We start from the raw sequence: 144,179 nt of genomic DNA on the forward strand, positions 1-144,179 counted from the left end.
ATGTTCACCTCCAAGATCGTCTGAGACCAGCCACTCGGACAGCTGCTGGAACAATCGGTTTGCATAACCAAAGAATTTCTGCACAAACTGTCAGAAACTGTCTCAGGGAAGCTCATCTGCATGCTCATCGTCCTCATCGGGGTCTCGACCTGACTCCAGTTCGTCGTCGTAACCGACTTGAGTGGGCAAATGCTCACATTCGCTGCTGTTTGGCACTTTGGAGAGGTGTTCTCTTCACGGATGATGCGAAGGAGATGTGTTGCACTGCATGAGGCAAATGGTGGTCACACCAGATACTGACTGGTATCCCCCCCCAATAAAACAAAACTGCACCTTTCAGAGTGGCCTTTTATTGTGGGCAGTCTAAGGCACACCTGTGCACTAATCATGGTGTCTAATCAGCATCTTGATATGGCACACCTGTGAGGTGGGATGGATTATCTCAGCAAAGGAGAAGTGCTCACTATCACAGATTTAGACTGGTTTGTGCACAGTATTTGAGGGAAATGGTGATATTGTGTATGTGGAAAAAGTTTTAGATCGTTGAGTTAATCTCATACAAAATGGGAGCAAAACCAAAAGTGTTGCGTTTATATTTTTGTTGAGTATAGAAGCACTCAGAGAGTGCAAACCTCCGCCAAGGCCATGGGGTCACTGACGCCATAACATCTACACACCGTGGAATCATTGATCCTAAAAAAGTCTAACAATGATGTTTGCTCAGTAGTAAAAAAAGTTTCATCTGCTGTGACTGGATAACATGTATCCTTAGCGTTTGGCATCACAGTTTATTGCAACTTGCACCTTTCCCAGAAGCTACTGTCATCTGAGCACTGATATTGATATTGCATGTGCTTATAGACAAAAACAAATAAGAGACAAAATTCAATTTATTATTCAACTAAACTGCAAATATATGAATTTTTTAACATTTATGAAACACTTCTCTACACAAGGCCATAGGGTCACTGACCCTAAAGAGATTCCCTCCATGGCACAGTGATCTATTTCTTTTTGTCTCTTTCTCTAAAATTGTATATAATAATCATTAGATTATTAATATATAAACAAAAATAAATGTAAGAAATATTACAATTTGAAAACAAATGCACCCAAACGTGATGACAGCTGCAACTGCTTAATGCTTTTAACATTGAAAATGCCATAGACATGCTAACACGTTAACATCGTGATCCGGATCACCACTAAAATTTAATCACTTGTTCCTGTTGTCATTTCCAACCACTCCACAAAATTTCAACAAAAATAAATTTAAGAAATATTACAATTTGAAAACAAATGCACCCAAACGTGATGACATCTGCAAATGCATAATGCTAACTTTTAACATTGAAAATGCCATAGACATACTAACGCGTTAGCAGCGTGATCCGGATCGTGAGCCGGATCACCACTAAAATTTAATCACTTGTTCCTCTTGTCATTTCCAACCACTCCACAAAATTTCATCAAAATCCGTTCAAAACTTTTTGAGTTATCCTGCTGACAAACAGACAGACAAACAAATGCAACCGAAAACATAACCTCCTTGGCGGAGGCAAAAAAAAACAAAAAAAAAAAACACAAATCTGGTGAAAGTCATTTCAGCCAACAACATGATCTTGGTAGATTCTTGACTTCTCCAGTATTTTATCTAAGGTCTTGGGATCACTTCCCACCTGGCCCTTTGCATGTTCTCTATATGTTAGTGTGGGTTCCCACTGGGTGCTCTGGCTTCCTCCTACTTCCAAAGACATTAGATTAGCTAGAACTTTATTAATTCTTGGGAAGACTCCGTCAGAGATATTGAGGTTCCAGTAGCATTGTTTAGCAGTACACAGGGTAAGAAGCACACAGAGTATCAAAAAAAAAAAAAAAAAAAAAAGCAAATATAATATAAATACCAGACAGACTTATCACTACTGGTTTACTGGCTACTACTGTTCCTCTCCTTCCCGTCGACTGTCTTCTTGTTACTCCTCCTCCCCGAGTGAGGAGTTGTAGTCTGATGGTCTGAAGGACCAAAGGAGTCTTTCAGTCTGTTGGTCCTGCACTTGGGAAAGAGCAGTCTGTGTCTGAAGAGGCTCCTCTGGTTGCTGGTGACAGTGTGCAGAGGGTGACTGGCATCATCCATAATGTCCAGCAGTTTGTCCAGTGTTCTCTTCTCTGCCACCATCAGCAGAGTCCAGCTTCATGCCAACCACGGAGCCAGCCCACCTGATCAGTTTGTCCTTCTTGGATGTGCTGCCCCCACCAGCAAAGAGGTCACTGGCTACTACAGACTGGTATAACATCCACAGGATTTTCCTGCAGATGTTTATCCACTGCAACCTCCTCAGAAAGTACTCCCTGCTCTGTCCCTTCCTGTACAGATTGTTGGTGTGGATTGTCCAGTCTAGTTTGCTGTCCAGCCACAGCATGAGGTACTTGTGGGAATCCACAGCCATGCAGGTTTGGTGGTGACAGTACATTGATTCTAGGTGTGAATGTTTTTTTCTGTATGTGGCCCTGTGATAGACTGGCGTGTACCCCGCCTCTCACCGAACATCTGCCAGGATAGGCTCCAACTTGTTGCGACCCTTAATGGGAAAAGACAGGTACAGAAAATGAATAATCTCAAGTATTTACTGCAAGATGTTTTCAGTCAACTTTCTCGAGCACGTTGTTTTTGTACCACCAGGATCAATCAACTGTCCTATGTGGCAGATCTTGTTAATCCCTATGTACCAGCCTGTGCTTTGTGTTTCAGGGTGCAGGATTACTGTATGTTCCAAAGGTAAGTTAACAAGTCAGCAGGTCACAAAGCTTTTTCTCATCACGCACCTTTTCTGTGGAATCATCTGCCCACTGAGACAAAACAGCTCAATTCTGTGGCCTTATATAAATCTACCCTAAGCACTCATCTGTTCTCCTTCTCCCTACCTTATAATAAACAGACCTAGGTATATTACTTCAATTAGTTCCATAATTCATTCATTTTCTGGCAATTATCCTGGTTGCAGTAACAGTCATCTAAGCAACTCATCCCACACTTCCCTATCCTTGGCTAGGCCTTCTAATGCCTATTGTGTAATCCCATTCCCAAACCATCTTAAAAATGCCAGAGGGACTTTCTGCTGTTGCCAGCGTGCTTGCTCATCAGGTGGGATTAGACCTCTACCCAAGTGTAGCACCTTTGGGTGATTTGTGCTGTGATTTGGTGCTGTATAAATGGAGTTGAATTAAATTTCATGAAATGTGGTTTAACTAGAACTTTGTAAGAGTTTCCAAACAAACAACAACAAAAAAAACCCTGATCTGCCATTGTCAGTCTTAGCAATTTTGTCTGATGCATCTCCTGTGATGAAACAGCTGAATTAAAGCACTGAAGTGCTCAAGAGGTTAGTTATTACCCTATAATTGACAAATGCGGTGTGTAAAAACACCACAATAAAAGCCTAATTACCTCCCCAAAGAAAATGAACCAGAATTATTTTTCTTCATGTGGTGTGAGCTTTCATTGAAATCCAACTCATTTAGGAGTTTGGCTAATGCAGTCAATATATAACAATGATCCGATTACAAACTCCATATTTTTATACATTTTTTTTTTGTGTTTATTCTTTTTTGTGTCAATGGATAAAAGTTTAAGACTAATTTCTTTGTAAGGTGCAGCAGTTGCTGTTGTGTACACAATACTTTTTGTGTATCTTGAAAGTAATGTGTGTATATGTATGTACGCATATATATATATACATACACACACACATATTCTATTTCTCATTTTTTTTATGTTGTGTACTGTTACAAGTATTATTATTGCTTATCCTTGCACACGCTTTGAACATTTTCCTCTACTTGCACCCATCTTGTGTTTTTTAAGAGTTGGTGTAACATTTGAATTTCTCCTCTGTGAGATCAATAAAGGTTTATCTTATCTTAATGCATCAAATATAATGAAGTCCAATTATCGCTCCTTGAAGAAATCAAAATCGAATTATTACAGTTCATGAGGTGTGCTACCACTGTGTGATGTTTCACTGAAATTCACTGATTAGTTAAGAAGAAACTTACACTTACAAGACTCCTGGTGGGACAGATGGATGTGGTGGACAGTGATTCTTGATGTAGGGTGGGTATAATTGTTGGAAGGATAGATAGGTGATGATCCAGCTTTGGGACTTGTAAAAAGGCCATTTTTAATCATATTTGTTAGCAACTTAAACATAACTAATAGTAGGTCCCTTTGGCTGGTCCCTTGTTTTCACTCTGGGTCACCACAGCAGATCCACAGTGGTTTTGCATATTAATGTGACAAGTTTTACACTGGATGCCCTTCCTGACGCAACTCCACATTACATGGAGAAACACACAATTTTTTATGACTTATGATTTGGTTTAGATTCTGATTTGACAGAGGTATGAGCTCTCATAAGTGCCAGATTTTCACACTTTGCAGAGCACACATGTAGCAGTTTATATGTGCCTTAGCACGGACATAGGAATTTGTAATTACATCACACCATCATCTTATATGACAAAAGGTCACACAAAGCTAATTAAGGCTGAACTGCATTATTACATTCCCTCAAGTATTTTATGTTGCCTTGTCGGTGTGTGAGAAAGGGACTGTTAAAGTATGAAACATTTCGAGCCTGGTACACCAGCTAACCTCTTGTGACTTCATAAAAGCAAATGATTGATACGTTTTACAAGAATGAGTGAGTGTGTACCCTTGGTGCCTCAGGGTTCCACTGCTAAGTACTAAAGGTCAGGCTCACAGCAAGGTGACACTCTAATGACCTCAATAAAAGGTTTTTAATTCACAGTCTCCTCTACGAACTGGTTCACATTTTCACACCTGGTCTTTGTAGCTCCTTTAAGTACCTCAATCATATCCTCTTGATGAACCCCCTCTTCCGCCTGTGTGTCCTCGTCAAAGGGACTCATCCTGGATGGAGAATCCCACCACACCGCTTTGATCTAATTTGCTTGGCTTCCTAACCTCAGATGTCCAACCAAAGCTTTTCCAATAATACAGACCCAAGCACACTCGAAGGCAAAGTGCGCCACCTGCTGGTCTGTTGGATCGAAACAAGCTGGGATGCTCGATATCTTTTTGAGTTTATGACCATCAATAAAGATTTCTAAGGGTTAAAATATGACACCACCTAGTTTCTTAAATTCCTAACAAACACACTGTGCCTACGTGTTGTGATCACAGTGTGTGAGGTTTAACACTAAGAACCCCATCCACTTGGAATAAGTACAGTTGCTTATTTATTTTACATCCCAGTTTAATGATGACGCTAAACCACAGAGAGACAGCAAATCAAGTCCTTGGAAAGCTGTAATAAAAAAAGACATGACAAAAGAAAAAAAAAACATTTAAAACAGCAAAGTGAATAAAGTAAGCCCTCCCCTTCTTTGATGACAAACTGCCACACAGATGTCATCAACGGCGGGTGGGCAGGCCCCTCTGATTGGTCCATGCACAGTACACAGCAACCGTGGCATTGGTCCGGGTGTTTGCCGAAAGGAAGGAGTCTGTCTTGAGTGTAAAGACACAATAACGCAGCAGGTCTTCCGCATTTCCTCACAACAGATGTGGAATGAAGGATCTAAAGACAGGAGGAAGCAGTCAGTCAAAGAACATTTTTCATCAGTTCCAACTGTTTATTCCTCAAGATCATATTCAGTGCCCCCCCACACACACACGCACACAGTAAGCAGCACAGTATCATATTTCAGCAAACATAATACTTCAAATTCAAGGCTGCTTCATTGTAAATTATTGCTCAATATGCCCGCCAAGATTTAATTAATAGCTTCATTAAGAATAAATAAATCTGACTTTAAAACAATGCAAAGCTTCACTGCTTTGGAGACTGTGCTCTAAATGCTGACAAAGCCCCCATGTTTAAGATTGGACAGGAGCAACTGGAGCGCTCATACTGTATTCCAGCAGAAAATACAAACGTCGTCACTCAGTACAGCTCAGTTCTCAAAAATATTTGGCTTTAATAGCAGTTAAGATTTCACCGCTATTGAGATATGAGTCACGTGATTATCCTCACTGCCCATAACCCTACAAGTCAGGGATGACGGGACACCAAGGAAGGACCCATCGTGAGATGCAACATCACTGAGGAAGAGGGGCAGCCCCATCCAGCGACCACAGCCTCCACGTTCATGGACAGCAGCTGCCCTTCTCTCACCATTTCTTATTCCTAGGCTTCAACTCCTCGGCTGCGTTCCTCAGGAAGATGTAGTTCTTTTTCTGGGGGTTGTAGTACTCATGGCCCTGGAGAATCAGACACACACACACGGCCAATTAGTGACTGTAAAATACACAGACAAAATCAGTTTATGAAGTGCACCTTGTACCTTGGACCAGTCGTAACTGGAAGCGTATGCAAAGATGTTGCCATTGTGGTTGAAGCAGCAAGCTGTGATTGGCTGGTCAAGCTGCTCAGATGTCTTCAACTTAGTGCGGGCGTCTTTGTCCCAAAAGCTGAAACGGCCATCTGAGCCCACAGTAGCTAGTGTGCCATGGACAGGATGGAAGGAGATGGCGTTCACCTGAAGAGAGAAAATGGAACATGGTGTGTCAGATACAGCACTGCAGGTTTGAAGCAGACCAACAGTTTTGTTCAGTTCTTGTATCTGAGCCACGTTTTTTTGGTTTATGAAGCATGAGATGAGGAACCTGCTGTGAAAGCAAAACAGTAGGAAGTCAGCAGGCTCCGATTTGGTGTCATCCACTACCGTGAAATACTGCACTCAACTTGCCCATATTTATACATATTTTACTGGACCCGTGCACAACTGAGGAGCCCAGTTTGATTTAGGTCAGCTGTGCTGAAGCCTAACCTAACGTAAGCTACCTGAAAATCGTTGCTCAACATCAACATAGAAACTCAGGAAGTGGACAGCTACCAATTCCTCGGGGAGATCAGGACGCTTCAACACAGAGCCCTACAGGTGCCCACAACTGCAGAGGGAAGGGTTAAAGAACATGTCCGGAAAGCCCTCACAGTATGTGGGTACCCACGATGGTCCCTGGACAGAGTGCAGAAGTCCCAGAGAACAAAGAGACCAGATAGACAGGAGATGGAGACAAGAAGAAGAGGAGTGTCTCTCCCTTATTTAGCAGAAGTAGGGGAAAAACTACAGAGGATCTTCAGACAGCACAAAATCCCAGTTTACTTTAAATCGGTTAACACCTTGAGACAGAAATTAGTTCACTCTAAGGACATGATCCCTAGTTACAAACAGAGCAATGTAGTATATTCTATCAGATGTCAGGAAAACTGTAACGAACACTACATAGGTGAGACTAAGCAACCTTTACACAAAAGGCTATATACCAGCACCGCAGAGAGGGTGCCAGTGGACCTCCACCTTAAAGACACTAACCACACGTTTGAGGACAAGGAAGTTAAAATATTAGCCAGAGAGAAGAAATGGTTTGAGAGAGGGGTCAAGGAGGCATTCTTTGTGAAACATTTGAAACCCAGCCTTAACCGGGGAGGGGGTCTGAGACACACTTTATCCCCTGTTTACAATGGGGTACTCAGGTCAAAGGAGTTTCAGTCTTTTGTTCATGGTAATGAGTCATTCACGTCATCAAGGGAGCCATCAGAAAGTCATCCATCCCATCATTAGAGGGACAGCTGTCCTGTCATTAGGTGTGCTAACTAGAGCACAATAATTAGAGCTATTGTGTAGTCACTAGCCTATAGCAGTCTGCCTCTCAGTAGGAGGGGTCTGGCTAGGTTTAAAACTCCAGCTTTTGTTGGCTTCTGTTTTATTCTTCTCTACAAGAGTCAGACAGAAGTCAGACTTCCAGAGCAAGAATTTTAGCTGAGGAAGCTTCTGCGATTTGAAGCGAAATGTCCTCGCGTAAAGCAACCCAGTCCAGTTGAAGATTCAAGCTTCTCTACTAATTCCTGTGAATATCTTCAGGAGCTTTAAGTGGTGCAGGACAATTCCACTTCTACTCTCCTGAAAGCACGCTTGAGGCTTTTATTAATAAGACTACTGACAACAAGTGCAAAGTCTGCACTAACCCACTGGGTCCTGGGCATAAGTTGATAAGCTTAAACCTGACAAGTGAAGCTTTTCTGAAGACGGCTTTTACAAAGTGAGGTTAAGTGACCTTGAGTTTTGACCCCAAAGCCAATAGGCTTGTTGAGGTCAACATAACTAACAAAGTGGACAGTTAAAAAAAATAAGTCATTGTTCTGACAAGGTTTTGACAAAGTATGCATCAGTAATCCTGAACATTAGACTCCAAAATCAATATGCTACTTGGGGTCGCTTTGGCCAATACATAAGACCAAATTTGGTGACAATCTGCCCGTACAACTGAAGCAGACTTGCTCACAAATAGTTCTGTCACAATAACAAATTTTGCTAGATGATAAAATATTATCTTGATCAGAAAATATCATAATAAATAACAATATCATTGACGTTGTTTTAAGACCATTTTATGACAATGACATATTGCATAAAAAATGCAAGTACTTCCTTTTAAAAAAGAGCAATGAACTTTTAATTCTCAAAGAATATTCCACAATGGACTTGAAAGGATAATAATAAAGTATCCTATATCAGTGATTCATATTTCTGAAGGGGTTTTATGGGATAATGGCCCCCTCAGTGCCTCAACTAATGGCCCATTTTCTCCATATAATGGGCCTTCTCGGACATCAATGGGCTTATGCAAAGTGGAATAAAATAAATAATTCAAGATTTGTCACATTTTTTTAAAAATCTATTCTAAAAGTGCAGCAGATAACTGAAACAATCCTTCAATTAGTGATTTAAGCACCAAATTCAGCACTAGTACTCTTTAGACTTTAGTCTTTTGGGGAGAAAAAAAAAAACGACTGGCCACTTGAATTTTCAACAGGCGGCCAGGTAGGGGTCAATTAAAGAATTACACAGGGGTCAAAATTTAAAAGTGCTCCACCCATATTGGAACTTATACCACATTATTTGCATGATCATAAAGATTCCAAAAAGGTATAGTTTGGACTACCTATGACTGAATGTTATGGAATTATTGGGGGGGGGGGGAATAGCAAAAAATTGTGACAAAGGTCAATGTTCAGTCTGTACAAGGGTCAAAAGATAAGCTGCTCCAAGTTTGGTAAAAAGTGGTGCAAATTATTGTTTGAGCTAATAAGATTAATAAATGGAATAGTTTTGACTGTGTTGAATGTTTGGTCTCCAAAGTAAGGGTTAAACAATATCGATGTCCATTGGATTCTACAACATGTAACATGTAACCCTGTAACGTGATAACTAAGCATGAAACAGTGAAAACGATTCTGTTTTTAAAACCCTGTTAACTCAACATTTGCATACTTTTTTTTTTTCCCAAAACTGGAGCAACTTTAACTTTTGACCCCTGTACAAACTGAAATTGGACACAGAATTTGCTCCTGTGTAACCAAAATTTGCTACAGGAAGATTCAGGAAAGCCACAATCATTGTGGTACTAAACAAATAGGAGAGCTGCACTAACATTGCCATGTCAGGACTAGATCATAACTGATATGGCCTAGTCACGACAGCTTTAATTGAGTGAGCAGCAGAGAGTTGACCTCCGTCAGACACTGGAGCACCGTGAAACAGAGTGTAAACGTAAACTCTCTTTTTCCATGAAACGTTTTGGGATTAGAGTTCTCATCATTAGCACTGGATGAATTTACAGTGCAGTGCCATTTTTTGTTGTTTTTATGTCGCACCAGACTGCCTTCAATATTTTGTCCATTTTAAGTTTGTTTAAATTTGGCACAAATGACGAAATCTCATGCTGTACAGATTTAAAATCATCGTAGGTAGCGCCACTCTTCGGCAACCATCCCATCTGTAAAATCTTACACAAATTCATATAAAATGTCAACTTTGTAATTAGTTTTTTTGTGCAAGATTGCATAAAGCACAGACTGATTTTATACAAGGACAGTAAGTCAACACAAATGTGGATCGATATGATTTGGCTTTTAAATTCGTATTTCGAGAGCGGAAAAAAAGGGGGTAGCCAGTTCCACTTATTCTTCCAAAGTTTCTGGGTGGAATAATGCAGTCACTTGGCTTTAACAGGCTGGTCTGCTGCTGTATGAGTACCTCACACAGAGAGAGCGGGCTGACCCCGCCTCCTGCAGAGAGCACATAAAGAAGGACAGAAGCAGCACGACTCACTGAAATGTTCGTTACAGATGGAAACAACAAATACACACGTAAAGGGCGATATACTGAGGCCAGAAAAATGATGGTGTTTGTCTTTATATATCAAACAATAAGTATTTATCGCGACAAGCTTAGTCACAAATATACTGTCGTATGACTGACTGACTCCCTTCATACAGTGACGTCTATCCCAGTGGCTGCACTGTGGGGGGGAAAAAGCGCCATATCTAAGAACAATATGGTGCAGCAGTGGAGAGCCTCCTTGCCGAAACAATAAGCATGTGGTTTGGAAACACAACAATTGTGGAGACAGTTGGACAAAGTGTTGCATAACGTATCCAGAATTAGTGGCCATAATCTCCCAATCCTAGCGGAAATCTACATGACTAGACAACAAATGAAGGGTCTTCAAGTTCAGAAGGATCCCTCTCACTCAGCTAATAGCTTTTTAATTTCCTTCTGACTCATGAAAGGTTAAGAAGCATTAAGTCCAGAACATCAAGGCTCCAGAATAGCATATATCCTGAAGCTGGCCACCTGCGTAAAACTTTAAATGTAGCCCCACAGGCTCCTCAGAAGGTTTAATAACATTCTAAAAAGATAGATGCTTTTCAAGCACTTGAGGCACTTTAAACAAGTAGGACATTTGCTAGTTTTTTTTTCCTACAGGTGCTGGTGGTGTCTGTGTTCTTCTGAGTTGGATTCTTATTTGATACATTTGTTTTATACCTACTTTAATATTTTATGGCTTGGATTCTCGCCAATCACCTTCACACTGTACCAGGTGCTTGATGAGAGTGGTTATATTATTTTGTGCTTAAAGGGTGAGTTTGACATTTTTCAACTGGGGTTCTGTTTTTAGAAGTTGCGGGATTCATATTTTCACAAAGAGCAAAGAAATTTATTTAACCAGCACTGTACTGATTTAGAACGCAAACACCATCACGGGCTAGCCAGCCACAGGTGAGCCCCATTAACTTGTGCAAGTTGGAGTCCACAAAATCAGATCGCGAGTTAATAAGTTTGACAAAAAAAAAAACAACAAAAAAAACAACTTAAAATCAGCTTACCTTGCCAGTATAACTTGTCAGCATTAAGCAACATGAAAAACAGAAAAAATACTAAGGTGACCACCGGCCACTAGCCCTAAGTTTCATTAAAAGACCCAGACTTTAGATCAGAGGTCTCAAACCCAGTCCAGAAAGGGCCGAGATAAAGCTGAGGCCGCGGCCCGCTCTCTTTATGAATAAATAAATTTAAAAGCGTAAAAAGCACAGTAACATACTATGCCAGTATGCTAGCCATATGAAAGGGAAAATAAGTGTGTCTTAAGTCTGGACTTGAAAGTCTCTACAGAATCTGACTGTTTTATTGATACAGGGAGATGATTTCACAAAGCAGGGGCATGATAAGAGAAAGCTCTGTGACCTGCAGACTTTTTATTCACCCTAGAGACACAAAGTAGTCCTGCACCCTGAGAACGCAGAGCCCGGGCCGATACGTAGGGTTTAATTGGGTCAGCTAAGTACGGAGGTGCTAGTCTGTGAATAATTTTATAGGTTAGTAGCAGAACCTTAAAATCTGATCTCACAGGGACAGGAAGCCAGTAAAGAGATGCCAAAATGGGTGTAATGCAGTCAAACTTTCTGCTTCCTGTCAAAAGTCCAGCAGCAGCATTTTGAACCAACTGGTGACCCCTAATGGTGGACTGTGGTAAACCAGAAAATAGAACACTGCAGTAGTCCAATCTAGAAGAAAGAAATGCATGAATCAGGGTCTCGGCATCAGCCATAGACAGGATAGGACCAATCTTTGCTACATTTCACAGGTGGAAGAAAGCAGTCCGTGTAATATCTCCAATGTGGAGGTCAAAGGACAATGCAGGATCAAAAATTAGCCCAAGTTTCCTCACTCTGTCAGTGTGATGTATGACACATGAGCCTAGGCTAAGCGTTAGCTGGTCAAATTGATGTTGATGTCTCACTGGACCAAGAACTATCATTTTAGTCTTATCAGAGTTTAAAAGTGGGAAATTGCTAGACATCCAACTTTTCATTGATGCAAGGCAATCTTCCAAGGATTTTATGTGGATGAGATTACCAGCAGTTATCGGCATATATAACTGAGTATCATCGGCATAGCAATGAAAGGTAATCCCAAAATACCGCAATATGTGCCCAAGGGGTGCTATATAAAGGGAGAAAAGCAGGGGGCCAAAGATGGACCCCTGTGGATCCCCAAATTTCATGTCACTAAGGTTAGAGGTACTGTTATTGGACAAAACACAGTGAGACCAACTGGTCAGGCATAATGTCAAACATCCAAGGGCATTCCCAGTAATCCCAAAATGATTCTCCAGCCTATCGAGTAGAATTAGGAAATAACCCTGTTGTGTCTGATGATTTGCAGACATTAATGCTGGGTTTTATGTTGGCAAATTGAGTTTTAAAACGGCTCCCATAATAATATAGTTCAGTAAAAACGTTTTACCAATTATCTGCACTAGTTGACAAGTTGAACTCACCAAATTCATCTAAGAATTCAGAGTATGGGCCAGGGGGCCTATATACAGTGACAAAGTAATACGGCTGATTTTTATTCTTCTGACCTTGGCAATACGTAACATCGTGGGCAGAGCGGAGAATCAGATGTTCAAATTAATTATATATGTGACCCCCAACAGCTAATAGACTAAACCTAGATTTATAAATAAGAGCAACACTCCCACCTTGGTTTGCATCACCAGGAACGTAACTAAATGTGTACGCTGGTGGGCAGGCCTAATTTAAGAGGGGAGGACAGCTGTAGGTTTAAGCCAGATTTCACATAACCCAATCATATCTAAGTGATGATCCATAATTAGATCATTAATCAGCAATGATTTTGAAGACAGTGATCTTATGTTAATGACACACAGGCTAAGGACCTCAGTGGGGTTGACAGTTGGACTGTTTGGATTTAGGGGTGGTAGCGGGGTTCCATATACAAGATGCCTGGAAGTAGGTTTAGGTTTGAGACATTCCACGCAGGTTGTAGGTAGCAGACACAAAATATTTGATATTGCTGGAATACCCTGCGGCCCATCTTCAATTTCAACGTCAACCAATGTAGTAATTGGACAGACTTGTATAAAATCTTGGCTTTCGTCTGATCATGAAAAAGAGTCGTCCCAAATACTTAAGTTAATATCTTCTTCTTTGTCTTTCAGCTGTTCCCGTTGGGGTCGCCACAGCAGATCAATCGTTTCCATCTCACCCTGTCCTCTGTATCTTCCTCTGTCACACCAACCACCTGCATGTCCTCCTTCAACACATCCATAAACCTCCTCTTTGGCCTCCCTCTTCTCCTCCTGCCTGGTGGCTCCATCCTCAGCATCCTTCTCCCTATATAGCCTGGGTCCCTCCTCTGCACGTCCAAACCATCTCAATCGCGCCTCTCTGACTTTGTCTCCAAACCGTCCCACCTGAGCTGTCCCTGATGTTCATTCCTAATCTTGTCCATTCTTGTTACTCCCAAAGAGAATCTCAACATCTTCAGCTCTGCCACCTCCAGCTCTGCCTCCTGTCTTTTTGTTAGTGCCACCATCTCTAAGCCGTACAACATAGCTGGTCTCACTACTGTACTCTCTTCATCCGTCAATCTGTCCATAACCACTGCAAACAAGAAAGGACTCAGAGCTGATCCTTGGTCTAATCCCACCTCCACCTTGAATGAGTCTGTCATTCCGACTGCGCATCTCACCGCTGTCACATTATTCTTGTACATGTCCTGCACTACCCTAACATACTTCTCTGCCACTACAGACTTCCTCATACAATACCACAGCTCTTCTCTTGGCACCCTGTCATAAGCTTTATCTAAGTCCACAAACACACAATGTAACTCTTTCTGGCCTTCTCTGTACTTCAACAGTATTCTCAGAGCAAACACTGCAACTGTAGTGCTCTTTCTTGGCATGAAACCATATTGCTGCTCACAGATCTTCACCTGTTTTCTAAGCCTAGCTTCTACTACTCTTTCCCATAACTTCATGCTGTGGCTGATCAACTTTATGCCTCTGTAGTTACTGCAGCTCTGCACATCACCCTTGTTCTTGAAAATAGGAACCAGCACACTTCGTCTCCACTCCTCAGGCATCCTCTCACTTTCCAAGATTTTATTAAACAATCTGGTTAGAAACTCTACTGCCATCTCTCCTAGACATTTCCATGCCTCCACGGGAATGTCATCTGGACCAACTGCCTTTCCACTCTTCATCCTCTTGATAGCAGCCCTCACTTCTTCCTTACTAATCTCTTGTACTTCCTGATTTACTCTCACCACATCATCCAGCCTTTTCTCTCGCTCATTTTCTTTATTCATCAGCTCTTCAAAATATTCCCTCCACCTTCTCAGCACACACCTTCACTTGTCAGAACATTACCATGTGCATCTTTTACCACCCTAACCTGCTGCACATCCTTTCCAGCTCTGTCCCTTTGTCTGGCCAATCGGTACAAGTCCTTTTCTCCTTCCTTAATATTCAACTTCTTGTACATCTTGCAATATGCCTTTTCCTTCGCTTTTGCCACTTCTCTTTTCGCATAACACAGCATCTCCTTGTACTCCCGTCTACTTTGTTCATCTCTACAACTATCCCAAAACTTTTTCGCCAGCCTCTATTTCCTTATGCTTTCCTGGACCTCTTCATTCCACCACCAAGTCTCCTTGTCTTCCTTCCACTGTCCAGATGTCACACCCAGTACTGTCCTAGCTGTCTCCCTCACCACATCTGCAGTACTTTTCCAGTTGTCCAAAATTGCTTCCCCTCCAACCAGTGCTTCTCACCTGCTCGCTAAATTTCACACAACAGTCTTCCTCCTTCAGCTTCCACCATCTGATCCTTTGTTGAGCTCTCACTCTCTTCTTCTTCTTTACCTCTAAATTCATCCTACAACCCCTGGCAAAAATTATGGAATCACCGGCCTCGGAGGATGTTCATTCAGTTGTTTAATTTTGTAGAAAAAAGCAGATCACAGACATGACACAAAACCAAAATCATTTCAAATGGCAACTTTCTGGCTTTAAGAAACACTAAGAAATCAGGAAAAAAAAAATTGTGGCAGTCAGTAACGGTTACTTTTTTAGACCAAGCAGAGAGAAAAAAATATGGAATCACTCAATTCTCAGGAAAAAATTATGGAATCATGAAAAACAAAAGAACGCTCCAACACATCACTAGTATTTTGTTGCACCACCTCTGGCTTTTATAACAGCTTACAGTCTCTGAGGCATGGACTTAATGAGTGACAAACAGTACTCTTCATCAATCTGGCTTCAACTTTCTCTGACTGCTGTTGCCAGATCAGCTTTGCAGGTTGGAGCCTTGTCATGGACCATTTTCTTCAACTTCCAAAGATTTTCAATTGGATTAAGATCCGGACTATTTGCAGGCCATGACATTGACCCTATGTGTCTTTTTTCAAGGAATGTTTTCAGTTTTTGCTCTATGGCAAGATGCATTATCATCTTGAAAAATATTTTCATCATCCCCACACATCCTTTCAATTGATGGGATAAGAAAAGTGTCCAAAATATCAAAGTAAACTTGTGCATTTATTGATGATGTAATGACAGCCATCTCCCCAGTGCCTTTACCTGACATGCAGCCCCATATCATCAATGACTGTGGAAATTTACATGTTCTCTTCAGGCAGTCATCTTTACACATCTCATTGGAACGGCACCAAACAAAAGTTCCAGCATCATCACCTTGCCCAATGCAGATTCGAGATTCATTACTGAATATGACTTTCATCCAGTCATCCACAGTCCACGATTGCTTTTCCTTAGCCCATTGTAACCTTGTTTTTTTCTGTTTAGGTGTTAATGATGGCTTTCGTTTAGCTTTTCTGTATGTAAATCCCATTTCCTTTAGGCGGTTTCTTACAGTTTGGTCAGACGTTGACTCCAGTTTCCTCCCATTCGTTCCTCATTTGTTTTGTTGTGCATTTTCGATTTTTGAGACATATTGCTTTAAGTTTTCTGTCTTGACGCTTTGATGTCTTCCTTGGTCTACCAGTATGTTTGCCTTTAACAATCTTCCCATGTTGTTTGTATTTGATCCAGAGTTTAGACACAACTGACTGTGGACAACCAACATCTTTTGCAACATTGCATGATGATTTACCCTCTTTTAAGAGTTTGATAATCCTCTCCTTTGTTTCAATTGACATCTCTCGTGTTGGAGCCATGATTCATGTCAGTCCACTTGGTGCAATGGCTCTCCAAGGTGTGATCACTCCTTTTTAGATGCAGACTAAAGAGCAGATCTGATTTGATGCAGGTGTTAGTTTTCGGGATGAAAATTTACAGGGTGATTCCATAATTTATTCCTTAGAATTGAGTGAGTCCATATTTTTTTCCCTCTGATTGGTCTAAAAAAGTAACCGTTACTGACTGCCACAATTATTTTTTCCTGATTTCTTATAGTGTTTCTTAAAGCCAGGAAGTTGCCATTTGAAATTACTTCAGTTTTGTGTCATGTCTGTGATCTGCTTTTTTTCTACAAAATTAAACAACTGAATGAACATCCTCCAAGGCTGGTGATTCCATAATTATTGCCAGGGGTTGTATGCTGTCTAATGACACTCTCTCCTGCCACCACCTTACAGTCTCTGATTTCCTTTAGCTTGCATCTCCTATAAAGAATGTAGTCCACCTGTGTGCACCTTCCTCCACTCTTATATGATAGTCTGTGCTCCTCCCTTTTCTTAAAGTAGGTATTCACCACAGCCATTTCCATCCTTTTTGCAAAATCAACTACCATCTGTCCTTCCCCATTCCTATCCTTGATACCATATCTACCCATTACTTCCTCATCACCTCTGTTCCGTTCACCAACATGGCCACTGAAGTCTGCTCCTATCACCACTCTTTCATGCTTGGGCACACTCTCCACCACCTCATCTAACACACTCCAGAAATCTTCTTTCTCCTTCATCTCACAACCTACCTGTGGGGCATATGCACTGATGATATTCATCATCACCCCTTCAATTTCCAACTTCACACTCATCACCCTGTCAGACACTCGATTAACCTCCAACACACTTTTAACATACTCTTCCTTTAAAATGACCCCAACACCATTTCTCTTCCTGTCCTCACCATGGTACAACAACTTGTACCTACCGCAGATGCTCCTGCTCTTACTTCCCTTCCACTTTGTCTCTTGCACACACAATATGTCTACCTTTCTCCTCTCCATCATATCAGTCAGCTCTCTCCCTTTACCAGTCATACTACCAACATTCAAAGTCCCTACTCTCATTTCCACCCTTCTAGTTTTCTTCTTCTCCCGCTGTTTGTGGAAACGTTCTCCTCCTCTTCTTCGTCGTCTTCACCCAGCAGTAGCCCAATTTCCACCGGCACCCTGTTGGGCAACAGCACCGGTGGCGGACGTTGTTAACCCGGGCCGCGACTGATCAAAACAGTCTGAAAAAATAAACGCCATTGTGAGAAATCACAGCCCTTGCGGTCTCTGTCATTAAAGCAGGTTCACATCAGGTTGCACATCAGGTCGCAGCTATGCAGAGGGATCTGATCTAAAGTGGTTGCCTTTGGTTCACCACACCCAGGTACGTGTGTGAAACTTAACAACATATTGCAGTGTAGACAGCAAGCAGAATTTTGTTAATAATTGCCGGCCCTGAATTACACCGTGCCTCGTTTAGCACTGGGTCTGAGCATGGTTTGAAAAAAGTAAATGGCTGGGCTTTTAATCACGGAAACACAGTACCCACTTTCCTTGAATCGCTGAGTGTCAGTACTAATCTTCATTTCGTATTTCTGTTGCAACTGGGCATGTCCAGACTGCTCTGTCCGGTATAGGTGAGGGGTTTTTAATGAAAATGCATTGTGATCAGGCGTTTTGTCCGATGTGAGGGAAAATCTGTTATACAAAATCCGGTACATACAATGTTCATTATATGGAAAACCATACAAAAGCATTAGGATTTTTACTCAAGTTTTACTGTATTAACAGAGGCAACTTCTTCTTTTCCTTCCACAGTAGTAGTATAAAGAAGTAATAGTGTAAAGAAGAAAAAGAAAAACAATGTTCTTTGTTCTTAAGAAATAATGTTTTAAGTAAAAGGTTTCTGCTACCAGCTTGAGCTTTATGTGGTATCACCAACCGTTTGTACCAGGTTATTATGTATTCCTCATGGAAAAGATGAAGATGGCAGGCAGTAGATTTCGTTGTTAATTGTGCCCCAGTGCATCTGTTTACTGAATGTGACTATCATATTCAGTAAAAAAACAAACAAACTCATCTTTCTTTCTTGCCAGTTATGATTCACAGATGGTTTTATTTTATCTAGCTCAATGTGATGTTTGATTGGATTTCTGTCTGTGTTCTGGCCTTCAGCTCTTTGATTCGCATAATGCTTAACTGTTCAATTTTTTGTTTTAGTATAGTAAACTACTTTAAAATTTCACATGTGAAAGTGTATTATAAATAACGATATTATGAATAACACTTAGTATTCTTAATTATACCAAATGTATCTATAATAAAAACTGCTTTGTTGTTATAACCCTTTAACCCCTTAAGTCCTAGAGGTTATTTCACCAAAATCACATACCCATATATTATGATTTATTTCTCAGCTTGTACAAGGTCAAAAATGCAAACGTTTGGATCAGCTAAAAGACAGGTCCTAGGGGATGTCATGGATGCAAAAAATTGAAAGTAAATAATACTTGGTAGGAGTAAATGAGGTTTTTGTTCCCCCCCAAAAATCAATTTTGATTTATGTCTTTATTTGCATGGCATTTCAGCTGTGGTTAGTTATGTGATTGAAGTAGATACTTTTGTAGAGGAGACTTTGATTGACATTTTGATGTATAATAAGTGTATGTTGGTGTCAGCATTGGTTAGTTATTAGTCTTCAAATGTTCCAAAACAGGGCAAGTCCCCAAATTTGGGGACTCTATGGTTTAAACCTCAAAAATGTGCCATTACCCAAATTAATGCACAAAAACACTTCTCTCACAATATAAACATTACCGTAGATATTACTTACAGCATAGATGTCCTGTGGAGTGGTTGTGTTGGTTCCATTAGACCTGTGGCACTTGAATGTGAAGTTATCTTTGGCTCTGAAATAGATTAGGAAACGCATTCATGTCATACCTTGCTATGGTCTGAGTGAAAACTACATTTTGTTAAAAAGATGACTGCACAAGAAAAAAACAAAGTGGATTTCATTGAAGACAGCTCTAAAGATGCTTGTGTAAAAATTAATTCCCTGCTAATAATAGACATTTTCTTGCCACTTACGGGTTTGGAGGGTTGATATAGTGGATGGCCACACGGCCCTCAATGCTTCCCAGTGCAAATCCCGTAGGCTTGTTCTGCTTGTCCTTGAATATGGCAACACAACGATGCTGCAGAGTATTGAAAACCCAACATGGTGTCAAAGTTGTCATGTAAATGAGCCAAACTATTGTGACTTTACACTTGACATGGCAAAGGAAGACCTTTTATATCTCTCTCTCTCTTTATATAATATATATATATATATATATATATATATATATATATATATATATATATATATATATATATATACACACACACACATATATATACATACATATACACACACACACACTTCATGTTTGCAGGAAAAATTAAATCTTGAAGAAAACAAGTAAAAAGACAGACCTATGGACTATGTCATATCAAAGCAAAAACATCTTTATAATGTAATCTAAATTAATAAAAACAAAACAAAATAATTGATTCAGCTGATTCAACTCAGTATTGAGTGGTCACACTTTTATGGTTTACAGCCTACACTGTCTACAGTCTATCAAACAAATTTCTATCATTGATTTTTAGAACCTCTTCACTGACAGACCAGTGTCGTAGAAAAATGCATTGTGGGATTGCTTGCAGACAAACAAACCCATCCCCACATTCCTCTCAGTGGCCAAATAAAACAAAAGCTCATACAAAACTGCGAGAAAGCAGCGCTGCTCAATCTGCAGGCAAATGTAAGCGGGGATATCCAGTGGAAAAACTCAGCTGGGAGAAACTGTCATACACATCCCCCATTCACCAATAATTATACTTTAAATTAATATATACACAAAACAATGTTTTTTTTGTTTGTTTTTTTTTTGCAAAACCTTTTTTGTACTCAATTTCTCTGATAAATTACTTTAAAAAGCCACACACAAATAATAGCATTTACACCCACTTTTGCCTCCAAAATGAGGAGGAAACATTCCACAAGCGGTTGAAACGTTTATCGCACTCATTGCTAACTGTCACACATTCGTTCCTCTCTGCTAACACGCTTGTTCTTACCGCCACCAAGAAGGTAATGTTTAACTGGTGTTTGTTGACATTATGACTCAAAAAGTAATAAACGGATATCAGTGAAATTTGGCCAGCAGATAGATAATATTCCAGGAAGTAAGTGAGTCAATTTTGGAGGTGAATACATTCTAGAACTGAGATGCAGAAGCATGTTTGGCAGACAGCTACATTTAACTCAAAATGTTTAAGAAATCTGGTGAGCAGCAGATGGATAATGTTCCAAAAAGTGAGGGGTTTTATTTTAAATTTGATCCAGAACATGTTTTGGATCCAAGGTTTTAAGCAATATGTGGTGTTTGTGGAGCTATGTGATCTCTGAGTGCCTTCTAGTTGTTGTAACACAGTGGTCACATTTTCCCATAATCACAGCAAATAAGCAACATTTTTCTTTTGTGTGTGCGTGTCTTTCTTTTGGGCATTGTGCATTCGTTGGGGAATGTGGCACACATGGGATTGTTTGTTCCCAGCAGATTCCAGAAATAATTTCTACCGAGTGAAGGGGGTATCCATCTCAAGGCTAGTGGCTTTTTTATTTGTAGCATGAAATACATAAAAAAAATGTGACTTTTTAGCATTTGAGAAATATTTTAAAAGCCTTGATATCAAATTCAGTATTGACAGATACTCAAAATGAAAAGACTCATTTTGGAAAAGGAAAAAAAAGTTGTGATGTACTGCTTGTGCACACCAAACAAGGTGCTCTCCCAGTGAAATGTTGGCCTCATCAAACCACAGACCTTTCTTTCAACTGATGTCAGAGGCTTCCTCATCCCTTCTGACAAACTTGATCTGAGATATCGTCAAGCATAAACCTATGATTACGCAACAAAGGTGGGAGTAAGTCACCATCAAGTCACTCTCAAGTCATCAATCAGCAAGTCCCAAGTCAATTCTTAAGTCATAATGACCACCAAGTGTTTAACAGCTGACTTGAGACTTGACTCGGGACTTGCAGATTGATAACTTGAGAATGACTCGACAGTTAATTACTCCCACTGTTAGTCAATCACCTGGTCACCTGACACATTTTCCCAATGTTTTTCACTTTGACACTGGAAAACGTGCTCATGTGCACAAACACAATACTTCAGTGCACAAGTATAACTACTAACAAATAAAATAACCAAATGGCTGTCATTTCCCCCCCAAAAACGAGTTAGTAAACACATGGGTTTCAGAAAACCATGGACTTCAGAAAACTAACATACAGTAGTGTTCAGAATAATAGTAGTGTTATGTGACTAAAAAGATTAATCCAGGTTTTGAGTATATTTCTTATTGTTACATGGGATACAAGGTACCAGTAGATTCAGTAGATTCTCACAAATCCAACAAGACGAAGCATTCATGATATGCACACTCTTAAGGCTATTAGTAAAAACAAAAAAAAGTAGAAAAGGGGGTGTTCACAATAATAGTAGTGTGGTATTCAGTCAGTGAGTTCGTCAATTTTGTGGAACAAACAGGTGTGAATCAGGTGTCCCCTATTTAAGGATGAAGCCAGCACCGGTTGAACATGCTTTTCTCTTTGAAAGCCTGAGGAAAATGGGACGTTCCAGACATTGTTCAGAAGAACAGCATAGTTTGATTAAAAAGTTGATTGGAGAGGGGAAAACTTATACACAGGTGCAAAAAATTATAGGCTGTTCATCTACAATGATCTCCAATGCTTTAAAATGGACAAAAAAAAAAAAAAAAAAAAAACAGAGACGCGTGGAAGAAAATGGAAAACAACCATCAAAATGGATAGAAGAATAACCAGAATGGCAAAGGCTCACCCATTGATCAGTTCCAGGATGATCAAAGACAGTCTGGAGTTACCTGTAAGTGCTGTGACAGAAGCCTGTGTGAAGCTAATTTATTTGCAAGAATCCCCCGCAAAGTCCCTCTGTTAAATAAAAGACGTGCAGAAGAGGTTACAATTTACCAAAGAACACATCAACTGGCCTCAAGAGAAATGGAGGAATATTTTGTGGACTGGTAAGAGTAAAATAGTTCTTTTTGGGTCCAAGGGCCGCAGACAGTTTGTGAGACGACCCCCAAACTCTGAATTCAAGCCACAGTTAACAGTGAAAATAGTGAAGCATGGTGGTGCAAGCATCATGATATGGGCATGTTTCTCCTACTATGGTGTTGGGCCTATATATCGCATACCAGGTATCATGGATCAGTTTGGACATGTCAAAATACTTGAAGAGGTCATGTTGCCTTATGCTGAAGAGGACATGCCCTTGAAATGGGTGTTTCAACAAGACAATGACCCCAAGCACACTAGTAAACAAGCAAAATCTTGGTTCCAAACCAACAAAATTAATGCCTTGCAGATGTGAAGAAATCATGAAAAACTGTGGTTATACAACTAAATACTAGTTTAGTAATTCACAGGATTGCTAAAAAAGCAGTTTGAACATAATAGTTTTGAGTTTGTAGCGTCAACAGCAGCTACTACTATTATTGTGAACACCCCCTTTTCTAATTTTTTTCACTAATAGCCCAATTTCATAGCCTTAAGAGTGTGCATATCATGAATGCTTGGTCTTGTTGGATTTGTGAGAATCTACTGGTACCTTGTTTCCCATGTAACAATAAGAAATATACTCAAAACCTGGATTAATCTTTTTAGTCACATAGCACTACTATTATTCTGAACACTACTGTGTGTAAGACAGCATCCATGTTCAAGACGAAAAAAGAAAATTTACATTTCCTTCAAAACTGATCACTTACTAAGCAGATAAATTGTTTTTAAATGAATTTAGAAAATTTTTGAGATTCTACAAACAAAAGGCCGGAGTGTGAGTTACCTAACAGAGTGGACATTACCCATGTTACGCCAAAGTATGAAAGAATTTTAAATGAAGGTATAATTAACTAAAAAATGGTTTACATCACAGGAAGACCTTAAAATTAATGGAACAAATTGTCTGAGAGACAAACTGTACTGTGACGTCCATAGATGTGAAACAAAACCTGCACTTGAAAGCACAACTAATGCTCAAACAGAAGCCACCCAACCTGTGGTGCACTCCAGTATCACATTTGTACCTATATAAAAAGGCAAAATTGTTGGCAAAATTGCCAATGGTGCCATGGGAAATGTACGGCCTTGTAACCCTTTCCCCCAGTTACCAAAGGTTAAATCAGTAAACGTGTTGCAAAAATGTTTAATATTTATTTAGTAACCCAAAACCTGGTGGTCTTGCTGTGTTGGGCTGTATAATATGGATAATCATAATAAATCGATGATCACATGTATAACTTGTTGGAAAGCACCAGGGTGTCTGTATTTCTGTGTGAGAATTACCACAATGAAAATGTACGGCACACAATCTCATGAATTTCAGAATCTTGCTCAGGATTCTCCCCAGACAATGGAACAACGGCTCCACGCTGTCATACTGCCATCTAGCGCAGCTAAAGTGTAGTGTCATCTCATGATGTTTTAGTGGGAGACTTGGTAGGAATTGAACAGCACGCAAACTCTTTTGCGGGAAATTTCACATAAACTTTAGCTCTTTATTTTATCCTGTTTGCATCCAGATGACACAAACCATAACAAAACAATCCTTACACAAAGCCAGATCTCTGCATTTTTTTTTCATCTTGGCAGGGGCGCATTGATCGCTGGGCTGTCTGGGGAGGAAGCACGCCGGCGCCGAGTGTCATGGAGGCAGGTGCACAGCCGACTCGATCAACGCTGTCTGCTGTGGATCGATCAGATCAGAGGCTAAGAACGATATTGCAGCCTCTGTGACAGTGAATAGGGAGGCTTTTATGATGAAAACAGTAATGGAATTCAAAATTATTCAGGTACAGAGACACACTGAGACTTTGGTGCTGGATAGCTGAGTGCATTATTTCCATTCTTCTATGTTTTAAAGGACAAGTCACACTGAAATCAGAACATTTCCAAGTGTTTCCGACAGCATTTCTTAAAGGAAACCGCACACTTGAACGCTGCTAACGTTAAAAACGGAACCACAGATTAATTGCAAAGTTTATATAAGTGTGATGTGGTGTTATGATGACTCGTTTTTTCAGTGATAACTGTTCATTTTAATGCAGTCACAGTAAAAGCAGCCGCTTTTCACTGTGCAAAAACTTACTACACGTGCACATTGCGTGAGTGTGGTGCACGCTGCTCCATTACAGAACAGTCTCACGTCAAGACAGACTCTCAAAGTAAAATAAAAATAAACCCTACCAGCTCCATTGAGAAGAAGGAAAAAAAACCTGAACAGTCATCCACTTGTGATTGCCAAAGTCCGCTCCACCAGCTGGTTTTGCAGAGCTCCTCACAAAGTTCCCTCATGGTTAGAGAAACATTATCTCCTGAAAATAATGTATTCTGACTTTTCCCCCAATGTAAAAAAAATCCATCTGCATGTCCAGCCTGTAAAGAAGCAGCGTCACCACACATTTGAATCCAAAATATGACAGAGTCTGAAAAAATTAAGACTTTTGGGGTGAAGTGTGTCTCCTCCTGTCTCTGTACAGCCTCTTTAAAACCAAAACTTTACTTCAAATGAAAGCTCAAAAGCTTCGTTATCGGAGGAAGCAGTGTTCATTTCTTCACTGTGTCAACCTGATGTTTCTGCTTTTCCGAAAATGTACATCACACTCTGAGAAATGCCGACAGATGCAGAGTAAAAAGACATTTTCCAGAAATGCCCCTGCTGACTCGGGGAGGAAAGCTGGACCTTTTGTTTTTCGATTTTTATTTTATTTTTTGACAATATAGAGAAGTGGCAAAATCTGAATCACAAGGACAAGCTAAGAATTCTCACACTTTGAAGTGAATGGCCCCCAGCCTGGTGATATTGTGACTTGGGAATTCAAACTTTTTAAATTGAAAACTATGCAGGGGAAAAGTGTAAAAAAGTCTGGAATCTACCACATTTAAAATTGTCTTTCTGTACATTTTTCTTTCTTTCAAACAAGTTTATTGCACATTTGTTACATACAGTGTGTCAACAAAACACAACCATTTTAGATTAATTTAACTAATGAACAATTTAGCACAGAATCAGACCAGAAACAGTACTAAAAGATTTTCATTTTTATCTTTGGGCTTCAGAACACAAGGTCGGATAGGGCGCCGAGTGGAAGCGTTGCGAGCGGTGATAGTTCCCAACCGCACCGCTATAATAAAAATTTCTGGGGAGAACCCTGTTGCTTAATGTGATTTTTGTTGATCTTACAGCTGACAGCCCCCAAGCCACACAATGTCGTTTTTATGAGCTCTCCAACCTGGCTTTCCACATTTTGGCACCAAGCAAGAAAGTGATGAAAGCGTAGTCTGTTGTCTATTTGTGTGACACACTGATCATGTGAAGTACTGCTGTATTTTATGACACACCTTCCCATAATTACTAATAACCACTAGAATAATAACAACAGCAAGTATGAGCACCTAACTGCTAGCATGGATAATATAGTGGCTGCAGCAAAACAAATAGGCAGCTTCCAGAAAGGTGATCTCCCAGATGGCACAACCCCAAGTCTCATCACTCTAATGGGAAAGAATGACTCATTCCAGAATTATTAGTGTGATTTTGTAGGCAAATGCAATGAAGATCAAATTTATAAACTAAAAATAAAGTTGAAAAACTCGTTCTGACTAAAGCAAAGCAAACTCTGCTGCACGGAGTGTCTTTCAGGGTCAAATACAACACAAAGGAAACATAAGGTTCTTCCCTTCCACTATTTCACAATAAAAGTCTTAAATATAAGGTCACATTTACAGAAACCTCCTTCCTTACAATTTATTGCCGTTAGATACAGAAAAACAGACTGTGACAAAATATGGTTAACTTGATACGTAACATCTGTATGTAAAAAAAAAAAAGACAATAACAAAGCAGCCCTGTGAATGTAAGAATCCTTAAAATGGAGTAACTTGCATTATGTTATATCAAACAGAACTCTTTTAGTGATGGAAAATGAGAACCTTTTCTTCTATTTTTTTTTAAACTAAGCAAGAAAAAAAAACATTGTTGGGTGATGTTATTTAATTTGACATTTAAGTGTGATGCAATTAATCATGCAGCCCCACACAATTAAAAAGTAAATAAATTAAAAGAGAAAGAAGTCACAGAAGCAATCTATTTGTATATTTGCAAACAAACTGGGGGGGGATAAAGAGAAAATATTTCACCTGATGTTTAAGAGGTGACTCTATTCTGCGAAATTCAGAAGGCTGGTTCTCTAGTTGGTAAACTATCAGGCCTCTCTCAGCTGTGGCAACCACCGCCATGGGATATACCTATGAGGCACATGCACACAGAAAAAGAATACTCCTATTCAGTCATTCATACATTCAACAAAAGCACATGTATGCATTTCTTAAAGTACTTACAACATCTGCACAGTAGCACCTTTCTGGCATCTGCAGAGACATCATGGGATTGGGAGAACGGGTGTCCCAAAACTGCAGAGAGAACAGATAAGCACTCCGAGTACAACACACAGGATTCCCTCAGTAGTTGCTTGCCAACAGACTTCTAGTAGGCCTAGTGTTGACACACTTAATGCCATTTTTATTCCCACTTTTCTAATGTTGCAGAGTTCACAATGACATTTAATTACAGGTGATGTCTACACCATCACCGCTAATTGTGTGCTCTAATGGCAATACTTATGCAAACTGGTGGAAAATGATATGTTATGCTTTGAGATGGGTAGAGAAACCCGGTATTAAATTATTGAAGACCAGCATATGGGTAAGCTCCGCCCCTTAACAGTATTGCTTTCTGGACTGGACAAATTAAGTAAACTTTCTCAGGTGTTTTTGATGAAGAAACTTCAAGCAGACCAGACTCAGAGGGGTGACCCACCGATTTGGCCATACTACTAAAATCAGGTTTGGGGGGGGCGACGACACAAAGAATTGTCAGGCATGGAAACAAAAATAAACACAGTATTTTTGATTCGTTTTTAATTATTTATTTAAATTGATGTTGTATCGTTTCGTGTAAGGCGCCTTGAGACGGCTTTTGCTGTGATTTGGCGCATTAGAAACTAATTAAATTAATTAAAATTTAATACCATTTTTCCACATGACATTTACTCCTGCCTTCACATGAAACTTACTTAAAAACTTCACCTGTTACCATCAAGAAAATATACAAAGACATTTTGAGATTCTTCAGGAAACAAGGCTAATGGCCCAGTCACACTATGAAGGACAGCGCAAAAGGATTAGTTACATATTTAAATATTTTGTCTGTTGGCAAATATGTCAGTCTCCCATGGAGTTGGGTGCAAATGGAGAAATGATGTCACATTTCCACTGCGCTGAGCAGAAATATTTTCAAGGTTTAAAGACAAATATACTGCATATGAGCAGGGTTTGGTGCTCTAAAAGCATGAAGTTATGTTTCCCCACTTGAACAGCTCTGCTGCGTCTTCTCACTCAGAGAGAAAGCGAGACAGAAAAAGAGAGCACGCTGTCTATTTCTTCCAGACACGGGGCTGCACTTACTGTATCAGTCCTCTCTCCGCTTGCTCTACTTTTGACCAATCAGAACACCAAATTGAACACTTGGACAACAGCAGGAAAAATAAATGACATGCAGAGGAAAGAAAATTTTAAAAAGACTGATATTGACAATGCAGGGTGTGAATGAAGGCTGGAACAGCCAAGTTTGTTTTGGTACAATTGTATTTGGTTTTATTCTGTCTCTACAGTACAACTGGAAAGTATTCACAGCGCTTCCCTTTTTCCACATTTTATTATGTTACAACCTTATTCCAAAATGGAGCAAATTCATTTTTCATTCTAAATTCTACTGACAACACCCCATTTCATGACAACATGAAAAACTTAAAAAAAAAAAGAGAAAGAAATCACAGGTACATAAGTATTCACACCCTTTGTTCAATATTTTGTTGATGCACCTTTGGCTGCAATTACAGCTTTAAGTCTTTTTGGGGATGAAAGTGGTGATAAACAAAACAAGCTGAAACCACGCACGCACACAGCAACAGGATTCATGAGAGATGAGGGAGTAAGTTGGTACAACTTGCACAGCTCTAAGACTCCGTATGAAATATACACTCAACAAAAATATAAACGCAACACTTTTGGTTTTGTTCCCATTTTGTATGAGATGAACTCAAAGATCTAAAACTTTTTCCACATACACAATATCACCATTTCCCTCAAATATTGTTCACAAACCAATCTAAATCTGTGATAGTGAGCACTTCTCCTTTGCTGAGATAATCCATCCCACCTCACAGGTGTGCCATATCAAGATGCTGATTAGACACCATGATTAGTGCCTAGGTGTGCCTTAGACTGTCCACAATAAAAGGCCACTCTGAAAGGTGCAGTTTTGTTTTACTGGGGGGGGGGGATACCAGTCAGTATCTGGTGTGACCACCATTTGCCTCATGCAGTGCAACACATCTCCTTCTCATAGAGTTGACCAGGTTGTCAATTGTGGCCTGTGGAATGTTGGTCCACTCCTCTTCAATGGCTGTGCGAAGTTGCTGGATATTGGCAGGAACTGGTACACGCTGTCGTATACGCCGGGTCAGAGCATCCCAAACATGCTCAATGGGTGACATGTCCGGTGAGTATGCCGGCCATGCAAGAACTGGGACATTTTCAGCTTCCAAGAATTGTGTACAGATCCTTGCAACATGGGGCCGTGCATTATCCTGCTGCAACATGAGGTGATGTTCTTGGATGTATGGCACAACAATGGGCCTCAGGATCTCGTCACGGTATCTCTGTGCATTCAAAATGCCATCAATAAAATGCACCTGTGTTCTTTGTCCATAACAGACGCCTGCCCATACCATAACCCCACCGCCACCATGGGCCACTCAATCCACAACACTGACATCAGAAAACCGCTCACCCACACAACGCCACACACGCTGTCTGCCATCTGCCCTGAACAGTGTGAATCGGGATTCATCCATGAAGAGAACACCTCTCCAACGTGCCAAACACCAGCGAATGTGAGCATTTGCCCACTCAAGTCGGTTACGACTACGAACTGGAGTCAGGTCGAGACCCCGATGAGGACGACGAGCATGCAGATGAGCTTCCCTGACACGGTTTCTGACAGTTTGTGCAGAAATTCTTTGGTTATGCAAACCGATTGTTTCAGCAGCTGTCTGAGTGGCTGGTCTCAGATTATCTTGGAGGTGAACATGCTGGATGTGGAGGTCCTGGGCTGGTGTGGTTACACATGGTCTGCGGTTGTGAGGCTGGTTGGATGTACTGCCAAATTCTCTGAAACACCTTTGGAGACGGCTTATGGTAGAGAAATGAACATTCAATACACGAGCAACAGCTCTGGTTGACATTCCTGCTGTCAGCATGCCAATTGCACGCTCCCTCAAATCTTGCGACATCTGTGGCATTGTGCTGTGTGATAAAACTGCACCTTTCAGAGTGGCCTTTTATTGTGGGCAGTTTAAGGCACACCTGTGCACTAATCATGGTGTCTAATCAGCATCTTGATATGGCACACCTGTGAGATGGGATGGATTATCTCAGCAAAGGAGAAGTGCTCACTATCACAGATTTAGACTGGTTTGTGAACAATATTTGAGGGAAATGGTGATATTGTGTATGTGGAAAAAGTTTTAGATCTTTGAGTTCATCTCATACAAAATGGGAGCAAAACCAAAAGTGTTGCGTTTATATTTTTGTTGAGTGTAGTTTACTGTGATAGTAAGTAGCAACACCTGTTAGTGTGCCTTATGAATGTTTTTCTTTTCTTTTTTTACTGTCCCCTGGCTACGTAAGCTCAGGTTCCCCCTGAATAAAATGCACAGTATCTTCTAGTGCATCATATCTCTGCTGAAACAGACCGTTTTTCTTTAAAATGCGCTTCAGAGTCTTCATGCACATAATCACACTGTGTCTCGCAGACAAAGCCTCCAGTATATTATTGTATGTGAGCCCAAGATTAAAGTAAAACTTAATCAAGTTCTGGTTATCCATGATGTGCAAACCATCCAAATGATTCAACGAACCTCTGTGTCACCAGGCTGGAAATATGGACTCAAACATTATTGCGAGGGAAAGCAAAAGGTATTGCGAGGAAACGCAATAATCGGGGCCAAAAAAAAATTAACCACCTTGTCCCTAAGCAGGCTCCGTATAAATATACTTAAATCTACTTCTAAATTTTTCAACCTGTTTGTCAGATACGATCAGTTTGGCCACCTCTGGTATTGTATTTATGTCTTTGAAAAGTGGATGGACACCATACATTGTTGTCAGATAAGTAAAACAAAAATGACAGAATTGACATTAATGGAGTTATTCTATCAGTATTTTCAAAAAAACCATAAGTTAGTATGACTTTATTTTTCAAGACCTCCGCCTGACCGGAGTGTTGAAATTGACAGGGAGCTGGCCTTATGGCTGCTCTTGGTGTGCCTCTGTGGTGGGAGCGCTGTTGTAAACAAGAGCTTCCAGCAGGGGCAGAATGTTGAAAGAAAAATGATTACGATTAGTAAAGAGTTGATTTTGTGGGTGTTCTCAGGATTTGTGTGTGTTGTTCCCTGCAGGAGGCAGCATGGTCAAACATTCTTGCTTATTCTTTAGGTCTTTTACCACTTTTGATGCTTTCAAAAGTGATCGTGTTAAAAATCAATTTCAGCTCTTTAGTAACTGCAAATGTCCCATAGACAACACCGGAATTTATCGGTTATCGATTATCTGTAACTTCAGAGACATCTTTGGGTGGTTTATCTTTATCAAAGATAACTTTTCAGTTATCTTATTATCTGTTATCGAAGTTAATTTTTTGGCTATCTGTGCCCACCACTGATGGTGTGTCATGTAGAACTGAATTCCTGTATGAACAAAGACTTCAACCTTGAACTTTGATCTGAACTGGACTTTGATCTAAACTTGAATTCGGAATGAACTGACATTTTGATTCTGAACTGAAAACCTGAATGAACTGAACCTCAGAATGAACTATTTAGTTTAGTTTTGACTTTTCATTTCCAGATGTGAGCCCAAATGCACCTTCACTATCTCACCTGCCCTCTCATTCTTCCCCGCAGTTTATCCAGTCCCAACAGCTCCGCAGGCTCGCTTCCCTAGTTCCAGTCCCTGTCTCGGTGCCCTGTCTGTCCCGTCAGTCAAGTCCTCATGGTCCATCCTCCTTTAGTCCTTCCACTGCACAGTCCTTTGTTGTTTAATAAACTCTTGTTTAAACCTTTTTGCCTGCTTTACTGCTCCTGCATTTGGGTCAACCATTCAAACCCGATTCTCCAACCGTAACAGTCCTGCTGAAAGATGAACCGTCACCCCAGTCTGAGGTCAAGAGAGCTCTGGAGCAGGTTTTCATTCAGGATGTCTCTGTACACTCATGCATTCATCTTTCCCTCAATCCTGACTAGTCTCCCAGTTCCTGCTGCTGAAAAACATCCCCACAGCATGATGCTGCCACCACCATGCTTCACTGTAGGGATGGTGTCTGGTTTCCTCCAAACACAAAACCTGGCATTTACGCCAAAGAGTTCAATCTTTGTCTCATCAGACCAAAGAATTTTGTTTCTCATGTTCTGAGAGTCCTTCAGGTGCTTTCTGGCAAACTCCAGGTGGGCTGCCATGTGCCTTTTACTAAGGAGTAGCTTCCACCTGGCTACTCCACCATACAAGCCTGATTGGTGGATTGCTGCAGAGATGGTTGTCCTTCTGGAAGGTTCTCCTCTCTCCACAGAGAAATACTGAAGCTCTGACAGAGCAACCATCAGGTTCTTGGTCACCTCCCTGACTAAGGCCCTTCTCCTCCGATCACTCAGTTTAGACAGGTGGCCAACTCTAGGAAGAGTCCTGGTAGATCTAAACTTCTTCCATTTACATCTTTACAAATGTTTCTGTACCTTCCCCAGATTTGTGCCTCGAGACAATCCTGTCTATAGACTACATAGACAGGTGTGTGCCTTTCCAAATCATGTCCAATCAACTGAATTTACCCCAGGAGGACTCCAAATAAGTTGTAGAAGCTCAATTTAGAGCTTCATGGCAAAGCTGTGAATACTTATATACATGTGATTTCTTAAGTTTTTTTATTTTTAAGAAAAAAAAATCAAAAAAGAAATAGAAAAAAAAGAATTTTTTTCATGTTGTCATTATGACGTATTGTGTGTAGAATTTTGAGGAAAAAATTAATTATATCCATTGTGGAATAAGGCTGTAACATAACCTTATGTGGAAAAAGTGAAGCGCTGTGAATACTTTCCAGATGCACTGCAAGTACGTGTGTAATCTACTGTGAATAATTGTGTTACTATGGCTGTTGTACCTTCAGTGTTTTGTCCCAGCTGCCAGTCATGACACAGCTATAGTTTGGTGCTTTAATCCACTGTATGGCTTTGATTGGACCATCATGCTGTGGAAAAAAATTTGAAGACATATGCAAAAACTATTCTGTATCATTCTAACAAGCACATGTTGTAACTGGAGATCGTGGTCTAACTTGTGCAATCTGCATTGCTTGATTGCTGTTTAGATCCCACATTTTGGCCGTCTTGTCACAGGAAGCAGTGAACACTTTACTCCCATCCTGGTAAAACAGAACCATGTAGTATAAGTAACACTACGATACAGTATTTAGTCCGCGATGAAACAACACCATGTGAAGGGCAAAAAGACTCACATCACTCCAGCAGACATCCAATACCGGGCCAGTGTGCATCTGTTGGGCTTTGGGGACAGTTTGTCCATTGTCCTGCACCTCCCAGCACCGGACCTAAGGTCAGACAATGAAAAATGTGTATTTTATCCAACACTAGAAAATGCAACAAGGTTTTGCAGCAGGACACCAGTCTCACATAAATTCACATGTACGCAGACCCCTGTGCCAATTCTCATGCCTGTGAATTGCACGTGTAACAGCTGCAAAGTCATTGATACTACTTATGTCCCCTGTAAAAGGAAGTTTTAATTCTTGTGGTTTGGAGAAGAGAAACAGTGACCTTATTACTAAACATTACTAATTTTGTATAGCTTCTCTTGAGTTTGCATGGGGTTAGCAAAGCAGATCCTCAAACTGATTTGGCAAAAGCTTTGCACTGGATGTCCATTCTGAAGCAACGTACAAGGAGAATGGGGCATTGGTGACATCACTGCTCTTTTTGTCAAATATACTCTAGACTAAAACAAACACTCACATCATTAGCCCAAGATCCTCCAATGAGGAAGTTTCCAGGCAGAGTGGGAGGACTAAAGGCCAAACAGCTGATGCTGTCATCTGGTGGTGAAGTCACTTCAACATCCTGCAGGAAAATCAGCAATGAGAAAAAAGGTGACGCGGCACAGATATTCTGCAGTCTGAAATAACTATTCATAAAACCACCAGCAGGTGCTCTGCTGCCAGGTTACCTTCATTGGATTATGAGTATCTGTTGTGGTGCTTCCAAAGACACTGGTGCCTCCAGTACCAAACCCAGAAGTTGTCCCAAATAAACTCATGGTGTATTTATGTCACTCCTAATCTAAACCTGAGAAAGAAAAAAATGGAAGCATTTACATACTGGGATCATACTGGACGAATTCTGTTGTTATATGCCTTCTGTTGTTAAATATGAGTGAAGTTATAGGTTAAATAATCCCACAAATCTATGACTGCACATGTAGACATTCTTTCAATATATGCAAAATAAAGACCCCATGTTAACCCCCACAACATGAATCAGCTGCAAATCATGAATTATCTGCAAAATGTGAATACTGAAAAAAAAATATTTCTCAAAACGTGAACGCGGGTCTCACAAAACGTGAATGTCATGATATAGTTTTTTCAGTTTAAATAGTTTACGGATTTCAGTTTACAGGTCAATTACTTCAGGAAATCTTGATCGCAAACCCTATCACAGCAAAAATGTGTGTGTTTTTGTTGTTGGGGACAGGGGGTGGGTGTCACTACAGTAGGGAAGGTTACGGATGAGATTTTATCAATATCCATGGCAATATACAGCCGCTGAAACGAGCCCCAAACAGGCTCTCGCCTCTGGTGTGACATGCCCTGACCCGCTGCACGTAACCCACTCTGGGGACAGTGGCAGGTGTGAAATTTGACTGGGACGGTACACCTGTCAAACAGTAACACAGGTGTCAGTCAAACTCAGGAAGGACAGAAAAATCCCCTGGAGACTCAAGTTAGAACAATATTCACAGAATCAAAGTTCACAACTCAATAAATCTTAAGAGAAACAACACTAGTTTCTAACCTCAGGAAGGTAGACAACGAGCTACAACCTTATTTTTATCCATGTGAGCCATCCTCTGAGCTGAAAAAATAACACTGATCTAAACGAGCAGGTGGCTGAGAAAAAGGAAGCATATGGACCATCTACAAAGTGCAAAAAAGAAAAGAGACACTAGTGGTGTCACCAAATTCACAGCACACATTGATCTCAACTTGGCTGGTTTGAAATGCATTAGCGCCCACTCCTTTAGCATTTCGAGACACTTTAGAATCCACCAGCAGCCTGGGACTGATTCTATGGTGAAGCAGATGCTCAAAATTTTTTACAATGATGCTTCACATTCACCCTTTTCCTCGATGTGCAGTTAAGCACCTTGCATGGCAGCAAGGTGCTCAACTGCACATCAGGAAGAACTAGGGAAATTAAGGGCTTTGCCCAGGGGCCCTTATTGAGTTTCCAATGATTGGGATTTCAAACGAGGATCCTCCGGTCTCAAAACCATCATTTTAACCGCTCGACCATCACCTCCCCATTTCCAGTGCTCTCAACACGTGCAGTAAATTCATCAAACCTCTTAACAATTAAGGGTAAAGGTAAGCGTGACAGTCAGTGAGTGACTATTACAATACCTGTTAATGTTAACACACCAATAACAATTCACAAACTGTCACAGGGTTAAAATAAGCTTAGCTGTGTGCTTGTGAACCACGTACGAATAGAATTTGTAATTATTAATACTACTGCGTACGAATAACCGCATCCATGTCTGTATGCTAATTCAGAGCATACAACAGCAAGCATGACAATAACACATTTAAATCATATACACTGCAGAACACTATGTCATTAATACACGGATCTGCATATTTAACACTGTTTCAAATGTTTAGGATGACATTTGTATGGGTGGATAGCTATTTTAAACGCAGTTAGCACATTTCCCGTCCCGGTTTTCTGTTAGAAAAGCAGCAGCAGTTTAGACGTTTTTTAACACAGAGCCTGAACATTTGCTACATTAGATAAGCCGCTTCACAAGTATACATACCCCAAACACGTTTGGGTAGAAGGTGACAATAACACAGCAAAAATAATTTCTGCCGCAGTAAAAATGTGGCGCTTGTTTCTGCTCAGAGTCGAGGTATGATGACGTTGCACATGCGATTCCATGATTTGAACACGTGGAGGCAGTGCGCTGCAGTAAAAGTGATGTTGAGATGAACATAAAAACAAACCAAATCCCATGAAATTTATTCCCTGCGTAAAGCAAAACAAGGACAGGCTGCAAAAATAAATAAATAAATAAATCATAAAAATTCCCAGCACTAAGTCCATAAAACAACTGTCTACTCAGCTCTGAAATCCTGGATTCTGATGGATACAGTTGAGACCAGTGAACCTCCAGTCCTGGTCCTTGTTGGCAACGTAATCATTTGCAGTTAGTGGAATTAGTGTTGGCGCAGTGGGACATGACTGGGGATGTTCAGACAGGCACCTGTAAAGTCGGCCTTTTATTTGCAAGTGATTAACGAAGCCTTGTTGCTAATCACAGAGTCCTGTTTTCCACCAAGTCCCTGATCAAAACCCAATCAACCCACCGGGCTTAAGCCAGATTTGAGCGGGATTCACCGAGGTCTGAACACAAATGTGGCAAGAATCTGGCTAACTCAGGGATCTTGATGTCAAACTTCCTCACTACATCCAGGCAGAGTTTGTCCTGCACTTGGGGAAGGCTCCTCTTGTTGCTGATGACCGGGTGCAGAAGGTGATTGGCATCATCCATAATGTCCAGCAGTTTGTCCAGTGTTCTCTTCTCTGCCACCATCTCTTGGGCCCAGATCAAGCACTGATCAGAGAACTGTTGCTGCGGCCACTTGAAAATGCGGCCTTGAGTCTGGTTTATGTGTACTTGTGCACAGTTTGCACATGCTGCGAAAGCAAACTGTACCAAAACACGGAAGTGGACTACTCGTTAAGGTATGCAACAGTCTTTCTCAAGCATGGCAGTGAAAAATGTATCTGTTCTGTTGAAGAAGTTAAACACTTGATGGATATTCGGGCTGATGAAAGGAGACAGTTACAACTGAACATCATAAACAAAAATTCTGAGATTTTTCGAATAATTCAAGTACTTACATCCTCATACGTTCACAACCAATGTCACATAATGATGAAGTATGATGATGCAAGTGTATTTGGGTACAGAACAACATTACATTATGAAAGCTGGGTACGGGGGGCAAACTCAGGCACAATATGATTCAGTCCTACCTAATATGAAAACACCCTCACACCACTGTTGCTTACAGTTCTTCATGAAATATTCATATAACATATATAAGTCTTGGGAGATGTTTATTCATTGCAAACAGCATGGCATGAATGTATGGAGTCAGCCAGTGAGTCACTGGGTCTGTAAAGTTTCATAAGTGACTCCATATAAAGTAAAGTATATTCAACCCTGAAATTTTGGGTTCTGACAGATACAGGTGAGGACCATTGAAGCACCTATTTTGGGCCATGCTGACATCTTTTAACATACAGAATAACAAAACATGATATATCGATAGAGAGGCCTATCAAATTGCTTGTGAAACCTTGTTGCACATTTCAGGGTCCTGGTGGCCACTGCTGTTTGTTGCCAACTATACATTACGCTATATAAGAGAAAGAGATCATGGATGGACATGCATGATTGTGTGTTTTAAGAATTATGTTCAGACACACACAACTAAAGCAACTTTCCGATTAAGATTTCACATCCATCCAGTCATCCTTTTCAATTATTGCAGGTTGAAAACCTGTAACCAGTCATTATTCTTCATCACTTAAGCCCAGGTTACATATAGACGGTTTTGTCGGCGAGTAGTACGTAGACCGAAGTTCGCGGTAGTTCCGGCTGTTTTCGCGGTGGAAAGGGGCGGAGCGCGCGCAGCGGGGCTCCTCCTTGCTCTTTCCCCCAAAAAACTCTGTCATAATTGTGTTTAGAAACCAGTCACCATTTACTTTATTATACATCTGTGTAGTTAATTACTAAAATATTCTCTACAGACGATTCGCTCGCGTGCACATAAAAAAAAAAGAAAGAAAAAAGAAACTCCGTTCCCTGCTGCTGCTGTTTGCTGCGGGGCTCCTCCACGCTCTTTCCCCCAAAAAACTTTGTCATAATTGTGTTTAGAAGCCAGTCACCATTTGCTTTATTATACAGCTGTGTAGCTAATAAGCAAATAATCTCCAGGACGATTCACGCGCGCACGCACGTAAAATAAAAATAAAAAGAACCTCCGCTCCACGCTGCTGTGGTGCTGCTGCTCGCTCCAAAAACTCTGTCATGATTGTAAAATAAAGGACAAAAGAGACATAAGTCCTGCTCACAGGCTGCTACCAGATACAGGACATGTTCACATCTTCAAACTCCAGACATCTCCACGTCACTACATATTCAGTCCCTGATTGGTCATCACGGCGTGACGAGAACGGCGGCACTACAGGAAGCGGCAGGATGAAACGGCGATTAAAAAGTATCAAATGCCGTTGTTCGTGTTGTTCGCGTTGTCGCTGTCTTCACGGGAGGTCTCCGGAAGCACTCCCGGAATTATTCGACATGTTGAATAATTTTTTCGACGATTCCCGGTAAAGCCGGAACTAAGCCACACCCCCTTGTGCCGGCGTTAACAACGGCGTGTGATCCTTAAGACCTTAAGACGGCCAAAAACTCTTCCGGGACGCTTCCGGGAGCGCTTACCGCCTGTGTGTAAACGGGGCTTTAGTCATTAAGCAACTTACCCACAGAGAATGGAGAGTGTTTGATTTACATGGGTCATTTTAGGAATTATATCTGACCAGTGTGAAAACTCATTGAACACAACTGCGAATATCAGCATCAGGCATCTGATGCTGAATTTTACAACGTGTTTGATTCAGTTGGGTGGTTGTTGGGGTGGGGTGGGGGTGCGCAGACATCTGGAGAATTTGCATGATCCCTAAAGAAGTTACTGAACATCAAAGCCAGCCTATACACAGATATCATGAGTACTGTGAAGACAGAGTGCAGATCTCTGACATTTCCCAGTGGAAACTGGATCATGGATGTCTTTTGGCTCTGACACTGTTGAATACTGTACTTGCACGGAAGGTGTGTTGGAAGGCATTGTAAAAACCAGCAGCTTAGATGCCTTTGTTGCCAAGTAAAAGTTGGCTAACCCTGAGTTTGTGGATGATGCCATGATCTTTGCAGAATCAATACCGTGACTGCTGCACTTGAGAAACTGAATAAGAAATTGGACAGTCTGGTGTTGCAATTGTCCTGGATCAAGACCAAGACTCAGCCTTTCAATAACTTCCAGAAGTAGATCATCAGACATGTATGTGTATGCAGAAAAAGTGTTGAATGCCAGATGACAACTGAATGTCTCTACAATTCATGTCCTCGGCCTTTGATATCAAAAACGATGTTGTGTCCTGGAGCCCCAGGTGGCCACCATCTCCAGCTGTCAGACCTGGTACTACTGGCAGAGAACAGAAACAGTTTTGATGAGTGTGAGTTCGCACACTCAGTAATCCCACCGTCTGTGTTCTTTTGGGAGGGAGCACCTCCACCTCCAATCACACACTCGTGCAGCTCCTGTCTAACCACTTATCTGGTTGAGGTGTGAAACAAAGCCGTCGCTGATCACACCAAACTCCAATCCCACAGATAAGGTATTGCTTACAGGAAAACGGCTGCAAAGAAGTTCAGATAATAAGTCAGGGTTCAGACACAGCAGAGAATATTACCTCCAAGGTAGCTGATTTCTCAGCGAGGAGGTGGAGTTGCAGTCCGGCCTTTATGGTGAGGTTGATGAGTTGGCTTGAGTGACAGCTGGTGCTGATGGTGTGTGACAGCTGTCACTCCCAGTGGCTTCGACGCCCTCTCGTGCTTGAAGCCCGCACTTCAAGCAGGGCGCCATCTGGTGGTGGTGGGCCAGCAGTACCTCCTCCTCAGCGGCCCACACAACAGGACCCCCCCCCCAATGGGCACCTCCTGGCGCCCGACCAGGTTTGTCCGGGTGCCGGGTGTAGAAGTCAGCCAGGAGGGCCGGGTCCAGGATGAAGCTCCTCTTCACCCAGGAGCGTTCTTCGGGTCCATATCCCTCCCAGTCCACCAAATACTGGAACCCCCGGCCCTTCCGACGGACGTCCAGGAGCCGGCACACAGTCCAAGCTGGCTCCCCGTCAATGATCCGGGCAGGCGGTGGCACCGGTCTGAGGGCACAGAGGGGAGAGGAGTGGCAGGGTTTAAGTCTTGACACATGAAAAACCGGATGTATCCGCAGTGAAGCTGAAGCTGCCAGCTTCTGGACTGAGGACCTTTAGGATGGTGAAGGGTCCGATGCATCTGTCCTTTAGTTTTTGGGATTCCACTTGTAGGGGAATGTCTTTTGTGGATAGCCAAACTGCCTGCCCGGGCTGATACGTAGGGGCCGGGGCACGCTGGCGGTCTGCATGGGCCTTAGCCCTCGTCCGGGCTTTGAGCAGGGCAGAGCGGGCAGTACGCCACACCCGACGGCAACTTCTCAGATGGGCCTGGACCGAGGGCACCCCGACCTCTCCCTCCACCAACGGAAATAATGGGGGCTGGTACCCCAAACGTATCTCGAATGGGGAGAGGCCGGTGGCAGATGACACTTGGCTATTATGAGCGTACTCGATCCAGGCCAGATGGTCACTCCAGGCTGTCGGGTGTGCGGAGGTCACGCAGCGGAGGGCCTGCTCCAGTTCCTGATTCATCCGCTCTGCCTGCCCGTTTGTCTGGGGGTGGTACCCAGACGAGAGGGTTACGGTGGCCCCCAGTTCCCTGCAGAAACTCCTCCAGACCTGGGAGGAGAACTGAGGACCACGATCTGAGACAATGTCCGATGGAATCCCATGCAGACGCACGACATGGTGGACCAGGAGGTCTGCAGTCTCCTGGGCCGTCGGGAGCTTCGGGAGGGCCACGAAGTGGGCCGCCTTGGAGAACCGGTCCACTATCATGAGGATGGTAGTCTTGCCCTGGGACGGCAGGAGGCCCGTGACGAAGTCCAGGCCGATGTGAGACCAGAGGCGATGAGGCACGGGCAAAGGTTGGAGGAGACCCTGGGTTTTTTGGTGGTCCGCTTTGCCCCTGGCACAGGTGGTGCAGGCCTGGACATACTCCCAGACGTCGGCTTCCACAGACGCCCACCAGAAGCGCTGCCGGACAACTGCCATGGTTCTTCGCACCCCTGGGTGGCAGGAGAGCTTGGAACCGTGACAGAAGTCCAGGACTGCAGCTCTGGCTTCTGGTGGGACGTACAGTCTGTTCTTTGGGCCGGTCCCCGGGTCTGGGTTCCGTGTCAGGGCCTCCCGGACGGTCTTCTCCACGTCCCAGGTGAGGGTGGCCACGACAGTGGACTCGGGGATGATGGTTTCGGTCGGGTCTGACAGCTCGGTCCTGACTTCCTCTTTGTGCACCCAGGACAGGGCGGTATGTGATCCGAAAGTCAAAACGCCCGAAGAACAGTGACCAGCGGTCTTCCCTGGGGTTCAGACGCTTGGCGGTCCGGATGTACTCCACGTTCCGATGGTCTGTGAAAACCGTGAATGGCTCCGAAGCTCCTTCCAACAGGTGTCTCCACTCCTCCAGAGCCTCCTTTACCGCAAGAAGTTCCCGATTGCCAACGTCATAGTTCCTTTCAGCCAGGGTCAACCTGCGGGAAAAATAGGCACAAGGGTGGAGAACCTTGTCGGACTCCCTGCTCTGGGACAGCACGGCTCCTATCCCTGAGTCAGAGGCGTCCACTTCGACTATAAACTGGCGACTTGGATCGGGCTGCACCAGAACTGGCGCAGTCGAGAACCGGCAACTCCCTAAACGCGGCTTCGCACTGATCCGACCAGATGAAGGGGACTTTTGTGGAGGTCAGGGCTGTCAGGGGACTAACCACCTGACTGTAGCCCTTGATGAACCTCCGGTAGAAGTTTGCAAAACCGAGGAACTGTTGCAGTTTCCTACGGTTTGTTGGTTGGGGCCAATCTCTCACCGCCGCAACCTTGGCCGGATCAGGGGTGACGGAGTTGGAGGAGATTATGAACCCCAGGAAGGACAAAGAAGTACGGTGGAACTTGCACTTCTCGCCCTTCACAAACAGCCGGTTCTCCAACAACCGCTGCAGGACCTGACGTACATGCGTAACATGAGTCTCAGGATCCGGGGAAAAGATGAGTATATCGTCTAGATATACGAAGACAAACCGATGCAGGAAGTCCCGCAAGACGTCATTTACCAAAGCTTGGAACGTCGTGGGGGCGTTAGTGAGGCCGAACGGCATGACCAGGTACTCAAAGTGACCTAACGGGGTGTTAAATGCCGTCTTCCATTTGTCTCCCTTCCGGATCCGAACCAGGTGGTACGCATTTCTAAGATCCAGCTTTGTGAAAATTTGGGCTCCATGCAGGGGCGTGAACACTGAATCTAACAGGGGCAGAGGGTATCGTTTGCGAACCGTGATCTCATTCAGCCCCCTGTAATCAATGCATGGACGGAGTCCGCCGTCTTTCTTGCCCACAAAAAAGAAACCTGCACCCATCGGGGTGGTGGAGTTCCGGATCAGCCCGGCAGCTAATGAGTCCCGGATGTAGGTCTCCATTGATTCTCGTTCAGGACGTGAGAGGTTGTGCAGCTTGCTGGACGGGTACTCAACGCCCGGGATCAAATCAATGGCACAATCGTACGGATGGTGCGGGGGAAGGGTGAGTGCCAGATCTTTGCTGAAAACGTCAGCAAGATCATGGTACTCACTTGGCACCGCCGTCAGATTGGGAGGGACTTTAACCTCCTCACTAGCTGTCATACCAGGCGGAACCGAGGATCCGAGACATTCCCGGTGGCAGATTTCACTCCACTGAGTCACAACCCCAGACGGCCAATCAATCCGGGGATTGTGTTTTATCATCCAAGGATACCCCAAAATCACATGGGAGGTAGAAGGTGTTACATAAAACACAATCTCCTCCCTGTGATTTCCAGACACCACCAATGTGACTAGCTGTGTCTGGTGTGTGATTAATGGAAGAAGGGTGCCATCTAGTGCCCGTACCTTCAAAGGTGAAGGTAGAGCCACTAGAGGGAGCCTGACTTCCCTTGCCCATCTGCTGTCCAGCAGATTCCCCTCCGACTCCGTGTCCACCAGTGCTGGGGTGTGAAGGGTTAGATCCCCACTCAGGATCGTGACTGGGATGCGTGCAGATTTTCGGGGTCTCCCCGCGTGGGTATTGTGACCCACCCTTAGCCCAGTCTCTAAGGACGAGTGCTGCTGTATTGACCGTTTGGGGCAGTTTTTCTGCGTGTGCTCGGTTGAGCTGCAGTGAAAACACTCCCCACGGAACAGCCTCCTTTGTCTCTGATCTGATCGCCTTTTGGCCCTGCTCATTTCCATAGCAACATCAGCAGGGGGAGCTGTCGTCACGTGGAGTGCCCTGGCTGTGGAGCGTGGGGAAGATGACTCCCTTTCGGACCCGGGAGGAAGAGGGACGGCTTGTGCCTGACCACGCCCTTCGTCTCGCTCCCGTCGGTGTTCTGTTAATCGGTTGTCTAACCGTATAACTAGGTCGATAAGCCCGTCTAAATCCCGCGGCTCGTCCTTCACCACCAGGTGCTCCTTAAGGACCAGAGACAGTCCGTTTACAAAGGCGGTGCGGCGCGCAACAGCATTCCAGCCGGCTTGTGCTGCCGCGATGCGGAAGTCGACTGCATACTTCGCTGCGCTCCGACACCCCTGTCTTATCGACAGTAGCACGCTTGAAGCAGTCTCGCCTCTATGAGGGTGGTCGAACACCTGTCTGAACTCCCTCACAAACCCAGCGTATGTCGTTAGGAGCCGTGAATTCTGCTCCCAGAGCGCTGTAGCCCAGGCGCGTGCCTCTCCTCGAAGCAAATTTATAACGTAAGCCACCTGGCTAGCGTCTGACGCGTACATGACGGGACGCTGTGAAAAGACGAGCGAACACTGCATCAAGAAGTCCGCGCACGTCTCAACACAGCCTCCGTACGGCTCCGGAGGGCTTATGTATGCTTCAAGGGAAGGTGGGGGGGGGGGGTTCGTTGAATGACCAGTGGAACGTCTGTTTCTGGCATTCAGTCAGCAGGAGGAGGTGCTGCTGCACCGCCCTGAGCATGCGCTTCCACCTGGGCGGTGAGAGCCTCCATCCTCCGATTGAGAATCACACTCTGCTCGGTGACTAAGTCCAACCGAGCAGTGAAAGCGGTTAAGATTTGCTGCAGCTCACCTAACACGCCTCCTGCTGACGCCTGTGCACCTCGCTCTTCCATTGGCTGTTCAAGTGATGGTTGACGCCCCTCGGGATCCATGACGCTGGCCGAGAAAAACTGTTGTGAAGGTGTAGGAACACGGACCCACAACAGGGGGCGTTAAATGAACAGACAATGGATAAGCCAAACAGTAACAATTTAATGTTGTGAAGTGCACAACGGAATACAGACAAATACAGTTTTGGTACCACAGACAATTAAATGTTGAGTGACGTGTGGGCAGGCTTGAGGATAGGAGACATCCGTCCTGAACCGAGCCGGATCCCACACGGCCTTCACCGCCAACGGATCTGAAGAACACCGGAGCCGCCAAGTCCACTGTCTCCAGCTGTCAGACCTGGTACTGCTGGCAGAGAACAGAAACAGTTTTGATGAGTGTGAGTTCGCACACTCAGTAATCCCACCGTCTGTGTTCTTTTGGGAGGGAGCACCTCCACCTCCAATCACACACTCATGCAGCTCCTGTCTAACCACTTATCTGGTTAGGGTGTGAAATGAAGCCGTCGCTGATCACACCAAACTCCAATCCCACAGATAAGTTATCGCTTACATGAAAACGGCTGCAAAGAAGTTCAGACAATAAGTCAGGGTTCAGACACAGCAGAGAATATTACCTCCAAGGTAGCTGATTTCTCGGCGAGGAGGTGGAGTTGCAGTCCGGCCTTTATGGTGAGGTTGATGAGTTGGCTTGAGTGACAGCTGGTGCTGATGGTGTGTGACAGCTGTCACTCCCAGTGGCTTCAACGCCCTCTTGTGCTTGAAGCCTGCACTTCAAGCAGGGCGCCATCTGGTGGTGGTGGGCCAGCAGTACCTCCTCTTCAGCGGCCCACACAACAAACGATTGGCAAAAACTCATGGAAGGTTGCTGGACAAAGATGTCTGCCGATGCCAAAACCTTTGCAGGAGAGAGCAGGTCAGAGTCTTTAGTGTCTTGGTGCTACCTGTCTTACCATATTGTAAATGGACTGCATAGCACTTTTCCATCTGCATCAGACGCTCAAAGTGCTTTTCACATCAATGCCTCACATTCACCCCAATGTCAAGCTGCTGCCATGCAAGGCGCCCACTACACAAAGGGAGCAACTAGGAGATTAAGGACTTTGCCCAAGGGCCCTTTGCAATTCTGGACTTGCCCTTCCAGAATCACAGAGGAGCGCTCCAGCTGCTACTTTTTGCTCTCTCTCGCGGGCTTAATGAAGTGGAGAATGTATTTGGAACCGTCTAAAAAGGTAATTATTTGTCATGTTTTTATTGTAATGGCTTGGTAAAGCAGTTGCATGTTCATCCCTTCTTGTGTGCAGCTGTAAAAGTACGTTTATGATAGATTTAATATCTCGTTATAATCATTCAGACGAGCTGCGCTTTGATGCGGTGCACTGATGCAGTCACTCGCACTGACATGCAGTGTTTTTTAATTGTTTGCGTAATGTCTGCGTGAAGTTCATGTAATTAATGCGTGTGGGAGATTTTGAACATTTCAAAATTTTCTTTGTGCACATGCACAAAGCCGCGTGCAGTTGACAACAGTTTACAACGAGTCTGAGACAAGTTTACTCTCATGCATGGCAAAGTGTGTACAAGTATGTGGATCAAAGTCGTGCAAGTGTCAGGGCACATTAAGAACACTAAACACACAAAAAAGGAAAAATTTATAAGCTGACCCCAAAAATAACATTTTTTCCTGATTTAATGACCACATTTCTACAGCATTTTGTCATCATCCATTCACCACTTTTTCTTTCTTTTTTATTTAAAACCCCACTGCTCCTGTCAGTCGTCCTAAAACTGCATAATGTCATTCGGCTGCCTGTTTGGTGCTTTGTTATTCACTATCCCCCCACATTAAAGGTGCCACAGTGGAGGACTTTACACATTCAGTGACATGTCCCTTCATGTGCCTGCAGTGCTGCTGCTGATCACTCCTGAGTCCTCTGCAATCGGGCACTTGAATTCAAAAGTGGGATTAGAGGATTTTCACTCTTTACCTGATGAGCACATGATGCAAATTTAAAATCCAAAGAGTGTGCTGTCTGTGGAGCACATTTGACCTTTGATCTTTGCAGCAGAGGGCTGAGAAACTGATGGGATAAAGACAGCAGGAAAAGGTTTTCTGCCCAGCATGCAGAGAGTAGGGGGAAACAGCAGGTGGCAAAATGTGTTGTAATCATCAAAAATTAAAATTAGAACCCAATTTCTTGTGCCATCACGACCAAACAGTGAACACTGGAGAGAAAAGGGCCACGCCTCACCTACATCATTGAGCTATTGTCACCTTTTTATTCCCCCTCACCCCACCACACACACACAGACACAGACACACGCACACACTCCAAATCTCTCCCATTTTAAACTCCTTTTTGCCCCTCCCCTGCAGCGCCGCAGTAAAATCCTTTCCCAAATTGGCACCGCGAGGAGCGCACACTCGGAAGACAGTGCGCAACGGAATCTGACGTGGGAATCATCATTTGACGTGACACAGCATATATTAAATTTTCTCCCCACACGCGTAGGAGTACTCCTCCAGAAGGACAGCACCCCCAGTCCAGTATATCGACTGGTTCCAGCCGTGCGTAAAATTTGGCTAAAATGGTGACGCGCGCCACGTGGATGACAGTGACCCTCGTGGCGTGGGGTCACTCTATGCTGGCCACCGAGGTCGCTTTCACCAACTTCTCCGTGGACAACGAGGTGCGCTCCAGTTTCATCCAGCGGCGCCTGCGGATCCAGGAGCGCAGGGAGATCCAGCGGGAGATCCTCTCCATCCTGGGGCTGCCGCGGCGTCCGCGTCCGCACGTCCACACCAAACATAACGCCGCCCCGATGTTCATGTTGGATCTCTACAATACGGTATCAACAGAGCCAGAACCGAACGGATATTCGTACTACAGGCCGAGTCTTAAGACCCGCGCGTCCCCAATGGTGACCTCACAGGACAGCCGCTTCCTCAGTGACGCAGACATGGTGATGAGTTTTGTCAATCTCGGTAAGTCCGTGATTTATTTTATATTGTGAGCCCACGTGGGTGATTTGCATACAGTCGTCATTTTGGTTTGTTTCTTTGTTAATTTTGGTCGTAATAAGGTGCATGGACTGAAGCAAATGGGCAGGCTCTGTTATTTTAAAATTCTTCACTTTTTAACAGATAGGGCCATAACTGTTATTTTTACCTTGTTTAATTAAAAAAAGCATAAATGGACCTGCATCCACTTTTCCAAGAGCAGTTTAAGAATATCTTATAGATAATGCAGTCTTATGGAAACATATGCAGCTCGTTCAGTTCAGTTCAGTTCAATTCAAGAAACCAGGGTGTAATTTCACAGGACCATGGAGTTATGACCTTGAGGAAAAACACATAAAACAAGAGGTAAAAGACATCAGTGCAAGGAAACGTGCACTATATTGCTGGATGACCTAGATGCTGATCTATATCATGATCTAGATGCTGCAAATAATAGTAATAATAACAACAACAATAATAATAAAGAATTTTCAGAATAAATACATTATTAATATTACAAAAAAAAAAAAAAAAACACGGCCCTCATTCTGATAAAAAGGAGAGAAACAACAATAAAAATTATGTTCAAATGCAATACATTTTGATCAAATATTGCAGGTATCCTGGCCCCATGGATTGGAGGAAGTGATTTGATTTAGGTTAGAAATAAGGAAATGGCTAATTTTATGGAAATGAGTTCAGATATTTTACTGTCATTGAACTTGATTTACTTTTCTCTGATACTTTTAAGTTTTGGTTTGCTGTGTGATTTGTTGATTGAATATATATATATATATATATATATATATATATATATATATATATATATGGGCAGCATGGTGCATTAGTGGTTAGCAGTGTTGTCTCACGACGAGAAGGTCATGGGTTCGATTCCCACCTGTGGCCTTTCTGTGTGGAGTTTGCATGTTCTCCCCGTGTTTGTGTGGGTTTCCTCCGCATGCTCCGGTTTCTTCCCACATGTGGGTTAGGTGGATTGGAATCTTTAAATTGTCCGTAGGTCTGTGTGTTTGTCTGTTTGTGGCCCTGTGACAGACTGGTGTCCTGTCCTGGGTGTACCCCGCCTCGTGCTTTATGACTGCTGGGATAGGCTCCAGCTCCCCGTGACCCTTAATTGGACTAAGCGATTGAAGATGAGTGTGTGTGTGTGTGTGTCTATATATATATATATATAGTACATAAGTATTCACATCCTTTGCCATGAAGCTGAAAATTGAGCTCAGGTGCATCCTGTTTCCACTGGTCATTTTTGCGATGTTTCTACAGCGTAACTGGAGTCCACCTGGTGTAAATTCAGTTGATTGGACATGATTTGGAAAGACACACACCTGTCCCTTTGTGGGTGGTGGGTGAATGCCCACCTGATGTGGGGCCCTTCCTGAGAGTTATGGGTCCAAAAAGTTCCACGACTGGATATGTCCAACAATAACAATCGTGTTCCCTCATAGTTGGATCAAGAATAATATTTTAACCACATATATGCTTATTTTCCATCTTTCCCCTATTCCCTTATCAACCTTTTATCAGCATTATATACTGTATATTGTATATGACTCTTTTTTTTAACCTGTATAGCTCACTCATGAATCAGAGAAGGTGTGATGATTATTGTTGCACCTGCGAGTTGGAATCGTTTAACCAGGTGGAAATCCTGAAGTTTTTCCCTTGATCTCAGTGCGGTGCTCTGGCAAGGGTGCCAGTCTTTTATGCAAAGCCATCCTGTGGTCATCTTCGCTGCAGCACCTGTGGCCTCGATCTGGTATCTATGTTCCCTCATGTCCAGTGCCGCCTCCCTGGCTGTCTCGTATCCGCTGCTCCAGCGGTGTTTGAACACGGATGCTGTTTTCCTTTAACTTCTTTTTTATGTCATTGTATGCTTTTCTCTTCACAACAGCTTTGGTGGGATAATCAAGATCAAACCAGATACACTCTTCTGTAACAAACATCTTTTGCCAGGCTTTTTTAATGATCATTTCATTAATTTCGTGTTGTAAAAAGTTGCTAATTATGGATCTTGGAGCAGTACCTGGCAGTGGTTTTCTCCCGATGGCTCTCGGTATATGTAGCTCACCTGTTTTTTTTAAATGTTCAAAATCTCTATCACACATTAATTATGTGAACTTCACGTGAACATTGCACAAACAATTAAAAAACATTGAGTGTGAGTGCGTGTGTTTGCGTCAGCGCACCACATCACAGCATAGCTCATTTGATCAATTATAACGAGATGTTAAATCTATCATGAACATAATTTTATAGCTACTCATAAGAAGGAATGAACATGCAACTGTTTAACCAAGCTATTACAATATAAATATGACTGACAATTACCTTTTAGATAGTTCCAAATGCTTTCTCCATCTCATGAAGCGCAGGAGAGAGAGAGAGAGAGAAAAGCTGAGGTGAAACCGTCCTCTGTGATTCCGGAAGCGATTAGAGGCATTTTCAATTTGCCCTATTGACGTATCCCATAATCCCTTGCATGCCAGAGAGTCGCTGCAGTCAAGCAACATATAGAGAATCAACACGATGACAGTTGTAAATGAATATTATACAACAAAAATGTAATTTTTTTTATGCTTTTCATCACATTAATAAGAGACTGCTGCATGATACCCTGAAAACTTGCTAAAACAATTATAACAAATAATCCGTGTCTGCTACGTTTTAATCTGCGTGGAATTTAATAAACGCAAACCGAATTTCAGACATATATATTAGTCTGGAACAAAGAGGACAAACAGTGTTGTAAAGAACAATAATCAAGATGTTAAAGAGCAAACTTCACTTCCTCCAGAACGACATGATCAGCGAGCGTAGCTCACAGCAGCTCCCATTGAAAATAATGGAGAGACAGCCTGTGATTCTCACGTTTACATAAAACAAACACAATAACAACGTCTTTAAACCCAGAGAATATATTCATGAGAGTTTCAGGCACAATATAAAAATAGTTTTATGTTGCGATGTTAATGGTGTTGTCCGTGTGCAGCGGTTAAAGTGCAGAGTGATCAGAGCGTCTCAATGCAGTTCTCAATGTTACTGAGATCTCGCATCGCGGCGACCTCTCCGAGGTTTTGCGGGATTTGAAACGTCAATAGGGCGAATAGCCAAACTCTGAGAGAAAATGATTAATCCGCTACAAAATAATTATTTTATATATGCAGTGTCCAGCGCACAAAGCACGGCATCCAGCTGGGAACACAGTGGGTGGCATTATCAGCACGAGGGATGTTGTATGAGGGAGTGCCAAGATGGCGCCGTTGTGTCTGGCTACTCGTCTTCTGCTCTCCAGTCTGTTTGTTATTTTATTGTTTTTAACTTGTGCTGTTTTTGAATCGGAGTCACTGCAGGTGTATGATCGCCACACGCTGCTGGATCTCCAGCACCCAGGTCAGGGTACAGTCCGGGTATCGACAGGTGGACAGAAGTTTCTGCTCCCATTTTTATTGGAGGTTTCGGCTTTTCAGTGCCGGGCTCCTGCGCTGCCTTTCCGCTGAAAGCGCAGTCATCGCCGCGGGAGACGAAGTGCCAGCTGGTGAAGCTGAAGCTCTGTTTGGCTTGCTGTTTGGCATCTGGATGAGCTGTGCACAGAATTCTGGTGGGATTTGTCCTGCCCTGGCACCTTGTGGATCCGGTTAAAGCCTGTGTGGTGCCACTGGTTGGCTCTGAGGACTGTCGGCCCGACTGGCCACGTCGTTGCCAGATTGATTTGTGCCAGTGGCACTCTCAGAACCTGGGCTTGCTTCGCTGGGCTCCGAACAGTCAGACTGTCATCCCCACTGAGGTCCTTAGCCTAGGTCTCATTAACATAAGATTGTCCTTGTCATTGTCCTCAAAATCTTTGTTGATTAATGATCTAATCATGGATCATCACTTGGACATGATTGGGTTATGTGAAACCTGGCTCAAACTCACAACTCTCCTTCCTTTGTATGAGGCCTGTCCACCGGTGTACACATTTAGTCACGTGTCTCGTGGTGTGAAGTAAGGCGGGGGTGTTGCTTTGATTTATAAATCTAGGTTTTCTTTATTAGGTATTGGGGGTCACAAATATAATTTGTTTGAGCTTTTGACTCTCTGCTATGCCCATGATGCTAAGTACTGTCAGGGTCATAAAACTGGAGCTCAGCTATGGTATTTTGTCACTGTATATAGGCCACCAGGCCCAAATTCTGATTTCTTAGATGAATTTGGTGTGTTCATCTGTAGTTTGTCAATTAGTGCAGACATCTTGATTATTGGTGACTTTAACATTCATATAAATAAGCCATCTGATCCCCTTAGCAAATCATTTATGCAAATTGTGGATGCATTGAGATTCCAGCAATGCATTCAGGACCCGGCGCACATTAGTGGAAATACCCTGGATTTGGTTCTTGCACGTGGGTTTGATGTCACAAATATTGACATCTTACCTCTTGCATCTATGGTCTCCGACCACTCACTTATCAGGTTTACATTTACGTTGCCGCGTTTAGTGGAACAACAACCTTGTCTACTACTGCGGCGTGGTATTAAACCCCAACTATGACTGAACTTGAGGCTAGACTACTTGATTGTAAATAGATTGTATTTTGGAGGCTATTTTCCAAAATGGCATAGAACACTTTAAAGACCCCAATGTGCTTTTTCCATGTTTTCAGTAGCAAATAAATTATTTACATACAAACTAAAATAAAAAAAAAAGTAAAATAAGATGGTCACTGTTTTAACAGGATGGTATTGGTTCTATGCAAAATAACCATGCCCCAACTTTCAAAAATGCTTCCTGCATCATCTGGGACCTCCTTTGCTCCATTTTCTGGAATCAGTAGAACAACTGTCATTGCCAGCAGTGACGTCTATTCTGCTTTCGATCCATGTACAACCAAGCTGGATACAGTGTCACTGCCTGTTAAAGCACAAAGCACTGGAAGGACAAATGACATCTCTGGTCTGAGGTGTGCAGCTCTTTGGTTGGCTACCAGGTAGCCAACCAAAGCAGTAGTGAAGGCTCTCACCAATGCTAACTACAACTGTCCACCTGGCATTTGACACATACCAACACATACCAAACCAAGCCATGTGAATAACCAGCTGGTGGTGATCATGCTGTGCATAAGCATAAAACTTCCAGCTTCTTCAGTAGCTGTGTATTGACCATCAGCTTCCCATCAATGAGGACAAAGTCCTTGTCTTGTTGACAGAACGCCTGAAGGAGGACCTTGGACAGCAAAGTGTCTCTTGACAGCAACCAAAAAGTTCTGTTAGTTTCCTGGTATGGCAGCCTTCCCAACAACCCAACAACACTTTTCTATTGTTTTGTCTTTTAGAGTATCCATCGTCTGACAAAACACTACTATAGGAGCTACTTGTTCTAATTCATGAGTTAATGTAATAAAATTGTAATATAATGAAAAGACTGTTACTCTGTAGACAGCAATTAACTGTATTTCATATGGTTGTTAGGGTTACAAGGGTTTATATTGTGGCCATGAAATAAGAAAGGTTGACCAAATGCTTGTGGCTGTTATGAAAAATGGCTACTGTGGCCACCAGAGTGTGAGTTTGTGATAGTCCAAAAAACAGTTTTGTTCTTTAATATACACTTTAAAATATTAATAGGTCAAACTTAAAAGTTTAAGTTAATAACACTCACTTTTCTGAGATTACCCAACAATTTTGGAAATGTAGAATTCTTTGTACCCTTACTCTAGTTTTCAACTTAGTCTAAAGAAGAAATGATATATGAACAAACCCAAAAATACAATTTGGACCCAAAACTAAAAAAAAGGTATTGTAGTAAGTTCCCTTGAAATTTTTAGTTTTGTCCATTTTGTCATTGTTGTAGTGCACTATCCGCAGCTGGGCAGACTCACATCCGTTTTTGTGGATTTCAGTCCAGGAGCTTGAAGCCAATTTTCACGTAATCAGTACCACTTAAGGGGACTAAACATCACTTACAGTCCAGCCTGAGTATACCACGGCCCACAAAAAAATGCAAGGTGGCCATCCCAGGGTGGTACACAGTAAAACCACCAGTGTACAACTAACACTGACAGTGTTAAATTAACACTGCCAGTGTATATATGGTCCTACTCTGGTCAGAGTGGGACCATATGTTCACTGTCAGTGTTAATATAACACTGGTGATTTTACTGTGTAGCTATAGCCAGGTAGGGGTCAATGAAGGATTACACAAAGGTCAGCATTTAAAAATATTCAAATCATGTTGAAAAATATAGCACATTATTTGTCTGATTATAGGAAATCTAAAAAAAATATATATACAGTAGTGTAGACCATTTACAGCTGGCTGTTATGAAGTTATGGGGTAAAAACAGTAAAAATGATTACAGGTCAATTTCAGTTTGTACTGGGGTCGGCCAGTATACTGAGGTTTTATTTCAAGTGTTGTTTAGTCCCGTTAAAGTGTAGGTGACACGATATGTAATTTTTTTTTTGAGTATTTAAGACTAAAATTAAACAACAGTTTGAAATTAATCCTTTCCTGGTGCACAGTTACTGAAAAGATAAATATTCGGATTTTCAACTGCGCACCACTAAAAACCAGGAACTTCCGGGCAATTCCCGACATTGGAGAAGAAGAAGGAAGTGGCATCGGCACCGGAACCATTATCTTAATAGCCCCATTAATTTATGGATTTTTACAGGCTACTGACAGCCCTGTTTCCACTGAGTGGTTTGGGCCAGTGCTGCCCAGTGTTTTCAGTGTCAGAACAGTTAATTCTCGCCGGCAGAACCCTTTTGATTGGCAGGTGGAACACTTATATTGACGAGCACGCACGTATGGTGTCTGCAGCTTCTCCACGCAACAGAGGCAAAACTGAGTATTTTCACATCATGGGATAATTTCGTTGCGTGCAGACTGAGATGTTATGCAGATGAGGGACTGTGAGTGGCTCACGGTGGAACAAGAGGAGGATTCGTCCACAGCAGAGACGCGCTCCATCAGACGCAATTAACGGATTACAGCTGGTGCTGTAATCTGGCACCAAACTCCCGTGTGACAAAGGGACTTTTATTCAGCCAGGACATAATGAATTCAATTATTTTCAGAAGTTGTTTCGTAAAGGTGGAAAAGTTTTCATCAGACTGAAGATGATCTCACTGAAACGGACAGGAAAGACTATATTATTCACTCCTTGTGTGAATAGTTTTAATATTTAAGAATAACGTGTTACGCTACTAACGTACAACACATTAACTGTATTAAAGAAGGAAACCATATTTATTTTAAAAATAGCTGATATTTTAATCCCTCATGTCATTTTTCAGATTTGAGATGTATGTACCTGTTTCTAAGGAAATAAATAAATAAATAAAATCCCCACTTCCTCATCACTTTTTTTTTTGATGCCACAGATAGTAAAACTGTATATTTTTTTTAAATCAGTTGATTACGACCAAAGAGCTGGCAAAAACAAAAAACAAAAGAGTTAATCATCTCCACCTGCATGCCGAAATCGCCTGCAGTATTTATTGATTTATTTTTATAATCACCATTCTGTGTTCTGAACTCTGCTAATATTGTCACTGTTGTCAGACTGAAGGTTTTCCTCCAAGGTTTCATCTCCCTCAATGTCGTCTAAATAAGGCTCAAAACCATAAGGCTGTGTCCCCACATCTTCTTCAGAAACACCTTCAGACTGGACTTAAAAAAAGGCTCCACACTGGAAAAAAAAAATCATCTGAAAGCAGCTCGATCTTTGCTGTGTTTACAGTTGATTTGGGCTTGAATCAACAGGTCCTGTTCTGGTGAAGACGTAGCAACAATATGGCCGCGGATTTCTTATAATATCAAATATCAACATTTCATAATTTTTAGCAATTATTTGTGCACATTTTTTGGTGTCACCTACACTTTAGTGGTACCAAACACCTGCTTGGCCCCATGGACTGCTTGGAATGGGAAGCCCTCCATTTTGCTAAAATGTGCCATTGGCGACATGTGAACCTGCTGGTTGATATGCACACAGAGGAGCCACTGGCTTTTAAATTCTACTAAATTCTACTACTTCAAATTCTTAATACAGGAAAGTATAGTACTCTGTAAATGTGTTTTTATTTTTTGGGTTAATGCGCTTAAAACCTTTAGATAAGCTGCTAATTAACTTACATCTAAAGATATATATAAATAATTGAAATAGATGACGGCTTTGTACCTTTAAAAATACCTAATTTTTAAGGTGGTAAAACCGCAACATTTTGTTTAGTTAGCTTCCTGGAATTCTTATGAAGATATCTATATTAAAAGCCAAATGTCCTCTGTCTACGTGTATACGTGCGTGCATGCGTGTGTTAGAGGTGGGCGGATCAATCTTAGTATTGATAATATCAATACCAATGCTGGTAGTGATATTGAACGATCCTCGTGTAAAAAGACTGATACTCAAGCTTTTTTTCTTTCCCGCACGCACTGACTGCTGCGCACCCAGATTCATCAAAGCAGTGCTGTGCTGTGTCACACAACACGGCGCAGTGCACCCTCCCCCCTCTGGTCTTTTGTTGTTGCTCAGTCACGTGGCTCAGCGGTGCCAGCCAATTTTGTTGTGGTGTGTTAATTTTGTTGTATTGTGGTTTGTCAGCCCTCTACCTCAGGAGATTTTGTTTTAAGTTGTGTTGAGTGATGTTTTTTAAACAAAAATGTTGATTGTGATAATAAAGTATTTTGTTGTCACGTACAATGTTTGGCGAAATTCTATCCTAGGTCTTTTGGACCCTTTGGATCTATGAAGCTTAAATATGAAAAAGTATCGGTATCGGTATCGATATCAGCGATATTGGGCCTGTATTTACTTGGTATCGGATCAATACAAAAATTCCCGGTATCACCCACCTCTAGCGTGTGTGTACCTTCAAACATGAAGAAATTGGGGATTGCTGATATTTGCCATTTGGTATGCTCATGTTTTTTTTGGTTAAGGACGAATGCTGCCAAAACGGAATGCTGATAGGACTAATATTTTTGGAGAGATCAATCAATCAATCAATCAATTTTTTTTTTTATATAGCGCCAAATCACAACAAACAGTTGCCCCAAGGCGCTTTATATTGTAAGGCAAGGCCATACAATAATTATGTAAAACCCCAACGGTCAAAACGACCCCCTGTGAGCAAGCACTTGGCTACAGTGGGAAGGAAAAACTCCCTTTTAACAGGAAGAAACCTCCAGCAGAACCAGGCTCAGGGAGGGGCAGTCCTCTGCTGGGACTGGTTGGGGCTGAGGGAGAGAACCAGGAAAAAGACATGCTGTGGAGGGGAGCAGAGATCGATCACTAATGATTAAATGCAGAGTGGTGCATACAGAGCAAAAAGAGAAAGAAACAGTGCATCATGGGAACCCCCCAGCAGTCTACGTCTATAGCAGCATAACTAAGGGATGGTTCAGGGTCACCTGATCCAGCCCTAACTATAAGCTTTAGCAAAAAGGAAAGTTTTAAGCCTAATCTTAAAAGTAGAGAGGGTGTCTGTCTCCCTGATCTGAATTGGGAGCTGGTTCCACAGGAGAGGAGCCTGAAAGCTGAAGGCTCTGCCTCCCATTCTACTCTTACAAACCCTAGGAACTACAAGTAAGCCTGCAGTCTGAGAGCGAAGCGCTCTATTGGGGTGATATGGTACTACGAGGTCCCTAAGATAAGATGGGACCTGATTATTCAAAACCTTATAAGTAAGAAGAAGAATTTTAAATTCTATTCTAGAATTAACAGGAAGCCAATGAAGAGAGGCCAATATGGGTGAGATATGCTCTCTCCTTCTAGTCCCCGTCAGTACTCTAGCTGCAGCATTTTGAATTAACTGAAGGCTTTTTAGGGAACTTTTAGGACAACCTGATAATAATGAATTACAATAGTCCAGCCTAGAGGAAATAAATGCATGAATTAGTTTTTCAGCATCACTCTGAGACAAGACCTTTCTGATTTTAGAGATATTGCGTAAATGCAAAAAAGCAGTCCTACATATTTGTTTAATATGCGCTTTGAATGACATATCCTGATCAAAAATGACTCCAAGATTTCTCACAGTATTACTAGAGGTCAGGGTAATGCCATCCAGAGTAAGGATCTGGTTAGACACCATGTTTCTAAGATTTGTGGGGCCAAGTACAATAACTTCAGTTTTATCTGAGTTTAAAAGCAGGAAATTAGAGGTCATCCATGTCTTTATGTCTGTAAGACAATCCTGCAGTTTAGCTAATTAATGTGTGTCCTCTGGCTTCATGGATAGATAAAGCTGGGTATCATCTGCGTAACAATGAAAATTTAAGCAATACCGTCTAATAATACTGCCTAAGGGAAGCATGTATAAAGTGAATAAAATTGGTCCTAGCACAGAACCTAGTGGAACTCCATAATTAACTTTAGTCTGTGAAGAAGATTCCCCATTTACATGAACAAATTGTAATCTATTAGACAAATATGATTCAAACCACCGCAGCGCAGTGCCTTTAATACCTATAGCATGCTCTAATCTCTGTAATAAAATTTTATGGTCAACAGTATCAAAAGCAGCACTGAGGTCTAACAGAACAAGCACAGAGATGAGTCCACTGTCCGAGGCCATAAGAAGATCATTTGTAACCTTCACTAATGCTGTTTCTGTACTATGATGAATTCTAAAACCTGACTGAAACTCTTCAAATAGACCATTCCTCTGCAGATGATCAGTTAGCTGTTTTACAACTACCCTTTCAAGAATTTTTGAGAGAAAAGGAAGGTTGGAGATTGGCCTATAATTAGCTAAGATAGCTGGGTCAAGTGATGGCTTTTTAAGTAATGGTTTAATTACTGCCACCTTAAAAGCCTGTGGTACATAGCCAACTAACAAAGATAGATTGATCATATTTAAGATCGAAGCATTAAATAATGGTAGGGCTTCCTTGAGCAGCCTGGTAGGAATGGGGTCTAATAAACATGTTGATGGTTTGGATGAAGTAACTAATGAAAATAACTCAGACAGAACAATCGGAGAGAAAGAGTTTAACCAAATACCGGCATCACTGAAAGCAGCCAAAGATAACGATACGTCTTTGGGATGGTTATGAGTAATTTTTTCTCTAATAGTTAAAATTTTGTTAGCAAAGAAAGTCATGAAGTCATTACTAGTTAAAGTTAATGGAATACTCAGCTCAATAGAGCTCTGACTCTTTGTCAGCCTGGCTACAGTGCTGAAAAGAAACCTGGGGTTGTTCTTATTTTCTTCAATTAGTGATGAGTAGTAAGATGTCGTAGCTTTACGGAGGGCTTTTTTATAGAGCAACAGACTCTTTTTCCAGGCTAAGTGAAGATCTTCTAAATTAGTGAGACGCCATTTCCTCTCCAACTTACGGGTTATCTGCTTTAAGCTACGAGTTTGTGAGTTATACCACGGAGTCAGGCACTTCTGATTTAAAGCTCTCTTTTTTAGAGGAGCTACAGCATCCAAAGTTGTCTTCAATGAGGATGTAAAACTATTGACGAGATACTCTATCTCACTTACAGAGTTTAGGTAGCTACTCTGCACTGTGTTGGTATATGGCATTAGAGAACATAAAGAAGGAATCATATCCTTAAACCTAGTTACAGTGCTTTCTGAAAGACTTCTAGTGTAATGAAACTTATTCCCCACTGCTGGGTAGTCCATCAGAGTAAATGTAAATGTTATTAAGAAATGATCAGACAGAAGGGAGTTTTCAGGGAATACTTTTAAATCTTCTATTTCCATACCATAAGTCAGAACAAGATCTAAGATATGATTAAAGTGGTGGGTGGACTCATTTACTTTTTGAGCAAAGCCAATAGAGTCTAATAATAGATTAAATGCAGTGTTGAGGCTGTCATTCTCAGCATCTGTGTGGATGTTAAAATCGCCCACTATAATTATCTTATCTGAGCTAAGCACTAAGTCAGACAAAAGGTCTGAAAATTCACAGAGAAACTCACAGTAACGACCAGGTGGACGATAGATAATAACAAATAAAACTGGTTTTTGGGACTTCCAATTTGGATGGACAAGACTAAGAGTCAAGCTTTCAAATGAATTAAAGCTCTGTCTGGGTTTTTGATTAATTAATAAGCTGGAATGGAAGATTGCTGCTAATCCTCCGCCCCGGCCCGTGCTACGAGCATTCTGACAGTTAGTGTGACTCGGGGGTGTTGACTCATTTAAACTAACATATTCATCCTGCTGTAACCAGGTTTCTGTAAGGCAGAATAAATCAATATGTTGATCAATTATTATATCATTTACCAACAGGGACTTAGAAGAGAGAGACCTAATGTTTAATAGACCACATTTAACTGTTTTAGTCTGTGGTGCAGTTGAAGGTGCTATATTATTTTTTCTTTTTGAATTTTTATGCTTAAATAGATTTTTGCTGGTTATTGGTGGTCTGGGAGCAGGCACCGTCTCTACGGGGATGGGGTAATGAGGGGATGGCAGGGGGAGAGAAGCTGCAGAGGTGTGTGTAAGACTACAACTCTGCTTCCTGGTCCCAACCCTGGATAGTCACGGTTTGGAGGATTTAAGAAAATTGGCCAGATTTCTAGAAATGAGAGCTGCTCCATCCAAAGTGGGATGGATGCCGTCTCTCCTAACAAGACCAGGTTTTCCCCAGAAGCTTTGCCAATAATCTATGAAGCCCACCTCATTTTTTGGACACCACTCAGACAGCCAGCAATTCAAGGAGAACATGCGGCTAAACATGTCACTCCCGGTCCGATTGGGGAGGGGCCCAGAGAAAACTACAGAGTCCGACATTGTTTTTGCAAAGTTACACACCGATTTAATGTTAATTTTAGTGACCTCCGATTGGCGTAACCGGGTGTCATTACTGCCGACGTGAATTACAATCTTACCAAATTTACGCTTAGCCTTAGCCAGCAGTTTCAAATTTCCTTCAATGTCGCCTGCTCTGGCCCCCGGAAGACAATTGACTATGGTTGCTGGTGTCACTAACTTCACATTTCGCAAAACAGAGTCGCCAATAACCAGAGTTTGATCCTCGGCGGGTGTGTCGCCGAGTGGGGAAAAACGGTTAGAGATGTGAACGGGTTGGCGGTGTACACGGGGCTTCTGTTTAGGGCTACGCTTCCTCCTCACAGTCACCCAGTCAGCCTGCTTTCCCGGCTGCTCGGGATCTGCCAGGGGGTAACTAACGGCGGCTAAGCTACCTTGGTCCGCACCGACTACAGGGGCCTGGCTAGCTGTAGAATTTTCCACGGTGCGGAGCCGAGTCTCCAATTCGCCCAGCCTGGCCTCCAAAGCTACGAATAAGCTACACTTATTACAAGTACCGTTACTGCTAAAGGAGGCCGAGGAATAACTAAACATTTCACACCCAGAGCAGAAAAGTGCGGGAGAGACAGGAGAAGCTGCCATGCTAGATCGGCTAAGAGCTAGTAGCTACGCTAAGCTAGCGGATTCCTAAAAACACGCAAAGTGAATAATGTGTAAATAATTTAGAGGTGATTCAGCAGAGGGAGTGCTTTAGTTAAGGCACGTAAAGATTACACTGGGAAACAAATCGTAATCTAGATAACTAGATCAATCTAACTGCGCAGATTAAACAGCTAACAGATACAGAAAAACACCGCTGTGCTCCGGAACAGGAAGTGATACAATACCGCAGTGAGAGCCAACCACCAGTAGAGGCAAGCAGAGATGAGGAATAATAGGTAACAACAGTGAACAATGGGCATTGTTAATTACATTCTGGACTCACATGCCATTCCAAATCATTATAGAAACTTTACATAATTTATTACCACCCTTGAAAAATGTCAGCTACCTATTTTATAAACACTACCCAAGATAGAACCCGTGGATCCCCATGGGCAATGAGCTAGTGTTTGTATTTAATCTAGATTTTGCAAAATTTTATGATTGAGTGATCAGCAACTGCCTTTGTGTTGACAGGTACCCATGATTTCTTTTAAAAACATGAATATAAAATATCTACAAATGTCTGTAAACATGTAAATTGCCCATAAGGGCAAGAGACACACAGTGATGCCGGTAACGCGCTAGACCGCTTTTTTCAGTAACAAGTAAGCTAACTCATTAATCTTTCCACATCAGTAATCAGATTAAATTTACTTCTACAAGTCACTGTGCGTTACTATTATTTTTGCATTGCAGGTGAATTGCAGCATTAAACTTGGCCTGTGGGCAGGGGGTCGGGATTCAACTGAACTACCCACTTTGCCCACTTTCAGCGAGCTGCAAGCTTTTCAGCCGTGGTTTTCTGCAGCAGCTCCGAGCTGAAAAAACAGTTGTCATCTCTCAAAGCGCGGTGATGGCTGCACACCTGCACTGAGATTCACAAAGACATTTTTCCCTTTTTTAAAACTCTGAGCTGTTCTGTGTGTTCTTGTTAAAAACAGCTGATCTGCGACATGTTAACAGCTAACTTTTTTTTTTACCACCCAAATGCACCTAAACTCTCTTTCTGAGGACTACATGCTGCAAAAAACGCTGAGAAAACTTTCTTAACTGTCAATCTGGTCGTGTTTTCTGCATAAATAAACGCTATCCATTCTTCATGCTCAAACACCAAAGCAGGGGCGAATCCAGACGGAAATGGACCCCCCCCCCCACACACACAGTATCCCTAGATTAAAGGTCCATTTTTGAAGACTTTTTTTTACTACTACTACTACTACTTATAGTAAAACTAATTTCAACAACTAAAATGTTTAGAGAGAATTTAAATGTTAGAAAGAATTTAGTGGTTACATTTACAAACAATGTAGGTTGGAAATTGTAAGTTTTACTATTACAGTGCTGTCAGCAGTTAAATATGAGGTCAAGAAAGACATCTTTATTTTATTGTTTATAAAACAAGTATTTATTTTCATTGAAGTCAAGAAAGGGTGACTGTTAAGTGAGTATTGGCAAAACAGGTTATCATTTTCATGTTGAGGTGGTGGAGGGTGTTGTCGACAGCTGCTGAAAGTAACTAATAAAGTAACTACTAATCTAACTTAGTTTTAAAAATGAGTAATCAATAAAGTAACTGAGTTACGTTTTCAAGGAGAAATCAGTAATCAGTAATTGGATTACTTTTTCAAAGTAACTGTGGCAACACTGGGGACACAATTGTAAGTTGATTTTTGGCTGTCAGCCCATTTTATTTTTTACCAAAAGTTAACTTCTCAAATGAATAAACAGTCAAAACTTTGCCACACATTTGAGCAGCTTTTGTCCCCATCTAGTAGGAGATGTGAGTATTTTAGGCTTCTGCTATACTTCCTACTTGACATCCAAAATTCAGTAAAATAGGTATTTAGAAATGTCAGAAAGAGCTTTGGCTCCCCAGCATTAACCCTCAAGTAACCGAGCTATTTTAATGACTAATATGGCTCAGTGGGGTCATTTACAACCCCAATTCCAATAAAGTTGGGACATTGTGCACAAAGTAATTAAAAACAGAATACAATGATTTGCAAATCCTTTTCAACACATATTCAATTGAATACACCAGAAAGACAAGCTATTTAATGTTCAAACTGATAAACTTTGTTGTTTTTTGCTCAAATGTTTGGTCATTTTGAAATGGATGCCTGCAGCACATTTCAAAAAGTTGGGACGGGCCTCAAAAGACTGGGTTGATGAATGCTTAAAGAACGCCTAATTGGAAACATGTCAGTGTCATGATTGGGTATAAAAGGAGCATCCCCAAAAGGCTCAGCCGTTCACAAGCAAAAATGGGGCGAGGATCACCACTTTGTGAACAACTGCATGAAAAAATAGTCCAACAGTTTAAGAACAGTGTTTCTCAACATTCAATTGCAAGGAATTAAGGGATTCCATCATCTACAGTCCATAATATAAACAGAAGATTCAGAGAATCTGGAGAACTTTCTACATGTAAGCTGCAAGGCCGAACACCAACATTGAATGCCCGTGACCTTCAATCCCTCAGGCAGCACTGCATTAAAAACCATAATCATTGTGTAAAGGATCTTACCGCGTGGGCTCAGGAACACTTCAGAAAACCATTGTCAGTAAACACAGTTCATCGTTACATCTACAAGTGCAAGTTAAAACTCTATAATGCAAAGTGAAAGCCATACATCTGTTGTGTGGGCCGCTGAAGAGGAGGTACTGCTGGCCCACCACCACCAGAGGGCGCCCTGTCTGGAGTGCGGGCTCCAGGCACCAGAGGGCGCTGCCGCCTCACAGGAGCAGCCGGGGTGACAGCTGTCACTTATCGCCTACGGCAGCTGTCACCAATCATCTGATCAGCAGTGGTATATCAGCAAGACGACATCTCCACCTCTTTGCCGAGATATCGCTCTACCGAGGAGGTAACGTACTCAGCCGACTTTGTTGTCTTCCTGACAGGAATACCTGTTACTTTGTGTGTTGGATAGCAGATATTTTGTTTCCTTTTTTCGGACGAGAGGTGGAGGTGGTTTTCCACCATACGTGTTGCTGGGTGCAGACGCACCCACATCTAACTGTTTTTGTTCCTCGCCAGCAGTACCAGATCCGACAAGCGGAGGCAGTGGCCACCTGGGAGTTCGGGACTTGGCGGCTCCAGTATTCCCGGGGTTCGGTGGCGGAGGAAATCGTGTGGTTCCGGTTCTGCTTTGGACAGACGTCTCTTATCTTCGAGCCTGCCCACGCGACACATTTTTGTGAATTGACTTCATTGACTATTATTGTAATCTGCTGTGTTTGTTGTGCTTATTCACAACAGTAAAGTGTTGTTATTTGACTTCCTCCATTGTCCGTTCATTTGCGCCCCCTGTTGTGGGTCCGTGTCACTACACTTTCCCAACAACATCAACAACATCCAGAAACACCGCCACCTTCTCTGGACCTGAGCTCATTTGAAATGGACAGATGCAAAGAGGAAAAGTGTGCTGTGGTCTGATGAGTCCACATTTCAAATTGTTTTTGGAAATCATGGACGTTGTGTCCTCTGGACAAAAGAGGAAAAAGACCATCCAGATTGTTACCAGCGCAAAGTTGAAAAGCCAGCATCTGTGATGGTATGGGGGTGTGTTAGTGCCCATGACATGGACAACTTACACATCTGTGATGGCACCATCAATGCTGAAAGGTACATCCAGGTTTTTTGAGCAACACATGCTGCATCCAAGCAACGTCTTTTTCAGGGACGTCCCTGCTTATTTCAGCAAGACAATGCCAAGCCCCATTCTGCACGTGTTACAACAGCGTGGCTTCGTAGTAAATGAGTGCAGGTACTAGACTGGCCTACCTGCAGTCCAGACCTGTCATTCATTGAAATGTGTGGCGCATTATGAAGCGCAAAATACGACAACGGAGACCCCGGACTGTTGAACAACTGAAGTCATACATCAAGCAAGAATGGGAAAGAATTCCACCTACAAAGCTTCAACAATTAGTGTCCTCAGTTCCCAAATGCTTGAGTGTTGTTAGAAGGAAAGGTGATGTAACACAATGGCAAACACACCACTGTCCCAGCTTTTTTGAAACGTGTTGCAGGCATCCATTTCAAAATGAGCAAATATTTGCACAAAAACAATAAAGTTTATCTTTTTGAACATTAAATATCTTGTCTTTGTGGTGTATTCAATTTAATATAGGTTGAAGAGGATTTGTACATCATTGTATTCTGCTTTTATTTACATTTTACACAACGTCCCAACTTCATTGGAATTGGGTTTGTATGACCCCATAGACTTTATATTGGAATACGGCCATATAAATGATTGTTTTAGGGTTCTTCATATTTAGTATTCTCCCTAATATAGTTGTACATCATATAATGTAGTAAGGTATGGAATTTGTTATTTATTTCACCAAAAAGTAGGTAAAAAACACACAGATGATCTTGTCTGTTACATTATGTAAAATACACGTTACCTTTATTTCTTTGCATAAAAAATGAAAACAATACATTATAAAAAGTGACGTTTCATTAAGTACAAATGTATTACATGGTAGGGTAGTTAGCGCATCACAATATTCCATAAGGAGTCTATATCAGGATGGTCTGACATCTCAGAGGTGCGATCTTCACTGTCTGATGCTGACTCATCTCCATCAATGGAGCTATTTTCATCCTCACTCTGGGCATCAAGAATCAGTTTGAATGCTTGTGCAGCTGTAACTCTTGCTATTCTAGGTCTGTTGGCTATGTTTCCCTGCTACACAGTAAAATATCACAATACCATCTGAAACTATAATGTCAAAAATCTCATATATCTCCCTGGGATCATGTGACCCCACACAACTTTGGGTTATAGTTGCCACACAGATCAGCCAAGCCTTACAAAATTCTATGAGCACATGCAGGACAAATAGATGGACAAATTCCTGGTTGGAAACCTTTTTCCCATTTGAACTGGAGGAGCGGTGCACAAACATATGCCTGGGGTTGTGTCTCTGTCTGTCTGTCTGTCTGTCTGTCTGTCTGTCTGTCTGTCTGTCTGTCTGTCTGTCTGTCTGTCTGTCTGTCTGTCTGTCTGTCTGTCTGTCTGTCTGTCTATCTATCTATCTATCTATCTATCTATCTATCTATCTATCTATCTATCTATCTATCTATCTATCTATCTATCTATCTATCTATCTATCTATCTATCTATCTATCTATCTATCTATCTATCTATCTATCTATCTATCTATCTTCATGTCAATGTCATATATAGGATGCGTCCATTTATCAGATTGAGCTCTTTCATCACATGTGATCAACTGAAGAATTAAAGTTTGAATGTGGTAATTCACTGACAAGGGCGCCACCAGGGATTTTGGACCCCATGAAAAGAAATCTTAGTGGGGCAGCCCCCATATTATTTTGTCATTAATATGCATATGTCGCGGACATGAATGAGTGAAGCTCGTCAGCATCTCACGATGTCATTTAGGTCCTTCAGACTTTATTTTGAGTAAATGCCTCAGCAGAGCATTAGCATGGCAAAAACCTTTAAGCCCACCCAGACCCCTCGCCTTTTTAAGCATTTTTCTTTATTTGCCTCTCACATGCCTGGAAAAGCTCCTCACCATCTAACCAGACTTTATTCAGTAAAATTGTTCTTGGAAGCATGAGCATGACTAAAACCTTTCAGCCTTTTTAAGTATTTTACTTATTTTGCCTTTCAGTTTCTGGAGGGGCTCTGCTCCCCATACTCCCCACCTTTTAAAACAATTTTTCTTTTGGCTTTTAGCTCCATTAATTTTGCTCCAGCTGTATTTGTGCTGAATTTGATGCTTGTATCACCATTTGAAGGCTTGTTTCAGTTATCTTCTGCACTAATAAGCCAACAGAGCATGAACCAGCTGCTGTCTGTTAGCTTAAACATGTTTGCACTCTTACACAGCGAACAGACAGACATGGTAACCTGAATTAAAGGAGAAATGCTGCTTTTAACAACCTGGACCTCATTTCTGGCATAAAATATGGTCATTTACTCACCAATATAAGTTTGGTGTGATTAGAAGTCCATAGATCAAACGATGTGTTCAGTTCAAATCTGAAGCAAACATTTTTTTTCTTCTACTAAGGTGGATTAGAACTTTTTGTGGTACACAGCACAAACTACTGGACAGGAGGAACCTAACAGTCAATGTGACTCACTGATTTGAAAATGCATCTCTTTCAACCAGACGTGTGGTGCCGTGACATGTCAATCATCTGTGTCCAGTCACATTTCAGGGGAGTCCAGTGAAACCCCGACCTCCACTCTAGCGCCACCTATGCCAGGAAGTGTTCAGCATTTCCTGTTTCACTGTGACTGAGAATTCGGCACTTCCTGTTTGAGTGTGAGCTTGCCACTGAATTCCCACGAGATTCCATGGGATCTCGTCTGTCAATTCAGGAAGTGTTTGACATTTGAACATTTTCTGTTTTACTGTGGACTTGAATTTTGACACTTCCTGTTTAGGGTGCCCTGTACCATGAGTGAACGTCGCACCGCTGTGTAACGCTTCGCTCATATTATAATTGTATTAGGGGCCTCTCTGGGCCCCTGTCAGTCATGGGCCCCTAGAATCCTACTCCGTATTCTCCCCTTTTCGGTGCCCCTGTTCACTGAATTCAAGCATTAGGAACACTGAGTTTTATGACAGCTTGCTTGTATTTGGGTTTCCCTGAAGTCCTTGCAAGGGGGAGAGGTTTTATTTGGTGTGACTCAGACTTTTTGCCAGCATTTCTGAACTTCTTTACAGAGTGACACAGAAGTTGACTAAGATCAAGATTGACAAAGTCTTGGAACGTGTGTTAAGAACTTGTATAAACTCCCAGTGCAGATGTTTATGGGTGCATGTTCAATTTGTGCATATGCATTCATCACTGCATCACAAGGTGTAAAATAAGGCTGTTGGAGTCGGGGTTTACCCAGACATGTGAGAACTGACACAAGGTAAATCCTGCTTTTGTGTCCTTTGGAGATGTTTGCAGCAGCTCTGACATCAGCAGACGGCACGGTGCCTGTGGTTCTTATCCGGCTCTGGTCCTGCCTCAGGGCGGGGGTTACAGGTCAATGTGACCACACAGTGCTGGTTGTGACTCATCTCCACGCAGCCTTCTGTGTTGGTGTTTGAGAGCGAACAGAAGCTTTCCAGTAAAGAGCCGTCTGTCCTGAGCTGCTTTTAATATGGATTTGTGTCGTTGATGCCAAACATTTGGAGTTTGAACAAACTGGCTCCGTGCACTGTAAATCTTTAACACATTAGATCTGGATTCCGAAAACCCCGCACACCTTTATGTGGTCTCAGCATCTAAGGACTTAAGCGGAAGAGAGAAAAGCGAGGAGGAGGCGGTGCATTATTTCTCTCTCAAGCTCACCACGACCATCTGTGCTAATGATTGGCGGAGAGGTTTTTTTTTTAGCTAGCTGCTGTCTTGGTGGTCCTTGGATGATCGCCTCAAGACTAAATTGTATTCTGGTATTTCCTGTGTTAAAACCGCAGCTTCCAGTATGAGGGTGAGCTTCAGTGATCCCTGCAGGTGGACACTGCTTCAAACTTTATTGCATGATAGTTTTATTGGATCTGATGAAATACATGAACAATAAACATGTGGAATCAAGTTCAAGCCAATGTTTTCAAAGTGTGGGCCCCGGGGCTACGAGCAGCATTCTTACCATCAGATTATATTTTGTGATGTATCGTATTACCAATGATTAAATAAAACACACACCATAATTTTCATCCTTAATAGAAGCAAGTGTGTGTTTGCAATAAACAGGACATTGTTGAGAATTGCACGATCAGTTTGTGCCTTTTCAGCCGTGTGGGTCTGTTGAGGTCTCTGCAGTAACTGCTGTAAGCTGCCCCATGTACAACATGGACAACACAGTCCCACAGCTTCTTAACCCTTTCATGCTGTCCATATTTCATGCCTTCACAATATGGTCCGTGCCAGTGTGTGTGTTGTCTTATTGTTTGGCATACCTGCAAGTGGATGACTGATTTTTTTTTTTCTGCTCATCATCTCATCTCATCTTCAACTGCTTATCTGGGTTCAGGTCATGGGGCAACAGCTCCAGCAGGGGACCCCAGACTTCCCTTTCCCAGGCCACATTGACCACCTCTGACTGGGGGATCCCGAGGTGTTCCCAGGCCAGTGTAGAGATATAATCTCTCCACCTAGTCCTGGGTCTTCCCCGGGGTCTCCTCCCAGATGGATGTGCCTGGAACACCTTCCTAGGGAGGCACCCAGGGGGCATCCTTACCAGATGCCCGAACCACCTCAGCTGGCTCCTTTCAATGTGAAGGAGCAGCGGCTCTACTACGAGCTCCCCACGGATGACCCAGCTTCTCACCCTATCTCTAAGGGAGACTCCATCCACCCTCCTAAGGAAGCCCATTTTGGCCACTTGCATCCACGATCTAGTTCTTTCGGTCATGACCCAACCATCATGACCATAGGTGAGAGTAGGAACGAAGATTAACCAGTAGAGCAAGAGCTTCACCTTTTGGCTTCCTTTCCGCCACAACAGCACGGTAGAGCAAATGCAATACTGCCCCTGCTGTGCCAATTCTGTGGCCAAACTCGCACTCCAGTGTTCCCTTACTCGTGAACAAGACCCCGAGGAACTTGAACTCTTTCACTTAGGGCAAGACCTCATTCCCTACCCGGAGTGGGCAGTCCATTGGTTTCCTGCTGAGAACCATGATTTAGAACCAGATTTAGAGGTGCTGATCCTCATCCCAGCCGTTTCACACTCAGCTGTGAACTGATGCAGTGAGTGTTGGAGGTCACAGGCCGATGAAGCCAACAGGACCACATCATCTGCAAAAAGCAGTGATGAGACCCTGAGCCCACTAAACTGAAGACCCTCCTCCCCCCGACTATGCCTCAATATCCTGTCCATGAATATGACAAACAGGATTGGTGACAAGGTGCAGCCCTGGTGGAGGCCAACCCCCACTGGAAACAATCCTGTGTCATCTGAGCGGAATCGATCACAGGTGATCACTCGAGGCCATGATAGGCAGCGGGCATGTTCCACACTGTACATCAACCCACTCCAACCACTCTTCTGCTGTGGCGTCCTTTACATTCTGTGTCTCCGTTGCATTCTGCAGCTCCATGTGGACAAAAAAGGGATGTGTGCTGTTGCTTTTATGTGCCTCCAGTTGAAGTTGATTGGTGGACCGTTCCTAGTATTTGTCAGTGATCTGACATGATTGGTGGCAGGCTGTGATCAGACAGGGCTCCACTGGATGTGGGTAGACTGTGTGCTATGCCTGCCAATTGATATATACTATCAATTGATATATACTAACAATTGCTTTCGTGGATTGACAGCATTCTCAGAAAAGTGGCTGCTGTTGTGCACATTCCACCTGCATGCAATGACGTGTAATGTGTGGTCTGGTTGCCTACTATAATTTTAGCCAGATTGTCCAGTTGGGCACCTGTTGACTGTTGCATAGTGCACTAGATTGCTCCCATCACTTCTGTTTCTCATTTTTTTTGTGTCCCAGTAGCATTTGGGATTGTTCACTATTGCCAGGTTGCAATAGTGAACAATGACAGGAAGTACTGACATAGAAGGATCAAAGAGCGACGTTGCTGTGAACGCTTGGCCACCACAAGCCACTTATCCCTGTGGTAACTTTTCTGAGACCTCCTGCTTAAAACCCAAAAGTCAGAAGGATCGTGAGGCCCCGCTTTCCCGGTCTGTATTCATACTGAAAATCAAGATCAAGCGAGCTTTTGCCCTTCTGCTCCACGGGAGGTTTCTATCCTCCCTGAGTTTGCCTTAGGACACCTGCGTTACTGTTTGACAGGTGTACCGCCCTGAAGTGGGCCATGTTGCCGGACCTGACGATAGAGAACAATCCCAAATGCTGATGGGACCAACATAATCACTTTTAAAACATTTTCAAATCCTTCACGATAGGTTACAACAGTCTGCAATGCTAGTATTGCCACAGATTATTCACAAAAGCATGCCTCTAGTCACTTTGCTCGGCGTTGTGATTGACTCCTCTCACTCACTCCCCTTGGGATCTGAACTCACAATCTCTGGCATGGGAGATGGACGCTCTGACCAGCCAGCCAAAACCCAGTCTGACTGACTTGTCCTTTGGTTTTCGGGGGAGTGAGGTCTATTGACTACCACATGCACAGATACTCCTGCTGGCCTCTGTCACACCTCAATTGGGTAGCTCATAATTTTTTTAGCCACTGTAGTAAACAATCATGTGCCAGAAATTGGCATTGGGACATCTGCTTAAAGCCTTATGTACCTAGTCGGTGCCTCAGGTCAGCTGACCAGCTGCTCCTGCAAGTGCCTAGGTCAAAAAGAAAGCTCGGGGGTGGTGAGGGGAGCTTTTTCTGTTCTGTGGAGCAGCTTGCCTCTGGATGTTAGGGAGGCACCCTCATTGGTCATTTTAAAGTTTGTTTAAAAATGTATCTTTTTTCCTTGGCTTTTGACATCAAGGAGGCTTAGTTTGATAATTTTTTAATTGCATTTTAGTGATTCTTTTTATTTTTATTTTATTGTGTTTTAATTTGGATTATGTTTGTAGTGTATAGCACCTTCTGTCAGCGCTGACTGTTTTAAGGTGCTTTATAAATAAAGTTGGTATGGTATGATAAATCTTGCTTCCATAAGCTCAGACATGAGAAATTGAAACTCAGATACATTTATAATCTTATGACCAGTCTCCCCCCTCCCCTCCCTCTTTTGATCTCTGTTTAGATATCAGTTAAATCAGTATATTGGATCCTAATTGGTTTATGTTTAGATTCTTTTGTTACACTGCAGGTGCTTGTGCTAGCAGGTGTAGGTCTCGTGTTTTACACTGGATGCCCTTCCTGGTGCAACTCCAATTTGACATGGAGAATCAGGCTCACACTTCCTGCTGTTCCTATAAGTGGTGTCTAAGGGCAGTCTGTCTTTGCCAATTTTTGGTTCCAACATTGTCCCAATTTCAGAACTGAGGATAATCTGACACGATTTTTAAAAAAAGTAAACAAAATGCATTTAACCTGTTATTTTAAATTTGCTTACATATTTAATTTAACCTTTGTTTAACCAGGTTAGTCCCATTGAGATCAAGATCTCTTTTATAACCCCAATTCCAATGAAGTTGGCACGTTGCGTAAAATGTAAATAAAAACAGAATACAATGATTTGCAAATCCTCTTCAAGCTATATTCAATTGAATACACCACAAAGACAAGATATTTAATGTTCAAACTGATAAACTTTATTGTTTTTGTGGAAATATTTGCTCATTCTGAAATGGATGCCTGCAACACATTTCAAAAAAGTTGGGACGGGGCAACAAAAGACTGGGAAAGTTGATGAATGCTCAAAGAACACCTAACTGGAAACAGGTGAGTGTCAATATTGGGTATAAAAGGAGCATTCCTAAAAGGCTAAGCCATTCACAAGCAACGATGGGGCGAGGATCACCACTTTGTGAACAACTGCATGAAAAAAATGACACAACAGTTTAAGAACAATGTTTCTCAACGTTCAATTGCAAGGAATTTAGAGATTCCATCATCTACAGTCCATAATATAATCAGAAGATTCAGAGAATCTGGAAAACTTTCTATACATAAGTGACAAGGCTGAAAACCAACATTGAATGCCCATGACCTTCGATCCCTCAGGTGACACTTTTATACCCAATCATGACACTCAGTTGTTTCCAGTTTTTTTTTCCTACCTTTATTTTACCAGGGAAGTCCCATTGAGATTAAAAACCTCTTTTTCCAAGGGAGCCCTGGTCAAGATGCAGCAATAAAAATACAGTTACAGTATAACAAATAAATTAATAAATAAATAAATTAAAACAAGTGCTCTCAGTCTGGCTTTAAAGTCATTTAATGTGATCAGTTCTGTAAGTTTCCAGTCCTTTTGCAGAGTGTTCCATGAAGAAGGGGCAGAGAAGGACCTGTTTTCCAGTTTCAGTGCGGACATAAGGAACAGAGAGTAGCAAATGTTCGTTGGAACGCAGATTGCAATTAGGTGTTCTTTGAACATTCATTAACTTTCCCAGTCTTTCGTTGCCCCGTCCCAACTTTTTTGAAATGTTTTGCAGGCATCCATTTCTAAATGAACAAATATTTGCACAAAAACAATAAAGTTTATCAGTTTCTCAATTAAATATCTTGTCTTTGTGGTGTATTCAGTTGAATATAGGTTGAAGAGGATTTGCAAATCATTGTATTCTGTTTTTATTTCCATTTCACACAACGGTCCAACTTCATTGGAAATGGAGTTGTAAATATAGCACAACGCAAAAATACCCTCAGGAACAAAATGTGAACTTTTGACCTCTTAAAATAGGTCAAGGTTAGCCATCTTTGAACTTGCTCAAGGTCTATGTCCAAAGAATGTTCCCTGTGAATGTGAAGACTCTGGCCGCAAGGCCTTTGCAATACACAATGGCAATATTGTGGCAAAAACCATAAAAATATAAAATGGCTTTTGTTAAAAGATTGCATTTAATGAAATTAACACATTCTATGGAAAAAGTTAGCTCTAGAAACTAAAATTGACAATTACACAGACAGAAGCTGGAAAGCAAAAAAAACAAAACAACATTTTTGATGTGATATATATATTTATAATGCAGAAATTATTGACCAAAAAAATTGGGTTTATTCTAAAGACTGGTTGGTGTGCACTTGGGATTTCTCCCCAGAAAACTCTCAGAGGGTGAAATGGAAAATTTCTCAAATTGGTTGGTTTCCTGTGGAATAACCCTTCAGTTCTGAGAACTGATCAGGTGCGCCCAGAGCAGAATGGCTGCACTTAATGAAACTCAGCTTACAGGGAAAATAAAAAAACATGCACATGATGGATAACAGCTGTGTTGCAATAAGCAGTTGGTGTGCTGTGGTATAAATTGGTTAGAGTCAGTGCTGATGGTGTCCAATTAAATCAGGAATATAAAACTAAATCAGAGAAAAGCATCTAAGAAAAGAACATGTTGATCCTGCTGCAATCATTGAAAAGAAGGGACGCTGCAATAAATGTCTTTTAAAGGGTTCGCAGTGTCCAAACCCTATATTTTTTACAGATAAATGTGGTGGCGGATTCATATTAAGCATTCTCAAAGTTCCACAGTTCTATGACTGCGCTTGAAGACATTCCTCTGACAAAACAAAAGTTAGGCCTGAAACATCTTATTTTTGACTTCTGTAACATGCAGTGCAACCAGAAAGTATTCACAGCACTGCACGTTTTTTAATATTCAAATATTTATTATCTTTTCACAATCATGGTACATGGTATTCACAGAAAGATGCATTACATATAGAAATAAAAAATACAAGAATACATAGTCTGATATAGGGGGCAATGTTTTTAGTCATGTGGCTCTTCTACTTTCAGATAGTCCCAGAACCTGTCCCAGAATGAGACGCTGTCTCTTTCGTTTCCACCCTCTGCTAACCTTCTTAGCATACATTTGTATGAAACAGTTTCAGTCATTCTCGAATACCGGGTACAGTCGGAGTCTTCCAGTGTCTTAAAATAATTTGACAAGTTGTAATCAAGCTTACAGAAACCACTGAAAAATATTTTTTGAGACATTTGGAAGATAGCTTTTGTGTCTCAATAGACAAATCTCTGGACAGAGTGGTACACCTAAACCAAGCCAACACTGCACATTTTTTAATGTTCCAGCCTTATTCTAAAATTGATACACAACACAAACAATACACAAACCTCTCCACCATGACAAGGTGATGGTTCCCAGCGAGAGCTTGTTGAAAAAGTCTAAAATATGACCATGTAACAGCTCATACTGTAACAACGACGTGTAATGTAACAAAAAAAATGTAATAACAACTCATAATGTAACAACTGGTCAATAATGTAACAAAAATACTGACCGTTTGATGATACAGTTGTGTCTCTGGAGAAGAGATTCAACTTGGAACAATTTTTGTTCACCTTGGGTACGTGTAGGATAATGAATGAGGATCCAAGGAAGTTCTACACTGGATGTCACTGTTCCAAGTTTATTATGGTAGAAAAAGTAACAGAATTACTAACCCAATCAGCAATACCCCCACACACTTTGAAGAAACTAAAGATGTTTCCCCTTCCCAAAAACATAGATGGTTATTTGAAGAGGGGAGGTGCAAGCTCAGGAAAAAGGCAAAAAAAAAAAAAAAAAAAAAAGCCACAGAGCAATGCAATGAACGTATGAGTTGGGCAAAACACATTTCACCCTCTGTTTACAGAGTACATGACAACGTGTTGGTTCGAGTGAAGTTGAGCAATCACAGACTTCCTATTTCAAGATGCCATGTTGTATTGCCAGGTGTAGTTGCAAAACGTAACATCACGTTGTCCAAATGCAAAATTAAATTTCAAATGCCAAGTAGCAGTACACCAATGGAACCATGATTCTCAGTTTCAGATATAACCAGTGTCACAAGGTTTCAAGAAAAATGTTGAAAGTTTATTCAGTTGCTGGCAAGGAATTCCCAAGCTTGCACACATCAACATAGACTGCGGGAATTTGAAACACCAGGTTTACACATTTGCTTGAATCCTGACCCAGATGGCAGTTGCCAGTGACTGATCAGTTCACCACCATCCATTTGCAGTGGATGGGATACCTCTTTCTAAGTCTGTAGAAGGGACATGGAACGACTAAATCCATAGTATTGCTCGACAGAGAGCTTTGCTTATTTTTTTAATGTACAATTTTTGGTTGTATCAACCCCAGCTGTTGATGCAACCTCTATCATCTCCCCCACAGGTAATTTTTGTGAAAACCTCCCTGTGTTAGCTATTGGTCACTTTGTTGAGGGGCAAGGGGACCACTATGTGAGTCTTGATGGACGAGTAGATCCATATATTTAGGCCATACAGGAGAATGAAAGGTGGTGAGTACAGGGACCTGGTTGACCAGTTTGTGGGGTGGTGTGGGGAGAATCACCTACATCTGAATGTGGTAAAGATGAGGGAGATGGTGGTGGATGTCAGGCAGAAAAGCCCCTGCCTTCTCCTGGTCTGCATCAGTGGGACAGATGTGGACATAGTCCCATCATATAAGTATCTGGGTATCCACCTGGACAATAAACTGGAGTGGTTTACAAACACAGAGGCCATCTACAAGAACAGCCAGCTTTACATCCTGAGAAGGCTCAGATCCTTTAATGTATGTAACAGGATGCTCCAGATGTTCTATCAGTCTGTTGTTGCGAGCATCATCTACTTTGCTGTGGTTTGCTGGGGTGCAGGCATCAAAGTAAAGGATGCCAACAGACTGAATAAATTGGTCAAAAAGGCAGGGTCTGTTGTTGGTTCCAAGATTGCCACCCTGGAGTAGGTGGTTGAGGAGAGAATGATTTCAATTATTTCAGTTTATTTTCATTTATATAGCACCAAATCACAACAGAGTTGCCTCAAGGCGCTTCACATAAGTAAGGTCTAACCTTACTAACCCTCAGAGCAGCAGTGGTAAGGAAAAACTCCCTCTGAGAAGCAGACCAGACTCAAAGGGGTGACCCTCTGCTTGGGCCATGCTACAGACATAAATTACAGAACAATTTCAATTTCAGTTTTTCAATTTATTTTCATTTATATAGCGCCAAATCACAACAGAGTCGCCTCAAAGGCGTCTTAAGTCTGGACTTGAAAATCTCCACAGAATCTGACTGTTTTTTTGATCCAGGGAGATCATTCCACAGAACAGGGGCATGATAAGAGAAAGCTCTGTGACCCGCAGACTTCTTATTCACCTTAGGGACACAAAGTAGTCCTGCACCCTGAGAACGTAAAGCCCGGGCCGGTACGTAAGGTTTAATTAGGTCCGTGAACAATTTTATAGACTAGTAGCAGAACCTTAAAATCTGATCTCACTGGGAGAGGAAGCCAGTGAAGGGATGCTAAAATGGGTGTAATGTGGTAGAACTTTCTGCTTTTTGTCAAAAGTCTGGCTACAGCATTTTGAACCAATCGGAGAGCTGTAATGCTAGACTACGGTAAACCAGAAAAAGGAACATTGCAGTAGTCCAGTCTAGAAGAGACAAACGCATGGATCAGCGTCTCAGCATCAGCCATAGACAGGATGGGACGAATCTTCACTATATTTCACAGGTGGATGAAAGCAGTCCTCGTAATATTTCTAAAGTGGAGGCCAAAGGACAATGTAGGATCAAAAATTACCCCAAGGTTCGTCACTTTGTCAGTGTGATGTATGACACATGAGCCTAGGCAAAGTGTTAACTGGTCAAATTTATGCTGGCAAAACTGCTGGCAAGTAAAGATAATGACTCCCACCCTCTCCATAAGACACTGGACAATTTTAAGAGCAGCTTCAGCAACAGACTCATACAACCACGTTGCCCAAGGGAATGGTACAGGAGATTGTACCTGACTAGTGCCATCAGACCTGTTGTCTTTGAACTGGACTAAAAAGCTTATTCTATATGTCTGTTGCACTCAACATAACAATACCTCTGAATACTCGTACATGCCTTATTACATTGTTGCTCCTAGACCTTCCAGTGGCATTGAAGCTAATCCTATGACTAGCCCTGAGGAAACCATACCATACCTACCTGTAGAGATTCTAAGATCAATTATCAAGTATACCCTTGATATGCACATGACCATGCTTGGCATTTTCAATCAAGTGTCTCATCTTTTCAGAAAAGTGTCTAGGTCATATCTTCCCACAAACTACATAAGAGATTATTTGGCTAAAACGTTGGATCTTGATGATGAAGGTGACAGTTGTATTAGCATTATGAAGATCTATGTAACATCTCTGTGGCAACTCAAGTGGTCTTGCTCTATGGATCAAAAATGTATTTGATCAAATCCATGTTGGTTGAGTGCATGGATTCTGCTCAGACACAGTGTTTGGGCACTACAAGGGTATTCACATGTTCTGGAGAAAATAGTATACATCAGGTATTGTTTATATTCACTATGGTGTGTGTACACTTTTTTGCATTAAAATTTCAGTTTCAGTTCATTCTACCAGACGTGTTATCTGTTAAACCGTTGCAATGGGTAATCAAAAATTCTTGAAGAAAGAGATATTTTGTTCGAATCAGGAAATGTAATTTATTTTTGCACAGTAACATTTCAGTTTCTTACAAATGATTAATACAATACAGTGTAATTATTATTATAAAGCTACAACACTACGCACTCTCTGATTGGCTGATTTCCGGCTGATTTCCGGTCCCACATAAGACCATTACCATGACAGATGGTCTGGATCGCATATCAGATTTGTTAAAAAAGAGAAAGCTAAAAACACAATTAGAAAAACCAGGTTGGACACGAATGTACTCCATAAATATTTAAACAGCATCTGAAAAAACACACACATTGAAAGCTTACCAGCTAACAACCAGACCATCTGTTAGCAAGTTCTTCATGTAGGTGAAGAGACTGAAAAGGTCTGACTATGAGTCCAAAACCGTCAGCAGCTTTCATATTTGGGTGATACCGTAAGTTGCACGATTATATATATATATGTAATAGCCATATAATAAAAGAATCATTAACCTCGTTTGATCAGTCTGTACGGGAATATCAGACCTCTGTGTTTATCGCACTGACCTTGCTATGCTCCGTCTGTACCGTCAACACCTCAGTCTGTTATTTTCCCATACAAACCACGTGCTTAGTTAATAATCCTTTATTATTTTCCATTATTGATTGAAGCTCTTGCATTTAAGCTGATTACAGTTGTTTAATTGTAAACATTTTTTATTAAAACTGTGATATTGATGTGTGACTTCACAAAATGTGTTAGGATCTCTTAACATGCGTATGGGCATATATACACACACAGGCCGGGGGGGGGGGGGGGGGGGGGGGGGGGGGTGGGGGGGGCTGGGGGGGGGGTGGGGGAGGGTTGTTTGTGTATAAAAATTTTATAAAAATTAAAGTAAAACCAATTCAAAAGAGTGCTTCTAGTGCAGACTAGACTCTATGGTGAAGCAATTACCATGTTAATCCATGAATTATTCACTCAGTCTATAATGTAATAAAGCTATTATACTATTAGGAGAAAAATATTATGCTTGCTTCATAATGTAATAACAGACACACAATGTACTAAGCTATTGCGTTATGTGCAAAAAGTTATGCTATACTCTAAGCATTTTTGTTACATTATTGACTAGTTGTTATATTATGAGTTTTTATTACTTTTTTGTTATATTATGTGTCGTTACATTATGAGCGCTTACAGACTTTTACATTTTTAAATATGAGGTCATATAGATTGATTTAAGCATCACGATTTCTTTTTTAAAGGAAATTTATAACATTCTTTGCCAGTCTCATTGAAACTCAAGGGTGGTAATAAATTATCCAAAGTTTCTATGAGTTGGAATGGCGTGTGAGTCCAGAATGTTTTTAGAACCTTAGACCTCAACAGTTTTAAGAAGAGGAACCTAACCCTTTTATTTCCTGTTAATTGTGTATTTTTTAATGTTGATTTACTGTCTTAATGTATTTATAAATTGTTTAGGTTCTTATTATCATATACACACTATTATTATTATTATTATTATTTTATTTTATTTGTACTTCTATTTTGGCATTTGATTTTTAAATGAACCACAATAGAAATCAGTGTTTTCCATTTCTTATGTCATCCTTGTGTTTTTAATGTATTTACAATTGTATTATGTACTTACATTGAACTTACTAAATAAAATCACTCACCACACTCACACTTTTAATGTAAATATGACTTACCTCCCCTTGCTGGAATGGCGTGTGAGTTCAGAAAGTAGTTAGCAACATCCATTGTTCCATTTTGCAGTGTTCATCCTTGCCCCAAATACATAAGCATTCCAAATGGTAAATGTCAGCTCTCCACAGTTTCTCTGTGATTGAAGTTGCACGCACGCACAGCTGCTGTAAGCAGGTCCTTTTTACTTTGACAAACAAACACAGTGGCAGAAGACATTAAAACACTACATATTTCACTCATAGTACCAACATGAGACATAAGTCACTCATGGTAAGAGCAACATGAGACTTAACTAAACTGACTAAACCAATTGAGCTACAAAAACACAATAAATCAATAACACTAACAACACTGTTAACCTAACATGAACCAAGATAACATTTAAAACATTGTGCATTGTAGCACAATGTCCATCGTTTGCTTGTAAGCTAAAATTGCTAATTTCTCCAAAAATATTTCTCCTTTCAACTTTCAGCTCTCTCCGCGGTTTTTGCGTGATTGTTATGAATTTTAGTATATGTGCTACTTTGGTATGGAAGCTCAAGGGAGCTTCCATAAAAGGTGCTCACCTACATATCAGGAGCTGTTACAACAAATGACTGAACACTGGAGTCGCACACAGAGTCTACTTGAAAGTCCAGACAAGGAAGAGTCGAGCAGAGGGATCAGGACTTCCAGCTGCAGAGTAAATGGCAGGTGGAGCCTAGAGGTGGAGTGGAGGTTCCAACAGCCACATATGGAGTGGACTGTAGTGTGGAGTGGAGCTGTATAGACACTCATGCTAAGAAAGCAGTTGTTGGTTGTAAAACAGGCAGATGTTTATGTTGAATTTCTCACTGTCAGGTGATGAACGAGCAGTGGATTTGGAGCCGGAAGAGGTGGAAACTGTGTAGAGTGTGGAACTGCAGACTTACTGGCAGTCACTGTGTCTTTGGGAGGTTGATGAATGATTCTGGAGAATCATCGGAGAAGGACCCCAGACACAAGGCAGATTATGACAGATGTTGGTCACAGGCAGGTAAATGGGTGATGGTCCTGGACACAATGAATTAAAACAATTATCCACAGTAAACTGATTTCTTATAACACGAGCAATCTCATGCAGAGAGCTGCGAACAATAGTACTGAGCTTGAAAAAACAAACAATCTGGCAATCTAGTACATAGGAGACCTGGGTTTGATATGCTGCAGGTGATGAGTTGATGGAAAACAGATGAAGAAAGTAACTTCTAAAAAGTGGCAGTATGTTTGGCAGTTAATTTTAAAACCATCTTTAACCCAAAGTGGTATATTTATCTCAGCCTTTATAGTAGCAGCACATGCCAGTTCTCGTCTTCCACCTTGCTGGCGTCAGACTTGAAGTGGTGCTGTGTGTCCATTTGTGATCCAGCCACGGGTCCATCCATCTATTCCATCAACAGTCACTCTCATTTCATCTGTCCATGAAACCATTGAAAAATCTGTCTTCAGGTCATCCTTGGTCCAATCTTGACATTTCTACTTGTGAGTCTTGTTCAGTGGTGCTTGTGTTTCGAATATGATTTGATGTTGTATCCATAAATTAAACTAAGCTGATGTACAGATGGACAGGTGAAATATAGGTAATTAATTTGTTTCGTTGGTCTGTGAGTCTTAATATGCCATAATGTCATAATAACATTTTTATCAAAGCTTTTTGAACAGAAATTAGAAAAATATTCTCGATCTGATGTCTTTCTTTGGTCACTTTATATTTTTTGCAGTGGCATTCACTAAAAAAACTAACCATGTCCACTTGCAAAAATAGAAAATTGCAGCAGATTATCAATAGCTGCACAACTGTGTGGCCCATTAAGGAGTGATCTAAAGTGTGGAAATGCCTCTCACTGGGACGTTTGCATATCTGAGGTCGGATCTGTGCAGCTAATGGTCCCTTACGTAAACACACTGAGTCCTTACAACCGATTCATGTCTTCATAAAACAGCCCTCGTTCCATTTTGCCATTTAATTGCGGTGAAACAAATGACTTGCAGGGTTCAGAATGCGCTGCTCTTAACGACGAACAGATTTTGTGTTTGTGTGTCGTTAGTGGCACGTTCTGTTTTCTGTGACAGGGTCTTGACTATACACCCGTTTTTCGTTCTGTACTTACTTTTGCGTATGCAAAAATAATTTATTTTTCTTTAATTTTAATTTTTACTTTTTTAGTTTGAAACGATACATCTGAGCGAGCAAGAGCACAGGGTGATGTCATGGTGATGTCATGCTTCATGCATGGTAGCAGGATGTATTTAGGGAGGCTAATCCTGGTCCGTGCACACCTTTTTTTTTCCGAGGACAAACATGTTGGCTAACGTTGTACAAACATGGCAGCAGACAGATTCAGGAAGCCTCGGGGTCTTTCTGACCACTTTTCTCTGGAAAATCTGAGTTCTTCCGCTGGGTGGAGGCCCGGCGGTGCCACCAGCCGCTTCTGTTTTACTTTATTCTCTATAATTGAGTTAGGGAATGAAATCAGCGGACGGTGATAGAGGGCGGAATGATCTCAGGGAGGTGTGGGCGGTGCACATTCTTCAAGCCACACATGACTTTGTGAGACTCTCCGTGCTTTATGTGTAGAAACATGGCTGCTGTGGTTTTCCGGGCAGTGCCTTAACGGGCCTTTTCTTGTGGTCTGCACATATGTGCAGTTTAAACGGGAGCCAAACAGGGCCCCGAATGCATTTTTCCCCCCACACTGGCACGTATGGCAGGAGCAAGTGATGTTTAAATTTTTGCATTTCTGGCACGGTGCTGCTGAGATGAGACGATCGTTTGATTCAACAGCTTTGACAGATTCTGCAGCCGCCAACTGGTTTGCCATTACAGTGTGGTCCAGACGTGCACAAAACCTTCCTTTGAGTTTTATTTTAGAAATCCATGTGACACAGCAGTATCACCATGTTCAGATCAGTCACTTGTGATAAACTTTAATGGTTTTGATTGTTACAGGTTTGATTCTCAGGTGTGTCATTGACATTTTCAATCAATCAATCAATCAGTTTTTATTCATGGAAAAAAATTTAAAAGTATCCACGAACAAAGAACAAAAGACGATAAATCTTGTAACATTGTCCCTTATAACATAAATTCATTTCTACCATTTCACCCCCAAAACCATCACCTCATCAGTCACCAAACATTAAATAAACATCAACAATGACCTGTCTTTAATTTCAACAATTCCATTCACTTTACTTCCAATTTATTTATTTATTCCCTCATAATTTTATTTTTATACATCTTTTTGAACTTATAAACATTTATACAACACTTGATTTCATAATTCAGAGCATTCCAAAGCTTAACTCCGTAAACAGAAGCACACTTCTGTTTCGTAGTTGTCCGTGTAAACTTGGCCCGAAAATTGTATTTTGTTCTGTGGCAGGCAGCCTGTGTAACAAGACTAAATACATTTTGGACAGCATCTGGTAAAATACCAAGCTTAGCATGCCACATAATAAGAGCATTTTTTGAGTCAACAAAATCCTTAAGTTTTAGTTGATTGGTTGCGATACTATACTGTTTTTTGTTAACAATTCTAATGGTTCTCTTTGTAGCAAATACAAGGGCTTAATGGAACTGCTGTATGTATTAACAATACAGCATATACAACGAGTTACATTGAAATAGATCTTTTACTTTGAATAAAATTCCTATGCTTTTACTTACTTTCTTTTTATGTAATCCGTATGGGCTTTCCAATTTAATTTCTCATCCAACACAACCCCAAGAAACTTACCTTCATTAACTCTTTCAATAATAACACCATCAGTGGTCATTTTTACATTGCTGTTCTTCCTCAGATTGCCAAAAATCCCAGTTTAAAGCCATCTTATTATCATTAAACCAATTTCTCACTTTTATCATTTCTTCTCCTGTTATTTCTGTTGTTTCCAACTAATTACTTCCTGAGTAATATATACAAGTATCATCAGCAAACTGATGAAATTAAAGATGTTTCACCTGTTTGGCATACTTTAATTATTGCTCTTTCTCTTTCCTTCCAAGTTGATCAAGATCGGGATCATCTGTATCAACAGCATCGAAGGGAATTCCGATTTGACCTGTCCCGTATTCCAGAGGGAGAGGCTGTCACAGCAGCAGAATTCAGGATTTACAAGGATTACACACAAGAACGATATGAGAACGAGTCATTCCGCGTCAGTGTTTACCAGGTGCTAAATGAGCCTCTACACAGGTAAGGATATGTGGCTGTTATGGCTCCTACACATGAACAGACTTGACAGTTTAAGATTTTCAGAAACCTGCCTTGATGGGGTTATCGACATTAATCACAATATGTTGATAAAATCAGGCTATTTTATTAAAGGAATGTGAAGTAGGATTCTTGGACATTTAATGGTAAGGTTTTCATATTACTGCCAAACCAGTAAGCAAAACTTATTCCTCCGTTTCAAAGTGTGCACCCATTTCAAGCCCATGGTAGCCAGTGAAATTATTAAGTGGCAATCAAACAATTCATCTGCTTACCTATGACTTTTGAGGAACTACTGCAAGGTACAGTGGCTTGCAAAAGTATTGGGCCCCTTGGTATTTCACACATTTTAATTTGTTTATGCCATTTCAAATACAAAAAGTAAATCAGGTTTGTCAATTAAAAAAAAAAAAAAATGTATATATATATATATATATATAATTATCTTCCTTAAACTCATACTCAAAGCAAATCTCTACAACTTGAAATAAATTACTTAAACATATAAAAGCCAATATGATGGGTTGCATAGTAAGTGATGGGCCCCTTTGGTATAATACTTGTAAATAATCAGTTTTATTGCCAGTTTTCTTCAGACAAGTCAGGCGATGGATACATGAACATTTCGAAGTCAATGAATATGTCTTGAACTTTATTTACATCAATTATGAAGAAATACAAACAGTATAGTACTCTATGGTAAATCTGTGTGGACTAGACAGTTCTCAAAAACTGAGTGAGTCTGCAAGGAGGAGATGCATGAAGAAAGCCACCAAGACACCCAGACAACCCTTATAGGCTTCTCTGCCTGTGATTGGAGAAATTGTGCATAGTGCATGTTTTGAATTTTGTATCCAAAATTATACAGCTTCATGATGAAGAGGCACAGAGGAGGATTCTCTTAAAAAGAAGACCTGAAAGTTCAGCTACAATTTGCCAGAAGGTACATCTGAGATGCAAGCCTAAATTTGATGTTTTGGTGAAAGGAAATCCTCTTTTTCAGCTGGAAATGGAATCAGCTGGAAATGTTCGTGTATCCATCCCCTGACTTGTCTGAAGAAAACTGACAACAAAACTGATTATTTACAGGAGTTTTTTGGCTTTTATATTTTGAATGAATTTATATCAAGTTGTAGAGATTTGGTTTGAGTTTAAGGAAGATAATTTTAGAAACTTTTATACTGGAAAGCCTGATTTACGTTTTTGTATTTGAAATGGCATAAACAAATTTAAATGTGTGAAATTCCAAGGGGCCGAAAAATTTTGCAAGCCACTGTATCCACTCAAGATATTATTTTGTCTGTAAAATACGCTCGGTCATGCTAGCAAATCATTGGCATTAGCAGGCAAACTAAATGTACCCAACCTGAGCTGATGAAAACACAAATTGGTACTCTTGTTTCTTTCAGTAATGTTGGCTGTCCAATGGGATGAATGCCAAATCGGTTAGTGGTGATCCCAAAACAAAACAGATTGCTCATCCATTTCTGAAAGGCTGTGCCGAAATTGAACTATATTTATGACTGACATCAATATTCTGATTCCCATTTGGCCTGATGGGCATCTCCAAATACAAGTTTTCTGTGTTTCTTAGTTTTTTGTTGGCGCCTGTGCTCATTTTCATTTGGTTCTGTGTACAGGAAAATGCAGTCAGGAGCACAGGACACCACATAAACAATAAGTAAATAAATAAAAAATAAAACACCCTACATTCAAATAAGGTATGAAAACCTTGTCTCTAGATGTTGTCGAATTCTCCTTCAGGCTGCTTAAAGCTTCAGAGGAATTAGGACACTGTTGAAGCTCAAGGACGGATTTGTTTTTGACCTGGGTTTCACAAGGTTAAAGGTCACAAGGACATGGGTTAATGTGACCAATCTCAAATCACTTATGTTTACATCAGGATGCTGTTACAGTTCAATATTTTACTGTAGGATCTGACTCACTACACTGTTACAAAAAAGGGAAGAAGATGTTTTTAGCCATTTACTTTTACTTTCCAGTTTTAGGATGTAAGATGGATTAATGCTGGCAAACGTGCTCACTCAACTTCATTTGTTATGTATCAGCTGACTGATTTGTGGCTCATACAACCTCAGAACTTACCCAGTACCTAGTTTCTAAAATCACATCTTCAATCAATGGGCTCTCTGAAGCTCCTCTCATTAATCTTTATTATTTATGATTGTACAGAATAATAGAATAGAATAGAATCTTTATTGTCAATGCACATACATACATACATACAACAAAATTTGTCCTCTGCATTTAACTCATCCTAATTACAGTTAGACACAATCCAAGCTCTAGGAGCAGCCACAGTCCAGCGCCCAGGGACCAAATACAGATGTAGATGTGCCTGGAGAAAACCCACACCAACACGTGGAGAACATGCAAACTCCACAAAGGGCGGGAAGCGATCCCACAACCTTCTTGAAGTGCTAACCACTAAGCCACTGTGCCGCCAAAAAGTACCAACAAAAAAGTAGCAGACATAAAGTAAGAAAAAAAGTAACAAGTGAAAAACACAAAATACGCAACATAAACAATACATAGAAACACTGACCTCCAACTCCCTGACCCTGCCATAAACCTTCCCTTCATCCATTATTTTGATATTGGCCAATACATTTTCCAAGCAAAACCTGTTACTGATTTGCTTGTCAGATTTTTTCCCTGTTGCTTTATGTTCATGCATTTTGCATGAACATAAAGCCACAGTGTAGGCCTGATCCTGTCAGATCTCAGCATCTTGGATGGTGGACCTCTTTAGAAGACCAATGGCTGTGCTTGGTTCTCCAGATGGAACTAGAGTTGCATCAGGAAGCATATCTGTCATAAAACATGTTCCAAATCCCAATGAGGATCTGTACTGAATCCGCTGTGGTGTCCCTGGACAAATGGGGGCAGCTGAAGGACCACCAACTTTGTGTCCATGCATTTTATGATGTCATGAGGTCGCTGGACAGAGATGTTTGGAGATGCCAATACCTTTACAAGAGAAAGAAGGTCCAAGTCTTTCAGGTCCTGGTGCTTTCTGTCTGATTGTATCATTGTGAGACTTGGATGTGAACCAGTGACCTAAGGCAACAGCATGATGTATTTGGTACTAGGTCTCTTCAGAGGATCCTTGGGTACCACTGGAATGTTTTTGTGACTCAGGTGATGAGTATTATTTGTACTGTGAGGGAATATCATCTGTGACATTTTGCCCATGTAGCACATTTTTGTGATCACAATAGTGATGTGCTGTGAGTGCCGGTGCCTCAGTGGTGAGGAGCCCAACAACTGGAAACAGCTAATGGGATAGGCATTTTTCACCTGGCTGCTTTCATAGGTGGTTTGGACTCCATACAAGGTTTGAAACAAAAATGGAAACTGGCGATTTTTTTTTTGTCTTCTTCTGCCCCTGGATGCTTGGGATATACCCACAGTAACTGGTATAGTTCTGCACTGGGATACGGTATATGTTTTAGGCTTCTTGACACAACTAACTGTTCTACATGGAGAAACATGCTCACAGCCATTGGTCTTCCCAAGCACTCTCCCAACCAAATCATGACCTACTCTGCTTCAGTTCTGGCATCTGATGGGATCAGGTGTGTTCAGAATGGTACAGCTGTGATGAAAACTTAGACTTCTCTCAGAACAATCACTAATCACACTCCACCATAAACAAATAAGTAAGCCCTGTCAAAACATCCAGAAAAAAGTGCACAGCAGTATGCACAACAGACTTGAACAGTTATTAACTTACCTTAAAAAGTACTGCAGGTGACGGGTCTCAGTAATTCCATTCATTCACGAATGTGCGTGTGAGGTCCATCTCTAAGCCCAGCTGAAACAGCGCCTTATGTGCAAGGCTATACAACGTACATGGTGGTGAGTGAACATTTAACATGTAGTGAATGCAACATATTTTAAAGGACATGTTCCACAGAATTCATAACAACTCAGATTTTGGCTATTACAGGTCATGTGATGATACACCTGTACTAAATTGTGCACTTCTGTGAACAGTCTGTAAGCATATGCTAAACAAAACAAACAACGACAGAGACTACAGAAAACAAGGTACTCGTTAGTGCTCATTTTTCCGACAGTGTATATGTCATTCAGAGCAAATGTCCCAGCGCACGCTGTTGAATGGAATGTAGACAAACTGCGGCTAAACGTTAGAATGGAGCCGCGGATTAATTGCAAAGTTTACATAAGTGTGATATCATCACGATGACTCTGCCAACAAAGGTGGAGGAAGTTATGTTTTCACCCCTGTTTGTTTGTTTGCCTGTTTGTTTGTTTGTTTGTGTACAGCCTGGAGCCCACAATTTTTCATACATCATTATATATATATTTTTTAACTTAAGATTCATACCGTGATAGGCAAGAACTGATTCTATTTTCAAGGTCATAGGCCAAAGGTCAAAGTCATGAAAAAATCACATCCATATCCATATCTTTAACATTGAATGAATTTTCAAAAACTCATAACTTTGTCAAAAATATCAAATGTCTTTCATATTTGAGAGCATTATGTAGGATGATACCCTTTATTGACTGACAAAGTTTGATCCGGATTTGATCCAGATAACAGATTTTGTGGCAATTTTTGTGGCAATTTGATCATGGATCAAATCATAATCGTCATGATGATCCCACCTGCTGTGTTCCCAGCTGGACTGTGCACTGGATGCTGCATATATAAAATGATTATTTGGTAGCGGCTTAATCATTTTCTGTCCAAGTTAGCTGTTGAAATTGCCTCTGATCGCTTCTGGAATCACAGAGGAGCGCTCCAGCTTTTCTCTTGCTCGCAGTTAATTGAGAGGGAGAAAGCATTTGGAGCCGTCGAAAAAGGTAATTATATTGTAATAGCTTGGTAAAACAGTAGCATGTTCTTTCCTTCTTGTGTGCAGCTGTGAAAGTATGTTTATGGTAGATTTAACATCTCGTAATAATCTTTCAGACGAATGGGACTGTGATGCAGTGCGCTGATGCAATCACTCACACTGTTCACATGTTCTTTACTTGACTTGACGAGCTGCGCGTGTCATCTCTCGCACTATCAAGCATCAACATGCATCAACATATAGTGTTGGCGAGTAGATCTCGCAGTGTTCACAGCCATTTCACATTTGTTGCATGACTTTATGTGTGAGAGTTTTTTGAACATTTCCAAATTCTCTTTGTGCACTTGCACGTGACTGCGCACATCTCATGTTCAGTCTACACCGGTTCACAGCGTGTTTAATCACCAGTACGACACACTGCATACAGGTGCGTGAATCAAAGTCGTGCAAGTGTCAGGCCTCAAGTTTGATCCGCATCGGATCCATATTGTGGATTTTGCGGATGTTTGATTTTAAAACTGAAAAGCCTTTTTGATCGATATTTTGTAATATGTATATGTCACAGACATGAACAAGTGAAGCTCTTCAGCATCTCACCATGTCATTTAGGTCTTTCACACCTTTCTTATGAGTAAATGCTTCAGGGAAGCATTAGTATGGATAAAACCTTTCTTTTTTGCCTCTCACATGCCTGGAAGCTCCTCACCATCCAACCATTTCCTTTAGGTCCTTCAGACTTTTTTCAGTAAAATGGTTCACCACCACCACCACCACCACCTTTTTAAGCATTTTTAAAGCATTTTCCTTATTTTGCCTTTCAACTTCTGGAGGGGCTCTGCCCCCCGGACCCCCCTCCCCACCACCTTTTTAAGCATTTTTCTTTTTTTGCTGACCCCCCCTAATTACAGCCCTCTTAACCCCCTTCCTTTTAATGTAGATGTAAATTAATATTCAAAGTTTTCAGCTAGCTGACCGTAGGGCTGTACAAAATGGCCAAATTATCATATCTCAGTTTTGTCATACAGTGAGGAAAATAAATATTTGAACACCCTGCGGTTTTGTAAGTTCTCCCACTTAGAAATCATGGAGGGGTCTGAAATTTTCATCTTAGGTGCATGTCCACTATGAGAGACATAATCTAAAAAAAAAAAAAAAAAATCCGGAAATCACAATGTATGATTTTTTTAAATAATTTATTTGTATGTTACTGCTGCAAATAAGTATTTGAACACCTGTGAAAAGCTATGTTAATATTTGGTACAGTAGCCTTTGTTTGCAATTACAGAGGTCAAACGTTTCCTGAAGTTTTTCATCAGGTTTTCACACACTGCAGCAGGGATTTTGGTCGACTCATCCATACAGATCTTCTCTAGATCTTTCAGGTTTGGAGTTTCACCTCCCTCCAAAGATTTTATATTGAGTTCAGGTCTGAAGACTGGCCAGGCCACTCCAGGACCTTGAAATGCTTCTTACGGAGCCCCTCCTTAGTTGCCCTGGCTGTGTGTTTGGGGTCATTGTCATGCTGGAAGACCCAGCCATGACCCATCTTCAATGCTGTTACTGAGGGAAGGAAGTTGTTTGCCAAAATCTCGCAATACATGACCCCATCCATCCTCCCTTCAATACAGTGCAGTCGTCCTGTCCCCTTTGCAGAAGAGCACCCCCAGAGTATGATGTTTCCACCCCCATGCTTCACGGTTGGGATGGTTTTCTTGGGTTGTTCTCATCCTCTAAACATGGTAAGTGGAGTTGATTCCAAAAAGCTCTATTCTGGTCTCATCTGACCACATGACCTTCTCCCATGCCTCCTCTGGATCATCCAGATGGTCACTGGTGAACTTCAAATGGGCCTGGACAGGTGCTGGCTTGAGCAGGGGGACCTTGTTGCCCTGCAGGATTTTAAACCATGACAGCATCATGTGTTACTAATGTAATCTTTGTGACTGTGGTCCCAGCTCTCTTCACGTCATTGACCAGGTCCTCCTGTGTAGTTCTGAGCTTTCTTGTGTTTCTTCCACTTTCTAATAAATAATCACAACAGTTGTTGTCTTCTACCAAGCTGCTTGCCTGTTGTCCTGTAGTCCATCCCAGCCTTGTGCAGGTCTACAGGTTTGTCCCTGGTGTCCTTAGACAGCTCTTTGGTCTTGGCTATGGTGGACAGGTTGGAGTGTGATTGATTGAGTGTGTGAACAGGTGTCTTTTATACAGGTAACAAGTTCAAACAGGTGCAATTAATACAGGTAAAGAGTGCAGAATAAGAGGGCTTCTTAAAGAAGAATTAACAGGTCTGTGTGAGCCAGAATTCTTGCTGGCTGGTAGGTGTTCAAATACTTATTAGCAGCAGTAACATACAAATAAATTATTTAAAAAAATCATACATTGTGATTTCCAGATTTTTTTTTTTTTTTTTTTTTTTTTTAGATTATGTCTCTCACAGTGGACATGCACCTAAGATGAAAATTTCAGACCCCTCCATGATTTCCAAGTGGTTGAACTTGCAAAATCCCAGGGAGTTCAAATACTTATTTTCCTCACTGTATCAATATGATATATGGTATGAATATGATAAAAATAAAGAATAAAAATTTCTAAAATTATCTTCCTCAAAATCAAACTGAAAGAAAATCTCTAAAACATGATAAAACCTGTAAATAATAATCAGCTTTATTGCCAGTTTTCTTTAGATAAGTCAGGGGATGGAAACATGAACATTTCCAAGTCACTGAATATGTCTTGGACCTTATTTACATCAATTATGAAGAAATACAAAAGTTTCTTTCGCCAAAACATCAGGCTTTCATCTCAAATGTACTTTCTGTCAAATTGTAGCTGAACTTTCAGGTCTTTTTAAGAAAATCATCCTCTACACCACTTCATCAGGAAGCTGGATTTTATATTTTTAATTAATTTATATCAAGTTGTAGAGATTTGTTTTCAGTTTGAGTTAAGGATGATAATTTTAGGAAAAAATGTATTTGAAATGGAATAAACAAATTAAAATGTGTGAAATTACGGAGCGCTCTAAGTGTCATTGCAAAATGTTTAACATGTGGAGAGCATGTGTGCACGTTTTATTACATTGTGCACTCATTTTGTTATATTGTGCCCACGTTTTATTATATGGTGCGCTCATTTTATTATATTGTGCGCATGATTTATTATATTGTGCACACGTTTTATTATATTGTGTGCATGTTTTAAGCATTGTTTGAGTAAAACAAGGGCACGAGCTACTTAAACGTGGCCACAATTTGTAAAGCATGCACTCAATTATTCAATATTGTCTTGACACATAAATGTTGACTATTAGTCAACAAACCAGGAGGCAGTGTAATACATTTCCCCATTAGAAATGGATCTGGTCAGGGTATATCATGGTTTGGGCACACAAGGACATATAAAGAACTCTAGCTGCCTAGCATGGCATCATCTGGAGTTTAAGCACATTAAAAAGCATGCTGAGGGTGAAGCGTCTCCCCCGTGAGTATGACAATTTAGCTCATAATAAATAATCCTAATAAAACGTGCGCACGTTTTATTAATTCGAGGGCTCAATTAAAGGAAAACGTGCTCACGAATTATGACGGCCAGGAAAACGTGCGCACGTTTTATTAATTTGAGAGCACGTTTTATTAATTTGTGGGCTCAATTAAACAAAGGTGTGCACAAATTATCATGGCCAGAAAAAAAAAAAATCACTTTAAGTGACCTCTCCTGGGTTCCGTATGAAATACCAAGTGTTCCAATACTTTTGGGGGCACTTGAGAAACAGTGACCAGCAGCATCTTACATCTCATATATAGTGCAGCAGATAAGAGAACATTTAGAGTGGAATCCTGCAAATGGTGATACAAACATCAGATTCAGCACAAATAATCCATAGACATGAACTCTTTTGAAAAAAAACTGATTGGCCACTTGAATTTTCAATAGGCAGCCAGGTAGGGGTCAATTGAAGAATTACACAGGGGTCAAAATTAAAAGATGCTCCAATCATATAGAAAACTACACCACATTATTTGCCTGATCATGAAGATTCCAAAAAGGTATAGTTTGAACTCTCTATGACTGAATGTTATGGAGTTATGGGGTAAAAACAGCAAGAATTGTTACAAAGGTCACTTTCAGTTTGTACAGGGGTCAAAAGTTAAAGGTGATCTAACTTTGGAAAAAATTCATACAAATTATTGGTTGAGTTAATAGGGTTTTAAAAAGGCATAGTTTGCGTCATGCTTAGTTATCACGTTATGGGGTAACATAATGTCACATGTAGAATCCAATGTACGTGGACATTGTTTAATCCTTACTTTGCAGACCAAACATTCAGCACAGTAAAACTATTCCATTTATTAATCCTATTCGCTCAACCAATAATTTGCACCACTTTTTTTTTTTTTACCAAAACTGAAGCAACTTTAACTTTTGACCCCTGTAAAAACTGAAATTGACCTTTGTCACCATTTTTTTTTTACCTCATAACTCCATAGAATTCAGTCATAGATAGTCCAAACTATATCTTTTTGAAATCTTTATGATAAGACAAATAATATGAATACCTTTCAATATGATTGGAACATTTGTAAAATTTTGACCCTGTTTAATTCTTCAATTGACACCTACCTGGCTGCCTATTGAAAATTCAAGTGGACACCTTGGTTTTTCAAAAAAGGAATGCATAAGGAGTATTTGTGCCAGATTTGGTGCTTGGATCACCATTTAAAGGATTCCTAATAGATAAATATTCTCTTATCTGCTGCACTAAAATTTGTTACTTTATGTTTGCATATTTTTCCTGCTCCTTTGTATGTGCACATTGTGCATTATTTTCTACAGTATACTGTCTTTCCAAAGTATTTGTTTTGGATTATTCATAAAAGGAAATATTGTCAACTTTGAGACAATGTAATTAGGGAGGTGAAATGATTTTGAATCATTTGATATTTAAAGTGTATTTCACTGGCGTGAGCTCACTTCTGTTGTATTCTGCATATTAATACATTCATCTCACACAGTTATTTTAATGTGTTACGCAGCTTGTTTTTCCTCCTTGTAGGTCTACATTGTCATTCTTCCAGCTTCTGTGGGACACACTGCTTTACATGTTTAAAGTACAGGTAAAATTGGATAGCTGAAAATTACATAATCAAATTAAAGAACAGATCTTCAGGTTCCGTCTTTTGGTCTGACCCACCCACATTCTAAACTCTGCCTGCCCGGGAGTCAACTGCTCAGCGGTGACGGTGGGACTAACCAGCTATTGTTATTCGCAGACACACAAGAGACAAGCAGACAGCAGGGCAGAAGACAAACGTCTGCTAAGTTTAGAGCTGTAAATAAAGCTGTTGTGTCAAATTAGCTATAACAACACACACCTCAGTCCTGTGAATAATCTTTGTTCTCTGTGAGGACAAACGATTCAGGGCTTTTATTGCATGTTCAGGTCGACACGTTATTTTAAGATTTAACAGTAAATCAGTTTTTTTAATTCAGAATGCACTCTCCTTCAGATGTTTTGTTAGATGTCACAGTAAAGAGCATAGTAATTGTGTAGAATGGTTTAGAGTGCACAACCTTTTTATTGTGTTATGTATATTTATTTATCCAGTTAAATTTCTAATTATAGGCAAAGCCATCAGAAAGTACACAGATATGGTGCATTTGAATTTAAATCTGATCAAAGTTATTTGTCTTTCTGCTGTCCTATTGTCACAGTGGATCCCGTACAGATAAACATTTGGCACAGGTTTTACCCTGGATGCTCTTCTTGATGCAACACCAGTTTTACATGAAGAAACAAACACAGCTCCTGGTCTTCCCAAGTGGCCTTCCAACCAAGTAATGCCATACTCTCGCATCAGAAGGCCCTGAGCGTTCCATTAAAAATTCTGCCTGAAGATGGGGTGGGCGGATGCACGATCACGGCCAATATTACATTCACTGGAACACCTACTTCAGTAAAAGGTCTGATTTAAACACAATAAAAAACAATCATAAATCACTCACCTGTTAGTGTCCGTTTTTGTCCTGTAAAAATCCTTTTCTCCTTCATTAAATGTTTTCCTTGTTAGCTGATGTCTGTCATAAAGTTATGCAATGGAGACACGGACATCCAAAGCACCTGAAGAGGCATGCAGGATCAACAGCATATCACAGTGCGGCTCATTTGGTTTTTCACTGTCATAGAGTTATGTACATGCTCAAAACTTTGAGCGGACATCAGGCAGAGAGTTATCCCAGTGGTTGCAATTTTTTTGTCCTGTATTTGTTTGTAGCTTGCCCATGGATGTCCAGTCAATGTTGAGCTGCATTCACATGTTGGCAACAGAAAGACTGTACAGCAGAATTCTGTCAGCAGTGGCAGACAGCAGGTGACAACATGAGATGTGGTCAGTTTTCAATGATAACAACAAGGACAATAATTTACTTAATTGAATTAGCATTTTGCCCAGTGTTATAATTAAAGCAGGAAACCCTGGCTGTGCTATCAGCTTAAAAAGTTATCCATTTGTGATGTTCCTTTCTGAAATATCACACAGATTGTTCATGTTTACCTGTTTAAAACCAGACAACTCTCTGCACTTAAATAACCCATCTCTTGCTGTCCATTTTTCCTTTGTTGTTAAAGATAAAACATCCAGTTTGTCCTGTCATGGTGTGTACCTACCACAGTCACAGCCAGAGGGGGTGGAATTTTGTCATCAACCTCTCACTGAAACTAATGGAACATGCAGTTTTCCATCTGACTGACTGAATGCAGTTTTATCTGTGCGTTATCTGTTCATCTTCTGTTAGCATCCAGAAGCACTGCACACCCACATTCAGTGGTTGTCCACTCATTCCACCACCGGACACAGACGGATTAGGCATTTTTGCTCCCACACAAAGTATTTAAATCCATTGTATTGTAATCAGTTTAGTCAATCTGTCGCAGTGTGACTATTACCTCTGTGCCAGATCCCTTCCACCTTGGCTGCAACTCTTGTACTGCAAACTTTCAAATTAACATCATTTTTATGAGACTTCTAGCAGTGCATACTGATGACATTGTCACAGGAAAGATGTGGAAGTGATGAGAAGCGACGTTGTGAAAACATTATTTGTTGCTTTTTACAATGTGTTCGGGCCATGAAATTAATATATTTTAGGGTGGGCGTATTACAAAGTTTTCATAAAAAAATAGGGGGTGGGTAGATGCTCGAGTAGAGGCATTCAGCCACACAGATAAGGTCACCAGGAACTACTCTGCTTCACTTCTGAGATCTGATGGGATCAGGTGCACACCAAGCAGGTTGGCTGTAAAAAAAGTTTGATGTGATGACTGTGAATTTTTAATTGAAATAATGATGAGACATGTCATATTAAGACTGGTTTTCTTAAACTGATTTGTACTTGTACAACCCCAATTCCAATGAAGTTGGGACATTGTGTAAAATGTAAATAAAAACAGAATACAATGATTTGCAAATCCTCTTCAACCTATATTCATTTGAATACACCACAAAGACAAGATATTTAATGTTCAAACTGGTAAACTTTATTGTTTTTGTGCAAATATTTGCTCATTTTGAAATGGATGCCTGCAACAGGTTTTAAAAAAGTTGGGACGGGGCAACAAAAGACTGGGAAAGTTGATGAATGCTCAAAGAACACCTAATTGGAAACAGGTGAGTGTCATGATTGAGTATAAAAGTAGCATCCCCAAAAGGCTCAGCTGTTCACAAGCAAAGATCAGGCGAAGATCACCACTTTGTGAACAACTGCGTGAAAAAATAGTCCAACAGTTTAAGAACAATGTTTCTCAATGTTCAATTGCAAGGAATTTAGGGATTCCATCATCTACAGTTCATAATATAATCAGAAGATTCAGACAATCTGGAGAAATTAATACACGTAAGCGGCAAGACCAAATATCAACATTGAATGCCCGTGACCTTCGATCCCTCAGGTGGCACTGCATTAAAAACCGACATCATTGTGTAAAGGATCTTACCACGTGGGCTCAGGAACACTTCAGAAAACTATTGTCAGTTAACACAGTTCATCGTCTAATTAAAGCCCCTTTCACACCGCGGCCGGGACCGTCATGACGACGCAGCATGGAAGCAACTCAGTGCCAAGACGATGCAGCTTGATGCCACAACAGCACGAGGGACGCAAAGGACAAAGAAAATTGGATGCCAAAATTAAACGTTTAATTTTTTTGCATCCTGTACTCGATGCAGAAAGGAAGTGGTTTCAGTGCAAGTCAGGGCAAAGCGACGTTATTTGACGTGACTGGAAGCCACACCCTCATAATACAACGTTATCCGATGCCAATTTATGATTCCTGCTGTGTTCCCGCAGTATAAATCAGGCAGGATTGTTTTTATACCATGTACGCAAACTACATGCTCTAAAAGACCATAGAAAAAAAATGCTGCTGCTGCAGCTCCTCGTTCTTCTCTCACAAAAGTGTTTAAATAAAGTCCATAAAAGTCCTGCTCACAGATTGATTGCCAGAGACAGGACATGTCCACATCAAGTATAACTCCAGACATCTCCACATTTACTCATGGACAGTTCGTTTGCATGTGCGTGCACACGCAGCTCGCGGTCAAAGGAAGAAAGATAAACTCTAACAGAACTCAGAGCGCAGTCCTGCAGCTCAGCACAAGAACAAATATAAACTAGAAGAGAAATCAGAGTGCACAGTCTGGATGCAGCCAAACTATGCACTCTGATTCCTCTGCTGCGCGCACCTGACTCGCACCTGATGCAGACATTCCTGCGTTGTCATGATGCCTCAGGAAGCAACTCAAAGCAGCCCCGGTGTGAAAGGGGCTTAAGGGTCGCGGGGGGCTGGAGCCTAGGTTTATTCCTGGTTAGTTTTGTCTACTCTAAAATTCCTAGTTCGTCTACAGCTAGGTTCCTGGTTGGTCTAATCCTATTTTGTCTGCTCTTAGGAAAGTACATAAATCCCATTTCGTCTACTCCCTAACCGTAACCCAACCTCTTATAATTCAAAATCTTGTAAATAATTATAAGATAATAAGAGTAGACGAACTGGGAGAAGACCAACAGGATGTTACGGGAACCTATCCCAGCAGTCACAGGGCGTGAGGCAACAGTGCTAACCACAAAGCTACTGTGCTGCCCGCCATACCAAACAAACATCTGCAAAAACAGCAGGCAAGAGTCAGAAAACAGAGGGACATAGTGCGGGTCAGCAACAGGCATTCAAACATGGCAAACGGATGAAAGAAGACTTGCATGGGAGCTAGACATTTAGGCACTGAATGAAAGGTGGTGGATGGCTAAATACTGTGTGACTCTAACCCGGAAATTAATGTACATGTGAGCTGGAACATGAACCATGCCATTTTCAAGATAATATTCCTTGAATGCTTTGGGTAGTAAACAATGACAGGAGGGAAGACAAAAAAAACCACACAGGCATGCAGATGCACACAAAAGCCCAAACTAACCTATGAAATCATCTCAAAAAAAAAAACTCAGATGACACCTGAAACCATGCTACATGTCGTATTGAACACGCCCATGCATAACACGTGCAGGAGTTTTCTGCGCATGTAATCACATGACAGCATTTCAGCTGCTTTCATGTTAACTTCAGAGTCATACGGACGTACAAATAAAGTTGGATATTCAGGGTTTGGTCTGCAGCTGCAGCGCAGCTCCACTTTGAAGCGTGAGCCATTGAAGCAATGCTTCGATCCACTAGTTCGTTCGTTCTTTAAGAAGCGGTAAGTCTGCTTCCTAACTCCTCTCAAAGCCATTAAAATACCGCAAGTCACTTTTGTGTGGATTAAAGTCACTAACTGGGACTCTTGTCTTGTTGCAGTCAATAAACGAGAATCGTCCTCCGGAATTAATAACTTCAAAATGAATTGCCGCTTTAAATAAAATGACACCTCTTTAAAATGTTGTAATACATACAAGAAACTACAAATCGAGTAAAACGTTTTTTTTTCCTCCAAAAATTAAATGTGCTGTATTTCTTTACAAATTACATCCTGAAGTGAAGCACAGCAGCTGTAAGAGCTCAGTTCAGATGTATGGAGTGACATTTATGCCAAAAATGCCTGAAAGGAAATGCTTTTGACAAAAACTACAGATTTTGTTTATTCCCATTTATGTCCAGAGATCAAGGATCCACCATGTAGATTTTATTATGTCCAAAGTTTAAGGATCCAGTGACCAATTTCATATTTATTTACTTTAAGACTCAATAAAATGTTCAATTTCAATTAAATTTCAATTTAATCGGCTTATAAAGTGCCAAATCACAACAAAATCTAAAATATACTAAAACAAATACATCACAATTGTACACATATCACAACTGTGATATGTATTTGTTTTAGTATATTTAGTCATGGACATGATGAATATTGTTACCTGCTGGACTGTTTCTAATTTTGATTGGTATCAATGGAAAATGTCTTCTGTGAACTGTCTGTATCTCAATATATTATTATTAAGAATATATGCAGTCATATTTTATTGATTTTATCAACTGAAAAAAAAATCATATATAGATTCAGGTATAATTGAAAGATTTTGGCAATAAATTTGATCCTGTTTACAGTCAATTTTTGTTATAGTGTTGTTTTTTAGGACATCATATTTATATAAATAAGAAGTGTTCACTATGGTCCATGAAGTATAATAAATATATTAAAAGAAGTGTGACAGTGTATGCTGCACACAAATAAAAGAATGAAGATTATTGAATAATAAAACGTGTATGATTTTTATTTTATCATTGGGCAAAAATGCATCTGTCAGATTTTCACTCTGAATCCAGCCCTGACATTTATATACATATTATGTTTTTATACAATTATCCTTTATTGACCGAGTTTCATTCATGAAGTCAGTGGTGTGTCTGCACATCTCTCTGTGTGGGTGTGACTGTGAGCGGCACAGCGCGGGTCAATATAATCTCATTATTTTAAGGTGCAAATTTAAAAAAATCCCCAGTCTTGTCAAACAATTTTAATCACTAACGACAAGTATTTTAACTAGACATTGGTCTAGCAGTGGAAAATATCAACTAGACATAAGTGAAGAGTTAATGGTCCGTGTCATCGGGCGACACAGGTACAGCATGAAACATACAGCTGTTTATCATCCAAATGTTACAGACAAAGTGACAATAAGAACCAAAACCACTTACTTATGGAAGGAAATATTGTCTCCCTTGTTCCTCCGTTTGTGGCTTTGCCAACATGCGCAGCTTTCCAGCATTTTCCACCTGTTTCTTGAACTTCTATGCACGCAAATCACTAACTTGCCCGGAATTAAAATGGCGACCACGCCTCCTTACTGACAGTATTTACATAATGGTTTTCATTATGCTTTTGTTCTTATTTTGAAAGTTCAATAAGTGGACTGATATGTTAAAAATGGTGCGAATGCCATGTGAAAGACTAAAGTAAGATAATTTTATGTTTACTGAACAAGTAGTAGACTTTTTTTTTGTTTTGTATATTGTTCTGCAAGCCACTTTTAATTACAAATTCATCTGCACACCACCTGAGTTTTCATTATCCTTCATTTGTTTGGCATTTTTTGTTGAAAATTTAGCAGGTGAACACTGGATGTGTTTAAAACTATATTGTGGCGCTCTTAATTCACAATGTGAAGTAAAACAGAGCATGCCATGTAAAAGAAACAGTTTTATTTTTGCTTAATAAACTGTACTATGTAGTCAAGACTATTTATATTTAGTTTCTTTTGTCTGTATTAGCATATTTGATATTGGAGTAATCCAGAAGTAATTGAAAGTAATGAAATTACACTTTAATATTATGGTACTTGGATTACATTACTGACTACATTTTTCACCAAGTAACTAGTAACTGTATCGGAATACATTTTTAAAGTAACCCTCCCAACCCTGACTGTAATTTAGAATATCGAGGTTTTCAAATGTCTTCTTTATGATGGAACAGTTCAACTTTGAAAAAAAAAAAAATACAGCAGAATAAATGCTTATGCTCATTTAATGTTCTGCAAATAAATTAAAACCGATGGCTGTACTTTGTATTTGGTGTGAAGATATTACACAAAATTCATATGAAAATCTTGGAAAAGGCCTTTCCTTGACGCCAGTCCTGTTGTTTTCCTTCCTCAGTGAAGTGGAGTTGTTGCTGCTGGACCAGCGAGATGTTTGGGCTGCAGAGGAAGGTTGGCTGATCTTTGATCTGACTCCCACCAGGAACCTTTGGCTGGTCAATCCAGAGCAGAACTTGGGACTGCACCTGGTTCTGGAGGACATCCATGGTCAGTTTTCGGTCCATGCTCATGGGCCAGCATCAAAATATCAGCAACACTGCTGGCTTCATCTATAACCCGTACATAGACCGAAGTTGAGATAGTCACAGAGGTCATATTAAAGCTGTTCATTTGTATGTACACTCAACAAAAATATAAACGCAACACTTTTGGTTTTGCTCCCATTTTGTATGAGATGAACTCAAAGATCTAAAACCTTTTCCACATACACAATATCACCATTTCCCTCAAATATTGTTCACAAACCAGTCTAAATCTGTGATAGTGAGCACTTCTCCTTTGCTGAGATAATCCATCCCACCTCACAGGTGTGCCATATCAAGATGCTGATTAGACACCATGATTAGTGCACAGGTGTGCCTTAGACTGCCCACAATAAAAGGCCACTCTGAAAGGTGCAGTTTTATCACACAGCACAATGCCACAGATGTCGCAAGATTTGAGGGAGCGTGCAATTGGCATGCTGACAGCAGGAATGTCAACCAGAGCTGTTGGTCGTGTATTGAATGTTCATTTCTCTACCATAAGCCGTCTCCAAAGGCGTTTCAGAGAATTTGGCAGTACATCCAACCAGCCTCACAACCGCAGACCACGTGTAACCACACCAGCCCAGGACCTCCACATCCAGCATGTTCACCTCCAAGATCGTCTGAGACCAGCCACTCAGACAGCTGCTGAAACAATCGGTTTGCATAACCAAAGAATTTCTGCACAAACTGTCAGAAACCGTCTCAGGGAAGCTCATCTTCATGCTCGTCGTCCTCATCGGGGTCTCGACCTGACTCCAGTTCGTAGTCGTAACCGACTTGAGTGGGCAAATGCTCACATTCGCTGGCGTTGGCACGTTGGAGAGGTGTTCTTTTCACGGATGAATCCCGGTTCACACTGTCCAGGGCAGATGGCAGACAGCGTGTGTGGCGTCGTGTGGGTGAGCGGTTTTCTGATGTCAATGTTGTGGATCGAGTGGCCCATGGTGGCGGTGGGGTTATGGTATGGACAGGCGTCTGTTATGGATAAATAACACAGGTGCATTTTATTGATGGCATTTTGAATGCACAGAGATACCGTGACGAGATCCTGAGGCCCATTGTTGTGCCATACATCCAAGAACATCACCTCATGTTGCAGCAGGATAATGCACGGCCCCATGTTGCAAGGATCTATACACAATTCTTGGAAGCTGAAAATGTCCCAGTTCTTGCATGGCCGGCATACTCACCGGACATGTCACCCATTGAGCATGTTTGGGATGCTCTGGACCGGCGTATATGACAGCGTGTACCAGTTCCTGCCAATATCCAGCAACTTTGCACAGCCATTGAAGAGGAGTGGACCAACATTCCACAGACCACAACTGACAACCTGATCAACTCTATGCGAAGGAGATGTGTTGCACTGCATGAGGCAAATGGTGGTCACACCAGATACTGACTGGTATCCCCCCCCCAATAAAACAAAACTGCACCTTTCAGAGTGGCCTTTTATTGTGGGCAGTCTAAGGCACACCTGTGCACTAATCATGGTGTCTAATCAGCATCTTGATATGGCACACCTGTGAGGTGGGATGGATTATCTCAGCAAAGGAGAAGTGCTCACAATCACAGATTTAGACTGGTTTGTGAACAATATGTGAGGGAAATGGTGATATTGTGTATGTGGAAAAAGTTTTAGATCTTTGAGTTCATCTCATACAAAATGGGAGCAAAACCAAAAATGTTGCGTTTATATTTTTGTTGAGTGTATATCAGAAAATGCGGATGGGTGTTAGATTTACTCCCATAGCAGTTGTACTCCCCCATATAACACTTGATCAACTTTTAGGTCATAGGAAGAACCTCCGACGGGCCGGTCTGGTGGCAAGTAGCGGTTCCCAAGACAAGCAGCCCTTCCTGGTTGCTTACTTCAAAGCCAATGAGGTTCACTTCCGCAGCGTCCGCTCCGCTCACGGCAGCAAAGGGCGCAACTCTAATCGCTCCAAATCTCAGAAGACTGTCCAAGATGCACTAAAGGCAGTGGAGGCTGCAACAGGTGTGAAAAACACATTGACCACAATCACACAAACGTATAAAAAAAAATCATCTACTTGAGGGTCAGTCTTTTAAAAACATTAAATGACTTTAATGTTAAAATGTTGAGCAAAAATCCATTTGCTAACATTAAGTCAACTGAAAAATACAAATAGGTCATGGGCCAGCATGGTCCCCCATGCACCCACTGCACCCACCGCACCCACCGCACTCAACCCTATAAATCTGGTATCATTAGAACTCTTCGATTACTACCCTGTCATTAACCACCCTATGATGGAATACAAAACTGTCAAAGAATGTCTGCGAGAAGCAGAAGAGACCACACATGAAGTAGGTCAAGAGTATAGCATTACAACCTTTGACATGGGGTTTGTATGAAGGCATACACTCTGATCTGCAAAGAGACTGAAAGATACAAGAAGCACATTGTACTGATTGGTACATTCCACCTGGTTTGCGCGTATATGATGTCAGGCATTTGTGAAATGGTCAGTATCTTTGTCAATATACGTCCGATCTGAATAGTTTTTGGAGGAAATGAAAGCTTACACGTCACACTTTGGAATGGCATATACATTTTGTACAGATAGGTGTAATGATTTTCATTGTGCTAAACATCTAAATCTTATAGCCTTGTTTTTGTGCAAGTACGAGGTTTGTTAGAAAAGTATCCGACCTTTTTATTTTTTGCAAAACCTGATGGATTTGAATCACGTGTGCTTGCATGAGCCAACCTTGAACCTTCGTGCGGATGCGTGAATTTTTTCATGCCTGTCATTTGCTGGGAAGCAGCCTTTGTGTGAGGACATGTGTTGTGCTCTCGGTGGATTTTCATTGCAAGGAAAATGATGGAACGACTGGAGCAGCGCTACTGCATCAAAATTTGCCATAAACTGGGCGACAGCCAGGTGGAAACCATTCGGAAGATTCAGACAGCTTTCGGTGACGATGCTCTGGGCATCACACAGATTAAGGAGCGGTACAACCGGTTTAAAGACGTCCGCCCAACGGTGGAGAGCGAGCCACGCTCCGGTCGGCCATCAACATGCTGAAATGACCAGATCATTTCCAAAGTGAATGCTGTGGTGATGTGGGACCATCATGTGACTATCTGAGAAATTGTGGAAAGAGGTGGACATCAGCACTTTATCGGCACATTCCACTGTGACAGAAGATTTGGCCATGAAAAGAGTGGCGGTGAAATTCGTGCCGAAGCTGCTGACGGCGGAGCAAAAGCACCTCCGTGTTGAAGTCTCACAGGACATGCTGGACTCCGAAAAATGATGCCCACCTCTTCCACAATTTCTCGAATAGTCACAAAAAACCGGTTGTACCGCTCCTTAATCTGTGTGATGCCCAGAGCATCGTCACCAAAAGCCGTCTGAATCTTCCGAATGGTTTCCACCTGGCTGTTGCCCAGTTTCTGGCAAAATTTGATGCAGTAGCGCTGCTCCAGTCGTTCCGCTATTTTCCTTGCAACGAAAATCCGCCGAGAGCACCCCACACAATCGACAGGCGTGAAAAAATTCACGCATGCGCACGAAGGTTCAAGGTTGGCTCATGCAAGCACACGTGATTCAAATCCATCAGGTTTTTGCAACAAAAAAAAAGAGTGGATACTTTTCTAACAGACCTCGTATTTTTATTTTTCACAGGGTATCATACTTCAATCGAGTATACCTTTTGACACAATAAAGCTGTGCACATAATTCAAAATGTCTATTCTGTGTAAAGACAGCTTTCATGTCCCATTTTCTTAAATGTTTTCGATTTTGCAACTCTTTATGTTGTATACATAAATATCAAATTTCCTAATCTGACATTTTCTTTTGGGTAGGGTAGGTCAATAAAAGTGCTCATATGTCATAGCGAGTCCCAGTATTTTTGCTGTTACCAGTTTTTTTGTAATCTAGACATCCTAAGTCGTCTAATGATAGCAAATGTCTACAGCTGTCATGCTGGCCCATGACCTAAAAATCAGTGATCAGAAGTGGGGATACCCTTGCTTCAGTGAGTAAAAGTCCTACCACATATTTGTTCCATTCATTCACTAAACCAACTGATCTCAATTAGTTCAACTCTTCGGGCGGGTAGATGGGCCCATTATTGACCTCCATTTCAAGGTCACCAGTGGTTGCATTTTAGGTGCACAGGTAGAAGCAATATGCCAGGAATGACACTGGTGGATTCATCTTTTGCCACTTTGTGCTTGTTTCGGGTCTCTTTCCACTCTTCTGGTCTTATTAATTAAATAGTTTTTAGTGCAGTCATTTATTTGCAAATGTTGGGGAAAGTGAGGAACACGGACCCACAACAGGGGGCGCAAATGAACGGACAATGAAGAAGTCAAATATCAAGGTTTTACTGTTGTGAAGTCGCACAACAAACACAACAGATCACAATTGTAAAAATAAACCAATTCCACTGGTGTCGTGTGGGCAGGCTCGACGATAGGAGACGTCCGTCCGAGTCGAACCGGAACCACCCGATTTCCTCTGCCACCGAATCCCGGGAATACTGGAGCCGCCAAGTCCCGAACTCCCAGGTGGCCACTGCCTCCGCTTGTCGGATCCGGTACTGCTGGCGAGGAACAGAAACAGTCAGATGTGGGTGCGGCTGCACCCAGCAACACGTAGGGTGGAAACACCACCTCCACCTCTAGTCACAAACAATACTGCAGTGTAGGGTACTTATCCGATATGAATCTAGTTCAGTCTTCAGCTGTCTTAAGCACAAGCAAAAAGGTTATTCCTCAGAAATGAGATGCGTTGCCTTCCTGGTAGAACGATATCTCGGCAATGAGATGGAGATGCCGTCCAGCTGATATACCCCTCAGCTGATGGATGTCAGCTGTTTCAGGTGATGGGTGACGGCTGTCACCTGGGCTGCTCCTGTGAGGCGGCAGCGCCCTCTGGTGCCTGGAGCCCGCACTCCAGGCGGGGCACCCTCTGGTGGTGGTGGGCCAGCAGTACCTCCTCTTCAGCGGCCCACACAACAGGACCCCCCCCCCCCTCAACCCGGCTTGCCCGGGTGGCGGCGGTAGAAGTCGGCCAGGAGGGCCGGGTCCAGGATGAAGCTCCGTTTCACCCAGGAGCGTTCTTCGGGGCCGTACCCCTCCCAGTCCACCAGGTATTGAAAACCCCGGCCCATCCGTCGGACATCCAGAAGCCGGCGCACGGTCCAAGCCGGCTCGCCGTCGATGATCCGGGCAGGAGGTGGCGCCGGACCGGGAGTACAGAGGGGTGAAGTGTGACGTGGCTTGATTCTGGACACATGGAATACAGGATGGATCCGCAGTGAGGCCGGAAGCTGAAGCCTCACTGCAGCGGGATTGACGATTTGGAGGATTTTATACGGTCCTATGTATCGGTCTTTGAGTTTCGGGGAGGCTACTTGCAGTGGTATGTCCTTGGTGGATAGCCACACGTCCTGCCTGGGGCGATACGTAGGGGCTGGGGTCCGCCGCCGGTCTGCATGGGCCTTAGCCCTCGCCCGGGCCCTCAATAAAGCAGAACGGGCGGCACGCCACACCCGACGGCACTTCCGCAGGTGGGCTTGGACCGAGGGCACACCGACCTCTCCCTCAACCACCGGGAACAATGGGGGCTGATACCCCAAACACACCTCAAAAGGGGAGAGGCCGGTGGCTGACGACACTTGACTGTTGTGGGCGTACTCGATCCAGGCCAGATGAGTACTCCAGGCCGCCGGGTGCGCGGCTGTCACACAACGTAGTGTCTGCTCCATCTCCTGGTTGGCCCGTTCTGCTTGCCTGTTGGTTTGGGGGTGATACCCGGACGAGAGACTGACCGTGGCCCCCAGTTCCCGGCAGAAACTCCTCCAGACGTGCGAGGAGAACTGGGGACCGCGATCGGAGATGATGTCTGATGGTATCCCATGCAGCCGGACGACGTGGTGGACCAGGAGGTCCGCTGTCTCCTGGGCCGTTGGGAGCTTCGGGAGGGCCACGAAGTGGGCCGCCTTGGAGAATCGGTCCACTATCGTGAGGATGACGGTGTTTCCCTGGGACGGCGGGAGGCCCGTGACAAAATCCAGGCCGATGTGAGACCAGGGGCGATGAGGTACGGGCAGTGGCTGTAGCAAACCCGAGGACATGCGGTGGTCGGCTTTGCCCCTGGCGCAGGTGGTACAGGCCTGGATATAGTCCCGGACGTCGGTCTCCAGGGATGCCCACCAGAAGCGCTGCCGGACGACCGCCACGGTTCTTCGCACCCCAGGATGACAGGAGAGCTTAGAACCGTGACAGAAGTCCAGGACCGCAGCCCTAGCTTCTGGTGGGACGTAGAGCCTGTTCTTCGGCCCGGTTCCGGGGTCCGGGCTTCGTGCCAGGGCCTCCCGGACGGTCTTCTCCACGTCCCAGGTGAGGGTGGCCACGATAGTGGACTCCGGGATGATGGGATCCGGGGGATCCGACGGCTCCGTTTTGACCTCATCTTCATGTACCCGGGACAAGGCATCCGATCTCTGGTTCTTGGTCCCGGGACGGTAGGTGATCCGGAAGTCAAAACGGCCGAAGAACAGTGACCAGCGGGCTTGCCTGGGATTCAGCCGCTTGGCGGTCCTGATATACTCCAGGTTCCGGTGGTCAGTGAAAACCGTGAATGGCACAGACGTTCCCTCCAACAGATGTCTCCACTCCTCAAGAGCCTCTTTCACCGCAAGGAGTTCTCGATTGCTGACGTCATAGTTCCGTTCGGCCGGGGTCAACCTGCGGGAAAAATAGGCACACGGGTGAAGGACCTTATCGGTCTTCCCGCTCTGGGACAGCACGGCTCCTATCCCTGAGTCCGAGGCGTCCACTTCAACCACCAACTGGCGACTAGGATCGGGCTGCACCAGAACGGGTGCAGATGAGAACCGACGTTTCAACTCCTTGAACGCGGCATCGCAACGATCCGACCAGGTGAAGGGGACTTTTGGAGAGGTCAGGGCTGTCAGGGGGCTAACTACCTGACTGTAGCCCTTAATGAACCTCCTATAGAAATTAGCGAAGCCGAGGAACTGTTGCAGCTTCCTACGGCTTGTGGGTTGGGGCCAGTCTCTCACCGCCACAACCTTGGCCGGATCAGGAGCGACGGAGTTGGAGGAGATGATGAACCCCAGGAAGGACAAAGACGTGCGGTGGAACTCACACTTCTCGCCCTTCACAAACAGTCGGTTCTCCAACAACCGCTGTAGGACCTGACGTACATGCCTAACATGGGTCTCAGGGTCCGGAGAAAAGATGAGTATATCATCTAGGTATACGAAGACGAACCGGTGCAGGAAATCCCGCACGACATCATTAACCAATGCTTGGAAAGTCGCGGGAGCGTTGGTGAGACCGAACGGCATGACCAGGTACTCAAAGTGACCTAACGGGGTGTTAAATGCCGTCTTCCACTCGTCTCCCTTCCGGATCCGAACCAGGTGATACGCATTTCTAAGATCGAGCTTAGTGAATATTCGGGCTCCATGCAGGGGCGTGAACACTGAATCCAACAGGGGCAACGGGTATCGATTGCGAACCGTGATCTCGTTCAGCCCCCTATAATCAATGCATGGACGAAGTCCGCCGTCTTTTTTACCCACAAAAAAGAAACCTGCACCCATCGGGGAGGTGGAATTCCGGATCAACCCGGCGGCTAACGAGTCCCGGATGTAGGTCTCCATTGATTCGCGCTCAGGCCGTGAGAGGTTGTACAGCCTGCTGGATGGGAACTCACTGCCCGGAACCAAATCAATGGCACAATCATAAGGACGGTGGGGGGGAAGGGTGAGCGCCAGATCCTTGCTGAACACGTCGACAAGGTCATGGTACTCCACCGGCACCGTCCCCAGATCGGGCGGGACTCTGACCTCCTCCTTAGCCTGGGAGCCGGGAGGAACCGAGGAACCTAAACACGCCTGATGGCAGGTCTCGCTCCACTGCACCACTACCCCGGACGGCCAATCGATCCGGGGATTGTGTTTTACCATCCAGGGGAACCCTAAAATCACACGGGAGGTAGCAGGAGTCACAAAAACTCGATCTCCTCCCGGTGATTTCCTGACACCACCAGAGTTACAGGTGGTGTCTTATGTGTGATCGGAGGGAGTAGGGAGCCATCTAGTGCCCGCACCTGCACAGGCGAGGTGAGCGCCACCAGAGGGAGCTCCACCTCCCTAGCCCATCTGCTGTCCAACAGATTCCCCTCGAGCCCGTGTCCACCAGTGCTGGGGCCTTCAGGGTTGAGTCCTCATAAAGGATCGTAACTGGGAGTCGTGTGGCGATGTGGGTGTGTCCCACGTGAATGTCTTGGCCCACCCCTAGCCCAGTCTCTAGGGGCGGGCGTTGGTGTTTAACCGCTCGGGGCAGTCTCTTACGTGGTGCTCTATCGAGCCACAAACAAAACAAGCTCCGTGGGCCCGCCTCCTCTGTGCATTTGGTGCCCTAAATGTTGCCCTACTCGTGTCCATAGCTTCGTCAGCAGGGGGAGCTGTGGCCCCACGGAGCGCAGGGGCCGTGGAGCGTGGGGAAGGCGGAGCGCGGTCGGAACCGGAAGGGAGAGGGAAGGCGCGTGCCCGGCCACGCCCTTCGTCTCGTTCCCGCTGACGTTCTTCTAACCGGTTGTCTAACCGTATGACAAGATCGATGAGCCCATCTAAATCCCGCGGTTCGTCCTTAGCCACCAGGTGCTCCTTAAGAACCAATGACAGTCCGTTTACAAAGGCGGCGTGGAGGGCAGTGCTATTCCAGCCGGACCTCGCAGCTGCGATGCGGAAGTCGACTGCATAGGCAGCTGCGCTCCGACGCCCCTGTCTCATCGACAGTAGCACAGTTGAAGCGGTTTCTCCTCTATTAGGGTGATCGAACACGGTTCTGAACTCCCTCACAAACCCATCATATGTCTGAAGGAGCCGTGAATTTTGCTCCCAGAGCGCTGTAGCCCAAGCGCGTGCCTCGCCGCGAAGCAGGTTTATTACATAAGCTACCTTGCTAGCATCGGTCGCGTACATAACTGGACGCTGTGCGAAGACGAGTGAACACTGCATAAGGAAATCCGCGCACGTCTCCACACAGCCTCCGTACGGCTCTGGGGGGCTTATGTATGCTTCCGGGGAAGGTGGGAGGGGTCGTTGAACGACCAGTGGAACGTCAATGTTACGCACAGGGTCTACGGGAGGGAGAGCCGCAGCGGCGCCCGGAGGGCGCGCTTCCACCTGCGCGGCGAGAGCCTCCACCCTGCGGTTAAGGAGGACGTTCTGCTCGGTCATCAAATTTAACCGAGTCGTGAAAGCGGTGAGGATCCGCTGCAACTCACCGATTACCCCTCCTGCGGATGCCTGCGCGTCCTGTTCTTCCATTGGCCGTTCAACAGCCGGTTGACGCCCCTCGGGATCCATGACGTTGGCCGAGATATCCTGTTGGGGAAAGTGAGGAACACGGACCCACAACAGGGGGCGCAAATGAACGGACATTGAAGAAGTCAAATAACAAGGTTTTACTGTTGTGAAGTCGCACAACAAACACAACAGATCACAATTGTAAAAATAAACCAATTCCACTGGTGTCGTGTGGGCAGGCTCGACGATAGGAGACGTCCGTCCGAGTCGAACCGGAACCACCCGATTTCCTCTGCCACCGAACCCCGGGAATACTGGAGCCGCCAAGTCCCGAACTCCCAGGTGGCCACTGCCTCCGCTCGTCGGATCTGGTACTGCTGGCGAGGAACAGAAACAGTCAGATGTGGGTGCGGCTGCACCCAGCAACACGTAGGGTGGAAACACCACCTCCACCTCTAGTCACAAACAATACTGCAGTGTAGGGTACTTATCCGATATGAATCTAGTTCAGTCTTCAGCTGTCTTAAGCACAAGCAAAAAGGTTATTCCTCAGAAATGAGATGACTGGCTGAGTGCGTTACCTTCCTGGTAGAACGATATCTCGGCAATGAGATGGAGATGCCGTCCAGCTGATATACCCCTCAGCTGATGGATGTCAGCTGTTTCAGGTGATGGGTGACGGCTGTCACCTGGGCTGCTCCTGTGAGGCGGCAGCGCCCTCTGGTGCCTGGAGCCCGCACTCCAGGCGGGGCACCCTCTGGTGGTGGTGGGCCAGCAGTACCTCCTCTTCAGCGGCCCACACAACAGCAAAGTTAATTTGCCACAACAAAGGGTCATTCTTAAAGAAAGAAAATAGCAGTGACTTAAAAAAAAATAAATCCAGTGAAGATACTTTAAAAGTAATTTTGAGTATTTAGAGGGAACCGAGTCTCAAAGGTGTTGGATAAATTCACCTAATTCATCATGGACATGCTGTTGGCATTACAAAATAAAAATCAACTAATAGTGTCATCTGTTGATACAGAGGACGTGTTCACAAGTGAGGGGATTTCTAGTGAAGAAATGAACTTTGACACAGCATGAGTGAGTGAGTGATGTTACCCGATTTGGCAAAAGAGCCACCCAACTTCATATTTGGTGGGTATATGCCTTGGAGAAGTACATCGCATGGATTCGAAGGCCGGTGACCTTGACCTACTTTTCAAGGTCACCAGTGGTCACAACTGTCAAATCCTTCGCCGCAACGTAGCTTCACACCTATTGCTCGCAGAAACTTCATAATTGGTGGGTACATGCCTTGGAGGAGTACTTCAGATGGGTTCAAAGGCCAATGACCTTGACCTACTTTTCAAGGTCACCAATGGTCACAACTGTCAAATCCTTTGCCACAACGTAGCTCGGCACCTTTTGCTCGCAGAAATTTAATATTTCGCAGGTACATTCCTTGGAGGGGTACTTCGCATGGGTTCGAAGGCCGGTGACCTTGACCTCCATTTCAAGGTCACCAGTGGTTGCATTTTTTTAGAAGGCTGGTGACCGTGAGCGACTTTTTATGGTCACTGTTTGTCACATCCTCTAAGTAAATATTATGCCAATCTCCAATTTTTTCATTGTATATCCCAGTTTATATCAAACACATAAGGCTTCACCCCCTACAAGTACATATTACTGCACTTTGCATGGAAAATAATACTGCGCGCGAGGCATTTCGTGATGAATGTCTCTAGTTTTTATTAAGAGCCAATCAGCCCTGCCACTAAATTCAATACAGAACCTGCAATGCATGTTTTAAAAGTATCTGAACTTACTAATTCACTTTAAATACAAAACAAGGTTATTTTATTCACACAGTTCAAAAGTGCGCATCAACTTGTAGTCCTGGTTCAGCTGTTTAAATTGTTCTTATCACTTATTCTCAGTGTTAAATTCCAAGAGTATCTAGATATACTGACATAGCCATGTAGATTTTCTCACTCCTACTCAAGGATTCACTGGATCTTGTCTACTGAGAAGAAAGCCAAAGTCTGTAGCTCCATGTCGGTCCAGTTGCTGTCTGTTATCCATCCATGACACTTTCACCAATCAGCATCAAGCCCCACCCAAAGACTTTTGAGGGATGCTTGGAAGTACCAAACATGGGGAAGGGACTGTCACTGCATGTTCCTACAATTCTGCAGTGGTGAGCACAGTTCTGCTAATCCGCTAACCACTAATTAGCAAAGCTAACTTTTTTGTTAGCAAATTAGCTTTTCAGTTAACTTCAAAAACCATCAGCGGACCAGTTAGCTTCTGCTAAATTTTATTCCGCTAACTTAGTCCATTAACATTTTTTGTTGGCATAGTTAATAACTGTCAGAAACATGTGTAAACCCTAAAATCATACATGTTGGTTCTGCTCTGGGAGCAGTCAGGCAGCTGTGAGGAGCTGAGCTCAGTTCTACCCCAGAAGAAGTGACCTGGCTGCCAGGCAGCTACCAAAAAAAAAAAAGAAAAAAAAAAAGTAATTTACATTCAACATACAGTGCCCCAGAAGTGTGGTGAAAGTCATGAAAAGCAAAGCAGGTTTGACTTATTGTTTTGATTTATAAACCAAATTAATCCAGATAGTTTATCTTCCTTACAGCAGTGGGCAGGGTGCACAAAGACAGAAGCATTGACTCGTTGGTTGTGTTGGGTTTGTGATCGTCTTTGATTTTAATCAGAAGCGTTGATGGTGCTTAAACTCAAAACTGGTTTGTCAGTAGCTGAGAGTGTACCAGAGACAATACTGAAAGTTAGCGATAAGCTGTAGCTTCTGCTAGGTTTTTAGTGGTTTATCGGTTTAGCGTTATAAAAGGTAACTTTTCAGTTAGCGGATTAGCGGTTAGTGAAGCTAACTTTTGGGTTAACTGTGCCCACCACTGCAATTCTGTGTTGTATTTTGTTTTGTTAGCATGGACGTAAGCAGATGGTCACCCCACTCAGTCCAGTCTGCTTGACTCTTCTTTCTGTAATAAAAAAAAGGGTTTGTTCTTTTACCAAGTCTAGTCCTTGCTCATGTGTAGCACCTTGAGATGATTGATTTTGTGATTTGGCATTGTATGAATAACCTGAATGAAATTTTGAGTGTATCTTGTAGTTATTACCTGCTATTTTTTGATCTGGTTCACTATTTGCACTGTTTTCTGTTTCAGATCTTCCTGGACTCTCTAAGGAAGGATGTAAAAAACATGAGCTATATGTCAGTTTCAGAGATTTGGGATGGCAGGTATAAGACCCACTTTTGATGTAGTTTTATTTCAAGTTCCAGAGGCGGTGCATCACTGGCACTTTCTTGTGCTTTGATTTTGATCAGGACTGGATCATAGCACCAGAGGGCTATGCGGCGTACTACTGTGATGGGGAGTGTGCCTTCCCGCTAAACTCATACATGAACGCCACCAACCATGCTATTGTGCAAACGCTGGTGAGTCATGAATAATTCCCAATGAGATGTTGTGCTGAGAGTCATTCTATGCTTGATGATGGCTTTATGATTTATGATGTCACCACAGGTGCACTTTATCAACCCAGAGACTGTGCCTAAGCCCTGCTGTGCACCTACGCAGCTCCACGGCATCTCTGTGCTCTACTTTGACGACAGCTCTAATGTCATTCTCAAGAAGTACCGCAACATGGTGGTCAGAGCCTGTGGGTGTCACTGACCCCCCCACCAAGACTCTTTAAATCTAGGACATCACATCAGCGTGGTGTGAGAAAGACACAAATAGCAAGTGCAATTTCTATTTTTGCAACAGATGTGCAACGTTTCAGTTTACTCGTGTGCATCAGGCACAAGAATATAAAATTTTGCCGGGGTAGAATTGTGCATTTGTTCACATTTCGTCGCGCCAGCATCGGGTCTGTTGGAAAAACCTCTGGCAGCTGGTTTGTGTGGTGCTCCTGTCTGACAGCTTCAGAGTGTGTGGGATTGGGTGCCACTGAGTGTCAAGACATATTGTTCTGGTGTCTAGACACACACACACACACACACACACACACACACACACACACACACACACACACACACACACACACACACACACACACACACACACACACACACACACACACACACACACACACACATGAGCTTATGAAGAACGTACAGTGCGAGTGATTTAGAGAAACATCATGTGTGCCACCATCACCGCTGCAGCTGCTGTCTGAACACAGCTGCTGCAGGGAGGCAGACTGAAAGAAATAAATCCATTTTGTCACACAAGAAGCAGATTTATGGTTTCATCTTTGTTAACTGAAGTGCTATTTTTTGCCTTTTAAGTTTTTCATATTCTGTCCCTTCACAGTATGAACCACAGCCAGGGTTCCCATTTAAGGTTGATCTAAAGGGTTAAGAGCAATTTCTGCAGGCATTTCTATGAATGTCTGACCCCCCGCATTACTTGAAACAGCGAATCAGGGAAAATACCTGCAGCTAGCGTCTCAAGGTCAGCTGTCCATGGTCCTGTATTCATGTGGTATAGAGCATTAAACTGTCAGTCACATTGTGTGTGTGTGTGTGTGTGTGTATAAGTGATGAAGCATGAATAGATGCAACTACAAATGTGTGATACACTTTTCTATTACAGCAGTGATTCCCAAAGTGTTGGAAAAGGTACTACTGGCAGGTTGTGACAGGTCATGAAAAAGAAAAGTTTAGAAAGTCTTTTTTTCCAGTTTTGTAATGTTTTGGCTGTTCCCGTTAGGGGTCACCACAACAGATCAATTGTTTCCATCTCACCGTGTATCTTCCTCTGTCACACCAACCACCTACATGTCCTCCCTCAGCACATCCAGAAACCTCCTCTTTGGCTTCTCTCTTCTCCTCCTGCCTGGTGGCTCCATCCTCAGCATCTTTCTCCCAATATACTCTGGGTCCTTCCTCTGCACATGTCCAGACCATCTCAATCTCTCCTCTCTGACTTTGTCTCCAAACCGTCCCACCTGAGCTGTCCCTCTGATATGTTAATTCCTAATCTTGTTCATTCTTGTCACTCCCAAAGAGAATCTCAACATCTTCAGCTCTGCCTCCTGTCTTTTTGTTAGTGCCACTGTCTCTAAACCATACAACATAGCTGGTCTCACTACTGTCTTGTAAACTTTCCCCTTCACCCTTGCTGATATTCTTCAGTCACAAATCACTCCTGCCACCTTTCTCCACCCACTTCACCCTGCCTGCACTCTCTTCTTCACCTCTCTACCACACTCTCCATTAGTTTGGACAGTTGACCCCAAGCAGTGGTGGGCACAGCTAACCGAAAAGTTAGCTTCAGTAACCATTAAACTGCTAAGTGAAAAGTTAACTTTTAAAATGCTAAACCGATAAACCGTTAAAAAATTTAGGGTTCTCAAGACCAGGCACCTAAGTGGCTCTACTCTACTCTTTTCTACTCCCCAGTTTTACTCTTCCTTTTTAGATATTTAGATATACCTTCATATACTGGCATAGTTCCACCTTAGAATTGGAATATAATATATAAGATATACACAGTGGTGTAGTCTACATTTTTGAAGTGGGTAGACTGTGTTTTTTTGCCTGTCATCAGCCCCGTGCGTATGCGCCCCGGTTATTAACATTTTTAACACCATAACAACAAATAGATCTATACTTTCCATCTGATCATTTATATTCTATATTTGCCACTATAAATGTGAGAAATGTGTCAGAATGTAAGTAAGTAATTTGCACCAATTGCAAAATACAGTATACAACAGTAAATCTAAAAGAGTGATTAAAAAATACAAAGATCAAATACATTTATTTTTTGGCATCTGAAAACCTAATTTAACAAAGAAATTTAATCAGGTCATAAACCAGGAATAAACAATGTTTAAATCCAGCCAAAAGTATCATATGCAAGCTACTGTGCATTGTTTAACAGTAAATAAGACAACTTTAAGTCACAGTCATTCAAAAAAAAAAAGTGACTGTGACTCCTTGTTATTAAGAAAGAAAAGTTCTCTTAATAATAAGGAGCAGATTATTGCCTCTCAACTGAGTATATTGTGTTATGTGTCGGACGCAGCCCGGAGAACCGACCAGCGTTTGAAGGACCCAGTATAAAATAAGCAGAGCACGGTACAAAGGATAACAGAGTTTAATGAACATAACAGTGCTGTGACAAAATATAAAAGTGCGCGGTCTGGCGTGGTGGTTTTGCGGTGCACTCCCAGCAGTGCCAACGGTCCGGAGCCAGAACCAACCCGGACCCAAGGACCCCGCTGACACCCCCCAGGTGGCCGCGACAAACCGAGTCTGTGAAAGAAGGAATCATTATGTGAGTCCACACTCAACACACAGAGAGAACGCTCAAAGGTGCACAAACAGCAAACACTTCCTGGCTTAATTACTAATCAGCTTCCCACCCTGTAGGCATGGAACACCCTGTTCACAAAACTCCACTGCAGAGGAAGCTGATTACACGACCAACATACAGCTCAATATAATAAGGTGTGAGGGACACCACATTTACTGACTGTATAAATGTTAGTCACAAAATCTAACGTACCTCAGGAAGTGTGCTGACGAGCGTGAGACCTCACCCTCTCCTCTTTCACAGACCATGCATCAAACCTGGACGTTCTCTGCATCCACTGATGATGAGATGGCTCCCGAGACGACGATCTCACCCGTCTGGTCACAAGGTCGAGTCTCTGGCAAATACACACTGTGTACTCCAGTCTTAAATGCCACCATGTTCCAATCCATGTAGATGCACCACAGCTGTGAGTCCTGACGAGCCGCAGGTGATCAGCCTCAGGTGATCAGTGTGAGGTCCTGATAAACTCAGCTACACAGCCACTCAGTCCCAAATGCACACCACCTGGAAGGAAAAACAAAAGACAGGACAGAAAACAGAAACAAAAGGCAGCCAGGCCCCCCCAGCCACACAACAATATTGCAAGAGTTCACTTTTCCTCCCTCTATTTAGTACCGGATATGAGCCTGTACTGTCAAATTCAGCAGCTGCAAGATTCACCCTTCATATAATCCACATGGCCCCACGTTGTTTGTGGACAGTTTAGACGCATAAACAAATACAAAACAGAACACACACATGAGCATGCACTGGCTGCGGAGCCTCACGCCTCCTACCACAATGTCTGTTGAAGTTGACAGTCATTCATCAGGTCCAGACGGGGGAACCTGTAGGCTTTGTGGTCCAAAAGGAAACCTACCCAGTATAAACAAGCTAGTATTAGTATACGTTAAGTTACATTAAAACAGCAGCTGGGCTGAATGACAGAAGCGAGCTCCCAGAAAATTCACATACAATGAAAATATGGTAGATGCTTTACTTTGCAGAAACCTTTTCAACCCATGACAAAAACATTGTAGGCCAAAAGTACAGTATTAAGACAACCATGCAACTAATACCAGAGAGTATGCCACTTACCAGTTCCAGTCACTTTAAAACTACACTATCCAACAGCCAATGGGACTCAAACTCAAATGAACTAAATGAACGGATCATTAAAAATGTCCACGAAATCAAAGTCAAAAGACATTTGCACAAGTAGAAGCCTCCACTTGTTGTGCTCAAATTCATATTTTAGAAATAACTCTGTCCTGATAACAACATTAAAGGCAATTACATATTTTGACAAAATTACAAGTTGAAATGACCATTAAAAAATTCATCATGAGGTTTATGTCACAGAAATCCTACTTTACAATCACTGCAGTCATTGTTAAATTATTTCCTATTGTATTTATAATAAACATTTGCATTTAATTAACGTATCTGTTTTTCTGGTTGAAATGAGATATAAATAATCTACCAGACTTAAAAAAATGTACAAATTTCCATGTTATTTTGCCTAAAAATAAACGTCCGAGGTTCCTTATGTTAAACAAGAAATTATCTAATCTGAAATAACAGGCAGTTTTAATTTACAGATGAAAGGTTTCTAAAGAACTATTTATTGATTTATTTAGCTATTTTAATTACAAGTGTTCTAAACTTTTTTTTAACAGTAATCAGAAATTCTGAGGTAACAAACAACAACAACAAAAAGCACTTCCAAGGATTTTTCTTCAGAAAACTGCTCCATAAATGAGCAGTCCTGTGACACGTTTGTTTTGTAGAGATCAATGGTTTCTACACCGATCCATTTTGTAGAGATCAGTGGTTTCTGCCACTAGTCTTCCGTGTTTTGGCCCGACGCCTCGTTCCTACAAGGCAAAGGTACGTCACAGCTCAGAGCGTCGAAAGTTGGATTGGATTGAACTTTGACCGCGTCATCCTGCCGACAAGCGGCAATGCACGCTCCCGTCAGAAGCGTCGGTTTAGCTTGGCTTTTGACGCGACGCTTCTGACGCATCTAAAAAGCACTGAAAATAATACTTTTTAGACCGTTTTTGACGCATTTCACGCGTCTGATATATTCAGTGTGAAAGGCTCGTTAGCTAGTGAACAAATTAAAAAACTAGCTGTCGTAGCCCACTTACCAGCAATGCAGAGAGCGCCAGGTTTATCTCCACTCAGGGTGCAAACTTCATCAATCGGGCCTGAAACAGCAGGTGGACGTTTTAAAAAAAATCTAAAACTGAGGCCTGTTTTCTTTTCATTTTTTTGGGTAATAATCACCATCGATACATTCTCTAGCATTCTTCTTGTTTGTGTGTGGCTTTCACGCTGATTAGCTGGTAGTCCAGCCCCCATCTATCTATGAGCCAATTAAAACTCTTATCTAGCAGAGTGAGCGGGGGGGGGGGACACATACGGTGCACTCTGCAGTGATGGACGCCTGATGGCTGTCTTTTAAAGGGAGAAAATAAAATTACAGTCAATAAGCGCTCATTTTATTTACACAGTCACGTTCCCCGGGGCAATTTGAAGTGGTTAGACGGACATTCTGGGTCTTTTTAGGTGAGTAGACGGCATCTACCTGCGTTCCACGTAGACTACACCACTGGATATACAGTACCTTACTGAATTTTCATGCAAAGTGAAAGCCATAAATTAACAACATCCAGAAACACCGCCACCTTCTCTGGGCCCAAGCTCGTTTGAAATGGACAGACGGAAAGTGGAAAAGTGTGCTGTGGTCTGATGAGTACACCTTTCAAATTGTTTTTGGAAATCATGGATGTCGTGTCCTCCAGACAAAAGAGGAAAAAGACCATTCAGATTGTTACCAGCGCAAAGTTCAAACGCCAGCATGTGTGATGGTATGGGGGTGTGTTAGTGCCCATGACATGGGCAACTTACACATTTGTGATGGCACCATCAATGCTGAAAGGTACATCCAGGTTTAGGAGCAACACATGCTGCATCCAAGCAACGTCTTTTTCAGGGACGTCCCTGCTTATTTCAGTAAGACAATGCCAAGCCCCATTCTGCACGTGTTACAACAGCGTGGCTTCGGACTGTCGAACAACTGAAGTCGTACATCAAGCAAGAATGGGAAAGAATTCCACAAAGCTTCAACAATTAGTGTCCTAAGTTCCCAAACACTTGAGTGTTGTTAGAAGGAAAGGTGATGTAACACAGTGGTAAACATACCACTGTCCCAGCTTTTTTGAAACGTGTTGCAGGCATCCATTTCAATATGAGCAAATATTTGGACAAAAACAATAAAGTTTATCAGTTTGAACATCAAATTTCTTGTGTTTGTGGTGTATTCAACTGAATATAGGTTGAACAGGATTTGTAAATCAATGACTACGTTTACATGCTGTTAATATTCGGGTTAAGGTCAATATTCCGGTTTCTGAATCATTAGGAATAACCTGTTTACATGCTTAAGCAGACAGAGTTGCTCCTGTATACATGGTCATTAGTATCATTTGGAATATCTCCATCTAAACAGCGACGCACATCTTCCACTGGTGCTTGATTTGGTCTGGCGTTCGTGCAAATCCTGCTTCATGTAAAACCCCTCATTACACTATACACTTTTCTCAAACAGGCATTAACAGTTTCTCACTTTTCTCTCCTGTGTAAACACTCTCTTTTTTTTTCTGGGTGAGAAGATTATAAATAGACACGCAGAACACAATGCGCGTGCTGTCCCTTCGCTCACTGCCTCCGGGGATACAGATGCGGGACCCGCAAAGAATCCAAGTCATGGCCACGGAGCTCTGTGGCTGCGGTATATCGAGACCCTGCGGCGCCGTGGATTTTTTCCGCAAGAAATCTATCCTTGCGGGCTGCCTCCGCATCAATACAGCGAGCGTAGTCTCTGGACCTGTTGCCAGATTTGGCGCAGCTCCGCACAGCAGAGAGGGGGGCGGTGTGAGTGGCCCGCTGCAGCGTTTACCGAGTCCGCAGACTCAGTAAGCGCATCGGACACAGAGCAATAGCAGTGATGCTGACCAGTGCCGCGACCGGCCCGCCTGATAAGGACGCAGAACACAATGTGCTGTTTATCTCTGCTTCTGTGGTGTCCGGTGGGTTGTGCATGCCTCATACAAGTAGTTGCCGTACTCAAAAGACCAAGATTCCTTGCGGATAGGACATGCGCAGAAGACAAAATAATGTTCCTTTCTATGGGTATATCCTGATGCACTTTTATATGACCTGATATTTGGGTTAGAAAAGGAGTAACCCAGGAGTCATATTCGGGTTTTTAAAAACTGGAATATGAGCATATTCAGGTTGTTGCGGGTGTTTACATGGCCGTGCGCAACCGGGTTATTGCCAATATTCCGGTTATGAAAGGGTTATTGGCTGCATGTAAACATAGTCATTGTATTGTGTTTTTATTTACATTTTACACACCCTTACCAAAAAAGTAGTATATGCAAGTATGTTTCAAGTATACGTCTAGTTTACTTTTTATATACTTATCAGTACTATTTTTTGGTAAGGGCAACGTCCCACCTTCAATGGAATTGGTGTTGTATTATGAAATAATGCTGAATTTATGTGGAAATGATTGTTGTACAAAAGCTTCAGATATCTGTTACTGAGATAGATGATGACTGGAGTGCAGTTTTAAGCGGAAACGAGGTGAGAATCTATGAATTGCTGCTGACGCTCCAAAATGACACATGAACAGTGAAGGTAGGCAGAGCGCTCAGAAGGGGTTGGGCTGAGCTCCTCACAGTGGCCTGACTGTTGCAGACACAGACAGGAACTAACATGTATGATTAGGGTTTCCAAATGTTTTTGACCGTTAAACTTTGCTCACTTTACCAGCAAAAAAATGTTAGCGACTGAAAGTTAGCAGAACTAAATGTAGCAGAAGCTAATTGGTTTGCTGATGGTTTCCAAAGTCAGCTGAAAAGCTAATCTGCTAACAAAAAGTTAGCTTTGCTAATTAGCGGTTAGCAGATTAGCGGAACTGTGTCCAGCACTGACCCCAAGTACTTAAACTCATCTACTTTCACTACCTCTACTCCTTGTAACCGCACTATTCCACTGGGCTCCCTGTCATTCACACATATGTACTCAGTCTTGCTCTTACTGACTTTCATTCCCCTGCTCTCCAGAGCATATCTCCACCTTTCCAGGCTAGACTCAACCTGCTCTCTACTCTCACTACAGAGCAGTGTCATCTGCAAACATTCTAGTGCATGGAGACTCCAGTCTGAGCCCATCTGTCAACCTGTCCATCACCATTGCAAACAAGAAAGGCAATGCAATAAAGTAATAAAGGAAGGACATCAGGTTCATGTGCAGTTTTTAGTCTAAGCTTATTTATTCATTCATTTAAAATTTTTGGCAATTACTAAGTATCTTGCCTCTCACGCTCTGACCGCTGGAATAGGATCCAGCCCTCCATGACCCTTAACTGGAATAAGCAGGTATAGAAAAGAAAAAGTATCCTTAAATAGAAGAAAAGTTGAAATGTGATGTTCATTCACAACAATAATAATGCATTTCTTTTCTGAACCTGTCTAGTACTGAGGGTCAAGGAGGATTGGAGCCTATCTCAGTGGTCACTTGGTGAAAGGTGAGGATACAAGTCTATTGCATGGATTTTTTATTATTATTACTATAGCACAGTGGCTGAGTGGTCAGCACTGTTACCTCACAGCGAGAAGCTACCCAGGTTCACTTCTGACCTGGTCCTTTGTGTGGAGTTTGCGTGGGTTCTCTGGCTTCCTCACACTTTGGAAAACATGCAGATTATGTTGGGAAGGTGTCGTAACACGGACCCGCAACAGGGGGCGCAAATGAACGGACAATGGATAAGACAAAGAGTAACAATTTAATGTTGTGAAACGCACAACTGGATACAGACAAAAATATATAATGCCAATTAAACACAAGGTGATGTGCGGGCAGGCTCGAAGATAGGAGACCTGTGGCGATCGAAGAGCCGGGACCCACACAGCTTCCACCACCAACGGCCTGAAGAACACCGGAGCCGCCAAGTCCTGAGTCCCCAGGTGGTCACCGTCTTCTGTTGCAGACCCTGGTACTGCTGGCAGAAGATGAAAACAGTTAATGGTGAGTGTGTATCCACACACCCAGTAATCCTTCACCCACAGGTCTTCAGGGAGGGAAAACCTCCACCTCCGATACAGAATCACCCGTGCAGCTCCTGACAGTTGCTCCTTGGATGGAGTGAGAGGCGAAGACGTCGCAGACTCTCACTGCACGCCAATCCAATTATTACAGACTTCAGGAATATGGCTGCACACAGAACAGTAATTAGTCTCAGAAAGTATGAATTGCAGAGAATTACCTTAACGGTAGCTGATTTCTCGGCAAGGAGGTGGAGTAATAATCCGGCTTTTGTAGGGAAGGTAGTGATTGGTGACAGCTGGTGTAAATGGGTGACAGCTGGTGTAAATGAGTGACAGCTGTCACTCTCTGTTGTCTCGGCGCCCTCTCATGCTTGAAGCCCGCACTCCAAGCAGGCGCCGACTGGTGGTGGTGGGCCAGCAGTACCTCCTCTTCAGCGGCCCACACAACAGGACCCCCCCCCTCAACGGGCGCCTCCTGGCGCCCGACCAGGCTTGTCCGGGTATCGGCGGTAGAAATCGGCCAGGAGGGCCGGGTCCAGGATGAAGCTCCTCTTCACCCAGGAGCGTTCTTCGGGTCCGTACCCCTCCCAGTCCACCAGGTATTGAAAACCCCGGTCCTTCCGACGGACGTCCAGGAGCCGACGAACAGTCCATGCCGGCTCCCCGTCGATGATACGGGCAGGAGGTGGTACGGGTCCAGGGGTGCAGAGTGGTGAGGCGTGGTATGGTTTCAACCTGGAGACGTGAAACACTGGGTGAATCCGCAGTGAAGCTGGGAGTTTCAGCTTCACCGCGGCCGGGCTGAGGATCTTGACTATGGAAAAAGGTCAGATGAAACGGTCTTTGAGTTTCTGTGATTCAACCTGAAGTGGGATGTCCTTAGTTGATAACCACACCTCCTGCCCAGGCTGGTATGTAGGGGCCGGGGAACGCCGGCGATCTGCATGGGCCTTAGCCCTCGTCCGGGCCTGCAACAGGGCAGAACGGGCGGTCCGCCACACCCGGCGGCACCTCCGCAGGTGGGCCTGGACCGAGGGGACCGCGACCTCTCCCTCCACAAGTGGGAACAATGGGGGCTGATACCCCAAACACGCCTCAAAAGGGGAGAGGCCGGTAGCAGATGAGACTTGGCTATTGTGGGCGTACTCGATCCAGGCCAGATGGTCACTCCAGGCCGCCAGATGCGCGGAAGTTACGCAGTGGAGGGCCTGCTCCAACTCCTGGTTCGCCCGCTCTGCCTGGCCGTTCGTCTGTGGGTGATACCCGGACGAGAGACTCACGGTGGCCCCCAGTTCCTTACAAAAACTCCTCCAGACCTGCGAGGAGAACTGGGGACCACGATCCGAAACGATGTACGATGGTATCCCATGCAGACGCACGACGTGGTGGACCAGGAGGTCTGCTGTCTCCTGGGCCGTCGGGAGCTTCGGGAGGGCCACGAAGTGGGCCGCCTTGGAGAACCGGTCCACTATCGTGAGGATGACGGTGTTGCTCTGGCACGGCGGGAGGCCCGTGACGAAGTCCAGGCCGATGTGAGACCAGGGGCGATGAGGCACAGGCAGGGGCTGGAGGAGGCCCCTGATCTTATGGTGATCCGCCTTGCCCCTAGCACAGGTGGTACAGGCCTGGACATAGTCCCGGACGTCGGCTTCCAGTGATGCCCACCAGAAGCGCTGCTGGACCACTGCCACGGTCCTATGCACTCCGGGATGACAGGAGAACTTGGCAGAAGTCCAAGACGGCAGAACCGTGGCAGAAGTCCAAGACGGCAGCCCTGGCCTCTGGTGGGACGTAGAGTCTGTTCTTAGGACTGTTCCCCGGGTCCGGGTTCCTTGCCAGGGCCTCCCGGACGGTCTTCTCCATGTCCCAGGTGAGGGTGGCCACGACAGTGGACTCAGGAACGATGGTCTCGATGGGGTCTGACAACTCGGCCTTGGCTTCCTCTTCGTGCACCCGGGACAGTGCGTCGGATCGTTGGTTCCTAGTCCCGGGATGGTAGGTGATCCGGAAGTCAAAGCGTCCGAAGAACAGGGACCAGCGGGCTTGCCTGGGGTTCAGCCGCTTGGCGGTCCGGATGTACTCCAGGTTCCGATGGTCCGTGAAAACCGTGAAAGGCACCGTAGCTCCCTCCAACAGGTGTCTCCACTCTTCAAGAGCCTCCTTCACCACGAGGAGTTCCCGATTGCCCACGTCATAGTTGCGTTCAGCGGGGGTCAACCTGCGGGAAAAGTAGGCACATGGATGGAGAACCTTGTTGGACTCCCCGCTCTGGGACAGCACGGCTCCTATCCCTGAGTCAGAGGCGTCCACCTCCACTATGAACTGGCGAGTAGGATCAGCCTGCACCAGAACTGGTGCAGACGAAAACCGGCATTTCAACTCCCTAAATGCGGCTTCGCACCGATCCGACCAGGTGAAAGGGACTTTAGTGGAGGTCAGGGCAGTCAGGGGGCTAACAACCTGACTGTAACCTTTAATGAACCTCCGGTAGAAATGTGCAAAGCCGAGGAACTGTTGCAGCTTCCTACGGCTTGTTGGTTGGGGCCAATCTCTCACCGCCGCAACCTTGGCCAGATCCGGGGCGACGGAGTTGGAGGAGATTATGAACCCCAGGAAGGACAAAGACGTGCGGTGGAACTCACACTTCTCGCCCTTCACAAACAACCGCTCTCTAGTAACCGCTGCAGGACCTGACGTACATGCTGGACATGAGTCTCAGGGTCCGGAGAAAAGATGAGTATATCATCCAGATATACGAAGACAAACCGGTGCAGGATGTCCCGCAAGACGTCATTAACCAATGCTTGGAACGTCGTGGGGGCATTAGTGAGGCCGAACGGCATGACCAGGTACTCAAAGTGACCTAACGGGGTGTTAAATGCCATCTTCCATTCGTCTCCCTTCCGGATCCGAACCAGGTGGTATGCATTCCTAAGATCTAGTTTGGTGAATATTTTGGCTCCATGCAGGGGCGTGAACACCGAATCCAACAGGGGCAATGGGTATCGATTGGGAACCGTAATCTCGTTCAGCCCTCTGTAGTCAATGCATGGACGGAGTCCGCCGTCTTTTTTACCCACAAAAAAGAAACCCGCACCCATCGGGGAGGTGGAGTTCCGAATCAACCCGGCGGCTAAGGAGTCCCGGATGTAGGTCTCCATCGATTCGCGTTCCGGACGTGAGAGGTTGTACAATCTACTGGACGGGTACTCAGCGCCCGAGATCAAATCGATGGCACAATCGTACGGTCGGTGCGGGGGAAGAGTGAGTGCCAGATCTTTGCTGAAGACGTCAGCAAGATCGTGGTACTCCTCGGGCACCGCCGTCAGATTGGGGGGGACTTTGACCTCCTCTTTAGCTGTGATTCTGGGTGGAACCGAGGATCCAAGACACTCCCGGTGGCAGGTTTCGCTCCACTGCGTCACCACCCCAGGCGGCCAATCAATCCGGGGATTGTGCTTCACCATCCATGGAAATCCCAAAATCACTCGGGAGGTAGAAGGTGTCACAAAAAACACGATCTCCTCCCTGTGATTCCCAGACACAACCAAGGTCACGGGCTGTGTCTGATGTGTAATTAACGGGAGTAGAGTGCCATCTAGTGCTCGCACCTTCAATGGTGAAGGCAGAGCCACCAGAGGGAGCCCTACTTCTCTTGCCCATCTGCTATCCAGCAGATTCCCTTCTGACCCCGTGTCTACCAGTGCTGGGGCATGAAGGGTTAAATCCCCACTCAGGATTGTTACTGGGATTCGTGCAGATTTATGGGTTTTCCCCGTGTGCATATTATGGCCCACCCTTAGCCCACTTCCTAAGGATGGGCGTTGGAGTTTGATCGTTTGGGGCAGTCTTTTAACATGTGCTCACAAGAGCCACAGTAAAAACACTCCCCGCGGGCCAGCCTCCTTTGTCTGATATTTGATTTTAATTTGGCCCTGCTCGTGTCTATAGCTTCGTCAGCAGGGGGAGCTATTGCCACACGGAGCCCTCTGGCAGTGGAACGTGGGGACGACAACACCCTTTCGGACCCGGAGGAAAGAGGGACGGCTTGTGCCCGACCACGCCCCCCGGCCTGCTCCCGACGGTGTTCATTCAACCGGTTGTCTAAGCGTATAACCAAATTGATAAGCCCGTCGAAATCTTGCGGTTCCTCCTTAGCCAGCAGATGCTCCTTCAGGACCGGAGACAGTCCGTTTACGAAGGCGGCGCGGAGCGCAACGTTATTCCAGCCGGACCTTGCAGCCGCGATGTGGAAGTCGACTGCATAATCAGCTGCGCTCCGGCGCCCCTGTCTCATTGACAGCAGCACGCTCGAGGCAGTCTCGCCTCTGTTGGGATGATCAAACACCTGTTTGAATTCCCATACAAACCCAGCGTATGACATTAGGAGCCACGAATTCTGTTCCCAAAGCGCCGTAGCCCAGGCGCGTGCCTCACCACGAAGCAAATTAATCACATAAGCCACCCGGCTGGCATCTGATGCGTACATAACTGGACGCTGTGCAAAAACGAGCGAACACTGCATTAAGAAGTCTGCGCACGTTTCGACACAGCCTCCGTACGGTTCTGGAGGGCTTATGTAAGCTTCAGGGGACGGTGGGGGGGTTTGCTGAATGGCCAGTGGAACGTCTGTATGTGGCCCAGGGCCAGCAGGAGGAGTCACTGCAGCAGCGCTCGAGTCGCGCGCTTCCACTCTGGCGGTGAGAGCCTCCATACTCCGATTGAGGACTGCATTCTGCTCGGCTACCAGATTTAACTGAGCGGTGAAAGCGGTAAGGATTTGCTGCAGATCACTTACCACACCTCCTGCTGATGCCTGCGCTCCTTGTTCTTCCATTGGCTGTTCAAGCTGTGGTTGACGCCCCTCGGGATCCATGACGACTGGCCGAGAAATCCTGTTGGGAAGGTGTCGTAACACGGACCCGCAACAGGGGGCGCAAATGAACGGACAATGGATAAGACAAAGAGTAACAATTTAATGTTGTGAAACGCACAACTGGATACAGACAAAAATATATAATGCCAATTAAACACAAGGTGACGTGCGGGCAGGCTCGAAGATAGGAGACCTGTGGCGATCGAAGAGCCGGGACCCACACAGCTTCCACCACCAACGGCCTGAAGAACACCGGAGCCGCCAAGTCCTGAGTCCCCAGGTGGTCACCGTCTTCTGTTGCAGACCCTGGTACTGCTGGCAGAAGATGAAAACAGTTAATGGTGAGTGTGTATCCACACACCCAGTAATCCTTCACCCACAGGTCTTCAGGGAGGGAAAACCTCCACCTCCGATACAGAATCACCCGTGCAGCTCCTGACAGTTGCTCCTTGGATGGAGTGAGAGGCGAAGACGTCGCAGACTCTCACTGCACGCCAATCCAATTATTACAGACTTCAGGAATACGGCTGCACACAGAACAATAATTAGTCTCAGAAAGTATGAATTGCAGAGAATTACCTTAACGGTAGCTGATTTCTCGGCGAGGAGGTGGAGCAATAATCCGGCTTTTGTAGGGAAGGTGGTGATTGGCGACAGCTGGTGTAAATGAGTGACAGCTGTCACTCTCTGTTGTCTCGGCGCCCTCTCATGCTTGAAGCCCGCACTCCAAGCAGGGCGCCGACTGGTGGTGGTGGGCCAGCAGTACCTCCTCTTCAGCGGCCCACACAACAGATTAGGTGCAATGATGTCTTCCACCCACAGAAGACATCACTGCCGAAGAGCAGACAAGCTTCTGTAAGGGTAGAAGCATTACTGACCAATTAGTCAACTGAAGCATTCCTTGTGTAAAACACCTTGAACATCATGGCGAGCTATACCATGTCTTAATCGACTTCAACAAGGCATTTGATATTTGTGGATGATATAGTTGGACTGGCAGGGAAAGGTGATGAACCAAGTCAATCAACTTGACAGATGCTCCACAAGATACAGTATTTAAATCAGTGCAGAGAAGACCAAGCTCATGGCAAATGAAAATAGTGCCATTTGAAGTACAGTACAATGCTTCAAATGTCTGGATGGAATCATCAGTGATTCAGATTCACGCACTAGAAATGAGACCGCATCACCAACAAATGTGTCCCCAAGACCATTCAGCACCATAATGGCATCCTCGTAACAGTGTCAGTGAAGAAGCTGAGATGATACAGCCATGTAACAAGAACCAGTGGGCTGGCAAAACCTGTGCTCTTTGGAAACTTGGAGGTTAAGAAGAAAGAGGACAGAAGAAAAATGGACAGGAAAGAGGACAGGAAAGTGCTTGGCAGAAACTTAGGCATTAGCCTAAAACCCTGACAGATGGATCAGACTGGTGAACAGCTTGTCAGGATGGCATCCAGATGACTCAATCGCGAGTTAAGCGTTCAAGAAGAATGAGTTAGTCTGTGTGGCGGTCCTGTGATAAACGGTAAATGGACTGCATTTATATAGCGCTTTTCCATCTGCATCAGACACTCAAAGCACTTCACAATAATGCCTCACATTCACCCCAATGTCAGGGTGCTACCATACAAGGCCCTCACTACACATTGGGAGCAACTAGGGGGTTAAGGACCTTGCCCAAGTGCCCTTAGTGATTTTCCGGTCAGGCTGGGATTTGAACCAAGGATCTTCTGTTCTCAAATCCCAACGCTGAACCACTAGACCATCACCTGCTTAAACTGCTGACCTGTCCAGGGTGTACCCCTCCTCTCACCTAATGACAGCTGGGGATGTACAGTACACTCCAGGGCCCCCATGACCCATAACTGGAATGAGCAGGTTTAGGACATTTAATTTTATTTAACCAGGCTAGTCCCATGAAGATCGAGATCTCTTTTACAAGGGAGACCTGGACAATTTGAAAGCTTCCAACCACTGCTAACCACTAATCCACTGTGCTGCCCAACGTGGATGGATGGATAATAATAGCTGTTTTTCATTGCACTTTCAGACTTTTCAATGTGTTTTACACCTGTTACAAAACAAGGCTGAGAGAGAAGACTGGATGCACGTGCACATTTTTATTTAAAAAAGTGAGTGAAGCCAAAGATTCATGAAAACAACCATGAAATGTAGATGAACAGCAGTCTCTGAAACAAACAAATCAAAACAGTTCCTCGCCAGGCAACAAGGACCATGAATCCATGGCAAAGACCAGCTGTATCTACTGTGCGTGCAACAAGCAGCAAAAACAAAACAGACTCAAAGTTTTTATAGAATGAGGGACACCTGTGGAGCTGATTGGCACAACCACATACAACTGTGAATCAGAGCGCTGGTGCCAGGAGAGGGCAGCACCAGCATATACAGCAACCATACTTGTTCCCCTCCTCCCAGGCATTAACAAGTTCTCCTTTTTTTACACTTGCCATCGCCACCACGATTCTAAAACGGACTGACATGTCTATTTGGTACAAGTCTGGTGCTGGGTGTCCCTCCTGAGGCAATTCTATACTATGTGGAGAATGGCCCCAGGTTGTCTCAAAGAGGGGACCTTTTGTTTCAGAATCAAGTGCACCAACCACCTGTCCACTACACCTCTCAGCTCCTTGGTCCAATTTCCCACAAGAGTGGCATATGGTTGAAGTTTGAGCCCGGACTTGCCTTTAAAGATTTTCTTCAGGCAAAGGCTGAGGTCAAAAGTCAACGTTTTGATTTATTTTCAATCATATGTCCATCAAACTTGGCACATATGATGTAAATGGATGTTGGCATTGCCCAAATTTACCAAAAGTCAATAACTTTGGTCAAGATATCTATCAATCTATATATCTATAAATATGTGTGTGCGACACAAATGTGGCTCTTTTAACCTGATTACATCACCATGGTAACGCTGTCTAGAAGGTTATGTTGCGTTTCAGTTTACATCAACTATAAAAATCACTGCCCTTTCATGAAACGCCTTTGATAACTGCATCACCTTTTTTTCTACTTCTGCCGTTCACATGTAGAACAAATTCTACACCATCGTTTGGCTTCACTGAATGCCATCACATACAGTACATTTATTGTGTGGACTCTGGTACTTACAGCAACAGCAGTTGGAAATTGCAATTTTGTTTTTGTGCATGACACTATGGGCACAATGAACCGTCACGGTGCTTTGCAATTAATATGCATTCAGTGTAATGCAAGTGCCAAAACGTGGAGTTCCTTGATATGCCACTTGGTGACTACAAAAGCTAGTCACTCTCACGTTACAGCCTTATTTCAAAATAGAGTAAATTAATTTTTCCCCTCAAAATTCTACACCCAATACCCCATAATGAAAAAAACAAGTCCCTTCGGCTGCTCCCTTGATTTTACTCGGGGTCGCTACAGCAGATCCAAGGTGGATCTACAGTAGTGTTCAGAATAATAGTAGTGCTATGTGACTAAAAAGATTAATCAAGGTTCTGAGTACATTTCTTATTGTTACATGGGAAACAAGGTACCAGTAGATTCAGTAGATTCTCACAAATCCAACAAGACCAAGCATTCATGATATGCACACTCTTAAGGCTATGAAATTGGGTTATTAGTAAAAAGTAGAAAAGGGGGTGTTCACAATAATAGTAGTGTGACATTCAGTCAGTGAGTTTGTCAATTTTGTGGAACAAATAGGTGTGAATCAGGTGTCCCCTATGTAAGGATGAAGCCAGCACCTGTTGAACATGCTTTTCTCTTTGAAAGCCTGAGGAAAATGGGACGTTCAAGACACTGTTCAGAAGAACAGCATAGTTTGATTAAAAAGTTGATTGGAGAGGGGGAAACTTGTACGCAGGTGCAAAAAATTATAGGCTGTTCATCTACAATGATCTCCAATGTTCTAAAATGGAAAAAAAAAAAAAAAAAAAAAAAACAGACGTGTGGAAGAAAATGGAAAACAACCATCAAAATGGATAGAAGAATAACCAGAATGGGAAAGGCTCACCCATTGATCAGCTCCAGTATGATCAAAGACAGTCTGGATTTACCTGTAAGTGCTGTGACAGTTAGAAGACGCCTGTGTGAAGCTAATTTATTTGCAAGAATCCCCTGCAAAGTCCCTCTGTTAAATAAGACATGTGCAGATGAGGTTACAATTTTCCAAAGAACACATTAACTGGCCTAAAGAGAAATGGAGGAATATTTTGTGGACTGATGAGAGTAAACTTGTTCTTTTTGGGTCCAAGGGCTGCAGACAGTTTGTGAGACGACCCCAAACTCTGACTTCAAACCACAGTTCACAGTGAAGACAGTGAAGCATGGTGGTGCAAGCATCATGATATGGGCATGTTTCTCCTACTATGGTGTTGGGCCTATATATCGCATACCAGGTATCATGGATCAGTTTGGATATGTCAGAATACTTGAAGAGGTCATGTTGCCTTATGCTGAAGAGGACATGCCCTTGAAATGGATGTTTCAACAAGACAATGACCCCAAGCAAACAAGCAAAATCTTGGTTCCAAACCAACACAATTAATGCCTCGCAGATGTGAAGAAATATGAAAAACTGTGGTTATACAACTAAATACTAGTTTAGTGATTCACAGGATTGCTAAGAAAGCAGTTTGAACATAATAGTTTTGAGTTTGTGGCGTCAACAGCAGATGCTACTATTGTTCTGAACACCCCCTTTTCTTTTTTTTTCTTTTTTTTTACTAATAGCCCAATTTCATAGCCTGTGAGTGTGCAAATATCTGCATTACTATGGCTTTTTGTTTTCTTAATTGTCCTTAAAGATCATGTCAGAAGTCTGTGCTCCAGTATTTCCATTAAGTGAAGTGTTCATGTTATTTAATTTTGTGTCTGCAATGGACTGGCGGCCTGTCCGGGGTGTACCCCAACTCTCGCCCAATGACTACTGGGAAAGGGACCAGCTGCTCCCTGACCCTTAACTGCAGTAAGCAGGTGTAAGAAAAGAATGTATCAATAATTTTGTATGCTAATAGAACTAGCACTTTTTGCAGCTAATAATTACTGGGGAAATAAGGCAGTCATAATTTTTAATACCCACACCCAAGCCACACATTACACCACATTGGTTAAGCTTATTAACCGGTTTTATTTTCCGAACTACTTTTCACACTATGCAGTTGAAGAAAATGATGACATATGAAATAAAATTCTTTACCAACAGCTGTAAAAACAGAGTGATTTTAGCATTTACACTATTGTGTAAATACAATTTTGAATCAAAACTAGCTACCACGTGAAATTTTTACAACAGTGTGGAAGCTGTTTACACAATTTACATACTATTGTCAATACTTTTGGTAGTAGTTGAAGTTCTATTCCAAAATCTTAGCGATCGGGGGAGAAGGGCCTTAGTCAGGGAGGTGACCAACAACCCAATGGTCACTCTGTCAGAGCTCCAGCATTCCTCTGTGGAGAGAGGAGAACCTTCCAGAAGGACAACCATCTCTGCAGCAATCCACCAATCAGGCTGTATGGTAGAGTGGCCAGACAGAAGCCACTCCTTAGTAAAAGCGACATGGCAGCCCACCTGGAGTTTGCCAAAAGGCACCTGAAGGACTCTCAGACCATGAGAAACAAAATTTTTGCTCTGGTGAACTTTTTGGCGTGAATGCCAGGCATTATGTTTGGAGGAAACTAGGCACCATCCCTACGGTGAAGCATGGTGGTGGTAGCAGCATCATGCTGTGGGGATGTTTTTCAGCAGCAGGAACTGGGAGACTAGTCAGGCTTGAGGGAAATATAAATACAGCAATGTACAGTGACATCTTGGATGAAAACTTGCTCCAGAGCGCTCTTGACCTCAGACTGGGGTGACAGTTCATCTTTCAGCAGGACAACGACCCTAAGCACACAGCCAAGATATCAAAGGAGTCAATCAATCAATCAATCAATTTTTTTTTTATATAGTGCCAAATCACAACAAACAGTTGCCCCAAGGTGCTTTATATTGTAAAGCAAGGCCATACAATAATTATGTAAAACCCCAACGGTCAAAACGACCCCCTGTGAGCAAGCACTTGGCTACAGTGGGAAGGAAAAACTCCCTTTTAACAGCAAGAAACCTCCAGCAGAACCAGGCTCAGGGAGGGGCAGTCTTCTGCTGGGACTGGTTGGGGCTGAGGGAGAGAACCAGGAAAAAACCATGCTGTGGAGGGGTTCAGGGTCACCTGATCCAGCCCTAACTATAAGCTTTAGCAAAAGGAAAGTTTTAAGCCTAATCTTAAAAGTAGAGAGGGTGTCTGTCTCCCTGATCTGAATTGGGAGCTGGTTCCACAGGAGAGGAGCCTGAAAGCTGAAGGCTCTGCCTCCCATTCTACTCTTACAAACCCTAGGAACTACAAGTAAGCCTGCAGTCTGAGAGCGAAGCGCTCTATTGGGGTGATATGGTACTACGAGGTCCCTAAGATAAGATGGGACCTGATTATTCAAAACCTTATAAGTAAGAAGAAGAATTTTAAATTCTATTCTAGAATTAACAGGAAGCCAATGAAGAGAGGCCAACACGGGTGAGATATGCTCTCTCCTTCTAGTCCCCGTTAGTACTCTAGCTGCAGCATTTTGAATTAACTGAAGGCTTTTTAGGGAACTTTTAGGACAACCTGATAATAATGAATTACAATAGTCCAGCCTAGAGGAAATAAATGCATGAATTAGTTTTTCAGCATCACTCTGAGACAAGACCTTTCTAATTTTAGAGATATTGCGTAAATGCAAAAAAGCAGTCCTACATATTTGTTTAATATGCGCTTTCAATGACATATCCTGATCAAAAATGACTCCAAGATTTCTCACAGTATTACTAGAGGTCAGGGTAATGCCATCCAGAGTAAGGATCTGGTTAGACACCATGTTTCTAAGATTTGTGGGGCCAAGTACAATAATTTCAGTTTTATCTGAGTTTAAAAGCAGGAAATTAGAGGTCATCCATGTCTTTATGTCTGTAAGACAATCCTGCAGTTTAGCTAATTGGTGTGTGTCCTCTGGCTTCATGGATAGATAAAGCTGGGTATCATCTGCGTAACAATGAGAATTTAAGCAATACCGTCTAATAATACTGCCTAAGGGAAGCATGTATAAAGTGAATAAAATTGGTCCTAGCACAGAACCTTGTGGAACTCCATAATTAACTTTAGTCTGTGAAGAAGATTCCCCATTTACATGAACAAATTGTAATCTATTAGACAAATATGATTCAAACCACCGCAGCGCAGTGCCTTTAATACCTATGGCATGCTCTAATCTCTGTAATAAAAGTTTATGGTCAACAGTATCAAAAGCAGCACTGAGGTCTAACAGAACAAGCACAGAGATGAGTCCACTGTCCGAGGCCATAAGAAGATCATTTGTAACCTTCACTAATGCTGTTTCTGTACTATGATGAATTCTAAAACCTGACTGAAACTCTTCAAATAGACCATTCCTCTGCAGATGATCAGTTAGCTGTTTTACAACTACCCTTTCAAGAATTTTTGAGAGAAAAGGAAGGTTGGAGATTGGCCTATAATTAGCTAAGATAGCTGGGTCAAGTGATGGCTTTTAAGTAATGGTTTAATTACTGCCACCTTAAAAGCCTGTGGTACATAGCCAACTAACAAAGATAGATTGATCATACTTAAGATCGAAGCATTAAATAATGGTAGGGCTTCCTTGAGCAGCCTGGTAGGAATGGGTCTAATAAACATGTTGATGGTTTGGATGAAGTAACTAATGAAAATAACTCAGACAGAACAATCGGAGAGAAAGAGTCTAACCAAATACCGGCATCACTGAAAGCAGCCAAAGATAACGATACGTCTTTGGGATGGTTCTGAGTAATTTTTTTCTCTAATAGTTAAAATTTTGTTAGCAAAGAAAGTCATGAAGTCATTACTAGTTAAAGTTAATGGAATACTCAGCTCAATAGAGCTCTGACTCTTTGTCAGCCTGGCTACAGTGCTGAAAAGAAACCTGGGTTTTTTCTTATTTTCTTCAATTAGTGATGAGTAGAAAGATGTCCTAGCTTTACGGAGGGCTTTTTTATAGAGCAACAGACTCTTTTTCCAGGCTAAGTAAAGATCTTCTAAATTAGTGAGACGCCATTTCCTCTCCAACTTACGGGTTATCTGCTTTAAGCTACGAGTTTGTGAGTTATACCACGGAGTCAGGCACTTCTGATTTAAAGCTCTCTTTTTCAGAGGAGCTACAGCATCCAAAGTTGTCTCAATGAGGATGTAAAACTATTGATGAGATACTCTATCTCACTTACAGAGTTTAGGTAGCTACTCTGCACTGTGTTGGTATATGGCATTAGAGAACATAAAGAAGGAATCATATCCTTAAACCTAGTTACAGCGCTTTCTGAAAGACTTCTAGTGTAATGAACTTATTCCCCACTGCTGGGTAGTCCATCAGAGTAAATGTAAATGTTATTAAGAAATGATCAGACAGAAGGGAGTTTTCCAGGGAATACTGTTAAGTCCTCTATTTCCATACCATAAGTCAGAACAAGATCTAAGATATGATTAAAGTGGTGGGTGGACTCATTTACATTTTGAGCAAAGCCAATAGAGTCTAATAACAGATTAAATGCAGTGTTGAGGCTGTCATTCTCAGCATCAGTGTGGATGTTAAAATCGCCCACTATAATTATCTTATCTGAGCTAAGCACTAAGTCAGACAAAAGGTCTGAAAATTCACAGAGAAACTCACAGTAACGACCAGGTGGACGATAGATAATAACAAATAAAACTGGTTTTTTGGGACTTCCAATTTGGATGGACAAGACTAAGAGTCAAGCTTTCAAATGAATTAAAGCTCTGTCTGGGTTTTTGATTAATTAATAAGCTGGAATGGAAGATTGCTGCTAATCCTCCGCCCCGGCCCATGCTACAAGCGTTCTGACAGTTAGTGTGACTCGGGGGTGTTGACTCATTTAAACTAACATATTCATCCTGCTGTAACCAGGTTTCTGTAAGGCAGAATAAATCAATATGTTGATCAATTATTATATCATTTACCAACAGGGACTTAGAAGAGAGAGACCTAATGTTTAATAGACCACATTTAACTGTTTTAGTCTGTGGTGCAGTTGAAGGTGCTATATTATTTTTTCTTTTTGAATTTTTATGCTTAAATAGATTTTTGCTGGTTATTGGTGGTCTGGGAGCAGACACCGTCTCTACGGGGATGGGGTAATGAGGGGATGGCAGGGGGAGAGAAGCTGCAGAGAGGTGTGTAAGACTACAACTCTGCTTCCTGGTCCCAACCCTGGATAGTCACGGTTTGGAGGATTTAAGAAAATTGGCCAGATTTCTAGAAATGAGAGCTGCTCCATCCAAAGTGGATGGATGCCGTCTCTCCTAACAAGACCGGGTTTTCCCCAGAAGCTTTGCCAAAGGAGTGGCTTCAAGACAACTCTGTGAATGTCCTTGAGTGGCCCAGCCAGAGCACAGACCTGAATCTGACTGAACATCTCTGGAGAAATCTGAAAATATATGTGCACCGATGCTCCCCATCCAACCTGATGGAGCTTGAGAGGTGCTGCAAATAATAATGATAATAATGAGCAAAACTGCCCAAAGATAGGTGTGCCAAGTTTGCGGCATCATATTCAAGAAGACGTGGGGCTGTAATTGCTGCCAAAGGTACCTCAAAAAAGTAAGGGGGCAAATATTTATGTACATGTGATTTTAGTTTTTTAATAAATTAGCAAAAATAAAACTTTTTTCACATTGTCATTATGGGGTACTGTGTGTATAATTTTGAGGGGAAAAAAAATTTCATCCATTTTTGAATAAGGCTGCAACATAAAATGTGAAAAAAGTGAAGTGCTGTGAATACTTTCCAGATGCACCGTAAGTATTACACCTCTACTGTTTGGATGTATTTGTGTCAAAAGTATTTTAGAATGCAATTTTTTAAAAAACAGGTCTTCGAAATGTCTTCTGATTCCCTCATCCACCTTCTGGAGACAGATATGCATATGTAATTTCTAGGTTTTATTGTTATGTTTCATAAATTAGCAAAAAAAAAAAAAATCATGTTTTCATTATGGGGTGTTGTGAGTAGAATTTTGTGGGGAAAAAAAATAATTTACTGCATTTTAGAATAAGGCTCTAACATAACGAAATGTGGAAAAAGTGAAGCGCTGTGAATACTTTCCGGATGCACTGTACAGTCCACAGTTTGAACATGGTATGGAAAATGTATACATATAAATGGATTGCTTATTTAATTGTGACTGATCAAGTTATTCCCTCACCCTTTAATAAGGCACTATGGTGGACTGTTAGTGGGGAACAGAAATTATGGTGTGTTCCATTTGCACTTGGAGGTCAGAATTTCCCAGTTACTCCCCCCAGGAACACCTTCTGAAGTCAGAATTTCAACTTGACTTGTCTGAGCCCTTTGTACCCCACAATCTAATATGGCTGCATTCTGCAGCAACAGTAAAGCTGTAATTTTAGTGTTTTTAGTAATTGTTGTTTTTTTTGTGTGTGTGTCCAATTTAATAAATCATGCACAAAGTACTGTCCAATTGCTGCCTGTGGACATGACGCTGCATTTGTTTTGCAAGAAATACCATGTAACGTGTTGATTATCAACTGGTGGCACTAATATTGGCTAATGAGGTAGCTCGTGCTAACAATGACTGCCTACACCACACTCCAAACTGAGCAGTAAATTAAAACACTAATGTTACGTCTGTGCCATCTGCTCTCTTCCATAAGGACTCTTTGGTGGGCAGAATATTTTTTTAAAACACTTGATACTCCAGAATCTTGGAGGCATCCAGCTTCTTTTCCAACTTGGGGGCTCTGTGGAAAATGTAACACATTTACCGAGGATGAGACATCATTCCCAGTTACGACTTCTGATGTAAATGGAAGGCAGCATTACCATTACACATGGTTCTTGATGTCACCACATCTTGATCCACAGGCTCCACCACAGAGATGCTACAATGTGGCTCTCAGTACCTGCCAGGTCAGATTAGAAATGGCCTTTGGAGTCATCAAGTCCAGATTCAACTGTGTCTGTTGCCTCATGATGTCTCAGAAGTGGGCCTTCCAAAGTATAACAGCCTGAATCCTGCTGCACAACTTCATCATCAGGAAGGAGAGAGACCCTCATATCACCTTTCTGGCACCTGATATTGTGGACCCCATCACTTTGGATTACCGCTCCAGAGCAGCCATTAAACTGGCATCTCCAGTTTAAAAATGTAATAGGTTAAAAAATTAATTTCCATATCACAGTAGGGGAAACTGGGGCACAGTGAATCAGTAGCTATATCTGCAAAACTACATATATATTCACAGCAGTTATGCCATATTTTTATGCATAAAGACATCCTCCTTATAAATTAGTGTTTTGTTTTTGGATACATTAAGGGTGAAACTAAGTGGCAAGTGAAGTCTGTTTTTTTACTATCAAAATTAAATTTTGTGGATGTCAGCATCTTTGTATTTATTTCTCACAACAGAGGAAAGGTGGCCCAAAAAATTGTTATTAGTTTGAAGACGACCCCGTGCATGTGTTATGTCTTCTCCAGACTATCAGCTATTTGATAACGCGTGTGTCACATGCACCCGGGGCACAGTGAATCGGTCTAGAAAGTGATTTACTAAGCCCCAGTATCAAGTGGATTACAAATATTACTTGTTGAAGCTTATACATTTATTTGTCCATGAATTATTTCGATAACTTGTGTATATAAACAACTGTTTTCACGTTTGAACAGAAATTATGATAGTTGTATTTCTAAAGGACTTATATCACTATATATGACACTCACACATTACACAGCTGGTTTGCTGGATTATAGTTTGTATATACATAAGCATATATTGAATCATTCTGAAGAAATCTTTATAAACATGTGTTTTTTCATTATATTCTAAGTTGATTCACTGTGCCCCATGAATTAGTGTCCAGGGCACAGTGAATCAAACATTTTAAAATCGATTTTAAACACCTGTAAATTACACTTGGGGAGACATAAATAACACAGCCTTATAAGCAAAAACTTGCTCCATTAAATCTACAATAGAATGACCTAAACCTATGCAAACCTATGCATAATGTGCAGTACAGTAATACAGTACTTTTGCATCTCAACACCCATCATAAAACTCTTTTGGTTCCTCCACCTGTCGGCTACTTATTATCTATCAGTTATTGTTACTTTGAATTGTAAATATTTGTATGTGTATTCTGTTTTGTTTTCCTGTCATGATTAATTTATTTTGGTATGTTTTGTGGTCATAGTCTATTTCTATGTTACTGGGACTACGGATGGAAATGAGCATCTTGCTATAATCTGGCATATTTACATGTAACTATGTTCATTAACATGCATTGTCCCATTTCAAATAAACATATTCAAATGTGTTTATGCTGCCACAAAACACATTTCTTATCCACTGTGCCCCGGCTTCCCCTACCTTAGATCTCATTCAGTTCTTTTCTTCAGTTATCTTATCCGTGAATGTAGCATGAAGGTGTTACGACTTTCATTTGGATTTGTAAGCTTGTGTTTGACTATTTCAACTTGAACTTTGCGGAGGATCACAGAATGTGTTTTATATTTTTATTCGTTCGAGAAGATGCTGTGTCTTTGCTGGAAAAAGAAGGGAAAAAGAGGTAAGTATACAATGTTGACATAATAAATAAATGAATACATAAATTTCCACCATTTATCACAATACCTTCTCCAGTTGCTCTATTTCTAATTTGAGCTTTTTTATTTCCAATTCTTTTTTAATGTTGTCCAGTTCCAAGTTTCTTTTATATAACGCCGTCACAGTGTCTGTTCCAACCTTGAAAAAAAAAAAAAAGTTGATGTTATAGGACATTGACGTGTTCGCCAAGGAGCAGAAATGACAGAGAGGGACTTTTCATTGATGTTGATGTTGTATTGCTGGTGTGAGGCTAACTGTAACAAATGAAAATGGGATGATTACAAAAGATGAACCCCTCACTTTTTGTGTTTCTGGGGACGTAGAGGTGGAGGCCACACGCTGAGGGGAGTATTGTACACCTTCCTGTAAAATGAATCAGCAAATAAAACAATTACATTTTTGAGCACACCTGAGGCTCACTGTACTAAAAAAAACAGGAATTTAGTTGACTTCCATTTACTCAAGTGTAACATACATTTCCTACTACATAATGCTAGGTTATCAAAACATGAATAAATCATGTAATATTTGCTTGGAGTTAAACTGCATAGCTTTGAATTGATTCAATCATGTCAAAAGAACAAGAGACAGTCAATTTCCCCACAGGCTTGACTAAATTGTACTCCAGACCATCAGATGACGGGAGTGTGCACGGTGAAGGTTTTTCATTTTGATGCTCTGCTCGGCCGTACTCCATCTCCCGAGAGCTGGTGATGGAGACTGGGAGCCTGCCTGCCATAAACGTAGGTCTATCAACAGTTACAATACACTCAAAAAAAAAAAAAAAAATGGAGCAATTAATAGAGTTCATTAAACCTGCATGTAAGGTTTGGAGCCCACTTATTTTACTTAGACTGGGTTAACACAGTCTAGTTGGTTCAACGTCTTCAAAAATAGTTTCACTTAAACTGATAATAATGCAGCATATAAGTGAAACAATCATGCAAATGGTGATAAAAGCATCAAATTCGGCAGAAATACTCCCTAGACACTCCTCTTTTGAAAAAAAAAAAAACAAAACGATTTGCCACTTGACTTTTCAATCGGTCAGGTAGGGGTCAATTGAGGAATTACACAGAGGTCAAAATTAAAAGATGCTCCAATCATATTGAAAAATATTCCACATTATTTGCCTGATCATAAAGATTCCAAAAAGGTATAGTTTGGACCATCTGTGACTGAATTCTATGGAGTTACGGGATAAAAACAGCAAGAATGGTGACAAAGCTCAGTGTCATTTTGTACAGGGGTCAAAAGTTAAAGTTGCTCTAATTTTGGTAAAAAGTGATGCAAATTATTGGTTGAGCTAATAGGATTAATAAATGGAATAGTGTTGACAGTGTTGAATGCTTTGTCTCCAAAGTAAAGGTCAAATAAGGTCTACGTCTATTGGATTCTACGACATGTGACATATGTTACCCCGTAACGTGATAAGGATGATACATGGTCCAAACTATTCCTTTTCAGAACCATGTTAACTAGTAATTTGCATCATGTTTTACCGAAATTGGAGCAACTTTAACTTTTGACCCCTGTACAAAATGAAACTGACCTTTGTCACCATTCTTGTTTTTATCCCATAACTCCATGGAATTCAGTCACAGATAGTCCAAACTATAGCTTTTTGGAATCTTTAAGATCAAGCAAATAATGTGGAATATTTTTAATATGATTGGAGCATCTTTTAATTTTGACCTCTGTGTAATTCTTCAATTGACCTCTACCTGAACACCGATTGAAAATTCAAGTGGCCAATTGGTTTTTTAAAAAGAGGATTGTCTGAGGAGTATTTCTGCCGAATTTGATGCTTTTATCACCATTTGCAGGATTCTCCTCTAAATATTCTTATCCGCTGCACTATAAGACTGATATAACTGCTTTAAATTAAGTTGCACAAACCCCAGTAAATCAGTTTGGAACAACAGAATTTTTTGATTTACGGAGGACGCAACTGCACACGCATGCGCAGTATTGTCGGGACGCAGAACTGTCAATGTATGCGATGAGACTCACAATTTGACAGAATTCTGGCCGCGTGTGCTGCTAGATGTTAGCACTGTTAGCTGAGAGCGAGAGAAAGTCACGTACCAACGGCGCAGATGCCGCCAAAATGGGTGAATTTAAGCTACCATACGAAAGTATCGATGTGGAATCTGATACAGAATTACCGTTTCGCATTTGATGGATTTTCACATTTGATGGATTACTCCGCGCCCTGACCACTGTTGGAGTGACGCTACCTCAATGGTAAGCCTCGTTGACCGAATTACCTACAGAAAAATAAACCGTGCAAATGATTGAATTGGATTTGAATGGGAATAACTCCCTTGTGTCTGATGATTTGCGGACGTTCATGCTGTTATACGGTCACAAATAGCCATTTTTGGCATCACCGGTAAAGCTCAATTTGTGACCACATAACCAGCATGAACGTCCACAAATCATCAGACACAATAGGGTTATTCCCTAAATGCTCACAACAAAGTAAACCATTATGAGAACGGAACGGAGGTGATTGGTGAGGTGGCTCGGACTCTGAGAGGGGTGTGTTCAGGCAGCTTTTGTCACACGTAAAGCCACCCATGCACCACCCCTTTTATGCATTAAAGGACATGTCGCACCAAAATCATAACAATTTAGATATAGGCTGTTAGTGACCATCCGATAATCCACCAGGATTACTTTGTGCACTTCCATGACCAGTTTCAAAGTATACGGCATTCACAACAAACAGCTATGGAGACGTCCGAAAACAAAGTACTCGCGAGTACTCCGGTGTTTCCAACAAGTGACGTCGCTACTAGCGTCCCAGCGTGCGCCTTCAATGGAATGTACAGTGGGGCAAAAAAGTATTTAGTCAGCCTGTGATTGTGCAAGTTCTTCTACTTAGAAAGATGAGAGAGGTCTGTAATTTTCATCATAGGTGCACGTCAACTGTGAGAGACAAAATGAGAAAAAAAAAATCCAGGAAATCACACTGTAGGATTTTTAAACAATGTATTTGTAAATTATGGTGGAAAATAAGTATTTGGTCAGTAACAAAAATTCAACTCAGTACTTTGTAACATAATCTCTGTTGGCAATTACAGAGGTCAGTTTCATGTAAGTCTTCACCAGGTTTGCACACACCGTAGCTGGTATTTTGGCCCATTCCTCCATGCAGATCTCTAGAGCAGTGATGTTTTGGGGCTGTCGCTGGGCAACTTTCAACTCCCTCAACAAAATTTCTATGGGGTTGAGGTCTGGAGACTGGCTTGGCCACTCCAGGACCTTGAAATGCTTTTTACAGAGCCACTCCTTTGTTGCCTGAGCGGTGTGTTTGGGATCATTGTCATGCTGGAAGACCCAGCCATGTTGCATCTTCAATGCTCTCACTGATGGAAGGAGGTTTTGGCTTAAAATATTACGATACATGGCCACGTTCATTCTTCCCTTAACACGGATCAGTCGTCCTGTCCCCTTTGCAGAAAAACAGCCCCAAAGCATGATGTTTCCACCCCCATGCTTCACAGTAGATATGGTGTTCCTGGAATGCAACTCAAAATTCTTCTTCCTCCAAACACGACTAGTTGAGTTTTTACCAAAACTGTTCTATTTTGGTTTCATCTGACCACATGATATTCTCCCAATCCTCTTCTGGATCATCCATATGCTCTCTGTCAAACTTCAGACGGGCCTGGACATGTACTGGCTTAAGCAGGGGGACACGCCTGGCACTGTAGGATTTGAGTCCCTCTCTGCGTAGTGTGTAGCCTTTGTTACTTTGGTTCCAGCTCTCTGCAGGTCATTCATCAGGTCCCTCCATGTAGTTCTGGGATTTTTGTTCACCATTCTCATGATCATTTTGACCCCATGGGATGACATCTTGCGTGAAGCCCCAGATCGATGGAGATTATCAATGGTCTTGTATGTCTTCCATTTTCTTACAATTGCTCCAACAGTTGATTTATTCACACCAACCTGCTTGACTATTGTAGATTCACTCTTTCCAGCTTGGTGCAGGTCTACAATTTTCTTCCTGGTGTCCTTCGACAACTCTTTGGTCTTGGCCATGGTTGAGTTTGGAGCCTGACTGTTTTAGGCTGTGGACAGGTGTCTTTTATACAGATAAGTTCAAACAGGTGCCATTAATACAGGTAACAGGAGGAGGACAGAAGAGCTTCTTAAAGACAGT

General features: G+C 42.6%; 3 protein-coding genes across 5 annotated transcripts in view; 1 reads left to right on the forward strand and 2 right to left on the reverse strand.

The window, feature by feature from the left end:
- Positions 1-5,233: 5,233 nt before the first annotated feature.
- On the reverse strand, positions 5,234-35,911 carry rae1 (ribonucleic acid export 1). Of its 3 annotated transcripts, XM_034167220.1 has the most exons (13): positions 35,799-35,911; positions 33,927-34,044; positions 33,716-33,820; positions 33,202-33,294; positions 33,022-33,108; positions 32,848-32,934; positions 26,916-26,987; positions 26,715-26,822; positions 19,511-19,617; positions 19,254-19,329; positions 6,367-6,561; positions 6,198-6,283; positions 5,234-5,600 (listed from the first exon to the last, which is right to left on the reverse strand). In XM_034167220.1, coding segments are annotated over exons 2-13 (1,107 nt in total). In that variant the 5' UTR covers positions 34,017-34,044; positions 35,799-35,911; the 3' UTR covers positions 5,234-5,599. The 3 variants fall into 3 exon arrangements, with proteins under 3 accessions (XP_034023111.1, XP_034023109.1, XP_034023110.1); XM_034167218.1 differs by lacking the exon at positions 5,234-5,600 and having other exon boundaries at positions 6,194-6,283; XM_034167219.1 differs by lacking the exon at positions 5,234-5,600 and having other exon boundaries at positions 6,194-6,283; positions 33,927-34,039; positions 35,799-35,902.
- A 10,614-nt stretch (positions 35,912-46,525) lies between these two features.
- On the forward strand, positions 46,526-113,955 carry LOC117507374 (bone morphogenetic protein 7-like). Its single transcript, XM_034167221.1, has 7 exons — positions 46,526-47,064; positions 83,264-83,453; positions 100,461-100,609; positions 102,443-102,649; positions 113,151-113,224; positions 113,312-113,422; positions 113,511-113,955. Exons 1-7 carry the CDS (start codon positions 46,668-46,670, stop codon positions 113,658-113,660), a joined length of 1,278 nt encoding a protein of 425 aa, XP_034023112.1. The 5' UTR covers positions 46,526-46,667; the 3' UTR covers positions 113,661-113,955.
- Positions 113,956-139,807: 25,852 nt separating this feature from the next.
- The window catches only part of LOC117507375, a 16,736-nt gene continuing 12,364 nt past the window's right edge, over positions 139,808-144,179 (reverse strand). The window contains exons 6-8 of the mRNA XM_034167222.1: positions 140,306-140,368; positions 140,033-140,143; positions 139,808-139,944 (exon numbers count right to left, since the gene is read on the reverse strand). Coding sequence (XP_034023113.1) covers positions 139,915-139,944; positions 140,033-140,143; positions 140,306-140,368 — 204 coding nt within the window. The 3' untranslated portion in view covers positions 139,808-139,914. The remainder of the gene's footprint in view (positions 139,945-140,032; positions 140,144-140,305; positions 140,369-144,179) is intronic.

The sequence above is a fragment of the Thalassophryne amazonica genome, chromosome 3 (genome assembly GCF_902500255.1).
Source record: "Thalassophryne amazonica chromosome 3, fThaAma1.1, whole genome shotgun sequence".
NCBI lineage: Eukaryota > Metazoa > Chordata > Actinopteri > Batrachoidiformes > Batrachoididae > Thalassophryne > Thalassophryne amazonica.

Coding starts and splice junctions, on each gene's coding strand:
- rae1 (XM_034167218.1), bottom strand. CDS start 34,016: ATGAGTTTATTTGGGACAACTTCTGGGTTTGGTACTGGAGGCACCAGT. Junction 19,618..26,714: donor AGTCACCTCTTAAACATCAG/GTGAAATATTTT, acceptor AATACTCTGCAG/CATCGTTGTGTTGCCATATT. Junction 6,284..6,366: donor CCAGTTACGACTGGTCCAAG/GTACAAGGTGCA, acceptor CTGATTCTCCAG/GGCCATGAGTACTACAACCC.
- LOC117507374 (XM_034167221.1), top strand. CDS start 46,668: ATGGTGACGCGCGCCACGTGGATGACAGTGACCCTCGTGGCGTGGGGT. Junction 47,065..83,263: donor GATGAGTTTTGTCAATCTCG/GTAAGTCCGTGA, acceptor TTTCCTTCCAAG/TTGATCAAGATCGGGATCAT. Junction 113,423..113,510: donor ATGCTATTGTGCAAACGCTG/GTGAGTCATGAA, acceptor ATGTCACCACAG/GTGCACTTTATCAACCCAGA.